The following is a 144,179-nucleotide window of genomic DNA, read 5'->3' as shown; positions in this document are numbered from 1 at the left end:
GAAAGTTATGATAATGTTGGTCTAAAGTTAAAAATTTAACTTAAATTTTCAACTTTAAATTAAAAATCTAAGTAATAATTCACGGAACTTAAATTTTTCAACTGACCGGCCACCCTGTATACATTATTCACCGGTTTAAATACGAACCATATTATACGGGCAAAAGTGTGTCTGCTTTTAGCTTCTTAAATTTATTGAGCATATTCAGACTACTATAAATAAGGTTGTTATTATTGTTGACTACTAATTGCAATCAATTAGGTCTAGTTATTTTCATCTTTTTATTTTGTTCCTAACAGAAAAGGACGAGCTAACTGTATTTTCTACTACAGTTGATGCTGCAAGCCATTTTTTTACAGTCTTATGGTCGTAGCTCAGTTGGTACGGCGCTCAGGCTGCAATTGCCGCAAGTTCAAATCATGTGGTTTTTTTAATTTGTAAATTTGGAAATTTTTATATGAATTTCAAAGTTTAGATAAAAGATATTTTCTAAGCGTAGATACAATTTTCTAACACTAAATTTACTAAGAAGAAAAATAGTTTTCATGGCACGTTTGTTTGTTTATTGAAGCACTTGATGAACGTTTTTCTCTCGGGTCTCTCTATTTGTTTAGTGATCTTCGCCGCCACGAGGAGAAGAGTCGGTATCGCAACATGGGGTGAGTGCGACACACGTGTGCGTAAACTTTAAACCGACCCATCTACCTTGAAACTGGCTTATCCGATATGAAGGTAGCTATGAAGCGAAAGTTAATCTTCCAGCATGGCTAGCATGGGAGACAATTATCAGGGGAAAGGATAAAAATGTATCTTCTCTTACAGCTTTATGAATTACTTGAGCATTAGCGCACATCAACGGAAATAATATCCAAATAATATATGTGTACCTAATAATTAATGGGGATAAACTTCTCCTATTCCACGTTCCCGTGCTTTAGCCGGTGGACAAATATTTTTTGTCTCCTGCCTAGGCTGGCCCTCCTGAACGAGAAACGCTAAGGAAAGAGAGGCGTGGAGAGGGGGCGCGAGTAATAATATTATAATATACTACGATAATACACACATCGCCTTCTAGCCACAAAGCGTAGCTTGTGCTATGGGTATTAAGATGACTGAAGAATATTTTAATGAATAATATACATATATTTTTATTAGCGGATCACCGCGACATCTTCCGCGTATGAGTCAATCGAGAAGCTAGAATTATCTAATGGTAACATCATAATCATCGTGGGTAGCTATGTACATACATACATACATCCATACATCCATCCACACAAACTTTCGCATTTTTAATATTAGTAGGATTACCATCCTTCGATCGTTGTCCTTTATGCCTTGCGACTAACAATTGTTTGTGAAGAGTTATGTTCTTTATCTCCGACAATATTTATCAAATCCTTATTAAAATAAGACTGTACATGCTTGATAGTATACACTTTCAAAGAAAAAGAATTATTAAAATCAGTTCAAATTTAACGGAGCTATGAAGTAGTGACGCCCGGACAGACAGACATACAGACAGACAAAAATTACATAAAAATCTGTTTTGGACTCAGTATCGATTATAAAGCATCCTCAGTACAAAATTTTCAAAATATAATATAACAGAAATCTTCCAGTTCCAGTTTTATTATAAGTATTGATAATATACATTGAAACACCCAGACACAGAAAAACATTTATGTTCATAACACAAACATTTTCCAGTTGTGGCTGTTAAACAACTGGGAGTGGCATTTACAAATAAAAATAAAACCATAACTAAAACTGAATACTAAATTAAATAAAGTATGTAACGGAGTACCGTCCAGAAGCGTCCTCTATGCTCATAATACCATCTACTGCGATCACTAACCCGTCTGCTAAAGGTGGTGATTATGGGCGGACCCTCCCGTTGTTAGAGGCCTTTAGTCCAGCAGTGGACTGTTGTCGGCAAAATTGACGTAATGAAAATTTCTGAATACAGCGTTTTACTAAATGAAAGTGTATAGGCATGGTACTGATAACAAATAATACGTTACAACAAAAATCACTATATTATGTCATAATCTATCTCTATATATATAAAAGAGAAAGTGTGTTGTTCCGTATGGGCTCCGAAACGGCTGGACCGATTTCAATAAAAAGGGAATCTCCGGATTGACCTGGCCAGTAATCCTGTAATGTTTGGTGACGATCGGAGCACTCCTATTTTTGAACTGTTAAACTATCAAATACAGCTTTTATTTACTGTGACGATATTCTATTGTTGGGTGTACATTGGTGTAGATAATGATCTTCACCCGCTCGTGAATAGAAAAGAATTAATACGGAGATAAATAAATGATTTAATATATTATGAAACTTGAATTAAAAATTTAATGATGTAAGTTTAATTATTTAAATAAAATAAAGCAAAATCTAGCCCGGCGAAGCGGGCTGGGTACTAATACTGGGTAGTAATACATAAATAAATAATCTTATCTTTGGAACAACATTTTTTTTTATCTAATTCAGTCTGGTTTTTGTTTAATTAATAATTGATGGACGAAATAGATGTTAAATTAACCATCGCCTATAACCCGAGCATTATTATGAATGGCATGTACTCGTCCTAAAAAGTGGCTCCCTAAGTCTATGAACCCGATGTAAAGAACTCGTATGTAACCGTTTGTAGTAAATATGTATGTATATTTTTGAACAAGTATGAAAAAAATATTTATTATCAAAAACAACATTTACAGATTCCACGTTACCGATGGTACCCACTCTAGGTGTTCCTGTTTCGTGGGTGCCTATTTACAATTTTACAGCTTAAATTTATGTTGTCACTCGAATTACAGTCGATTAAACAATTCTTACAATACACTCTAGTAATTGATAAAGTTGCATTTTCTATGATATTATGCTACCACAAGAAAAGTTTTTCTGTTGAATCATAGGTTAAGGTAGCAAGCCAGGAAACAATTTTTGTTTTGCCTGTTTAACGGAGCAATGTTTATGTCTCAAATACTGGTAACTTTATTCCTAGTAGTATTTAGAGTCTATACATGGACTTTAAAGACCCGACGTTTGATAAGAGTTTTCTAATCTTTAGTAGATGTTATTGACTGATGAACTATAAGTACCATTTTTAACTCGCTATAGTTAGCTCTTGACTGCAATCTCACCTGGTGGTAAGTGATGAGACAGTCTTAGTTTGTAATCGGCTAACCTGTTAGAGGGTATAGCAGTTATATTAAATTCATAGCTCTTATCGATTTCTACGTGACATCGTATTTATTAGAGTAGAATAAAACTTATAAAAGAAAAACTTGGACCCAGCTTGCCACCGGCGTACGTGCAGGTATAGAGGTATGATATGGGACGTAATAGCACTTTTTTCTCTGTACAAAGCTATGGTAACCGATAAGCCCATTGGAAATCGATGGCAGTTGGTTCGAAACAAAATGCGTTGCAGGGAGCGGAGCCGATATGTTTATTGGTTTTATTTGCCCCGTGTAGAGCTCTGTAGCTATCGACACACCGGCAAATAATACCTATCCACCTATTGTAACTTTTGACAGGACTCTAACGTTTTATGTTATATCCTTACTGATGCGAAAGTGTGCTTGTTTGATCGTCCTACCTTAACTCCCTATCTGAGAAAGTAATCAACTTAATTTTTGGCATAGAGTTAGTCAAAAGGACGGAATATTACATGAGCTTTTTATTCCAGGAAATGATCCCCATGGGATGTGTAAAAAACCGTGATAAATACGGACTAAGACCGCGAGCAATAGCTAGTTCAAAATAAAAAATAAAAAACATTTATTTAAAAAAAATATGCAACGTATTTTGATTTTACCGGAAAAACAGTCGGATTCACCGCTCACTTGCCATACTTTTTTGGGAGTAATATGAGAAATAGGCAGTAATATGTTGATTACAGACGTCCTATTAAAAATAAAAAAGTTTGAATCAAATCTGATCGTTCAAAGTGGGTCAAAATCGCGCCCAAAGAAGTCGGTTACAAACAAACATACAAACATACAGGTGAAGCTAATAAAAAGCGTGTAAAATAAACATGATCGCTCGCAGGTTCGCTCCCTGTTAAACTAACGCTTTTTAGAGCTTACTGCAATTTTATACGAGCAGCCTGTGGGACGATTACACGCAAAAACAGCACGCTGCCCTGCGTGTATGCTATAACAATGCATTCAAGAAGATCGATACTACAGCACGTCAGGAATGTTGGCCGATGCACACGTAGATTGCTTCTACATGATTATGCGCAAGCGGTGTACATCCGTGGTACGCAGCGAGTGACAATGGCATCCTGAAGGAATTTTCAAACAGGTTTGACTGTCAGTACTTGAAACATTGTCGTATGGTGTGCGTACTGACAAATCAAATATGTTATGGGTTTTAGATTTAGTGTGTAAGGATTAGTACCATTAGGTTATTTGTGTGTTTCGTACTAAAAAGCTATAAGATCTAAATCAAATAAATGTTTATTTTTTTTGTAGTGTTGGCCATCTTGGATTGGCCCTTAACTTGATACCCATATTGAGGGAGTTGTGATATAAAAATGTAATTCACCATTTTGTGATCGCGGCCATCTTGGATTTGAAGATTGTTGTAGTTTATAGTTTTCTACTGGTCAGGCCCTTTCGAGGGAGTTGTGAAAAAAATTAAGTCGCCGTTTTTTTGTGGTGGCCATCTTGGATTTGAAATTTGTCTTAGGGAGTGTGTGTGTTCTATCATTGAAGATATCATTTTTGATTGTAATGGACCTTCTTCTTCTTGTCCTTATCCCATGTTAATTGTGATCGGAGTAAAACCAGAAAACAGACTTGTTGTTTTAGTTTTTGCATTTTTTTACGAAAAATCGCTGTCAGACGTTTACTCTCCTTGGTATTGTTTTTATTTATTTGATAAGTTTTTTCATCAGACTATTTCCAATGAATTCTGTTTTTAAAAAGAAAAACATCAGCGACCTTTTTTGTTATTTTTCTTGTAATACTTAAACATCTGCCATTTTTTGCAGATCGTCGTCCATATAAAATAATCGTTTTGCTCCGAAAACGATGTCACGTTTGTTTACTTGAAATCGCACCTAATGCGACTGATCCTTTCTTATTTGTTCGTGATCCGAGCTCCTTCCGCGTAGACACGGCTCTCAGCTGACTATACTGATCGGTATAATTTTTCTTGCCTTATGTATTATAAAAATGTAGCATGTTTTAAAGTCTCACAAAAACGTATTGAGATACCTTTACCAAGATTACAACATTAAACAATCCACTTAACCGCTTCGCCACCACAAGGTACTACATGCGTAAGAAAAACTTGGATAGCTCAGTAATAATTGAGTTATCACAATTGTTTAAAGTATTGCAAAAGAATTGAATTTATCTTGAGTTTTTGACAACCTCAATGGCGTAGCTGTGAACGCGGTGGTTTTAAGTTCAGAGATTCAGGGTTCAATTCACAGCAGGGCCAATTATCACCCTACCAAAGACGTGATGTCGCACAGAAACTGATTATGTAACTGCCATACAGGTTAGCCCGCTAACATTGTCGAAAGAATCATAACTTACCATCAAATGAGATTCATAGGCTTCTCTGAAATAGTTATTAAGTGATAACGACCAAGACATCGGGAGGTATCTTTGCAGTCTCGTTCCAGTCCAATCAGGACTGTAGTGTATCGAAAATGCACGCGTATTTATATAAAAATACCCACCAACACAATGTTATTGGCTATGGATCGAATATAATTTCAACTATTTTTGAAAACTATTCATTAATTAAATAAGAATTATCAGCATATATGTTTAAATACTAATAAAATTAATAAAAATCTGGCATAAAACAAATTATAGTAATTCAATGTTTATAAAAATTACTGCAACATAAGTCTTAGGCTATCCAAGCCTAAGAACAGCTATTTGTTTGCTTATTCATCCGTTCATACATCACGCCAAACATTGCTCTGATTATGACGACAGTTTCCGTGTCTGTATGTGACTATCTTTTCCTATAACACTGATACGTAATCCACACAGCCAACCTAAGGGTCTCTGTTAATGAATGTGTCCATTCGATGCAACACATTAAAAAATACCTCGATGTGCCCTACTAATATCTCCCGCATTGTTGATCTCTCTGGAGATTAACCACCGTTCCCGAAATCGGTAAGGGAAACTGAGTGTGTTTTATCACAAAGAGAAAAGAAACCATCGAGCTATTCATTCAAGGTCGAGTCGAAGGCACGCGTCCACGTACAAGATGGAGCGATCTAATCAGATCGGCTACTTGTTCCTTCATTACTGAGTTTTCTCGCAATAAAATCTGCTGCAGAAAATAAACATAGCACAACCTCTCTTATAAACAAGCCTTCTCTGCCTAGAGTATTAATTTTATTCATGTACTAGCGGACTCCCGCGACTTCGTCCGCGTATGAGTCAATCGAGAAGCTAGAATATATCTGATGCTAACATCATAATCATCCTAGCTAGCTATTACATACTATTATTTTAGTTGATACATACATACATACATCCATCCTCACAAACTTTCGCATTTATAATATTAGTAGGATGGTACGCATGCATTCGATCGTTGTCCCATATGCCTTGCGACATTACAGTTATTTGTGAAGAGTTATGTTCTTTATTTCCGACAATATTTATCAGATCCTTATTCAAATAAGACAATACATGCTTGATTGTATGCACTTTCAAATAAAAAATAATTATTAAAATCGGTTCATATTTCACGGAGCTATGAAGTAAAATTGATAAAAAATTTCATCCCATTTCCCGGAGGATACTTATTATTTATCGGGATAAAAAGAAGTTTAAATGTTGATCCGTGAATGAATGAATCCGTTCAGTAATTTTCACGTGATGACAGAGAGACAGACAGACAAAAATTAAATAAAAATCTGTTTGGACTCAGTATCGATTATAAAGCATCCCCGGGTCAAAATTTTCAATATAAATTAAATGTACAAAAATCTTACAGTTACAGGTTTATTATAACTACCTATAGATTTGTTAAAATTTAAAAATAAAATCAACAATCATTTGTATACGTCATCGTTAAATTGTAAATACCGTTTGATTTCACAAAGTATATCAAAATGTAAACAGTCGACGGATTGTGAACCGTAACATCATCATCATCAACAGCCTATGGCAGTCCATTTCTGGACTAAAGGCCTCTCCCATAATCACCACGCTGGACAGACGGATTGGTGATCGCAGTAAATGGTAGCAGTGACAATGAGGACGCTGCCCGTTCTCTGTTATACCTATTTTCAAAGTCGCCTCGTACGACACCCGCGGGATGAGAAGGGGTGGTGACTACTATTTTCTGATCTGCCGGCTGAAACCGTAGGAAGGAAAACTACGACCCATTAGAACCTAAAACCTTAAGTTCCCGGGCGCGTGTTTTATTAATGTTCAAACCTAACCTAAAACATCTTTAGTTTCTAACATTTCACTCCGATAGATAATAATCTAAATAAAATAATGCGTTAAATTGCAAGCAGTCTGTTTTATGGTTCGCAATGTTTCGATAGAATCTAACGGTATTATAATAAATTTAACCGACTTAAAGGAGGAATGCGAGTTGTTTATGGTAAATCTTAAGGAGCTAATGGTTATGTGCCAGGAGAAGTGTTCAACCATTAGCTTCGGGAAAAGCATTATTTATAAAGGATATGAGCAGTTCGCTTTTATAACAAAGTTAAGTTAAATTACGTTATAACCTACCTAACTTAGTTGGTATAAAAATTATTACCTAAGTTGTTTTTTTTTGTTAAAAACGTTTTAAACCTGTCCTTCGTTCACATTGTTTCATCCCCGTCGTATTCGTAGAAAGCAAAAAACAAGATACAGTAATACGAGAACGTTTGCAAAAGTACGGAACATTAAAAGAACTTCATTCCGCAGCGGTTGATTCAAATTCAAGGGACATCATTTTCGATGGCTTCCCCGGCCAGCAACAGAAAGCAAGTATAAATTACTAAAGTGGACTAAATCGTAAGACATTGCGTAATATATGGTAAATAAGTATCTTATTTGTGCCATGCTGGACGACTCATCTAGTTTTAACACCCGATGCAGGACGAGGGGGTGTATGAGTTCGTGCGTGTGTGCGTGTCTGTGTACGTGTGTATGTGTGTGTGAGAGAGATAGAGAGAGAGACAGAGAGAGAGAGTCCTTTGGTCCAGCATTAGTCCGTTATAGCCTATCGATGATGATTTACGTGAGTTCGGTCTGCGTGCTTTCGTCATCCAAAAAATTGTCCAAAGCTACAATTCCAAGATTTCCTCAAACATTATAATATTGGATTGAAGCAGACGTTACTTTGTGGAATTCCATGGTTTATTATAAAAATAAAGCTTAATTTTGCTTTGCGAAAAGTAAGAGAAACCGGATGATCCTCAGAGTCTTAACAATTATTCATTGCTCCGAGAAACGTGCGTCGAGAGTACATTGTCGAAGGTCTGTTTGGAGTGGAGTAAAAAGATTGAGGAAATTATAAATTACACCATACAGATTCTCCTACATTTCGCAGAGGGTAGTAAATTAAGCTTAATTTTCATAATATCCCTATCCCTATCCCTATCCTTATCCCTACTAATATTATAAATGTCAATGTAAGTTTGTTTGTTACGCTTTCACGCAAAAACTACTTAACTGATCCTCATTAAACTTAGTACACATATTCTTTGAAGTGTTAGAAGTAATATAGGATACTTTTTATCCCGATATTAAGCTCGGTGCGTTTGGGAGAGGGGATGAAAGTGTTTAACGGTTTTACACCATAACTCTGACAAATTATAACCGATTTAAATAATTATTTTGGACTATGGGTAATAATACGTGTTTAATTTTGCCAAAACTTTGTGTAGATCTGAATGTGGTTGCAGATGGAGGACAGAACTCCCCAGCGGACAGCAGCAAACCCCTCATTTACGGCTTAGCGATACTGAACACTTTTAATTTTTTTAGACTTACGACTAAATTGAATGCATGCAATCAAAAAACAAAATCAAACGCAGACGAAGTCGCGGGCTAGTATCTAATATTTTAACAAATAACGCAGCACATCACCCTCGGTGTCAGTGTGTATCATGCCGCATCACGCGAGCAAACTCATAACTAATCCCCGATGGGTTCAAAACTATCTGTCAGGCAATCTCCGACGAAATTCATTTGAGTTCAGCCGACAATAGCACATTAATCCTTATTAATGATTGTTGCCTCGATCATCTCATTAGATACAACATTCAAATACAGAAGAGTGTAAATTTAATAACGTAAATGTTTGCGTTTTACAGCGCAGTATCATAACGCGGCTTTTGGTACGAATTAAATGGTAGAAATCGTCACGTAAGGAAAAAGCGTTATGCCCCCTCCATGCGAATCGTTCGGTTTATTTACGGCGTAATTAGGGTTTTATCACCATGCTGGCTGCCATGCTTCTTGACATCATGTATAACTTATAGAACTTACTTAATAATAAATGTAAGTTTTTTATAGATAGAACATGGATACATGTAAGTTACCCTAACTTAACGCTACCGCTCATGAAACGGGCAAAATCAGTGGAAAGACTCCATGTCCTTGACCTCGGTCGATTACTGCGAGTCTTACATACTAATATTTCTTGATCGTGGGTACTAGGAATTTTCCCGAACGCTGTAGTAAAAATATTCATATTTTCCATTACAATATACTTTATTTACAATATATTAGAAGACCTTTAGCTAGATTTGCTTTAGTTATATGGTTCACTAAGAACGTTACAGTTTCAAAATATCTATCCTTTTGTTTTAAGTCTTTCTGTGTGAGATGATTGGTCTGTATTCTGTCACTATTATTCACAGAATAATTTACTGGTGTAAAGTGAGTCGAAGACTTACTTGAAAAATAGGAGTAGAGTAATTTAAAAAAAAAGTGATGTTGAAAGATGTTATCTAATCAAAAACTACTGAATGGATTTAAGTCTCATAATATATTTTGATAAAACGATTCAGCAATATAACTTGTCTATGCTTATAAGATTACATAATAGAACAAAAGTGTCAAGTAAGTCGAAAAAAAACTGCCATCTGAATGCTATCTTGCATGGAGTGCGCTGCATAAACCGTTACAGTTTGGTGAAGATAATGTATCGTAGGGTTATTAGTTAAAAAAAAACTTTATTTTACGTGAAATCAGAACATGATATCTCACCAGTCTTTAGTAACACAGTATTATCTCCAACTGCAGCAATAATAGAGAATATCTAATTTATAAGCACTCAGTGATAAAATTTTGAATTTTTTAGATTCTGAACAAATTTCGCGACAAATTTCTTGAAGAAATAGTTTTATCAAGGTTTTTGGATCAAAGGTCGTCTTGACAAGTGGCAGTTATGCAATATGGTAAAAACTGTAGAGTCTGCTTTACTCTCATACGGGTTACTAACTGCTCAGCCCGGGGGTCGTAATTAGGAGCCGGGAATCGATACCTGCCCCGGGCGGGCAAACTCCGTCGTAGTTTCATTCGCTGCCGGTAAGCAAGAAATACTACAAACTCACTTACGTATTATGAAGAGGAGAGATGTTTGTGTTGTACCCAATGGGCTCCGAAAGTATTGGACTGATTTTAACCATTTCTTCGCCATTTCTTTATCTAAACTATCACGACATAACCTAGGTCATAATATAAAATTGCAATAATGTTACCCAAAGTAGAAAGTAGAGACCCAATTTTTTTGACTATAACATTCATTACTTGGCGTGCGCTGTAAAAACTACATACATAAATATTTTGTACTACATGATTAAAGTACTCATTGTAACCTACAAAAAAGTGTACAAGGGATTATACCAAACTATCATAGTTAAGTAATAGCAGTTATTGTGTTCTAAAATAAAAGAAGCAAAATTGGGTTTCATCTCTTCACATGAGTAATGCAGTATGAATTATTATACAAATAAGCAGTTTTATCATCAATATTTAAATAGTGGTAAAATACTTTTTTATTCATTCCAATCGGAAAAAATTAAGGAGTACGTTTAAACGAAACCATTATTTTTAAACCAATTATAAAAACCAAAATACAATATTAAATGGCACACACCTCCCACAAAAAATATTCTTACGGGATGCTATAACTGGTAAATTATGAAAATTAAGCTTAATTTGCCAGTCTCCGCGAACAGCATGAGAATCTGTATGGTTCCGTTGTTCGCGGAGTATAGAAAATTGAGCTTAATTTTCATAATATACTAGCGTACCCAGCTCGCTTCGCCGGGCTCGATTTTGCTTTATTTTATTTAAACAATAAATCATACATCATCATTAAGTCTCATAATATATTAAATCATTTCTTTCTCTCCGTATTCATTCTCTTCTATTCTCTTCTCATGCGGGTGAAGATCATTATCTACACCCAACAATAAAATATCATCATAGTAAATCAAAGCTGTATTTGACAGTTCAAAAATAGGAGTGCTCCGATCGTCACCAAACTTTACAGGATTACTCGCCAGGTCAATCCGGAGATTCCCTGAAAGTTTCATTGAAATCGGTCCAGCCGTTTCGGAGCCTATACGGAACACACCCACACACTTTCTCTTTATATATATATAGATTATGGATTTACGCAAAGTGACGCCTGCTTCTATACAATATATAAATGGTAAAGTGCCAAAGATATTAATTAAAATTAAGAAACTCTTATTAGTAGTAGCAGAGATTTTAGTGAGCTGGTTCGTGAAAGTACTTTGGCCATACTTATTTCTGCCGCTATGCAGCATTGTTGCAATGCTGTGTTCCGGTTTGAACAGTGCGGTTGCTGGTGTAATTACAGGCACATGAGTGTTAATACCTTTATAACATGATCCCTAAAGTAATTTTAGACCTACCAATAAGTTTAAAGAATGTGTTAAAACACATTTATTACAGCGAGGATTCTATACAATTGATGAATTTCTTAATGACAAGGTTGCTTGGAAGCATCCGGCTCCGCTTTCATCTCTCACAAGATAGAAAAATGAATTTTAAAATGTAAAATGTGAATTGTTGATATTGGAAAAGAACAACTGCTGAGTTTCTTGCCGGCTTCTTCTCGGTAGAATCTGCCTTCCGAACCGGTGGTAGAGTCACTACACACAGACAGACTTGACGTTTCAAAAGTGCTTATATTAGGCCTACTTGGAATAAATTAATTTTAGAATTTTTGACTTACGCCTCAAAGGGCAGGATGTTGCAGGACGTGCTCCTTGCATACCCTGTGAAGTGTTGCTCTGTTTATAGATGATGGTTTTTCACTTACTATCAGGCCGGCAATCTGCTTGGTATGTCAATTATTACTTTAAAAAAAAATTAAAAAAATATATACCACAGAGTAGTATCTTTCATAGAGAGTAGAACATTGATCCCTGGAGCATCGGTAAGTGATGTGGTCTTATAAGCGAAAATTCATGAATTCTGAATTTTCTCTGGTTTCGTTTGGCTTCAAACGCTAGCCTTACTAAGAAAGATTAAATATTATAAATGTCATAACCCCTTACAAGTCAGCTCGTTACAATCTTAGACCGCAGCACCACTTACAACCAGGTGAGAGTAGAGTGGAATAAATAAAAACACTTAGCGGTTTCGCGGTGCTCTATTGCAGTTCCTTTGCATTTCCTTCCTACATAATTTCAATGATATTCGTATATAGAAGCCAGGCTTTTGACTACATTTTAATGAATTATTTTATAATTTATTATATTATTAATTATATTTAAAACCCGAATTTCAATATAGTGTACATTATTCTACTTGTCAAGCCCTTTTGTTTGATACACATATTGAAGGAGTTGTGAATAAAATATATATATAACCATTTTGTGGCGGCGGCCATCTTGGACCGATCATAAATAATCACACTAAGAACAATGCCGACTAATTCATCTTTCAAACAAAAAAAAAACACAAAATGAAAATCTGTTCATCACACAGACATGTCAAACATATAACAACCCATCGATTTTGCGCCATCAAAATAGATAAATTGAAAATATCATTAAAATACATTTTGTTTTTAGTTTTGACGTATTAATAATATGTTGCGGTATTTCGTGGAATTGTCTACGAGTGTTACAAGATGTGATGTAAATACGGAGGCGTGGAGTGGAGTGGAGTGAGCCCACTTGAACTGTCGCGGCGCTCTAATGGCCGCATCCATCAGAGGGAATAAGCCGCCGCAGAAATGACACCGTAATGGCCCACTCTGCTCTTGAATACATTATTATTATTCAGGTATTGGTAGAACTTTGTGTCGGACAAATTCTTGTTAATAATGCAAAGAAAATCTAGATTTAGTAATATCGTAAATCTAAATCAACCGTTTGTAAGTTTGGAACCTTCTTTTTGATGTAGAAGTACTACACCTGTATCAGAAGACTCCACTCTTCCATAAGGATATCCTAATAACTTATGTAAGTTGTATTAAACACACACTAAAGTTTGTTTGTTTGGGTGTGTGTTTGTGTGTGTGTGTGGGTGTGTGTGACGTGTGTGTATGATCATGTGTGATTTTATGGGTGAGTGTTGTGTGTTTTTGTATGCAAGGGTAAAATATCCGAATAACAGATATGTTTCAAATAACTTGTACGTTTAAAGGATATATGTTAATTGAGTGAAATATGTTATTGTGTTTAAAATTGATTGAAATGATACAGTTTATAATACGTTTGTTTTCGTAACGTACGATTTGTTTCAGTTTATAAAAATCTCGCTAAAATGCCACTCAATCATAAGAGATTTTTTTTTTAAATTACCCGTAGGTATGACCGAAACCTCTAAAAAATCTTTAGTATCAAAATTGCCATTTTCCATTAGTTTCAATACAGGCCAGTCTGGTGGGAATATCACCTTAAGAATGAACGCCTGCCGGTGATTCTCGAGGTATTCTCCTTTACATTGTTAAGGTATGTCTTTCTGATTATGTATCTCGTAAGGCGTAAATCTTAAAATCTTTTTCTTGTGTCAAACGTCACTTTTGCAAAAAAAAAGTGTCGTTTGACAGCAAAGATTACAATCTTTGCGAAATTTACGATACATTCCACTCCTAAAGATCCTTCGCAAGCTAGTCGTGAGATACGTAATCACCCTACTAGTCCTGTTGTTTGAAATTAAAATAAGCTGAACCCTGCCTAACTTAAACTTCTTCATCACTTAATTTTAATAAGACTGTCTGAACACTTTATCAAATAAAAAAAATTTACAACGGTGTTGTATTGAAGGAGATGGGGAGTTATATCGCAAACATCGGCTTTATATTTATATTAAGTAAGTGATAAGAAGAAGTAGAATTTTTTGCTTGAGCAGGCGCTCCCAGGTGCTTGAATAAGCGTAATTCACAATCTCCGCACAAACGCCTCGCAGTGAAACCTTAAGCCGAAATAATGCTCGGCGCCATCACGCGAAATAACAACTTCCACGGACTCGTGTCCCGTGTCCCTAACTAAGATTCTGGACTTCGTGTTACGAATGTTGATATAAAAATTTGTTGATCTGTTGTAGGGAGCAATTCGGTTGAACCCGAGTTTAACACATTGCCATCGCTGTCACCATTTGCTAGCTATCGTTCCACACAATAAGTACGGACATTTTTTAGTAGTATTATAGCTATTTGTGATAATACTCGTCCGGTGAAGTACTACCGGCATGCTTATTCCTGTCGCTAAGCAGCATTGTTACAGTGCCATGTTCGAACGTCGTGGTTGCCGCTGTAATAAAGGCTCGAGGCTCAACACTTACGCCTCAGATTGAAGGGCACAGTGTAGCTCTGTTTATAGGCTATGGTTTTATATTTACCATCAGACGGGAAATCTGCTCGTTCCATCAATTAAAAAACTTATGAGATATCTGAGCAGAATCAGTATAAAAATAGGCCTTTAAACAGGTCTGTTTATGTAGGCCTTCATACATATTTGTTTCCATTATTATAACGCGATAATGATAACTACATTCGTTAACTAAAAAACAAAGCTAGGAGTGTTCGTAACCATCGAATGTCTTATAATTTAAACTATAAAATTCAAATTCAAATTCAAAAATGTTTTACTCATGTAGACCTTATGACCTTATCACAGGCGCTTATGAGGCGTTCATACATTTAACATGTTAACACTAATGTTAGCTGATGATGATAACAGTATTAGTTAACTTAAAACTAAAGCTAGTAGGTTTCAAACCGTGCCCTGGTCTACGGAGCCCACAACATACTAAGCCACGTTTTTTTTTGTTATCACCATATCATATAAATGTGCAAATGACAGCTGAACTTACCTGAATTTTGGTCGGAGATTACCCGACTAGTTTCGAATCCATTCGGGGCTCCAGAAGCATCCAGAAGTAAGTTTTCTCGAGAAACGCCCTGACGAACTCACTTGAGTATTTGTCAGGCAATACCTGACAAAAGTTCATATGAGTTCAGCCGTTAGTAACATATTTGAATTTGAATTATTATGTTTTGTTGCGGCAATCCATTTTATAAGTACCAGTAGTAGGGGTGCTAAGCAAAGACTTTCCACTCCTGAAGACAAATAGGGGCCATTTTTATTTTCTTATGCAAATGGGGATAGCAAAGCCGCGGTTAATATTGTCGTAGCCGCGCCGCTTGGCCGACATACCGCCGTTTATTGGACAGCTGCGCCAGATACCGACGCTTTCCTATTACTATTGCAAAATGTACAACAAGTTACATGTGTTAAATTGACCTCCCAGCGAAGTGGTGAACGTTATGGTAAAGAAAAAGTGTGTGCGTGTAGCATTAACGCGCGTTCGAAGTAAAACTTTGATTATTATTTATTGATGTAAGAGTAAAATTTTCCTGGGACTCCGCCAATTTATTTAATAAGCAAGCCGCTCCGCTTTCATCTCACACAAGATGATATTGGAAAAGAGCAACTGCTGAGTTTCTAGCCGGCTCTTCTCGGTAGAATCTGCTTACCGAACCGGTCGTAAAGTCACTACAAGCAGACATACTTGACGTTTCAAAAGTGCTTAAACTAGGCTTATTTGAAATAAATGCATTTTGAATTTTGATTTTTGAAGTAAAACTTCTTTAGGCGCGACTAGGGAGTTACACAGATCTTTTTCCTGGCGGAAGTAACGCTTACGACAGACGTGTAGTACGTTGTAGTTTCTGCTATTTAGAAATAATAATTTGGATTGGTCGTAAGTAAATGTCCTATACTCCACGCCGCTTGACTTATACGCCAGCTAGTGGCAAATATCATAATCCATTCGGAATATTTATTTCCAATATTTTCAAACAAATCAATTGTGAATAGCAAAGTGAATAAAGATTCAAAAGTTTAAAAAAAAAAATTTAAATTGCAAAGTTTTTTGAAAATCTCTAAATATACTTGTTTATTTTTTACAGTAGTAAATATATTACACGAGTAATTACTATTGTAATAAATATGTTATTTATAAATTTTCTGACGATTGCGACATTCCATAATATTCAATGGCAAGGTTATATTGACATGTGCTGATCTAACCTTCAATATTCTACTCTCAATTGTTCTATTTAAAAAATGAATATATTGATAATATGTGAAAGTGATATCAATGAATTTTAAATAGAATATAAAATGAAATAGTGAATATTAAATGAAATGGCGAAGTCCCAGGAATATTTTACTGTTTCATCAATAAATAATAATAAAAGTTTTACTTCAATCGCGCGTACAGGTTACACGCACACACTTTTTTTGTTATTACCGTCGCACATTGTCATTTAAAACTATTTAAGTAGCAACCTAGCAAAACACCAAGCAATAATTTTACCAAAGTTTTTTTTCGTTGACGCAGTCCGTAAAACTATCTAACAATTCTGTGCCTGACCCGGAAAGCTATCCCAGAACCTTATGATCCACTAGCCCGTTGTTCGGTGAAAATCTATATAAGGATTATCTGGCGTATTCCTCGTGTAGATGTCTCATTATAATATACAACATTAAGCGGATATCTCATCCAGCTATTCAATGGTATTACGAATTTGTATCACGAATTATATATTATCAAGCCATTGCGGAACTTCATATAGTCGTGTTATATGATATCCTAATTCCCTATCTCCGTGATATGTTAAGTTCATTGACCCCGCTTCCTGGGGATTGCGACATCTTCCTCAATAATTTAAACGTAACACGGTTCTAGGATTAATAGTCCATTGAGGGCTTTATTCACCTATATACGTGTACGGAATAAGCGCAAATATTAATCTGATGTAGTCGGGATTAAGGAATTAAACTATATGTTACAGTAAATTTATAAAGTGGGTAAATAATTCAAATGTCAAATTAAAAAAAAAAATGGTTATCTGTAAAGTCGGCTTACTGATGATAGTCGAACGTGACAACGTCGTAAGAAAAAACTGATGGAATTGTTGCATTGTTCAAAAGAAAATTTTAATTTTATTTGCTTGATAGATATTATCGTTGCTATAAACAAATGACACCACATTCACTTTTCACTGCACTTCATCCTTGCCGAAACATGTAAATGTATTATTGTATAGAAGCTGTCCACGCGGACGCATCGCTCACTCAAGTAGGAGAGAGACAGATGTCGCACGCGGAGGCCGACTGTGCCTCTTTGTCGCTCGTTCCGCGCTCTCGCTTGCACTTCAAGCCTTGAATGGAACGCCTCAGAGCGAGGTAACGTCGCATACGTCATGTTTGCGTGCAGCCGGCTCCATCGAATTATAAGACGTTGTCACGTCAAAATTGTTTTATTCATGTAGCCCTTATCACAGGCACTTATGAAGCGTTCATACATTTAACATGTTACACTAATGTTAGTGATGGTGATAACTGCATTCGTTAACTTAAAACTAAAGCTAGGAGGGTTCCAAACGCGCCTTAAGAACAAACTTAGCCAGGTTTTTTTTGTTATCTCACAGTATAGCTAATGTTGAGCTATGAAGTTAGAGCAATTCATACCCAAGCTTTTTTATCATACATGTAATCCTTAATATTATAATAGGATTTTTCTATAAGCTTACGTTTAAATAAACTTTGAACTTATTGAGCGACATCTCAAGGATTTCATCCACGCGACATCGTCCCGGAACGCTAAATCGCTTAGCGGCAGGTCTTTGTTGGTAGGCTAGTAGCCTAGCCACGGTCTCCGACCAGAACAGACCAGAGAAAACTGAAATTTGATATTGCAAACTTAGCCGCTTCACAACCAGCCAAAGAGGTCGTCAAAAAACTTCTTATAAGTTTCCTATTAAGTTTGACAGTGTACACTTTCAATTGTCAAAATCTGCTGGCTCTTTCCGGTGATGTAAATGATTCAATTGTACCAAAATCACAAATTTTAATGTTTAGTGAAACTTGGTGGTCCGATAATGAGATAACTATATAATCCGTTATAATAAAACTTTTAATGTATTAAATGCTGCTTTACAAATTCAAATTCAAATTCAAATTCATTTATTGCATATTACAGGTCAGGTTGGATAGAATTATAAGTATGAAGTCCCAATGTATATGTAATTTCTATTGTTAGTGTCGTTTTCTCTACACACGTAGAATAAGGCGTAAGATAATTTTTTTTAAAGGATATTTACCTTGTAACGCCAAAAAAGTTTAACTTCTAAAGCGTGTACATAAGTACATACACGTTTTTTTTATTTGTTCTCGCAATTTTATATAACTTAGCTTAATAATTTATTTCGTTTGTCTCGTTAAAATTCATAGTTAAGAAGTAAGTGTTTGCACACCAAGGAGGTGGAATGTTTTTGATGGTTTGATGTATACCAAGTAGTGTTGGATTACAAATTACCACATATTAACTCGTATGTAACCATATTCGAGCAAATAAAACCATTTATTTATTTATTACCTAGTGCCTAGTTGGTCAAAGAAAAAGTTGCACGTGGCCAAACTCGCGGGGACCTTAAGTAACCAGGTTATACAGGTATATTGTTATGCACATCTATGGCACAGTGCAATGCGCAACATTTTTACGTCTGCTTTCAGGATCTAGTAATAAGGGGCACTTTCCGATGTACGTAGCCATATCTTACACGTGTGCTTTGAAGCGAATATGAGAAGCTATATATCTGAAAGCGCTTTGTAAATCTAGGAAGATTATGTTGCTGGTGATTTTTTTATATATATACAAAGAAGAATAAAAATATATTACGACAATACATCGCCATCTAGCCCCAAAGTCAGCGTTGCTGGTTTTATGGGTAGGTACTAAGATAACTGATATATTTTTATGAATTGTATTTTAACCTTTAGTAAAAATGCTGGAGTGTTTTAATCCTATTAACTTAAAAGTTTTTATATTTGAAATTAATATCTTCGGGCACGTTTAAAGCTTCGGCTTATACTTAGTCCGGTGAAATGAAATTTCCAACATGGCCGGCCGAATATTCCGGAGCGCCGCATAGCTAACAGATTAAAATTTCATTCTTAGCATATTTTATTAAACTTTTCTTAGTGGCAACAGAATATCTATATAAACTTAAAACTTTTGTTATTCAAATCGGTCCATGATTTTTTGAATACATACGTATTTTAAGGGTTGTGTACCCGAAGCGTAATAAGAGACTCTATTACTAATACTCTGCTGTTCGTCTGTCTGTCTGTCCGTTCGTCGCCAGGCTGTATCTCATGAACCGTAAAAGTTAGACAGTTGACATTTTTTACAGATGATGTATTTCTATGGCTGCTATAACAAGCAAAAACAGAGCTCTAAAAACAGACCACAATACAACAACATAAATATTTAAGGGGATTTTTCTACAACAATCATAATTTTATTGCCGTTATTATAGATCGCCATGAATCGCCATGTCCAAGGTACGGAACACTTCGTGCGCAAGTAAGACTCGCACTAGGCCATTTTTTAGTATTATGCTGCAGGATACACTTTTTAAGAATGTTCCAAAATAAAAACCTTCCTTGTTTTAGGTATTTTACATTTTTAGGTCACAATTTTCAGATGGCCTTGGGCGCCGTAATCATCTTATTAAATAGACGTCTGAATAATTTTAATTTAATGAAAGGCGGATAGTTTATTATCAATTAAATGGAAAAAGTTTAGTTTCAATTTATATAAGACAGAATTATCTGCAATTAAATAGGAATCCAACTTAATTAAAATCTTGAATTATCTCCCATTCTTTATTTCTGTCGAATACTAAAAATTATCGGTGATCTAGTCTCGTTTACAAAGCTCTGTTCATCCGACACGAAAACTATCAGTAAAGCTGGCTATATGAGCCCAATATACCTCTTTAGATTCAGCTTCCCACTTTTTTTTATCTTCTTCACCATACTGAAAATCTGGTCGTAGCCAGTATTATAACAGCAAGAACTGCTGGGAGTTGTACGAGCTCTGGAACATCCAGTTCGTACACTGTCGATCACAAGACTGACGATACGATAGACAGCTAAGCGCTCTGCTGGGTATCTCTGACAATTAGGTACGAGTGCATCTATTAAATAGGTACTTAAAAATTTAGACCTTCAAAATTCGTAAAAGCATGGTTTATTTATATAAATTTGGTACCTATTTTTATGTTTTATATTATAATGTTATGTTTCTTTGTTTTTCATTTATATTGTTTTTTTTATTACATACTTTATATCTTACACCTTAATAGTTTTTTTTATTATTATTGTTGCTATTTTTACTTGAAATGTCCTCTTTATCTACGCACAATATATATAACAGTGTCCACTTTACCAAATGTTAGACTGGTAGCAAATACCTTCAGACATTAATGTTTGCCTATGAACATGTTTCTTTTCGATGTTGTTATGCAATAAATTAATTATTAATACAAACAAAACAAAAATCTAACATATTGTTACTTTTGCTCAGTTTGTGTTAGAAGAGTCAAGTGGAGTCTTCAGAAAGTTTTAGAAATTTCGACGCACAACAAGCGACGTGCTTACGTGCGGAAACTGCCCAGAGAGAAAGTGAAAGAGATCACCATCACCCTAATAGAAAACACTTCATAAGCGCCTGTGACTGGCCTACATGCATAAAGAATTTATCAATTTTGTATTTATAGCCCCGCGACGCAGAGTCGTAGTAGTAAGATATAAACACGTCGTTGGAATAACAAATACGAACGTTTCAACTTCACAATAAGTATACGGTTGAAGCGCGAGGAGAAAAGTTTGTACAGTCAGCAGATAATTATAACTTTCAACAACTATTTAAGAAAATTAACCGGAAAGTACTATAAAATTTGACAGATTTGAATTGATGCGTAAATAAGTTAAACCTATTTTTTTAAAATCTCATTTTTATGTATCCTAGCCACCTTAGCCTATTTTTTATTCTATAAAGAACATTCAAGAATATTCAACAACAGGTAGACCCGCTATGAAATCAATAACAATTGCTACCAAAATGCTACCAGCTAAACTCTCTTGAAGGTTGATAAATAAATGAATGAATATACTCTAAGCGTACGCAACATAGAAAACCAAACAAAAAAAAATCAAATGCAAAGTTTAATTTTCATGAATTTCTTTTAGATTTCACAACCCCAGCAGTTTTGCAATGAAGTAAAAAATTCTTCTAGCACCCATAAAACAATCCTAATATTCGATTATGAAAATACCTAATATTATATCAAAAAGGGAGTTTTTAACCCGAAATCTAATCGCATGGCAATCGAAATCGCATTAACACGTGTACGTAAAAAAGTGTGGGTGAAATTATTGTTTTAAATAATATTTAAAAGATAATATTATCTAGGATCATTCACTTCATGCTATACCATAATAATCAGTGACCTGAAATCATTGTTAAACTTAAATGTAAACATGATATTATAGTGGTCACCACGTATTTTTTTATACAAACATTGGACAGTAATTTCGATAAAAGTTTTGATGGTGAAGGAACATCATAAGGATGCCTGATAGTTCCCCATAATGTTTTCAAGAACATATATAATGTGGTGATGACAAATAAGAAAACAGTTGTCACTCCGATGCGCAACAACTGTTCAGCAGATAACACTCGCGAGATGGCAAAATTAGATACGTCTACCGAAGGCAGATGGTTATACCGACTCATTACCAATATTGAACGATGGACCAGGAGAAAGCATGGCCGATTATCTAATCGATTGACGCAGTGCCTCACGGGGATGGCGTGTTTATGGACTAAGGTAGTCCATGCATTAGGAAAAGAGAATCAAGCAGATGTACGTACTGCAACGAAACAGACAATGCAATGCAAACTTTGCCCTGTAGACGGTTGATGACGTTGATGATGATGAATACACCCCATCGCTTCTATACGCTCTTTCCAACAGCGTTGTGTTACGTGTGTCCTGCAGACCGTACCTCATATAGAGCTCAAGACTCCAATCGATTCGTATGTAACATTGGATTACTCGAGATCTTGAACTATTGATGTTATTTACATACCTACGAGTATATAACATAACCTATCCTATCTACATCTTTGAGGGTGGTGGGTACTAGAAGCGACAGCGTATAATAAATTACTACCGTGTTAACTTAAATTCATATTTTATTGGTTTAATGTGTCTAATATGTAAGCGTTGATAGCCTAGTAGTTAGGACTTGGGCTAACATCATCAACAGTGTTTATAATATATATCATTTCATTCAAATCCGTTCAGCCGTTTTTGCGTGATTGAGTAATTAACATCCATACTTTCACATTTATAATATTAGTAGGATAAGTATATGTATTATACCTTAAGAAAAACTTTTTCCTTACTTTCTTCCTTAAACCCTAACCTAATTACTTAAAAAAGATAGGTACTTGTTATTTAGGCAGATGGACGCAAAAAATATAATATTTCCATTATAATCTGACAAGACTATAATAAATAACTAGTAAATAAAAAATTTAAACACATCGTTCAACAAAGAATTAAGAAAAATAAAACTACCCTATTTTTTAATGTATGTTTTAAATAATATAAAAAATATAAAATAAAACTACCCTTTTTTTTATGTATGTTTTAAATAATATAAAAAATATGTAGGTAGGTAGGTAGGTAAAACTGTTGGAACTTCAAAAATACACCATTTCCTAATTTGTTATTAATTGGATATTATTATTAGTAGACTGGATTTTTTCTTAGCTTGTTTTTTAACGTTAAAAGTGAATCGAAATTCAGTTCAGGATAAGATGAAACGAAAATGGAGAAAGGACTCACCTGCCGCAGCTCACAAAAGTTCTTCTTTGTCACTTTCCTTTACACGTGGAGACACAAAATATCACCTCTAAACTTGACCTGGAACTCGTTTGACATCAATTGAATAGGTATCCTTAAGCTATTTTAGAGTTTATTTATGAATGATTAGTTCGGATTACACTTCGATTTTTGATCTTGAAATCGTGCATTCAACATGAATGCACGATTTCAAGATCAAAAACGTCTTTCACTTGTTTTAAATGGAGACTAGGTTAGAAAAAATTATTGAGTCGTTAATTGAATGAGGGTATGATTAAATGTATAGGAGTGAACAGGAGCGAATGTTAATTTGAGAGAATACAGATTCACAGCGACAGAAACGTCAGACGTCAAATGTCTATTAATTATTTATCTACCTTAATATAAGCGTTTAAGATCCACCAATTAAATTAACAAATTGTTTAACAAAGAATTATGAAAAATAAAACTACCCCAATATATTATATCACAATTCCGTCTTCATCGTGAGTTTCACAGTTTATAAATGTAACCAATATTTCATGGAGCACTGGCGCAAATGAGTGATACTTTATACACTACACGGTCTGCTGATGCTTGACGTTTCAAAAGTGCTTGTATTAGGCCTACTTGAAATAAATGAATTTTGATTTTTTTTTTGAATTTTTTGAATTTTGATGCGAACTATAGGCGCCGCCACATCGGCCTCGGCTTCTCTGACGAGCGCCTGACACTTTATTCCTACTCCGTGGCCAACCGTCACGCGACATGCAACACACAGACGAAAAAGTTTGAGACGATGTAATAAAAGTTTACCTAAAATAATTGTTTTCCTTGGTTTTTTGAAGTACCGAATGAGCGCCCCCCGCGGTGTACCTCTGTGCATTATACGGCGCCTCAGCCTCCCAGGTTGGGAAGCCCTGCACTATACTATTATAATTTCAATGTTTTGTTTAATGTTTATTATTATCCATAATTAATATAGTTCCATCGAGTTAGTGTAAATGGTCCTACCTTACTTATCACATGTTAAATTAAATAAACAGAAATAAATAAATAGGTAACGTCCACCGCAAGCAGCAGAAACGAAATATCAGACCGCAATACAATATGGTACAATACGGTACAATATACCCGTTCCATACGTATACGTTGTTTAATGTTAGGTAAGAGAGACAAGGCGTTTGTATTTCTAAGTTTATTTATCGGACCCTAATAAATTTAATTTAATTCCTTATTTACAAGACCAGTTTTTGGCAGCGTTCCTCATACAATCTTATAAACGTTTTTTACGAATTCCTAGAAAACGGTTTATTTTCCTGGGATAAAAAGTAGCCTTTGTTACTAACTAACTCAAACTAAAATAAAAAGGGCACCGATTAGGTAAGATATTGGTTATATATGGATAAAAACCTGCCTGGTGCCGCTTTAAAACAGGTAAAGAAGTAAATTGCATAGTTTTTGAAGCAAAACTTCTTTTGCCGTGACTACGGAGTAACTCAGATTTTTTTTCGTTGGAAGTAACGCTTACGGCAGACGTCTGTGCAGTTTCCGCTATTTAAAAATAGTAATTTGAATTGGTAGTAACTCTTAACTCATATATTTAAGAGTTACTTGACTTACGCCAGCTAGAGGCAAATATCATAATTAATTAGGATTATTCATTTCCAATATTTTCAAACGGATCAATTGTGAATAGCAAAGTAAATAATAATTCAACAATTTTATGTATTTACTTCTATAAAATTTTTTAATCACGCGTAAAGGTTACATCCACACACTTTTTTTTGGCTTATCTATAGGTATCTATACTAATATATAAATCTATAGAGTTTTTACGGTTGTTCCGTTAAAACTATTAAACTATCCATCCGATTGAATTGAAATGTTGCATCCACGTAGAGGATACATTGACTAAATAGATAGGCCAGCTTTTTTATAAGTGTTAAATCTCCGAAGTGTATAGCGGCGACGTTAATGATTAGAAAAAATCATAATAAACTAAATTTTGAATTTTAACTCTTTTAGACAGAATTTTTGGACTATATTACGAGCAAACAAGAATGTATTAGAAATAGAATGTAATAAGCTAATAAAAAAAAAAAAAAATTTATACTAAAATTCCCACAGACTTAAAATTTAATAAAAGTTTCATGTTTGTTAAATTACCTTAATTTAACAATTACTATCAGATTTCGAAAAATTTTAGCACTAGAAGAGATTGTGGGGGCGTTAAAATTATGTATATAAATATAATTGTTGAAACATCCTAAAGGTCTTTTTATAGTAATAAATGATGGACCAGGCTGTGGTAACCTAATGGTTAGTGAACAACCATAATTTGTTACATAAGCAGAGGAACACTTTGAATGCCATGCAAGGAACACATCCTATGAAATGACACCCTTCGGACTGGAACGCAGCTTAGCAGCTTAGTAAGCTTATGTAAGATTTGCAGTCAATTATTGCAACTATCTATAATTTCCAAATAATACTGGTTGCCTCTGGAAGTAGGAGGGACATATTTAGTGCTAAAACACATATCTACGTATATATATATAAATGTTATGTTGGTTTGTGTACGCTTCAAAAACTCAAAAAGTTCTGCAATGATCGGGCTGAAATTTTAGCATGATATATTATAATACGCATCAAGGATTGTTTTTATCTATTTTTCATAATTATTCAATCACAATGTGCCACAGCGAAGCGTGGCAGGGTACAACTAGTTTTATATAATTTTATGGACCAAGTGGTGACGGCGACGGCAGATCAGAGTCCAGTTGTCATCACCTCTCCATTTCCTAAGAGATGGGCAGCAGCGTTCTCTGTGCTATAACTACCATCTACTGCGGTCACCAACCCGTCTGCCCATGGTGATTATGGGAAAACCCTGCCGTTGGAAGAGGCCTTTAGTCCAGCAGTGGACTGTTATAGACTATTCAACATCAAAGACATAGTTGCCTGAAAGAAGTTAATAAAAATACCAGACAACTGTTGACTTTTTTAGAGTTCCTGATTTTCTCGGGCGTTATAAAATTAACTTAAAAGTTATGAAAGTATAATTACATAAGATTAGTAAGTAATAATAGATCACGTCTTCGACAGCATGGTGACACTACAAGCATGAGGCGCGGAGCGAGCAGAAATGTTCGTGGCCTACGACGCGGTACGATATTTGCATTACGAGAGCTACGAAACAGGCGCATTATAGATACGTTCAGACTCTTCTACTTATCCCTCGGAGCAAATATTAAAAATGCTCCACACTAAAAGCAAATGCATTTCTCATATGCACTTTTCATATTTCATAGCAGCTATTTTGAATCCAAGTGACGACGCGTGTTAAGGTGAGTTTCCTAAAATAAGATTTAAACTTCAAAGAACATATTATACTCATAGCTTCTGCCCGCGACTTTATCTGCGTGGACTTCAGAATTGGGGCTAAAGCTCGATAACAATTTTTAATCCTACCACGGGAACTATTTTAGAGATCGGTATAGAGAATACATGTCCTTTTCCATAGCATACCAAATATCAAAGCTGTCTGCCCGCGCATTAGCTCGTAAACAATGTTCACTTTTCCCTCGGGAGCTACTTAAGAAATACGAGATAAAAGATGACCTATGTTCTTTTTCATGTCAAAGGCTTCATGCGTGCCAAATTTCATCCAAATCCGTTAAGCCGTTTTTGCGTGATAGAAGTAGTAGATAGAGAGAAACAACACTTTCACATTTATTATATTAGTAGGATAGTAGGACAGTATTAGTTTGATAGTAGGACAGTAGCATTAAATCCATTCAGTTCCTGACTATTGAGGAAAACGTTTTTCTGTTTTTTTTGTTGACAAATAAATCGAAAGGGGTGGAAGACTTATACAGGTGTAGAGAGGCCATGGATAGAGAAAGTTGAAAAGGGCTACACCGACAAGAGCTTAGGTCAAGTTAATGTAGAAGAAGAAGACGTTATTCAAAGCGAAAACAGATGTGATGTTCTTAACCATATTTCTTATTCACTCATTATTCTTAGAACAAATGGTGGTAAGGATGTGTTATGACAAGAATATAATGGCGAACGGGATACAGATACAAGTGATTTGTAGGTTTTTAAGACGTTTTCAGATATAAAAGTTCTGCATCGATGTTCTATTGATGAACACTCTGCCTATCTCGAGGTTCTAGTTTCGATCTGTGGATCTACCTTTGAATAGAACTATGGCAGTAAGGGAATAGAAAATACACCGTAAATACTTATGCACTATGATATCCATTTCAGAGGAAATTAACCACTGTAGTCAAAATCGGTCAGGGAGACTGTTTTTTTTGTTTGTTTAAATCTAAAGTTTATTTATTAATGTACCTAGAAAGAAAACTGTTAATAATTACTAATAAATAAGATATACTTAGGAAAGCTTATCTCTAAAAGAGATCTCTTTCAGCACCCTTTGATGTAAGTAAATTTATTTTATAAAGTGATATAGGTCACAAGCGGGCAAACTAAAATGAATTATATGTACTAAATATACACAATATATCTACATAATATCAAGACTAAATTTAAATTTAAATTTAAATATAAAAATAAAATTTAATTTAATTTTTTAATTTAATTCTTAATTTAATATGAATTTTAGTTCTATTTATATTTTTAACATTATTAATTAGTAAAATATTTTTATACATTTATTTTGTAATGCAGTTATATATAAAATGTAATTAATTTTGAGATTATTTGTAAACGTTGTGAAAACCTGTAATAAGCTGAACATTCACTTAGCTCGCAACGTAAAAACTTGGACAAGAAATAATGTATTAGCGGTTGGTTTTCCTAAATAAATAAATAAATAAATAAGACTACAAACGACTCGAGGATGATGGTATGACTATAGTACGGTGGTCGATGGGGCGTGCGCTGGTGTGGGATGCGACCTGCATTGATACGTTGGCAGCTTCTCACTTGCTGAGTTCGTCCCAAAAAGCGGCAGCAGCTGCCGAATCTGCTCAAATGCTTAAGCGCCGTAAACACTCCGTTATTTGTAATGACTACGTTTTTGCGGCCTTGCGTTTGAGACCTTGGGCCCATGTTCTTCGGACACGAAAAAAACGAAGCAGCAGTTCGGGGTATATTATGTGGAATAAAGTAGGTATATAAGTGGTAGTCGCCCAGTGCGTAGGACTTAGACTTCTTCGGGTAGCAGAGTTCAAAACCCAGTGCTCACCTCTAACTTAGTTAGTTATGTGCTTTTTGAGCAATTAAAATATCAGTTGCTTCAACACTAAAAGATAACTGAGAGTTCTCTATAATGTTCTCAAAGGCGTGTGAAGTGTACCAATTCACACTGGGCCAGGGTGGTGGACTACGGCCTTAACCCCTACGCATGGTGGGAGGAATCCCGTGTCGGCCGGTAATGGATATAATGATGATGGTGAAGTATTTACATTAACCTACAGACAATGCACTCCTTTTTCAGAAGGCGTAAAAACCGTGTAACATATTCGAAATTTCAGAGCTCCACGTTTCGAAACCGGAATCGATGCTATGCATAGAATGTTGGAAATGAAAGCTCCCAAGTTATATTGGCTAAATTAACGAGAAACGCTTGGAATGCATTCGATTTCGACTGCCCGACGCCCGCGCCTTTGTCAAACTACTCGGGTATTATTAAAGACTGCTTTAATGACGTACGATTCGTTTAAACCTATTCAACTGGAAACTTAGGTTGTATACGATGTTTGACTACAGAGTTAATTCAATAACAATTTGGCAATATGATGAGTTAATTCAATAACAATTTGATCCATTTAAAATTAAGCAATAATGTGTATCATAAATTATAATTGTGTTATGCATAGCGCCTGTATATATAATTTAAGAAACACAGCGGATTGTTATTGCTATTAAGTTTTGTAAGGCGCCAATGTTTACATTTAGGTATTTCTGGTAAAGTTTTGTAAAGTTTACTTTACCTCGTCAGCTTTGAGCTGGCACATTAACTTAGAAAAGGATATAGATTACAAAATTGACTAAGAAAATAGGTTTACAAATAATTCTAAATTCCAATAAAGTACTTATTTCATTTTACTATTGTTTGCATTTTGTAGGAATTCTATGAAGCTCTTAGAAATGAAGGTATAAAAGATAACTTATCGTTCGATCTCTCTTTCATTTCACGGACCGACGGTAAAACGTTAACGTTCAATTAACAGAACGGTAAACACTTAATGAAAGCTATAATTTCAAAACGATTTAACTCGACTCTGATTTATCTGATTCCACGTAATGTGAGCGAGTTACTGCTGGGCAAAAGTGAATATTTTTTAATTCAACTTGGGAACTGCCCCCTCGGGGGAGTCGACAGTCAATTAAGATGTCCCTCGATAAGATGCCTTTCTCTAAGAGCTGGTAAACAATACTTAGAAGTGTTTAATATAATAGTTATACTTAGGTACATATGCTATAGCGGACTTTTTTGTAAGCCTTATCAACCTCTCCAACTTTCTATAAAACTCAATCATATATCTCTCATCGTTAAGCAGCGTCCGTGAGAAACTAACGAATTGATGAAGATCTCTCTATTGTTAATGATTTAAATTTACACTCGATTTTTTTACGTAGGTCTAGGTTTTTCTTTATAGGAGCATAAATGAATCTGTATAACTGTAATCTGTGTGAAAGCCAGAAATTTCAGAACAGAGATACTACACAAGCTAATATTCGTACTTTTTAAGTGTGTACGCTGAACGCTATTACGTTCAATATAACATAAACTGCAATGTACTAGAATGGTTAAAATAACAGTATTATGGTGGGAAATGCTCGCTAAATAGTATATATCGAATTTTTGTATTAGTATAAAATACTTTAAAAACCCGTTATCAATCTCTCAGCCTAGCCATTACGACAACCAAAATACTTAATGGAAAACTTTCACAATTTATTTCGAATTAAAAAACGTTACCTCTTTCTAATGGACAAATGACTTTTTCGACCTTTCCGTTCAAGCGGTACAGTTTTAAGCCTTCTTGCTTTTTTCCATGTGGAAATCATAAATGATTGGGTTACTATCGGCCTTAGAAATGGAGGACCACAGAATTTCGTATTAAAAGCTGTGTATTACTAATTGTAAGGGTTTATTCCTTATTAATGTTGTAAATGCGAACGTGCATTTACACGTACGTATAAAGTAGATATAATTATAAGCGAGAGTGTTAAAATTCCCTCTGGCTATACTGGATTCCTTGATCCTGATTCTGATTTATTTTTGTAAGATTCCTATAGGATTATTACTACTATAGGAACTAAAGTATCTTCATTTCATTATCTTTTTACGTTTAAATGGCTAAAAAGGTTCTAATATGGAATCAAAAATATCCTGACAATTACAGAATATTTTTATTGCAATATACCTACTTATATATTTAATAAAAGTATTACTTCATAAACTTAAGATTTTAAACTAAGATTTTCGTGGTTTATCAACATTTCTTTAATATGGTTCAATGGTTACATTTGAGTATCACGATAATATTATGGCATGGATCGCGGTCAAGACGGGACTGACGACGACGGGTGCAATATACTACTCCATAAAATAAGTAATTCATTTAAAGGAAATTGTATACAATTTTACAATAAATTACAAATTGATATAGTGGAGATGTCTCTGAAAAATTTCAAAGTTTGTATTAAACGTAAGCTTATAGAAAAGTCCTATTATAGTATTAAGGACTACGTCAACGATAAAAATGCTTGGGTGTAAATTTTTGCTCTAACCAGGTTGCTTAATAGGTTTGGTTCTTTAATAGTTTTTAAAGGACAATGTGAGATGGTGATAACAAAAAAAAAATAACAACCGGCTAAGTTTGTTTAGTAGCTTTAGTTTTAAGTCGACGAATTTATTTATCGCCATCAACACACTCCTATATCATATTTTACATGTAATTTACGCATCAAAAGTGCCATCTATGTGCCTATTTGAATAAAGAAATATTTGACTTTCACTTTGACTTTGAAAAACTTTCATTAACTGCATAAACTTTCTAAATTACGATATATATTATGGACACCTCTATTATAACTTCCAGACAAAATAAAAAAGTAAAAATCACCATCAGCCTTATAAAAACCTTTTCAATTTCCATTCCCCACACAGAATCACCTGAATCGATTTGCAAAAAATGTTAACCATTTTCAGAGAATCTCATTTTAACTTCGAGCATATGCGAGCGACATATCATTCGACATAAAATCGCTGTATGCCGTACACTATTGTATGACAAAATATGAAAAATAACGTCGTGCCAAATATTATATTATTGAAACAATGTCAATCCAAACTTTACATTTTTTTTAATTTGACAGCCAAATGGGTCCAAGTCCGTTGGTTCGAATCCCACAGCTGGAAAATGTTTGTGTGATGAACATGAATGTTTTTCAGTGTCTGGGAGTTCATAAAATATTTATTAGCTATCTTAATACCCATATCACAAGCTATGCTTACTCAAGGAACCTACATAAGTATATGATGAATTTTGGATTATTCTCTTATTGAAATAAAACTCAAGATGTATTAATAAAGAAACTTAGTAACTTCTCATTTAAAGGTGATTTACAAAGATTAAGAAATAACCCATCATTACTAAAAAATATAACTCTACATTTATAATTATACTACGACGATAAAAATCTTTGTAGACGAATATTTGTAGTTAAAAATCTATAAATTAAAAAGGTCACGATACAAAAATATAACTTTTATATGTTGTTAGTTAGCATTATAATAAAATCCTGCTGAACCATTTTGAAGTTAGAGTAGCGACAAGTTGCCAGAAATAAAAACCTACAAGAAGAAAGACAAGAAGGAAGAAAAAATGTAGGTTTATCGTGTTACAATGTCATTTTAACCGCACGGACAGATGAAAATCCTCGAATAAAAGTCCATCGTGTGTAGCTACGCTTATTTTATCTCAATTTTATTATAGCAACACGTGGCTGAATGCGGGTCGACGGGACCTGTGATGGATTACCATGGCGGCCGATAATTACGATATCGGCACCATTGGCGCACACCTTGGTTGGAAATTTTAGTTCAAAATGTGCCTTGCTCTATAAGAAATTTAATTTTACATAAATTTAAGGCCCTGCCCGATTGACTTTAAAAATAATTAATTTCTAGAATTTACTGAGAATGGTTACAGACAAGATATAGGTTCTATAACTCCATGCCACGATCAGGATAAACTAACGGCCACTATAAAATTTTCTAATTGATCTGTTGTTTTCTGAGATTTTACGCATCCAAACGTACATATAATCTCTTTTGATTTTGATGATGAACTTTGATAAATCTTTGTCCAATTCATAAGCTATTTGTAAACTTACAGTCTCTGTGTTTTTATTTCTAAATTGTTAATAACTTAAGTAGGATTGCGGATTGGTGAACTCCACACCAATTGAAAACATTATGTAGAACACTTAGGCATGCAGGTTTTCCTTTACTGTTGAAACTAGTGATATTTTAATTGCTTAAAACACACGTAGCTTAGAAAAGTAAAAGGTGCGTGCTGGGATTCGAACTCGCACCCTCTAAAGTAAAGTCGAAGTCCTACCTACTGGGCTACCCGCGCTTCAATTTAAATAATCATCCTATTAAAATATTTTGCACTGAGACCGTGGACGAGTATGGGAGAAGGTGATTCATCACCCGGCGTGTCATGACGGCTACATTTTTAATAACAAAAGCCTATCTTATAAAAGAGAACGTTAAATAGAAAACACTATGGGAAAACCCCATTGTATTTCATGTTTAAACTATAAATTTCCACTGGAATACGTAGATATAAGTACAAGACACAATTAGATATTTTTAACACATGTCGGTCGGGAATCGGTTTTAATTACCCCAAGCCAAGCCAGAACCAATTTAAATTTTTAACATGGCGATGTTATGAGACGATCGCGTGGAAGAAAGCTATCCTGAACCATTGCTTAAATTTTCCTAAAATCTATATTCTCTTTGCCCTTTGAAATATATTTTGTAGTTTATGTTACTTCATGTATCTTGGTTCTGTTTGATTTTGTTTTTTCACTACATTAGCTTATTATTTACATTATTTTAGTATTAGATTTATATGTGTCACTAGGAGTCGCCCGTGACTTGACCCGCCATGAAATTTTGGTTTTCTCCGAAATTAAACCTTATTTTTCGAAAAATGATCTACTATATGCAACTTTGCAGAAATTGGTTAAATAACGATTAATAAGAATTAGATAAAATTTAACAAGGCTTTAAAAGGTTTTTATTATCATAGACATGAATACAAATAATGCAATTATTTCATTTTACCTTACTAAGATTATTACAGCATTTCATTAATTGTAATAGAATTATTACTATCATTGTTATCGTTATTATATATTTTCGCTATTAATGGCGTTCGTGGGTAACTGATATATGAAATATATTGTTTATATCCCAAAAAGTTTAGTAACCGAGTAAAAAGTCAATCAATTGCAGTGCCGGATCTCATTGTTGACGTTTGAGGACTGTTCAATCATGGATAAATTTAATGTATCTTTCAAAAATTCAAATTGCTGTCAATGTCAATTTTGTACCAGAAAAACCTCAAATTTTGTACCAGAAAAACCTTGAAGTTCTTCTGGTACAAAATTGACATTAAAATCTCCACTTAAAATCATCGGTATTTTATCAAAGTCAAAAGTCAAAAAAAGTCAAAAATCATTATTGTTACCGAGTAAAGAGGCACCTTCGATTGGGTATGACAAAAATGAATGGTGAAGAAAATTAATAATATCGTCCAACTATAGATATAAATATAAATCACCAAGCTGAAGCTAGTGACCCATGAAAGTCAGGGGAAGGAACAGAAAAATCTATCGATGAATTAACAATGTTAACAACACCATTAGAATTATGATATATAACTAGACCTTCTGCTCTCGTGTTCAGCCGTTTAAATTTTGCACTGCATTTGAATCAATCGTGGTAGGGACGAGAAAAAGATGGCGCGACGTGACGCGTATCCGAAAAATGTGACAGTAAATTTTTTTCCATCGCCGATAGAGAAGTTTCCCTTCAAAAATGACAGCGAACGGATCTGCCTCGAGCCAAATTAAGCTGATTTACACAAAGAATTGCTTCAGTCTAGATTATCTTTTAGTGATTCAGTATCAATAACGGCTCTCAAATTCAAATTCAAATTCAAATTCAAATTCATTTATTTCAAGTAGGCCTACTTTATAAGCACTTTTGAAACGTCAAGTATGCATGTTTGTGTGACTCTACCACTCTCACATCTCAGTGAAGGTATGCCGCGTCATGACCTCTGCGGGGAGCTTAACGAAAGTTAGCACAACAAATAGCTTGTTCAGGTATTGACTTTGTGCTTTGTAGCGGAACATAAGTCTATGTTAACGTTTAAAGTCCACTTCACCCTTCACCCTAACTCCTGTTACATAATTTATAGTAACTGAAAATGTACAAACCGGTTTATTGTTTAGGATAACGTATTACGCGATATCTAAAGGCATTGATTTAATCTTATTTAATCTGTTCTGTGCAAAGGTAATGGCGCAATGATTTTAACGACACAGTTTTCTTTGTTAAGCAGTTAATCAAAATTCAAAATTCAAAATTCAAAATTCATTTATTTCAAGTAGGCCTAATACAAGCACTTTTGAAACGTCAAGTCTGTCCGTGTGTAGTGACTCTACCACCGGTTCGGAAGGCAGATTCTACAGAGAAGCCGGCAAGAAACTCAGCAGTTGCTCTTTTCCAACATCAAAAATTTACATTTTACATTTTAACATTCATTTTTCTTTCTTGTGAGAGATGAAAGCGGAGGCGAATGCTTTCAAGCAACCTTGTCATTAAGAAACTCATCAATTGTATAATAACCTCGCTGTAATAAATGTGTTTTTACACATTCTTTAAACTTATGCATTGGTAGGTCCAAAATTACCTTAGGAATCATATTATAAAAGCGTACCTATACTCAATCCCACAAATGACTTCTGCACCTTTCGCAGACGATATGCAGATGTCACTAATTTATGACCATTTCTTGTAAGTCGACTGTTTATATCCACTTTTTGTTTATAAAGACTAATGTGTTGTCTTACAAATTGATATTGTTATAAATATATTGTGAGGCTACCGTAAGTATACCAATTTCTTTAAATTTTTCACGGAGGGATTCACGTGATTTAAGTTTATATATTGACCGTACAGCTCTTTTATGCAATATGAATATAGTTTCAATATCAGCAGCTTTGCCCCATAATAAGATCCCGTAAGACATCACACTATGAAAGTACGCGAAGTAAACAAGTCTTGCTGTTTCTACGTCAGTAATCTGTCTAATTTTCCTGACGGCGTAGGCAGCCGAGCTTAGTTTACCTGCTAGTGTATCTATATGGGTATCCCACTGAAGCTTACAATCCAAGGTCATGCCCAGAAAAACTGTGGAATCTTCCATTTTTAGTGATTCTCCATTTATTATTATATTTTTATTAACTTTCTTTACATTTGGTAAAATAAATTCCACACACTTAGTTTTTTTTGCATTTAAAAGTAAATTATTGACATCAGTTAGTTTATTATGCTTCACACCATACCTGTAGAGAAAGTAGTAATAAAAATGTATTAAGCTATGATTTATACACCACTGACTAGATAGGTAATAATTTTAGCCCATAAGTATAAGTTTTCAAATAAGCAAAAGTCACATTAGCGTTCGATTAAAGCTCTGATAAAACTGATGTGAGAAATTAAGAGCACTCGTTAACTTAGCCTCCCCGACCGTCGAGACTTCCTACTTATTATTTTAATACTAGTTTAGCCCGCAAGATCAAAATAAAATTACGGACTTGGCGACTGTTTTAGTTTCACGTCGCTCGAGCGACTATTCGTGATGAGTGTGAACGTGACATAATAGGTGCAAGTGGTACTTCATGGGATTCACCTCAATTAAAAAAATGCTTTAATCATTTATACCTACGGATGACCAAACTTCATGATTGTTGACAAGTCTATATAATGGTGAAGGATCAACGTGAATCCTGCAAAAAAATAATTTGTTTCAAGTATGCCTAATATAAGAACTTATGAAACGTAAAGTCAGTCTGTTTGTAGTGAATCTAGCACCGGTTTGTAAGGAAGGCTCCACCGAGAAGAGTCGGCGAGAAACTTAGCAGATTGCTCTTTTTCAACAACATTTTACAGTTTGCAATCTTTAAAATTGTCTATCTTGTGAGAGATGAGAGCGTAGGTCGCTTCCAAGTTGCCTAATCGTTAAAAAATTTATCAATTGTGTAGTAACCACGATTTATTAAATGTGTTGTAGCATATTGTTTTTATTTATGCATTGTTAGGTCCAATATTACCTCAGGAATCATATTATAAAATATACTTAATCCTACAAATGACTTCTGCACTTTTTGCAAACGATATGCAGATGTCAGTTCTGGCAATTCGGTGTAAGGCGGTGCAATACTTAAAAAGTTACGCTGGGAGTACTGGCATCACGTCAATCGATAGTATGGGTAGAGTTTTAAAAATTATGTTTCAAATAATAAGTAGGTACAACCATAAACATAAAGCTAAGTTATCACTCTATACCACGTTAAACATCATATTTTTTAATATAAAACACTTTAGCTTGTAAATGATCAATATAATACTTTGCGTCAAAATCCCAGAGCAGATCATAAACCATAAAGGCATTAACCGCCATAGACCATCAATATAGCCTTCCGACTGCCATAAATTACTTTAAACTATCTCGGCGCAGATGCGCTATACGACATTATTTATCTTAAATCGTCGTACATGTTTCCATAAATCACATTGATAAATCAATTTCTGGGAAATAAACCCATATTTCTATAATGATAGAGGCTAAAATTCATCGATGGAATAAAAATATGTTCAGCGGTGTACTGGTCGTTGTAAAAACCGTTCAGTGGACAGCCCTTAGCTTCTTTGTAGTGTCCGACGGCTTCTTGTGGCTATATAGATCGTAAAAGGGACTGAAATATAGAGAGATATCACACTTTCCGAATGTTAATAACATAAAGCGGTTGAATATTCTATGAAGTAATGTCAATTGTAAAATAACTTTTTTTTTATTCCACTACAAGTTAGCCTGTGGTAAGTGATAATGCAGCCTAAGATGGTAGCGGGCTGACCTGTTAAGGAGTATGGTAGTCATACCCCTAATAGGTTTCTACGCAACATAGCACCGGAACGCTAAATCGCTTAGCGGCACGTCTTTATCGGTACGGTGCGAGCCACACATAGCCTCCCACCAGACCAGACCAGATAAAATTCAGAAATTAAAAATTCAAAAATTGTCCCTACCTGGAATCGAACCCGAGACCTCATATTTAAATTCATAGCGCTTACCGTTGCGCCAGGGAGATCGTCAAAAAGTGAAATCTTGTTTTAATAATATGCCAAAGCCAGTGCAAAAAACGTTAGACAGAATGTGTAGTGAGAAGAAAGTTGAAAAACCGCGATAAATGGAAAGAATCTGTGTTGGAGAGCAAGACCAACAAAACATTCATTGACTGACGAAACAAAACACAAGATTTATCCAAATAAACAGTAAATGTGCAGGGTCCACTCGGAGTCTGAATATGCCATTTTACACCGACCGCTCTGCTCAATAGCCATGTTATTGCTTGAGTTTGCTATAAGGAATGTGTGACGTCGCTATTTCACGCGTTATATGGTCTTGCACCTATTAAACAGGCATCAATTTTCATCGACTTTGAAAAGGTCATGAACTTGTCATTAAAGCATATTTTACGTGTATACTCTATCGGGTTGCCCAAATGTTGACGAGGGTTTCCAGATAACCATCATCATCATCATATCAACCCATTCCTAGCCCACTACAGGGCACGGGTCTCTTATCACAATGAACAGGGATTCCACTACGCTAGCCCAGTGCGAATTGGTGGACTCCACACACCTTTGAGAACATTATGTAGAACTCTCAGGCATGCAGGTTTTCTGACGATGTTTTCCTTCGCCGTTGAAGCAAGTGATATTTTAATTGCTTAAAGACGCACATAACTTAGAAAAGTTAGAGGTGCGTGCTGGGATTCGAAATCGAAGCCCGCAATTGAAGTCTAGGTCCTACCCACTGGGCTTTCATCGCTTAGTTCCATTCATTCGTTTCCATTGAATTTTCAGGTTTTAGTGTTGGGCGGACTAAAAGGCAAAAGTTTTTGATACTTAGGTTTTAATGAATAACCAAACCACAGTTTCCCCTCAATACAATAACAGAGCAAACATTAGAACGTGCACTAAAGAGCCTAAATAATTATTTAGGAAAACATACTTTACAATAGTAGTAACATATTAAATCAATGCTTTACAAGTTACAACCCATTTTTGACTTAAATTTCAGTTTGAAGCGTATTTTCAGACGAAACAGTTCAAACTTCAAATTAGTCTTCTAAAATCCAAGATTTTAGACTTAAAGGAAAAATATAGAGCTATTTCCACTTAGCTACCTGTTTACTTGAAGAAATAATTTTCTATTGTAACGCCTTTGTATTAAGGTAAGTACCGTCTGTTTACTCAGTATACAACGGTGTCGCTTGTAACATTGAACTGTTAAGTACTTACTTCTGTTTACAGTTCATATTGAAAACGAGTAATATTTCTCGCAATATAAAATATAGTCTGAGAGAAATGTTAAATGTTTTGGTTATCGTCTGTATGAACATCTAAATTATACGCTGTTAATATTTAAGATGAAAATATTAAAACTTTGTACGTGCAATTATGTTGCAAAAGCTGGCTGTGCCATGAGTATTTTTAATAAGCGCCTGTAGCATTAAAAAAAGCTTTAATGAAATAGTAAACATTGCTATTACTTTATGACGGGCGTGTGTGAGTATTTTGAGATATTTTCTACCAGACCCGTACAGGACTAAGGTCTGCCATCTTGGCTATTATGTATGACGGGTTTCTGAAATTAATCGAAAATGCAATCTTACTTATTAGATGTCACTACAAACACTGAGACTAATAAAAAGACACGAGGCGGTACTACCGTGACTGAATTAACAAAGCAGCCCGGCTATTATTGCTTGAGTGACACGGGTTTCTATTCCGCTGATTTTTATTATACATTTATTTAACAGCATAGTTCATGAAATTGACAAGCTCTGTGACATGATGATGACAGGCTATAGCCAGGTCTCCTATACAATAAGAAGAGGTTAGGGCGCCACACACGCCTTTGGTGATCTCCACACACCTTTGAAAACATTATGTAGAACTCTGTATGCAAGTTTACTCACGATGTTTTCCTTCACCGTTGAAGGAAGTGATATTACTTAAAATTCACATAACTTAGTGCATTTTAAGTAGTTAAAATATCACTTAAAAAGTTAGAGGTGCGTGCTGAATTCGAACTCAGCCCGACAATGAAGTCGAGCCCTACTCACTGGCCTATCACCGCTTCTGATATTTATGTAAATAATAATGAATATTGTTATTTTGTTTGATACACTAGCTCTTACACTAATATTCATGGCCAATCTCCATTTCAATCTACACAAACGGAAAATAAGCAAAATAAAGTGCTTCACGTGACCTTGACAATCGTAACGCCTTAGGGTGTTTGCCGAGTAGAATTGAGTTATATGGCATAGTACACAGAGTGGGTACGTGCTAGGATCCTCAATCTAGGATCCTCGCTGAGATTAGATGAAGTTAGTTCGACCCAGGTATGCAAGAATGCGGGTACCTTAGGATACATCCGGGAGAAATGAGGTAGAATCTTTAGTGATTCCTGTATTATTTTTTGCTTATGGCTCTAATTGGTTAGACCTAGGACATGAATGACTCGGCAGATAGATTTTGAGAGAACTTTGAGTTATTCCCATTGGGTCTAACTCATTTAATGCTTGCTAATAAATGGCGATAGCGAAGCGCTGATAACCTAGTGGGTAAGGCTTCGGCTTTCCTTTCGTGGAGACCGAGTTCGAGCCCCAACACGCACCACTGACTTCTCGGAGTTATGTTCGCCTTTAATTAAAGCAATTTAAATATCACTTGCTTAAAACGGTGAACGAAAATCGTAAGGAAACCTGGATTCCTGAGAGTTCTCCATAACGTTCTCAAAGGGCTCTTGTTGTCCTTATCCTGAGGTTGCCTGTCAGAGATCGCTTCTAAGCGATAAGGCTACCTTTTGTATTCTACTCCAGTCTTTGTGTTTCTCTCTATTCGTCCTTTATTTCGCTAACTGTGTAGTGGTGTACTAATAAAGAGTTTAAATTTTAAAAAATAAAGGCGTGTGATGTCTACCAATCCGCACTTGGCAAGCGTGGTACGGCCTACAACCTTCAAATTCTGGGAGAAGGCCCGTGCCCTGTAGTAATGGGTTGATGATAAAAATGAATAAATGGCGAGGGTTTGCAAGAACCTTTTTCTGTAACTAAGCAGCGATAAGGGAATAAGGCCCTATAATTATGTAGCGATAGGGCTTATGTAAGTATATAGTCACGTTGCTTTTCATCTTATATTATTTCTTTGTACTTTTGCATGGTCTACATAAAAGGTGTATATATTCAGTCATTAATTTACAACAATAAACTAATTCAGTGGTTCCTAATTGTTCGCATTCTTCGTTCGCGTTTATTATTTTTTTTACAAATCCCTATGTGGGTATGTGGGGACCCACCTACTATCTTACCTATTTTCCTAGGATAAAAAAAATAAAAAATAATAGCCTATGTTACTCTCTTAAGACTTGTTTACTTTGCGTACTTTCATAGTGGGATGTCTTACGGGATCTTATTATGGGGAAAAGCTGCTGATATTGAAACTATATTCATATTGCAGAAAAGAGCTGTACGGTCAATATATAAACTTAAATCACGTGAATCCCTCCGTGAAAAATTTAAAGAAATAAGTATCCTTACGGTAGCGACACAATATATTTATAACAATATAGTATTTGTAAGACAACATATTAGTCTTTATAAACAAAAAGTGGATATAAACAGTCGACTTACAAGAAATGGTCATAAATTAGTGAGATCTGCATATCGTCTACGAAAGGTGCAGAAGTCATTTGTGGGACTGAGTATACGCTTTTATAATATGATTCCTAAGGTAATTTTGGACCTACCAATGCATAAGTTTAAAGAATGTGTTAAAACACATTTATTACAGCGAGGTTATTATACAATTGTTGAATTTCTTAATGACAAGGTTGCTTGGAAGCATCCGGCTCCGCTTTCATCTCTCACAAGATAGAAAAATGAATTTCGAAATGTAAAATGTAAATTGTTAATGTTGGAAAAGAGCAACTGCTGAGTTTCTTGCCGGCTTCTTCTCGGTAGAATCTGCCTTCCGAACCGGTGGTAGAGTCACTACACACAGACAGACTTGACGTTTCAAAAGTGCTTATATTAGGCCTACTTGGAATAAATTAATTTTGAATTTTGAATTTCTCCGTCTTTCCAACTAACTCTATACCAAAAATCGATGAGATGCTCAATTAGGGCGTAAAGTAAAGATAAATAAGCAAACTTTCGCAACTATAGTATTAGTGGGTTTTGGGGTAGAAAGGAGCCTTTGTTACTCTCAGACTTCAACTAACTCTATACCACAAACAAACATACTGTGTAATTTTTTTTTTTTATCATTTATACACACATCGCCATCTTGCCCCAAAGTAAGCATAGTCTGCGTTATGGATACTAAGATAGCTGTTTAATATTTTTATTATATTCAAGAGAGATAAACACCCAGACACTGAAAAACTTTCATGTTCATTAATTATACTAATATTTTCCGTTTGATTTTGTTTTTGGATGTTGCATTAAATTTAGTTGTAGATCTAAAAAAATTAAAGTATTCAGTATCGCTAAGCCTTAAATGAGGGATTTGGCGCTGTCCACTGAGGAGTTCTGTCCCCCTATCTTCAACCACAGTTTGGGCAAAATTAAACACATATTATAACCTCTACAGTACAAAAATATTTATTTAAAACGGTTATAATTTGTCGGAGTTATGGTGTAAAATCGTAAATCGTGTAAAATCACTCATCCCCTCTTCCAAAGGAACCGTGCTTAATGTCGGGATAAAAAGTATTCTATATTACTTCTAACACTTCCAAGAATATGTGTACAAAGCTTCATGAGGATCAGTTAAGTAGTTTTTGCGTGAAAGCGTAACAAACAAACTTACATTGACATTTATAATATTAGTAGGGATAGGGATAGTAGGGATTGCTGACTAATTGTTATAATTATAATATAAATATGGATTATCCATCGAAGTCACAGCCAAATATACACAAAAAGTTTGATATATCGGCTCAGGTGGACCTCTCTAGTTAGTTAAATAGAGCAATGAAGAGGACGTCGCAGGATGTGTTGTTGATAAAATGAAGTATTATGTCACGCCAAATCCGACGCCTAATGGACGGTGGCGCTTTGAGTGGACATTGGAACAGCGATTTCAAAAATCTTACCTTTATATAAAAAACAAAGTTGTGTTAGTTACACCATTTATAACTCAAGAACGGCTAGACCAATTTTTATGATATTTGATTTTTTGGATTTCTCTTAGTCTGGAATAGGATAATAAGTATTAAAATATAAAATCCATCAAAAAAAAAAAATATCCGCGGTACGAAGTTTGCCGGAAAAGCTAGTATTATATAAATAACACTTATTTAGAGCGCGATTTAACCTTGTAAACGCTTCAAATTCAAAAATCCTTAATTCATGTAGACCCGTCATGAAGTTTTCACACATTTAGATTTACATAGTATTCATGTGATGGTAATAACTATCTTCTTGCGCCTATGCGCCTTTTTTTGTTATCACCATCTCACAGTAATTTAATATTTATTTATTTAACTATTTATTTGTACACCACAATGAAGTTAGGAAAATAATAACAATAGAAATACAAAGACAGTAAAAGTAGAATACAAAAGGCGGCCTTATCGCTTAGTAGCGATCTCTGCCAAGCAATCTTTGGATTTGAACAAGATCAGCGAGAAAGGACATGTGATGTAAAATTATTATAAACCTACATTCAAATAGCTAAATACAAATACATAAACAAAATTGCACAAATAAGAATGATATAATAAAAAAATATAAAATAATAAACGAATATACACTCAATCATACATAAATACTTAAGAACATATAGATAATAAAAATAAACATTACATAAATATTTAGCTATGAAGTTAGAGCTATTCGTAAATAGCATTGCAAGAGAATATTTGAATCCTAAGGGTGATTTTCTAGTATGAATAATATCGTTTTTCCGTCTCAAGGATGCAAGCTATCTTCTCCTCAATATCGTATAGGTAGCAGAAAGACAGACACTTTCACCTTTATAATATTAGTATCGATAAAACATGCAAAGCGCTGTGTCCATGGCCCGCCCGTCGGTCTGTCAGGAGCTGTTTCATTCTCCTCACGTGCAAACTCCGTCGTCCCTTATATTTTTATTGACCGCCTGCTAGCAGAACGGTCCACCGGCCGCCGCGGCGCCTGGCAACACGCACCTTCGTGTCAAGGATTCAACGACCTCTTCAAAACTTTTAGCTAAAGGTTACCATCACCCTATCCCACTGCTGTCCAAAGGCTGCCTCTATTTTAGTAAATCGAAGTTTAGAAATCCACGCTGCTCTAATATGGGTAGGCGGATATTATTGTTCATCACTGCAATAGCCAGAATAAACGGAAAAGTTCGTATCAAAGCAGCCAGCCGATTGGCGCAGTGGGCACTTATCATCATGAAATTTTTAATAGTTCTAAAAGGAGGGAAAATGTCACTCTAAAGTTGGAGTGATATATCCAGGGAATAGGCTTTACTTTTTCATTCTAAAATTCTTATTTTGACGCTTCCTTAATTTTTAACTTCCCGCTTAACTCTCAGATTTCAAAAATTGGGAAGTTATATTTTTCATCCCGCTTTGCAAAAATCGAGTTTTCATCAGATCTCGACGTTTGAAGGTCCGAGAAGCTTCCCTGACTATCCCCGCGAGGTTGTGACTATGTCTGTATGTATGTGTGTGTGCGTGTGTGTGTGTGTGTGTGTGTGTGTATCTTCAAATGCAAAAAAAAAAGTGGTTTTTTTTTAATAACTTTTAAACAGCGTGATCGATCAACTCCAAAAACTAATCAGCTCTTAACCTCAAAAAACCACGGCGATCGCCACCAGTCTGGTTAAAATCGGTTGATTAATTCGAGACGTATCATGAACGAAAGAAAACCGAAAAAAGTGTTTTTTCGGAATAACTCCGAAATTCCTCGCTCCCTTGTAAAGCTTGAAAAACTGGGCTGAATGCTGAATGCTGCGTAGAAATCGATTCATTCATTCAAAAATTATTGCGGTTTGAAAATTTGAAAAAAGTGTTTTATCTAACTTCTATCAGCCGGAAAAAGAAAAGTCGGCGGGAAGTTGCAGGGATGGCCTTCAAGTTTAACCGTTTTCCTAATTTTTTTTAATCTATCTTGGCTCATAATATTATGTTCACCTTTTGTGAGTCTTATCCTAATTTCGGATTTCGTTCAAAACATGTTTCTTAGTGTAGATTGGGTAACTGCCTCGTTTATTGGCGGTCGATTAAATAATGAGCTCACGCAGCCATAAAGAAGTTGATTTACAATTTTGTTTAGCAATCGTCTGTCAAAGCAAGCGCTACCCGACTCCGAACGTCTCTATTTTCCGTTGGAGAGATAAATTTCTCTTGATAAAAGACCAGGGCGCGGATCATTTCAACGGAGCGATTTCAATAAAGATAATAATATGATGAGACACTGATATAGTGAAACTGAAGATACACGAAAGACATCGACGGACTTCCATTAAAACGACTTTCATATTTTTACTTTTACGGTCATTACCTGGCGCTGGAGTTTTATAAGTGTGAGATTCTTGGTTCCTTTCTCATCGAGTGAAATTCGGAAATCCATAGCTTCTGAATTTTTGTCTAGTCTGGTCTGGCCTTCTCAATGCCATACTACTCTTGATGGGTTAACCATATAGAAAATATTGCAGCATATAGGAGAAAGTGAAACGCCGATTTTCGAGGAGCTATCTATAAGCTATTAATTACCGCGTACGAGATAGAGCCTATTTCGGAACCGAATTTTTCAACTAGGTGACTAGAAACTGAGCTTGTGCAAGGCTACTAGACTCCATGTAAAAAAGATAAACAAAGATTTATGAATGATAAAGGCAAATATTTGTTTTGAAAACAATATGCACCTTATTTTATACACCACAGAGGAAAATTCACAAAAATGCAAATACAATTGAGTGATACGGTGGAAAGTAATAGTCATCTCGAAACTGTTTAGTACATTTCTGAATTAAGCATATCAATATGATCAGAACGTAATAACCGACGAGGGGAATTGATAAGGAGATCGGGAAATTTTCCCCTAGAAATCTAAACTGGATGTTCTAAGGGTTCCGAAACTCATAATGAAAAAAACTAAACTAATAGCATGGTTCTGAGACCCACTCCACAAAGACTTCCAATCGTGACATGACCAGATTCGATTTTAGAACGCGACGTTTCTTTAGATGATTTCGAGGGCTCGTTGGGTTTAGTTTAAATAAAAAATATACTCTAGGAGTCCCACGCGACTTTGTCCGCGAATAAGCCAATCTTAAAAGATAGACATATACTGCCTCGGACGTGTGCCTTTATTACCGACGTGGTTTTTTTAGAACTTTTAAAGGGCAACAACTTTAACCATTTACGCAGAGGACGCAGTGGAGGCTCTTAAAAGGAAAAACCCCGATTTTTAAACATTCTTAATTGTTCCTACGCTCCTATTGGTCTTAGCTAAAGCCTTATTCGATAAATAAGCTATCAAACACTGATTTTTTTTCAAATCGAACCAGTAGTTCCTTATATCATCTCGTTCAAGTAAACAAACAAACAAACAAACTTTTCAGCTTTATATATTAGTGTATAAGATTTATCAAAGTTCTAATCTACACCTAGAGACGATATCAGTATAAATTATTAGTATTGTGATATTACAGAGCATCGCCAATTAAAATCCGTTTCCCTACCATACTTGTGTGTATTAGAAATTCATAGTAATACTATCTGACCCCAGCGCCATCTGTCGGGCTGATTTGTGAATCTAAACCAGGGTGCCACCCAAACGCATACCGAAAAATTCATTCAAATCGGTCCAGCCGTCTAGGAGGAGTTCAGTGACATACACACGTACACAAGAAATATATATATAAAGATTTAATTTTATAAATGGCTACGCTCAAACTGGGCTTACATAATTTACATTAAAATTTATTAAAATTCTGACGGTGCATAATCAATACATATATGTAAATTTAATTTATGTACATAAAACTATAACAAATTTTAAAAAGAAAGTGGACTGTAACAATACTGAAAAAATAAACTTGTAGTGCAGTTTACTAGGCTGCATAAAATTAGTAATTCATTTAAGGGTACCAGATTTTTTTATAACAAATTACCAGATGAAATCCTTGAGATGTCTCTCAATAAGTTCAAAGTTTATATAAAACGTAAGCTTATAGAAAAATATTATTACAATTTTGAGGATTACATGTATGATAAAAAAGCTTGGCTATGAATTAATTGCTCTTACTTCATAGCCGATGGCGCAATTTGCAGCGACCCTGCTTTCTGCGCCAAAGTCCGTGGGTTCGATTCCCACTACTGGAAAATGTCTGTGTGATGAACATGAATGTTTTTCAGTGGCTTGGTGTTTATATTTATATTCTATATAACTACTACAAGCTACGCTAACCTGATAAAGTCTAAGGTGGTAACGGGTAAGATCTGTCATATTAAACAATACCCCTAATTGTTTTCTACGCAATATTGTACCGGAACGCTTAATCGCTTAGCGACAGGTCTATGTCAGACTAGACCAGTCCTGTAAGAAAATATCACTCCCAAATCGCCCCTACCGGGGACCAAACACAGGACCTCTCATTTATCTACGGGACTTTAGCGCACACCACAGCGTCAACACACATAACTTCGAAAAGTTATAGGTGCTGGGAATCAAGCCCGGTCCCCCAAAAGGAATGCTGATGTCCTAACCACTAGAATATCACCGCTATTTTTCAATAGGTCTTTGATAATACATAACAATAAATAGGTGATTTTGTGCCGCCTCTGTAGTACACGTGAATAGTACAGCGAAGCTATAGCCCGTATAAAAGAACCTTAAAAAAATCCTAAAACAAATGCAACTTGTAAAAGTTCCAGTAACATTCAACGATTCACTTTGTTGAGAGTATATACATGTGATTTACTTCGAAGGAAAAATCATTCGCTGAAACTCGAGCCGAACATTTCCATCGGGGAGGTTTCCTCTCAACCAGCAACGTGAGCTGCGGTCTCCCCCTCCCCCCCGGATCGCTGAGCTCAGTTATAACGACACGCGCGACCTCTGAGCTCCTCGGGGACTCGGCGACTCTTAGCAGCCATATATCTTGATATCGCTCGTTCAAATAACTTTTTTGGTATTTTTATCGGATACTAGTTGAGTTCACGGTTTCACGCGGTGAACACGTTGTGCTATTTTAGAGTTCGAAATGACTTCGGTATCCTCCGGCAAAAAAATAACGTGAAACGTGTACACACAAAAGTTTAAACTCTAAAATAGCAGAACGTGTTCTCATAAATACAAAAAACCTTTTATTTATTTTTTCTCACGTTGCAACAGAGGTTGGACGTGTGAAAGTCATATACTTTTGAACTTATGAGACACCAAAATTCGCATTTAGGTTTAAAAATTATTTGGTCTAAAATTTATATAAACAAATGGGATAACACAGGGATGCACGTACAGCAGAAGAGTCGGGCGCAGACAGCTGGCGCACAACCGACGTCTGCCCCCTTGAGAAAGACTTCCAGGTGGTGTATACAGGGATTCTGTCGCCCGACGGAGATAAGTCCTCAAGTTGAAAGGCACCTCAGGTTGATGGTGTTTAGAGGTTATTGATTTGGTTTCAGAGGACAAGGTCTACCAGGCGACAAGTTGGAACACCGTGGGATTTAAGTCGGTAAGAGACCGGTATAACCAGTGCACCCCCGTGGTGTGGTGGTATCCATGAGGGTTTCCCCACGAGAAAAAAAAAGGGATGCCCGTACAACGGATGAGAAGTTTTTAATGCGGAGACCGGCTCAGGGAAGACTTAAGTTGGATAGCAGCATACCCAGTACACGGATTCTTTTAATCATCGCTTATAGTTATAATTGGCATTATATATAACCCTTAACTTTCATTCTGCAGAAAGGCATAGGCACCACAGAGAATTCTCAATATCATGTTACAGTAAATTTATAAAGTAAATTTATAAATTAAACTTTTGATAACTTTAACTTAATATTTGTCAGATATTTATGTTCATGACATTGAGTTGGTGGGTATTTTGATATAAATACGACTGCATCATAGATGCAGCTCGGTGTCTTAGTCGCTTATCAATCATGAGAAATCAGGAATTCCACGCAGACGAAGTCGCGGGCATCCATTGAAATCACACTAAGATGAACACTAATGACCTATTTTGATATGCACAGTTTTTTTAATCGTACTTTTTACAACTTCGCTTTTATAAATCAGATCTACTCGTATATTTGCTGTAAAAAAAAAGTTACGTTGTTTAAAAGGAACTACACAATATTCTTTTCAAGATACATTCGCCATTCGTATCGTATCGTAATATGTAGTCCACTTGCTCGTAATCTGTATACCTACTCAGATTATAATAAGTCATAGATACACGCGCAGCCTTCAGGCAATCGATTCCCACAAAAATACGTAATACAGTACTGTAAGCAGGATTTATGAATATGCATGTCTGACTTAACTTCCTCGTTAGGTGCCTCGGCATGTTAAACCACTGATCGCAAGTTCCTGGGTCCGATTTCCAGGTCGGGCAATGAATTATTAGTTGGATATTTTCTGTAAGAATTCTCAGTATGCCTCCAAGAACATGTTAAGCCGTCGCCGCGGTTACCAACTAATGGCCACAAACATGCTTCTTTACTTCAAGTTAGCAGCGTGGTAGGTTTAGGCTCTAAAACTATTGAAAATAAATCTTCGTCACACAATTTATCGATACTTATCAACTTAGTAGGCGATATTAAAGAACATTTATATATCTTTCTTAATCAAGATTTATTGATTAATAATTTGCATTTGGTACCTTGCTGTTGATTGTTCTGAGGTGGTAACCGATCTGCATATCTGACCTCTGACACTGTCAACGCGAATGTGTTATTTCTATTTATTTTAATACTCTCAATTCTCGACCAATCATTTGCCTACAGCGTTAAAAAAGCTTCAAAACATTTCTCTATGTATTATGCAATCATAAGAAAAGACGGTTACCTTCAATTCACAGATAGGTACTTAAATTTAATTTATTTCAATGGACAATAGATGTATAAATGATTTATAGTAAAGCATTTTCGCCACGTCTAAGCTTCAAGGAGAGCGTGAAACATGGTGCAATAATTCGTTCTTTATTGTGTTAAATGTTACTGTTCGCAAGTCCCTGACGCCAGTTAAACGCTTTAACGTCAATGCAATTTTATGCAGATGAAATTTTAGTATTTGCATTTTGTTTTAAACAAAGAACTGTTAAGTATTTGCGTGAAAAACATGCACTGCTGCATTTTCATTCTAATAACGAAGTGGAAAGAGACAAACAGACAGATTCTTTTTAAAATATGTTAAATTCATTTCAGTATTATTTCTTTGCGAACGTCGGATTTAGGATATGGTATTTTAAGTCAAAAACTATATGTTATTTATTATTATGCATCAATCATTCTTACCACCAATTTACCGACCCACTACAGGCACGTTTCTCTTCATGTTTACATGAGATGATTTATTAGATGCAAGATTGGTAGAGTAAGTAGCCTTAGAGAACATTATGGAAAACTCTAAGGCGTGCATGGTCTCCTCACGATTTTTTCCTTGAGTGTTAGAGCAAGTGATATTGAATTGCTTAAACTCAGACACGAGTTACTTCGAAAGGAAATATAAAAAAAACCCTTTCATATAATATCCCAAGTGACCTGGCAGCACGCATTTAAATTGGATGGCAGCAGGCGTTACTTTGCGGAATTCCATTTTATATTATGAAAATCATGCTTTATTTGGTATACTCCGCGAAAAGCAGGAGAATTTGTATGGTGTTATTTATAATTTCTTCAGACTTTATACTCCACACAAAACAGATCACAATTCACCATACACTATATTACTAAGTCCAAGTTAATTATAAGTAGATAAGTTAATAATTGTTGACTTAAAAATTATTGATTGTAAAGTCAAGATCCCCTTAGGATGCTCCGGTTTCGGAGCGTAACTTGCGTAGAGGAGACATCATAGAGTCATCACAGAGTATACGAGTATGTATATAAGCATTGAAATTAATGTCTCTTTTGAAATAAAAATAAAAATATTCTTATTTATTTTTGTTGCACGAAGAGGTGGAAACATTAATTTATAGTGCTCCAAGTTGGTGGCATTGACGGCCGTGGGTTCGATTCCCACAACTAGAAAATGTTTGTTTTTCAGTGTCTGGGTGGTTTTCTGTATATTATAAGTATTTATGTATTTTATTCATAAAAAAATATTCATCAGTTATCTTAGTACCCATAACACAAGCTACGCTTAATTTGGGGCTAGATGGCGAATTGTGTTTTGTTGTAGTATATTTATTTATTTATGAATGTTAACCTTGGTTAGAACGGACTTACCTGAGTTTTAGCCCTAGATTTCGAAGCTTGGGGCTTATGTTTTCTTAGTAGGTAGAGTTTAGCGTTACTATACGTTCGCTACAAATAAGAAATCGTTTTCAACCCCAATATTGTCTATATACTAGTTCGGTGATATCTTATTTATTACGGCCGAATGGCGCGGTGGGCAGTGACCCTGCTTTCTTAACAAAGGCCGTGGGTTTGATTCCCACAACTGCAAAATATTTGTGTGATGAACAGGAATGTTTTACAGTGTCTGGGTGTTTATATGTATGAATGAATGAATGAATACATTTTTATTGTACTTGTATTGTTGTATGTATTTTATAAGTATTTATGTATATTACTCATCAGTCATCTTAGCACCCATATAACAAGCTAAGCTAGTGTGTATTGTCGTAGTGGTAGTATATTTGTCTTAAGAGCGTAAACGTGTCATGAAATATAAATTAAAAATACTTTTCTGCGGTTTCGGAATGACCTACATCGAACAATCGGTACAAAGATTACGAAGAATAACATATTTGAATAACAAAATATATTGAACTCCAATATACATTTATATCAGGTAGGTACATGAATAGAATTCTCAATTATCGTTGACCTCATTTTTGGGAAATCACCTAAATAGGTCGGACACTGTCACCATTACTGGAAGAAATTCAAACGGGAAGTGAAAAATAGAGCAATAAATTGTACTTTCTACTATTGAGAGTAAGGCTGTGGTTCTACCGGCCACCGTACGATATACGCGGAGGGTGCACATTTACACGTTTCCTGTTCGAAACAAAAAGCCCATAAAGTTTTGCTGATTAAACCATTTTTATGAAGTCCTGATACGTATATAAAAACGGCGCAGTTCCAGTACGTTCTTTCTTATTATTACCGAATTAAATCTTTAAGATGTCGCAGTGGCGTGCACAAGGTTTTAGACCAGGAAAAGAATAATTCAGAGACTTGGCAAAAAAACTTTACGAGTGATAAAGTAAGTGATAATTAAAGTATTTTTTTAGGGTAGGCAACTACGGGTACTTTTCTACGCATATATGAACTGTACGCCACTGATTGTTATATTAAGGATAACTTAAACGATAAAAAGCTTGGGTATAAATTGCTGTCTACCTTCATAGCTAATTAACTCTTAGATTGTGTAAAAAAAAAATACACGGCTGTTTGTTGTGGGCTCTTCTTATGCCTATTTGTCTCTTTTTTTGCCCAACTCTGCCTTGTGTGTTTGAACGCTTCATCGAGCCGAACGTGTAGAACACAGTAAACGAGTTAAGCTACGTGGTATTTTGTGTAGCTACTTGCTACGCCAACCTAGACAATTTTTTGTGGATGAAGTGAATGTCTTTGGTATAGATATCGGGTAAAGTCAAAGACAAATATTACTCACTATTATTTATGAGGCTCATAGATGCTTCAGATGCGTCCTTTACATAAATAGACGTGTACATGGTAGTGAGATGTTGACAATGTTTCATCAATAAGAGCAACAATTTCTCACCATATGAGAGCTTTTCATGACAGCTTGAATTGTAGGCAAATTTGAGCTTAAAGACATAAGATCCATTTTACTCGTACTTTAATGTTCCATACTCGAAAACGATTCCAAGATTGCGAGCGAGCAAACTTGTACTAAGGCTCCTGAAAGGTGCAGTTGCTGGTGTCACAATAATTAAAGCCCCATGAAGATTAACAGCAAATTGTTTTTTTTATTCAATCCAAGTTATCCCTTGACTGCAATGCTACCTGGTGGTAAGTGCTGTCTACGATGGTAGCGGACTAACCTGTTAGGGAGTGCGGTAGTCATAATTGGTTTCTATGCGACATTGCACCGGAACATAGGAACGCTTAGCGGCACGTCTTCGTCGGTCGGGCTGTAACTAGCCAAGGCCAAAGCCTTCCACCTGACCAGACTCACGACAGACAGACGACAAAATTCAGAAATTATTAATTCCCAAATTTCCCCTGCCGGAAACCGAACCGAGTTGCGCCAGAGAGGTCGTCAAAACCTCAAGTTGATAAACACGGGGCAGCAATTGGTTTGTTGATGTGTCGCTCTGTTTATATGCTATGGTTTTCTACCTACCATCAGGTGTACCGTTTTCTTGTATCGTCAAATATTACTCAGATAGTTTTCCCCGATGTGCAATGATATGCTATTACAATAAGAAGTTTTTCGTGCGTCGTAGAAATCTCTCGCTATCTCGTTTCCTAAGTCTCCAGAAATCAAGCTACTATAAAACATAATTAAAAATTGCAGTTTTTTTTTTTGGTAAAAAGTGGGAATGAAATACATCTTTAAACACTTTTATCCCTTATAAACTTCACGTCTCACTCGGCGGAAATTTTATGTCCATTCATTGTCAGAGTTTTCAAGACAGTTGTATCGAATGCATAGAAGGCTAGGTGCTACGTTATGGCACGTACATCCAGTAGAAGGCTAGCTACCACTTCACTGCCCTGCCAATATTGGTTAGAAGCAGGCGTTACTTTGCGGAATTCCATGTTATATTATGAAAACGAACCTTGATTGCTATACTCCGCGAAAAGCAGGAGAATCTGTATGGAGTAATATATAATTTCGTAAATCCTTATACTCCACACCAAACAGATTTTCGGTAGGGTAGAACGGCTCCGAAACCGGAGTATCCTCAGGAGATGAATAATTGTTAACAACTTTTCTCATATATACGAGTATATAAATATTAATAACTATTGACTTAACTATTATTCATTGTAATGTCAACATCTACTGAGGATGCTCCGGTTTCGGAGCGGAACGTGCGTAGAGGGTACATTGCCGAAGATCTGTTTGGTGTGGAGTATACGGATTGGAGAAATTATAAATTACACCATGACTGCTTTTCGTGGAGTATAGCAAATTAAGCGTAATTTTCATAATGCCGCGACGCCAAGCGATTTAGCGTTCCTCTAAGATGCTGCGTAGAACCCGAAAAGGGGTATGGTTTTTATATATCTGCAATAACCCTGACAGGTTAGCTAGTTGTTATCTCAGCCAATAGCATCAAATTAGTTAAACTTAGTTTAACAAAGTTTCAATCCCTTGACTGCAATCTCACATGATTTTGCTTAGTAGTTTAAAAACGAAATTCGCTCGGTGGGAAGGAAGCCTAACGATGCACTCAGCACTAGCACTACCTAGCTGGGTAGCTAGAAGCCTTAGTGCAAGATTTGCTCGCTTGCAATCGAGGAGTTCTTTTCGAGTACGGAAATACTTGAACATAGGAGTAAAATGTATCTTATTTGCATTGCGCTAAAGCTAAAATTTGCCAAAATTTCTTTAGCTCGGGCTTTTGACAGAACGTTTGTGGAACAAATATCAAAATTACCGGATTTGCGACTCTGATTTCCGTTTTCACTAGCGACGAACAAGGCAATTCCTAATAGTTTTTGAATTTATCCCGGGTTCGATTCCCGACAGGGGAAATTTGGGAATTTATTTTTTATAATAATAATATTTTCTTTAATTTTCTCTGGTCTGGTCTGATGGAAGGCTTTGGCCGTGGCTGGTTACAACCCTACAAAGACGTGCCGCTAAGTGCTTTAATGTTCCTGTGCGATGTCGCATAGAAACCGATTAGGGGTATGACTACCATACTCCCTAACAGGTTAGCCCGCTACCATCTTACACAGCATCTCACTTACCATCAGGTGAGATTGCAGTCAATGGCTAACTTGTACTACGATAAAAAAAAACAAGAAAAAGTAAGTTACGCCCAATCAAAGAAGATTTCTAGGCACATATTTACCTTTCACCAATCGATTTTCACTACGCAACTCATAACGCCTAACTTGTGTATGATTCTTGCAATAAGGTGTGGTGTTTTGTGTTTGTTCTTGTTAATATCATATTTTTCGTTTTCCGTATGGATTTCTTTTAAGTCGTTACAGTCTTGACCGACTGGTCTTGGTCGCCATTTGGGTGTTGTGGCCCCTCTTTATAAATCGTCGCCACTCTTCCCTAACAGTTGCCTATGATGGTATCATTGATCTAATAAAAAAAAATAAAAAAGTTTATTTCGTTAAGAAACAAAGTGGTAACAATGTATCGCTGAAGCCTTCTTTTAAGAGTAGTATTACTACTCCTACGTGTACTAAGTGAAGGTAGGTAAGCAAACAAAACAAGAGATAAAATGATATACAAAAGGACAGACATGTTATAAAGAAATTTAGATGATAATAAAAAATTATAACCTGTAATATACAAAATAAGTATGCGTGTTTCTGTGTATGTTTGTGTGGGTGTGTGTGTGTGTGTGTTTGTGTGTGCGTGCTCAAAGTTTGTGTAAGACAGAATTTGTGAAAATTCACGACTGATAAATTCAGTTTTATATAATCTAATATGTTACCTACTTTTAATGCTATGAGAAAACATCTTCTTTTTTTTATGTAGAAAATAAAAGCGAGAAGAAAATAACTCATAAGTTCAAGCTCCTTCAGTCGTAGTCGTCAAGTTTGAGGATCGTGCCCACCTTCATCCATAACTTTCCTGTTCAGGTTTGGTTATTAACTTAAACAATACTCTTCAATCGTTAGGTACTTAGGGTTAGAAAAAAATCGAATTAAATTTTTTAAACAGTAAAGTGTCAGTCCGTCGAATCGGTGTCGTAACTGTGCAGGATCAGGTTCCACTCTGTGGCGGTACTACCATACAAGCCGAAAAGCCGGGATTGCGTTACAATAAATATCTCTTTTAAATTTTTCTCGACTATTCCGAAATGAAATTAACAAAATAATTAAAACTTGATAGCAATGAGGATATAAATACAATTTTTTAACTTTTGCTCAATAATGTATATACTCTTTGTCTACTTTACTGCAAGCACTACGTTACTCTGGCAGGTAGACTCTGTGGTAGCAACCAGCCGAACGGCGCGGCGCCGCGCCGAACTATCACTATCGCGCTCTTCGCGTGTCTTCGTACGCGATCGGAGGTCCCGCTTTGTCTCGCTCACACTCATTTGCTTATATGGGGCTTTTATATTACTGCTCTTTCTCATAGAAATTTCAATATATTTAGCAGAGACAATATAGATTATTTAATAATTTTGTATGGAGATCAAATGCCAGATTGCGAGTTGAAGTTAGTGAAGATGACCAGCGAGCGAATTGAAACAACTTCACGTGTGTTATTATTTGCGTTACAACTAGTTGACACTTGACAGATTCATTATTATTGATTAGTAACTAGTTAGGATTTTATTATTGTTCTATTTTGAGTTGAATAGTGAATTTTACTGGTTTTTTTTCTTACAAATTATAGTAAATATTGTTAAATATGAGCTCTAATTGTGTGCAAATTGTTTCTGTGGCGAAATCAAACAATAATTGGCGAACAACAGGTCAATTTTTTTAATTTAAAATTGTTTGTTGGCTTTGCATATTTTATTTCTAATGAAAAGAACGGTTGGAACGCGGCTGGTTAGGACATAAATTACCAGGCATCATAAGAATTAAAGAGAGCAGAACTAAAAGAAACACTTGGGATTTCTATGATTACTTACTATTTAATTTTGGCAAACATTGCATAGAAACTTCTTTATCATAATTCGCGTGCTGACTTAATCGTACCTAGTATTTTTTAATGATTTGTTGATATTGTTTGTCATATAGCACAACAAGAATGGTGACTTAGAGATCATGACGAGTTAAATTTGTCCTTTAGGTAACTGGGCTTGCTCAAACTCAAAACCCAAGGCACGCAACTGGTTCCACTACAGTAACTTTAGATGGCGCCTAAAGTCATCATATAAGATTTGATGAAACGTTTCCCTTCTCCACGCATCACCCAAAACATTAGGCATAGGTTTAGTGTAAACGGGCATAAAACGATTTATGTTAGCTCCATTTTACTTTGACGATAAAGAGAGAGAGATGAGATACCTACTATCTCAGTTAAATACTCTCGAAACGACTCGACAATTGCGATCGAGCAAATTTTGTACTAAGGCTACTGTGTTAGTAGTTGTACGGACGGTGCAATACCAAGTGCGGTAAACTTGTCCGCACTTCGTGTTTCGCTGCTGAGTGGCTCCGATGCAAATGCATTCGATTTGCTGTGATTTCCATTCTTATTTTTATTTCTATTTTTCCATTTTTCCTTATAGCCGTGAGAGCTAATTTCCTTTTACAAAATAAACAGAAAACATGGAAAAAAATCATCTCTTTTTATTGGCACCCTAAATACATTTTTTACATTAAACATTTAACAAAATACTCTACAGTACAGTAATAATTTCGTTAATTTATTTTGAAACCACAAAACCGCTTTTGAGTTGTGGGTTTTAGCTCTACATTTTAAAAATTTAAAGCTTTACATGCGCAGCAAGGCTTAAATAGCTTAAATAGGCTAAGGATGATGATTTCGTCTTGATTGTTTTAATATTATCATCATCATCATATCACCAAAACTTCCGTATCTTGGGTCTCCGTCCACAATGAGAGGGGTTAAGGCCGTAGTCCACCACGCTGGCCCAGTGGAGATTGGTGGACTGACATGCTGCTTGACAACGTAATGCAGAACTCTCAGGCATGCAGATTTCCTCTTGATGTTTTCCTCTTGATGTTCACCGATGAATCAAGTAATATTTTTATAACTTAAAACGCACATATCTTAGAAAAGTTACGTGCGTTTTAAGTTTATTGTATAAATATAGTTATTTATGTATTTATTTATAAATATATTTATATGCACCACCTACCTCTCGTCTTAAGTGTAGTCTCGTAGTGTTTTAAGCCGTCGGTTGCCTGGAAGAGACCACTATGTAGCGATTTAATGCCACCTAATTTTTAGAATAAAAATTGTGTACATGTAAATAAAATTGTATACATCGTGTAAACTAGTTACTTATAATTTTTCCTGTATTTTTATGTGGTGTACAATGAAAGTGTATTAATTCATTCATTCATTCAAAAGTTAGAGGTTAGGTGCTAGGATTCGAACTCGGCCTTGAAGTTGAGCTTCTACCCACTCGGCTATCACCATACTTTATTGAGATTTATATAAAATATATTTTATGAATGAATGAATGAATGAATACACTTTTATTGTACACCAAAGAAAAAAAGTAGTTACAGAGATATAAATACATATCAAGAGAGTACAATTTGGTGGCCTTATCGCAACATAGCGATTTCTTCCAGGCAACCAATTGCGTAAAAGGAAAAAAACATAGAAAAGAGGAAGGTGGTGCAATAAATAAGATTTAAAATTATAGAAATATATAAATAAAATATATATTTATATATAAATATAACTATATATAATATATTACATATAAATACAAATAAAATATAAACATACATGAAATTACCCATAATTAATGTAAACTACTAACAATCATATACAACATATACGAATATGTAAATATATAACATAAATACCTATATAAATATATATACCATCCTCAATTTATATGAAATACATAAAAAAATAAAATTACACACTTGAAATGTAACGATCCGCTTCAGCGATGTTCGGCTGCTAGAGACAAATAATGATCCTTCACTAGTTATCTTTTATCTATCTTATAAATCTCAATAAAGTGAACAGTATCCTCTATGCATGCGTATACTACATAGTCTAAATAATCTCGAGTGCTAAGCCATAAGTATAATATGTTATTAATATCATAGGCTACTAAAAATAACTATGAATAAACTGTGGTTTTGTGGGTTTTTTAAATTAACAAATGTACTAGTGGTTCCCCTGCACCCGCTTACATCTTCTAATAAGTTTCACATGCAAACTTTCATCCGGTATTCCGACTCAGACGTCAGTGCTACCTACGTTTGGTGTTGCTGTGAACTTATCCGAAACTTATCAGAAGTTATGCTAACTATAGGTGTCAGTCGAATTTAGACGCGGGGGAGACCTAGTCAACTACGTATGTAAACTTCAACGAATCCATCTAAGCTTCTTAAAGCTTTGCTTTCAAAGAAAGCAGTGATGTTCTATAATAATTCGACGATTCGAAGGTTTGGAAGTAGGCATGTACTTAAAATGAATAAAGTAAGTTATTATATTATGGTCTTATGCAAGAATAGCTTCAAAAGGTATATGAACCTACGACCTTTTGGGTCATCTCCCCCACCCTCTCCTCTCAACCGTTGAGGCTTAAATTTAATAATGCTATTCGCCAAAAGATTCAACCGCAGAATATTAAGCTCTCAAAAGAGTCCAATTTATCAATTTGTGAAGATTCAATATCTCTACGCTCCATTTAACGCAGCGTCTGATCTTGTTACGCGATTTAATATCGCCTTCATTCGTGGCAACTTTATGTAGCAATACAATCGTGCGTATAGTGACCGCGCAACTGTTTAATCATCAACTCATTACCGGCCCACTACGAGGCACTGCGTCTCCTCTCAGAATGAGAAGGGTTTTACGTCGTAGTCCAATACGCTGGCCAAGTGCAGATTGGTAGACTTCACACGCACTTGAAATCGTTATGGAGAACTCTCGGGCATGCAGGTTTCCTTCACCGTTTAAAGCAAGTGACAAACGACTAAGACACCGGGAGGTATCTTTGCATCGTTCGAGTCCATGTAGAACTGCTGTGCATCGATAATTCAGTCGTATTTATATCAAAATACCTAACAACTCAATGCCATGAATATCAAAAGTTTAATTATTTACCCACTTTATAAATTTACTGTAACACAAGTGATATTAAAATTGCTTAAATCAAAAACGCACATAGCTCCGTAGAGTTGTGGTGCGTGCCGGGGCTCGAACAAGGTCTCCACGAAACGAAAGCTAAAGCCTTACCCACTAGGTTAACATCGCTTCAACTGTATTCAATCAGTCAACAGCCTACAGCATCCACAGCTGAACTAAAGGCCTCTTCCAACGGGAGGGTATGCCCATATTCACCACACTGGGCAAGCGGTTTTGTGATCGCAGAAGATGGTAGTAGGAGTACGGAGGGTGCTGTTGCCCATTTGCCGTTTTATTTCCTTAATAGCCACGAACAGCACCTGTGGGAATAGGAGGGATGTTGACTACTGTTTTTTGATGTGCCGTCACCACACGTCACAAGTACATTACGAGAACATATAAATTATTAAGGTTACTTATTGCTTTTGCAGCGAGCAAATAATATAGCGATGCATCAACGATACAGTGGCGTTGTCAGTAAGGATTCATGCTTGGAATCAAATGGAAATTTATTTTTTTGCTTTTTTGGCTTTTAGGTGTGCCAAATCGGCACGTTGTACTTCGCCAATGTCACGTATACTTGGAAGATTCACAAAGGTGATTGTCAAAAGGTAAACATTATATATAGCACTATACTTTTTATTAATATTTAATTTGGTGAGCGTAATCTCAGGTAATTTGCGCTTTCAGGTATTACCAAATTTCAACTTTTTTCAATAAATAACCATACAGCTTAAACTGACCTCCATGGCGGGTTGGGTGTACTAATAGATCCCGCGTTCGCAGGATCAGTTTGGGAATTGGTAAGTGCTGAATCTTTTGGTCTGGTGCGAGGCATCGGCTGTTGCCCTTCCGACGAAGATGTGCTTCCAAGCGATACTATGCCGCTTAAGACTAAAAATTTGATTTAACTGGCATAACTGTTAGAGGTTAGCCATCTAAAACTGGCAACTTCTTTCTTTTGAGAAAAAGGCATCATGTTAGCATCATTATTTATGCACCACTGTACCTAGAAGACTACCCTATATTATACTCTCGGACACATACACACCCATATACAAACACACACCCAGAAAGACAGACACACGCACACATCAACCCACACACACGCACGCACGCACGCACCTACTTCCGAGAAAGGCACTGTCGCCTATAATACAGATAAATTCCTACCTTAGGGACAGATGTATTCCCCTGTTAAAGTTTATTTTTTATTTTGTGTTAGACAATTGTTTAATATACCCGAAGATAAGTGTCAAATAATGTACCTTTTTTTGTTGAATAAACTTTGTTTTAACGATATTTATTATTCTTTTTTTTCTCTTTTTTAAACCCACAATAAAATAATTCTACAAGTTTGCTCAATAGCTAGTCCGGTGCTGGCACTGGTGGAACACGCTATGAGAAACATTCACAGCGGTTGAAGAGCTACGAGATTATAAGGTTAAATAATGTCAGCTTTTGCCCGTAAGTAGTTTTGCCAGCTTCCTTGGCAAGTTATATGTAGAGGTAATTTAGCCGTGGATGGATTTCTAGCGCTCCCTCGTCGACCTAATTAGAATAGGAGCTCGGTATCATATTTGACGCACGCCCTCTATGAACTGATTGATGAAGATATAATAAGTATATCGTAGTATATATTTATATATAAATAAATAAATAGACTACGACAAAACACACATCGCCATCTAGACCCAAGAAATTCAAAATTCATTTATTTCAAGTAAATGAATTTTGAATATAAGCACTTTTGAAACGTCAAGTCTGTCCGTTTGTAGTGACTCTACCACCGGTTCGGAAGGCAGATTCTACCGAGAAGAAGCCGGCAAAAAACTCAGCAGTTGCTCTTTTCCAACATCAACAATTTACAAAATTCATTTTTCTATCTTGTGGGAGCTGAAAGCGGAGCCGGATGCTTCCAAGCAACCTTGTCATTAAGAAATTCATCAATTTTATAGTAACCGGGCTGTATAAATGTGTTTTAACACATTCTTTAAACTTATGCATTGGTAGGTCAAAAATCACCTTATGAATCATAGTAAAGTAAGCGTAGCTTGTGTTATGGGTATTTAGAAGACGGAAGAATATTTTTATGAATGATATACATAAATACTTATATATACAGATAAACACCCAGGCACTGAAAAACATTGCTGTATATCACACAAACATGTTCCAGTTGTAGGATGTCCCCACTGCGCCAGTCGGCCGTCAAAATTTATATGCTTTGGCAACATTACAGTGAAAACATTAGAGTAAACTTTCATTTGAAGTAACTAACTGATATTCTAAGACTATGAAATAAGAAATAAGAGTTTTTAGATCATAAGTTACGCCTCTCTGTATCTCAGGTGAGTTATTTAACCTTGAATAGGTTAAATAACTCACCTGAGATACACGAGGAAGTTTTAATAATATAACAAGTCTTTTATGGAGGCCTTATCCTTTACGTATCTGTGATTCAGTTTATTTCATTAATAACTAACTAAGAATAACCGTATCGCTATCAAAAGCTGATATTATTTCTTTCTTCTACCATCTACGTGATATTGTGTGCAGAATGTTCTGTACCTATCATTATTCAGTTCTTTCTCTACTCATCTGATTGAGTGATACGTAACTTTGTCACAAACGATCGTATCTCTCTTATCTCTGGGGTGAGCTGTATTGCACACCCCTACTCCGAAGATTGATGTTACTTCAAACGTGATCGATTATGTGCGTATATAAAGTTCTTAGGGAAGCACCTTTAATTATGCTTGTTGATCTCAATAAATTGGGTGATTGGGTGTTAATTGAATAGGTTTTATTGTAAAAACCTTGAATAGGTTAAATAACTCACCTGAGATACACGAGGAAGTTTTAATAATATAATTATACTTCTATAATAATATTATAAATGCGAAAGTTTGTTTGTTTGTCCATCAATAACGCAGCAACAGAGCAACGGATTGACGTGAATTTTTGCATAAAGATAGTTTATGGGCCGGAGAGTGACATGAGTTATTTGTTATCCCCGAAAAAAACTAAGTTTCGATGGTACGACACGCTTACGTTTACGCTCACACCCTCGCTCGGGCTTGCACTTGCTTGATTTCTTTCTTGCTTGCTTGCTTGCTCGCTTGCTCGCCTGCTTGCATTTTTCCGGGATAAAAAGTGGCTAATGCAAATCATAACCTATCTCTATGCCAAAAATAACGTATCCTGGCAAAGTTTTTAAAATTATCACGCGAACGAAGCTGTTAGAAAGTAGTATAATAATAACTACGTAGTTATGTTTTACTCTTATAATATTTCCAATTTGCCCGCAATAACGTTTAACGAAGGTATAACATAACACCCAATCACCCAATTTATTGAGATCAACAAGCATAATTAAAGGTGCTTCCCTAAGAACTTTATATACGCACATAATCGATCACGTTTGAAGTAACATCAATCTTCGGAGTAGGGGTGTGCAATACAGCTCACCCCAGAGATAAGAGAGATACGATCGTTTGTGACAAAGTTACGTATCACTCAATCAGATGAGTAGAGAAAGAACTGAATAATGATAGGTACAGAACATTCTGCACACAATATCACGTAGATGGTAGAAGAAAGAAATAATATCAGCTTTTGATAGCGATACGGTTATTCTTAGTTAGTTATTAATGAAATAAACTGAATCACAGATACGTAAAGGATAAGGCCTCCATAAAAGACTTGTTATCCGTTTTTAATGTGATGTATTTATTTTTCATTTGTAATAGGTAAGGTTAATTGCTAGGCTCTATCACCAATCGTTGCAACGCTGCAATTCGATTGAAAATTTATTACAGGCAGTGGCGTGCACTTCATACATGCACAAAAGCGCTGCCGATCCTAAAATTAATATGTAACTCGTATAGGAAGAAAATGTTTGCCATTTGATGCAATCTTTCTGTATGCATACCCTGGTAAATAACTAAGTGCACGTCACTTTTTATAGGCGTTAGCTCTTTCAATGAAAGATATTTGGAATACGTGATATGTAGTTCTTTTTTATCCTTCATATGCGAACAACCCAAGTGTAGCAGTATCCATCTTCAAAGCAAACAGCCTCAGCACCACGGCTTACAAATCAATTTGTATGCAAGGATTTTTACAGTAGGTACAATTATCGTTAAAAACGCCTTTTAATACTTTTCAGGAAATAAGTCATTATAATAAAACATAAGTTTTTTTTTGGTTTATGAAAGGTTTTACCTGATCAGTATTAATTTTAAATACAAATTAAAAGGTTAATTCTCGTAAATAGATTGTTATCGATATCGGTAGGTATGAAACTGTTTTTTGTAATTTAATGGTCGATAAGGTATAATAACGATGGTATAATAACGACGGCAAAATTATCTACCAGTTAATAATTAGGTGCGTAATAATGTAAGAAAGAAAAAACGGAAGAACTTAAAAAGTTTTGTAAATATTTCAAGTGGTTATTGATCCCTACTAATATTATAAACGTGAATGTAAGTTTGTTTGTTACGCTTTCACGCAAAAACTAATAAACCGATCGTCATGAAACTTTGTACACATTCTTGGAAGTGTTAGAAGAAATATAGGATACTTTTTATCCCGACATTAAGCTCGGTTGCTTTGGGAGATGGGATGAAAGTGTTTGACGATAACTCCGACAAATTATAACCGATTTAAATAATTATTTTTGTACAATAGAGGTTATAATATGTGTTTAATTTTGCCCAAACTTTTTGAAGATCTGTTGAATGTGGTTGGAGATAGAGGACAGAACTCCTCAGCGAAACCCCTCATTTAAGGCTTAGCGATACTGAATACTTTAAATTTTTTTAGAACACAACTAAATTGAATTTCACATCAAAAAACAAAATCAAACGCAGACGAAGTCGCGGGCAATATATATATTAAAGTATCTAAGACTTAAAAAAAATCTTGGTTTGTGGAAGTTCTTGGGTATTCCAAGAGATAGCGCTGTTTCATTTGTTAGTCAAATTGTAGGTACAGTATTTGTCCGCACGACCATAAAATCAATTAATTTGCTAAATGAAAAATTTCCCTCCTGCCGCGGCACTCGGGACCTCTATAACTTTTACAGATCCCGTCTGCCAATAATCTTCGGATCGCTATGACATAATATTTTATGCATTAATTTGGTGGCACGCAGAGCTTAAACTTTTTTAATAAAGAAAATCCCCTGGCTCCCGCACAGGGAGTGCCGCACGATTCTCGCACTTAAAGGCGGGGTTGTGTTGACAGCGAGGTTTGGAATTATGGACCTACTGTTCATTATTATGTTATTATATTTCACAGGTGACCTCCCACAATGAGAAGGGGCTAAGACCACGCTGGCCCATTAGTGGACTTCAAACACCTTTGAGAACATATGGAGAGCTTTCCTTACGATGTTTTCCTTCACCGTTGAAGCAAATGATCTTTTAATTACTTAAAACGTACGCACATAACTTGGAAAAGTTAGAGGTGCGTGCTGGGATTCGAACTTGCCCTCAGACAGTGAAGTCGAACCCCGTGGACTATCACCGCGTCCTCCGAGTAATAACAAAGGCCAATTAAACGTACACTTCAAGGCACAGGTTGAAAAATTAAAAAAAAAACAAATGGAGAATATCTGGACAAAAATCACAATATCTAACAATCTTATAAGCTCAATCGGGGGACGTTAACCTGGATCTCGTGAATCGTCGACAAACATTGTAACTATCAGAACAACAAGTCGGTTACACACAAGTCACACACACTGTTACGCTAGTTAAACTTTTAGAGTTCACAGTTATAGTTTTCACGACCTCTCTTACGCAACGGTGAGCACTGTTGTTTTAAGAGTTAGGTCCTTGTATTGAGCCCCGTAAATGGCATTTAAGGGATGTATAATTGCTTAATTTCCTCTAGTCGGATCTAGTAACCACCCTACGGATAAAGACTTGCCGCTAAGCATTTTAGCGTTCCGGTACAATGTTGCGTGGAATCCCATTAGGGATATGAATTTAAAATAACTGCCATAATAGCCAACATGATCACTAACCAGCGGGTGATATTACAGTCGAGGCAACATTGTAGTGAAATTAAAAAAATTACACAGTCCGAGGTAACATTAAAAACTCGCTGTCACTGGAGCCAAACGGACTCAAGCTAATAAATAGCAGTTCGTTACCGAATAGAGTTGTTCGCAACTCGTGAGTTCGTGACTGAAAATATTCTCTCAAAAGCGCGCTTCAGGCCCGGCTCTCTGCACCCAGGGGCACCTATGTATTCCTACTCCGACATCACAAATGTGTGTTGTTTCTTGCTACATATAACTTGGAAAAACTTGCATCTGTGATGTCGTTTTCGAGTATCGAAACAGATAAATGTCAGAGTAAAATGGGACTAATTGTTTTTATTCTAAAGTTTAAGTTCGGTTGTGCATGGAGTCATATGCCGGCTGGATGCGTGCAAGGAGATTCATAGTCAATGGTAGACTTGAAATTCTAATTTCATTTATTTTAAGTGGCAGATCAGGATGCAGTAGGCACAACCCGACCTCTTCCCCTGAAGTCGTACGAGGGGACTATGGGAGTCCACCATCCCGTACTGGGCCAGCGTGCGGCCTTTACCCCTTCTCATAGTGGGAGGAGACCCGTTACATGTAGTCGGCCGGTAATGGTTTGTTATGATGATGATGATGATGATACTACAGCTTCCAAAGTATTTTGATAGTGAATCCCAATAACTCAAAATGGTTTGTCACCATCCATGAACCGCGTGACTCTTTAGTCGAACCAGACCAACGAGACATTCGAGGCAGTAGGTAGAGGTAGGCGTAATGAATTCATTCAACGATAGGCGCCGTAAAAGCAAAATAAATCATAACAAAACATTATGTTTCCGTTTGAGCGGGCGGCGAATGTTTACGGCGGGCTTAATTTTTCTTTTACGGCCATTGCTAACGGTTTTCGGCGAAAAAGACGTTTCGCCGAATAAACTTATTTATTCGAGCGGTACATTCGATATAAAACTTCTAAATTGGCTTTCGATCATAAAATATCCCGCTCTCGACTTAATCATCGTCTTCATCACAGCCTCATACATTTTTCTTCAATAGTAGGAGGCTAGGTCAAGTAGGTCTAGCTTCATGTTAGACTTAGCCTCCACGTGAAAATTATCCAATATCTCGTCTATCACTACGGAAAGAACCATTATAAAAAGCATGTCAGTAATATGGGAGCCCCCTTAAATATTTATTTTAATTTATTTTATTTTATTTTTAAGTATATGTTGCTATGGCGGCAAATGAAATACATCATCTGATAAAATTTAAAAACTTACTTTTACGATTCCTGATATACAGCCTGTTGACAGACGTACAAACACAGACAGGCACAGCCGAGTCTTAGAAATAGGTTCCCGTCTTACCCTTTGGGTACGGGACCCTAAAAATACGAGTTACGTGTAAGAAAATTGTCTTGATGAAACCCTAAAGGCGTAAAGGCTTGTGGTTCAAATGAAAGTGGAAAGATTTGAATTAAGATGATAACAAATTAGGGGATACAGCAGTTATATTCATCACATACCCCTAATCGGTGTCTCGTCTCTTCAGGATGGCAACCAGCCTCGGCCAAAGCCCACTAGGCCACCAAAGAAAATTCAGTAATTATTAAACTCCACTTGGAACTCCCACTCAATTAAAGCTGTGCTTTTAATTAAGTGCCCAAGGCGCCGCGCCAGGGAGGTCCTCAAAACCACAAATGCAAATTCCAGTATACCTATTATAGGCATGTGAAACTTACCACCTACGACTCAAGTTGACGGACACAGGGCGGCATGTTGCAGAACGTAAGGGTTAAACGCTTGGTCCGGAAATTATTGCTAAAAAAATCTACCGATCCACGAACAACTATGTTATTCTTAAATCCCTGAACGCTAGCTCGTAACGATGCCTATTATAAAAATTGAAAATCAGTGCAGTCGGGTAGTAAATACAATACTGCATATGCAATGTTAAAGGGGCTGATATTGTAAAGCATGGAAAATACATCCACAACTTTAAAACTTAATGCATTGGGTCTTTAAAAACTCATTAGTAAGAAAATGCTTGTTATTAATGAAAGCGCCACGGCTGGAAGCATAGTGCACAGTACACTGCGAAATAATTATTATAGATCGCCTATGGCCTACATATTAGCTCTACCTTGTATACTAAGTACTATTCTAGTAATATAGTAATATTCTAGTATAATATAATGATATGATATCTATTATATTATACTAGTATTATATCATCTTTTGCCGGTTGCAACCAGAGAGATGGACCAAGAAAGTGACTGAGTGGGTTCCAAGAAATGAAACGAAAAAGAGGGCGACCAAGAAAGAGGTGGCGAGATATTTTCCATCAGAGGTGTGGACCGGACTGGATGCGAAAGGCTCGCGACAGAAAACTTTGGCGAGACTTGGGGGAGGCCTACGCCGTAGAGGCGACTTAAACGTATATGTATTTTTAGTAAATGTAAAGTTATTTGTAGTAAAAATATGTAAAATATAAATGTAATACGTTTTAGAAATAAAGGCTTTTTTTTTTATCTTTTTAAGGGGTCCCATGCCCCGGGCAATCCGCCCCTTGGCAATCCGTCTCAAGCAAAATCGCGTTTTCACCTACAAGTAATGTTGTTTAGCTCATGCAAACTAGTACAGTCTTTCTTTATATCGGTTTGAATTTATTATTTGCCCAATGGCCATATTTAGGATTTCTAAACGCAATCGAAGTTGTCATTGTCACAGAGACACAGATCAAGTCATTGTCAAATTGACTTTCGATAAATTGGCGTTTAACGTCATTGTAAATTGAAATTGATTGAAAAACAAACATGAGAAATTTTATTTTCGATTGCGATGTATTTCTTTATTTATTTTATACTAAGACGTCACTATTTTCAATAAACACCAGCGATAAGATAACACCAAGGTTGTGTTAGTGTTGTTCTGTTGCTAATGTGATTAACATCTGAAAAAAAAAACAGAGGATCGTAAGCATGTCGCTAAAAACTGCTTTATTAAAGTAAGTAGCTATAATTTAGATAGTTGGTTTTTACATTTAATTTTCTATCCAGAAACATTGAACAGTTTTCCTACTGAAACCATTATAATTGAATTTCAATTGCTTGAATTTGAGTTTTCCCGCTAGACTGAATTATTCCCTGGGATAAAAAACCATCGTAAGCCTTGCTCTATCCGTGTGCCAAATGTTTTCATTCTAAGCAGTTGAGCTGGTTATGCATGACTTGGTCACAATGCACACAAGAAAAAATACAAAAAATAAATCACTCCTCTTTCAATAATTGTATTAACACAAATGAAGAATGAGGCGATAAGTTTAGTTGAATATTTATCTGTCTGAATCCTGGAACCTTTCAAAATTAATATTTACCAAAGACTTTTTTATATAAAATTCTAAGATTGTAGATATAAGTAAGTTTCATAGATTTCTTTGCTGCAAAACATACCTATTTTTTCAAGCTATGAATTTTCACATTTGAAAATAGTCATACAGTTGCCACAAGTTAAAAAACTTAGGAAAGTCATTTGACTATATATTATAAAAAACAATATATTTTAAAAACTCATGCCATTTATTGACCATTCTCAAATTATACACAATTTGGTTCACTATTCAATATTTTATGAAATTGAATGTTTACAGTACAATCTACCAATCATTTAATTTCAGACACCTATTAAGGCAAAGTAAAATTAGTAGCTGTGCTCCGATAGTGTTCCAGTATCATGGACATTATAAACACACACAAACAGATAAAGATAAATGGAAGCTGGGAAGAAGTACAGCGTTTGCTATACTGGGATCTGTTCTTGTGGGATCTGCTACAAATGGTAAATGTTTATTAATCAAGACCAAAATATTGCACACACAAGCGTAGGTCCAGTCAATATAATATCCCTTCTCTCACAAAAAATACTAAGTTTGTTTATATTCTTTATCTTGTCTTAATGGAGTAACTTAACACTCAGTATTGTTCATATAGAAAAAGAAAAAATATATATATAATTATGAAATGCCTACTTTCATAATAATAGATTTTACTTTCTAAATACAAATAAAAAAAACTATTGTTTTTTATTCAACATTTTATTAATGGAATTTTGGATTTCCCATGAACTAAAATATTCTTCCAATCTAACACAAAGCCTTCTAACCAATAACACCTACCACTTTCTTCTACCTCTTTGTTTGTGACAGTAAATTATATAAAGCTCTCCAATATTATGTCATTTTATTATTTTAAGTTTTAAATATACAGGTTTCATTGTACTGTACAGCATACCTTGTTTAATCACCTTAAGGCAGTGAGCTTGTTCCAATATTGACATATTAAATCAATACCCTCGTCTCGTCGAGCCAGTTTCCTTACCTTACCTAGAACAAGAACAAATTATGGTAAAAATCCCTTACCTTTGAAGGCGCCAAATTTTATAATAAAATACCTATACTTATAAAAAATGTAAACTCATTCAATGTATTCAAAACTAAATTAGCTTCCTATATATTAAGTTATACCAATAAATTTAAAGGCGAATACATTGCATGAGTAGGTAATAGTAAAATTGAACTTAGTTTAGTCTAATGGCTAAGTGTATTAATTTATTATAGAAAATTAAGTTTCCTATGTAAGTGACTTAGGTCTTTTTATGGGAATAAATGTCTTTAAACCTAAACCTAAAGTGCGGTCCACCCCCTTATATCGTCCAACCATTTGCGTCTCTGACGACTTGATTATCAATAGTCTATATTATCCAACCATTCAGGACTAAAGAGGCCTCTCGGAATGGGAGTGTTTGCCCATAATCACCAAGCTAGGCAGATGAGTTGCTGATCACACTAGACGGTACGAGTAGTAGTAGCACAGAGGATGCTGCCGCCCATTCTCTATTATGTTTCATCATTATCATTATATGGCTCTATCAGTCAAACATCGCTGAAGCGGATCATTTGAAGTGAATTATTTTATTTATTTCTGTATCTCATTTAAATTGAGGATGTTATGTATATAAGTATTTATGTTATATATTAACATCTTATTAATAAATATAATTACATTTAATATATGACATATGATTTTTAGAACATTTAATAATAAATATATATTTTTATTATAGTTATCTTTATATATAAATTTCTTGTGTGCGTGTATATGTCACTGAACTCCTCCTAGACGGCTGGCCCAATATAAATGAATTTTTCGCGTTTGGGTGGCACCCTGGATGGTTTAGATTCACAAATCAGCCCGACAGATGGCGCTGGGGTCAGCTAGTATATTATATTTATGTATTTGTATTGTGTACGATAAAAGTGTTTTCATTCATTCATTCGTATTTATAAAAAATTATAATTGTATTTTTTGAAATTCTTATTACTTTCAAGTCAAACATTTGTTATGTATATTTCAGAAGTGAATTTCTTTAAGATCAGAGATTGTCATTTGAAGTGATCAATTTAACTTGCAGCGAAAAAGAAGGGAAGCGAAGGAGATGTCACCGAACCTGGTGCAAAAAGAGAAGATTTGCCTATTTACACTGCAGAGGAAGTCAGTAAACATGATAACAAGTAAGAATATTTTGCATGCATTACAGTCATATATTAGTCTACTCTAAGTAATATATTTTTTTAATAGCAAATAGTGGTAACGGTACGACAATTGTTCATTTTTAAACTTGTTATGAGATATCATATTCAAAATAAAAATCAAATTAATAAGATAGGAAAAAGACGACATTATCAAAAATTTGCGACTAATAAATTAAAAAAAATATTTACACATAATTTTCCTGATGAATTGCTCTAATTTCATAGCTAGTTAATTAATTGACTATGAGATGGTGATAACAAAAAAAATACCCAGCTTCGTTTGTTGCGAGCTCTTAGACCAGAGTGCGTTAAGGACCCTCCTAGCTTTAGTTTTAAGTTATCGAATTTGGTTATCAACAACACCACGCAATAATGTAGATTGGAGACCTATATTTAAAACGCGAATTTTATATTTTTATTCGTGATATAATGTAACTTTTTCTGCCACTTATATTCAAGTGGTTGATTTGAATTTGTGTTTCGTGAACCAGCAACATTTGTAACCACTTTTGATAAGGTCCATTTTATGTATGTTTTGAAACCTTATTTTAAATAGGAAAAGTTTCTGGGTGACATACAAGCACGGCGTGTATGATGTGACTACTTTCCTACCCTCCCACCCTGGGGGGGAGCAGATCTACAACGCAGCTGGTCTGAGCATAGAGCCTTTCTGGAATGTGTATGGCATGCATAAAACTGAGGAGGTGTTCAAGCTTCTAGAGAGCTACAGGATAGGTAAGTACTTAATATATATTTATAATAGTATTTGTAAGACAACATATTAGTCTTTATAAACAAAAAGTGGACATAAACAGTCGACTTACAAGAAATGGTCATAAATTAGTGTCGTCTGCATATCGTCTGCGTAAGGTACAGGGATCATTTGTGGGATTGAGTATACGCTTTTATAATATGATTCCTAAGGTGATTTTGGACCTACCAATGCATAAGTTTAAAGAATTTGTTAAAACACATTTATTACAGCGAGGTTACTATACAATTGATGAATTTTTTAATGACAAGGTTGCTTGGAAGCATCCGGCACCGCTTTCAGCTCTCACAAGATAGAAAAATGAATGTTAAAATGCAAAATGTAAATTGTTGATGTTGGAAAAGAGCAACTGCTGAGTTTCTTGCCGAACCGGCGGTAGAATCACTACAAACAGACAGACTTGACGTTTCAAAAGTGCTTATTGCCTACTTGAAATAAATGAATTTTGAATTTTTTGAATTTTATCGTCTCGATAGTACGTAACTGTTGATAAGTTCCGAGTGCTATAATTTAAAAATATAGGATTAATATCTTTAACAGTTAAATGCATTTAATTTTTATTAATAAACGTACGTCTGTACTAAGTTCTACGTAAAACAAGTTATTATCATCTGTTATGTGGCTCAATAAGTTGTAAAAATGTTTAGTTTATATGCTGTAAAGTTTTAAAAAGGTGTTGTAACCTGCTAAACTGTAAGTAGTATATTATTGATTTGTTCAACCTAGGCTAGTCACAAGGATATGAACTGTAATACAATTATTTAATTAATAAAGATATTTTAAAAACAAACAAACAAACTATCGTCTCGAACCTCTATGTAAAAAGGTTGACAAGCTATTCTCGTAAACTTGCTTACAAAGTGCATCCGTTTTTTTAAATTCCACTACAAGTTAAGCCTTGACTGCACTCTCACCTACTGGTCTCAGTCGAACATTTTTTTATTCAAATAGGCACATCGGCGTTCATCAATAGGCGTTCATTACATACAAAATATGTACATAGTGAATTGTCAATTTATAAATTTTAAAATGCATATAAAAATTTACGGAACCGACAGGATTTGAACCTGCGACTCTGGCAATCAATAAGGCCACGGCTCTTCTACCTTTAATGCCGAAATTAGTATATGTCTTTTACATTAGTCTTAGCCTTAGCGGCTGTAGCCCCTACACTACTGTCGCTATAAGACTGATATAAACGGCAAATACTAATATCGACATCGACGGTGGGAGAGCCGTAGCTTAACTGGTTAAAGCGCTCAAGCCGCGATTGCCAGAGAGTCACACGTTCAAATCCTGTCGGTTCCTAAAATTTTTATATGCATTTTAAAATTTATGAATTAATAATTCCTCCAAGTGTTGGTAAAAACACTAACAAAAATTATAAAGTTACATAGTCAGTAGTGTTGGCGATAACTACATTCCCAAACCTAAAACTAAAACTACGAGGGTTCTAAACGCAACCCGGTCTAAAAAGAAGCCCACAGCGAACTTAGTCGGGTGTTCTTTTTGTTATCACCATCTCACATGTTTTACCCAAGGTAACCTCCACGAGGGTGACGTGGTGGACCACAGCGACGACGAGCTGTGGGCCAAGGAGCCGTTCAGGGACAAGCGACTGGTCGTGAAGACAGCTAAGCCCTTCAACGCGGAGATCCCGCCCAAGCTACAGGTGCAGCACTTCAACACGCCCAAGTGAGTCCTGTAGCCTTAGTACAAGATTTTTTATCGTATCTGACTTAAGATAGATTTCATACAAATAGATTAAAGTATCCCGCACATAAAACCGCTCTGTATAACAATAATTTTTATATTATGGCGATAAAAATATTCAATAAATTACCTGACGAAATGATGCCACTAATAAATAACATGAAATGTTTAAAAGAGAATTTATTTCAATATTTAAATAGACATTCTTTTTATACTATTGATGAATATTTAAAATGACATTTGTTAGTAATTATTAATTTATTTTGTATTTTTTGACATGTGCCCATATAAACTTAATTGTAATTTATTACTTTATTAATTGTATTGTGTATAAAACATTGTAATTGCCGATATCTTAATTGTAGTAGTAACAAATTAAAATTTTAAATACTACCCTAAAAACAATTTGCATGCCAATTTGGCGTGGTACAGTTAAGATCTGCATATATTTATTTCCTGTAACACCTATTTACCTGTATCAGCAAATAAATAAAATTGAATTGAATTGAAAAAAGATCATACTTACAGAACCCTCATTCAGCCATTATTACTTGAAGTGATCAAAGCTCTACAGCCCCGGGTGGGCCTGGGCTTGGTCAAGCAAATTGCTCCATTTGAGGCGGTCAGGAGCTGCTTCTTTCCAGCTCCGAACTCCCAGAACCCTCATATCCCCCTCACTCCATCCCTCCCCCGCCCGCTAGGTAAATAAATAAAATAAAATAAATATACTAAGACAATACACACATCGCCATCTAGTCCCAAAGTAAGCGTAGCTTGTGTTAAGGGTACTGAGATAACTGATGAATAATTTTTATGAATAATATACATAAATACTTATAATATACTAGCTGTTGCCCGCGACTTCGTCTGCGTTTAATTTTGTTTTTTGATGTGGCATTGAATTTAGTTGTCGATCTAAAAAAAAATAAAGCATTCATTATCGCTAAGCCTCAAATAATGGGTTTGCTGCTGTCCACTGAGGAGTTCTGTTCTCTATCTCCAACCACAGTTTGGGCAAAATTAAACACATATTATAACCTCTATAGTACAAAAATAATTATTTAAGTCGGTTATAATTTGTCGGAGTTATGTTGAAAAATTGTCAAACATTCATCCCCTCTCCCAAAGGAACCGAGCTTAACAAAAAAGCGTAACAAACAAACTGACATTCACATTTATAATATTAGTAGGGATAGGGATGTTTAGAACATTAGATATAAAATAATAAATGTCAAATAACAGTTACTTAGCTATATTGAGAATTGCAGCATCGTGCAGAATGAAAAGAAGTTAGAAAAACACTAAAAGTTACATCTATCTATCTTCTATCTATAAATATGATAAATCGTAGACTAGATGTGTCTGTACATTAAAGATAATAAAAAATTCAACACGTTAGAAATAAGTAATAAAATACCCAAGAGCTAGCGCTTATTTAGCCCAACGGCTAAGTCTAGCAATTCAAAGGGGCAATAGTGCCAGCATTTTGGGTACCATGCCCATAAGTGAACAGTTAGAAGGCTTATATATTGTAAATATTAATTTTAGTTTGTAATTATTATTTCCCTACAATAATATATTTTTAGTTGGTTCGTTGATAAATAAATTGACTCCGAAAAAAAAGGAATACAACGCAAAAATACAATTTTCCAAATTATTGTCTGTGTGTCTGTTTCTCTGTATTTCTGTTGGTTCGTGCGCGCAACACGCTAAAACTACTGAACGTATTTGAGTGTAATTTGGTACAGCTATAGCTGGCACTACTGATAAAATAAATAATACTTTTCATACCGAAAATCAATACGGTTCGTTCGGGATAGACTATGAAAGTTTTGGTCGATTTTACTCCATAACTCCACGTCTCCACCATACCTTAACCGATTTTAATATTGCATTCAAACTTCAAAATGCATTTATTTCAAGTAGGCCTTATATAAGCACTTTTGAAACATCAAGTCTGACTGTGTGTAGTGACTCTACCACCGGTTCGGAAGGCAGATTCTACCGAGAAGGAGCCGGCAAGAAACTCAGCAGTTGCTCTTTTCCAACATCAACAATTTACATTTTATGCTCTGTGAAGTGTTGCTCTTTTTACATGCGATGGTTTTCCAGTTACCATCACGTGGACCATCTGTTTGGTCCGGTAATTATTACTATGAAAAATAGTACCCAATACCTACCTCTTATATTTTTTTGCGCAACCCGGGATTCGATCCGTAGTTGAACATGCTAGCCGCTATATACGAGGCGATAATTGAGAACCTCGGTTTTTTTTTTATGTTTCGCACCCAGTTATCCTCTTACATGGTGTCAGAGACCTTCTTCATGCGACTTTTGCTCTGAATAAGTGCCAGCTCACGATGGTCGTGATATGGTTACGCTACATGCTTTTTTTTTTTACTGCCTTTTAACTTTCCTTCTACTTTCTACTTACGCGTGAGTGGCGCTGTCTTCAGTAGCGCCTGAGTGTTTTGTCAAATGTTATATTTATATGTTTATACTAATAAAAATATACTTTATTTTGCACAAAGAAACAAATGCAGTTATAATGGTATACAAAAAGACACATTAGTCAACAGTTAAAGGATCCAAGCAATTGTTACAGTAATCTGTGGTTAGATAAAAAATTATCGATATTTAGAAATTGGAAAACTTCTCCCCATATACTAGGATTTAACCTGTATTATAGGAGGCAGTGCTCTTCAAGTGCAATAATAATATAAAATGATTAATTAAATTCAAATAAGTATCAATTATAAATTAACAAAAAATAAAATAATTACATTTCATTGAAGTAATTGGCTAATAATTGTTTTTTTTTATATTAACTGTTTTAATAGGTGATTAAGTATATTTTTTATATTAACTCCATCTATTGGACCCTCTGTTTGTGTGAACAATGAAGTGTCCCGCAGCGAACTATTCTACGTGCGCCAGCACATGCCGGTGCCGGACCTGGACGCGGAGCAGCACAAGCTGAAAGTGGTGCTGGTGGGCTCGAGCACCATCGTGCGCGAGTTCAGCCTGCAGGACCTGCACCGGTTCCGCCCCGCGACTGTCAACGCGGCGCTCATGTGCGCCGGCAACAGGCGCAGTGAGATGAACGAGGTCAGTGTACAGCTGCCATCTCCCAGGGAGTGTGTGTTTGTCTGCGGCATCGTTGCTCCCGAACGGATGAACCGATTTTGATTTTGCTTATTTGGTGTTTGAAAGGTGAACTAACTATGCTAGCAAGATGGCCGCCGCCACAAAATGGCAGTTGCCTAACATATTTTTTCACAAGCCATAATGCTCAGATACCCATATAGATAATAGAATGAAAGGTTGACTAGTAGAATACTGTACACTATGATACAAATCAAATCCAAGATGGCCGCCTCCACAAAATTGCAAATTACATTTATTATTACAACTCTGTCTGGGTATCAAATGACTTGTTTTAGGCTTATTACGTTATATTATATTAATTCTTTTCTGCCGGGTTTTAGTAAATTTTAGGTGGACACTTCTTTACCAGCCGCATTTTATGATGCGCGCGCACACCGTCACAAAAAACCGGCACCCTAAACTTAGCTATAAGTGTACACTTTGAATTGTCAAAGTCTGCGGGCTCATTCCGGTGATTTCATTGATTCAATTGTACCAAAATTTCAAATTCTGTGAAACTTTGTGGTCCGATAGTGAGATAACTAGATAATGCGTTATAATAAAACTTTCAATGTATTAAATACCTTTTTTCTATTGTTATTGTAGTTTTTTCTCCAAACGTAGAATAGGGCGTAAGATAAAATTTTTGATAAGATTTTTATCTTGTTTCCCCAAAGAAATTTAACTTCTAACGCGTGTACATAAGTACACACACGTTTTTTCGCAGTGTCTTGGTTCTTATATGTATATTATATATTTTGTTACTCATAAATATTCATCAAATATATTTGTACATACCATACCACAAGCATCCATAACGCATAATTTGGGGCTAGATGGCGATGTGTGCATTGTCATAATAACTTTTGAAGTTGTATATATGGTCAATTTTTGTGATTACGTTAGCGCGATGCAGGATCTTCGTGGCGCCATCTAGTATTGGTAATACGGAGACCCCCCAGAGTCAGGCTCGACGTCAGGCTCAATCTCTAAATATATTCAAGGAGCGTTCGTAAAACCTTTTCTTATCTATGTAATATTATACGTATATACTGTGTGTAGTATTAGAATTTATGGGTAGGTCGTCATCATCGTCATCATAATATCAAACCTTTACCGGCCCACTACAGGGCACAATACGAAAGGGGTTAAGGCCGTGTTTATGAGTAGATAGTTTATTATATGTATACATATATATTTTAAATATTATATACTAACGTGCCCAGCCCGCTTCGCAGGGCTAGATTTTGCTTTATTTTATTTAAACAATAAACTTACATCATTAAATTTTTTATTTAAGTCTCATAATATATTAAATCATTTATTTCTCTCCGTATTCATTCTCTTCTATTCTCTTCACGAGCGGGTGTTGATCTACACCCATGTACACCCAAAAATAGAATATCATCATAGTAAATAAAAGCTGTATTTGACAGTTCAAAAATAGGAGTGCTCCGATCGTCACCAAACTTTACAGGATTACTCGCTAGGTCAATCCGAAGATTCCCTGAAAGTTTTATTGAAATCGGTCCAGCCATTTCGGAGCCTATACTGAACATACCCACACACTTTCTCTTTTATGTATATTGATTTATATTTTAAACTGAAATTGCTGCACCAACCCGTTCCTTCGTCTCGCCTAACGTCAAAGGGTATCTGGAAGAGATCGCTTAAGTCGTAAGTTTCTTCTGTATATGTGTTTACTTTGGTAAAATGTGTGTGTGCAATAAAGCTTTCAAACAAACAAACAAACGAGTAAGGTTGGCGCTGTGTCCGTACGCAGGTGAAGCCGGTGAAAGGCCTGAGCTGGACCACCGGCGCCGTCAGCAACGCGCAGTGGAGCGGCGTGTACCTGCGGGACGTGTTGGAACACTGCGGACTCGACATGGAAGACGTGGAAGGAAAGCACGTCATCGTAAGTTGACTGAATGAATGAATGAATGAATACACATTTATTGTACATAGAGATATAAACATAGAGAAACAGAGTACAATTTGATTGAGAGTGCAAATTGGTAAACTTCATATCCTTTTTAACTTCCCGCTAAGAAAATTAAAAAATTTCAAATGTTGGGAAGTTTTTGGCACTCTTTCGAAAATCGAGTTTTGATCAGATGTCGACGTTTTGAGGTCCTAAAAAGCTTTCCTGACTATTCCCGCGATGGTGTCATCATGTATGTGTGTGTGTTACATACAAAATTGCAAAGGTTATAAACAATTAAAGATGAAAAAAAAAGGCATTTCATTTTTTGCCAATATTTCATAAACTATTAATATTTAAGAAATTTCAAAAAAGATTCTAATAGAGGAGGATATTTGTAATAAAAAACTCCGATTTCCCGGAACTCTATCCTCATCATTTATAATTTTAATTTAACGCTGAATATAGGTCTGCGCGCGGCATTTTGAGATTGAGCGCGTTGAATTTTTTTTTTTAATTTGAATAAATTTTGTTGTGTTCTGAACACTGTAAGTAATTTTTTACCGTTGGAAATTTTTCTTAAAATTCTTAAAGTAAATTTTACAACAAGTATTTGTTAGTAAAAAAAAAATGCTTAAATAATATGTAGTTGAAAAATATTTTCGCTTCGTAGAGCCTTTCATACATGCATACTTAACATTCAATACTTTAAATAATTAATGTGCCCAAACGCTTTTGACGCCGCGCGCGCAATTTAAAAATGACATTAAGATATGTTACTTCCATTAAAGATCACCTTTTATTTATGCTGCATATATAGTACTGTTTATTTCCCTTGAAATATCCGCGCGCGCCTTTAAAAAAAGTATGTATTCAAATCTCCGCTTGTTTCGTATCAAGTACTAGTTTAGTAAATTTTGAAATATAGAATTTTTTGAGCTCAAGTAATAAAGAAGACCCAGATATTAGACAGTTTTTACAAATTTAAGATTAAATAAAGACCAACGTAATACTTGAAGCTACCAATATGATTTCTTTTCTGAAAATACCAGCTTTATTATTCGAAATAAGAAGGTATAACATAGGACTCAAACTAAAGTGTAAAACAAGTTTCCCTGGTTTCGGCACCAATAAAATGTGACCACACTGATCATGTCGTTGAGATCCGGTGATGACACTCTGTGTTTGGAACGCAATCAATAGGCTGATGTTCCACCGATATAACGGTCAGATTCTATTTTTGGTGATAAACTGGTCTAGACAAAAAGCAGCTACTTACCGGTTGTTAGTACCGGGCTAGTTCACCGCTGATTTGAAAAGGGAGACACAATGCCGTCTGGATGCAACGTTTTTATTAGCTGATGTTGCGTTCCACTTGTCTCACCAAAACTCCCCCGCGTCGAATTAACTCGGTTGTTGGTTATGTTATAACATGAATGCTTTTTTTGCTCGGATTAACGGCGTTCGCGTCGGTTCGGTTCGGTCGCGGCGCCTCAGAGCCGCGTCTCAGTTCACAGGGGCGGACATAGACGCGACGGGCGAGCACTTCTCCACGTCCATTCCGCTGCGCATGGCCGTGGACCCCGCGGCGTGTGTGCTGCTGGCCACGGGCATGAACGGCGCCGCACTGCCGCCCGACCACGGCCGCCCGCTGCGCGCCGTCGTGCCCGGCGCGCCCGCCGTGCGCAGCGCCAAGTGGCTGCGTGAGTACTGCCGCCGCTGGCTGGCGGTGCCGACCGCGGAGGCCCAGCGCCGTTACGAGAGACGTTGAGAACGTTATGGAGAACTCTCGGCCATTTTTCCTCGCGATGTTTCCGTTCACCGTTTCAAACGAGAGATATGTACATTGCTTAAAGTAAACATAACTCCGAAAAGTCAGTGGTGTGTTCCCGGGCTCGAACTCGGTCTTCACGAAAGGAAAACCGAAGCCTTACGAACTAATCTATCACCGCTTCCACCATATATATGTTGCCATATAGGATTGAAACTGAGTAATGTTCTCGTTAAATAAGTAATGCAACCAATTCTACGTGAGGGGAAGGGTCGGGGGATACCATGAAACACATAAGTGCGAAAAACGTTTCAAATATACGTAGAAATTATGTAACACTTAACAAGATAGAAGGAAGAACAGTGTCCATAATTAACGTCGCATGAAATGGAAGCGTTATTTAGTGGAAAGCACATCCTTATTGATTTGATCGTTAAATTCATCTCATGTGGACTTCATTTCATCAACAATCACGCTATTGCGGCAAAAATAGTCTGAAAATTCTTGGTTTTAATGATTATCTCCTCCGCAGAATCAATCACGGTGTCCACGGAAGAGAGTCCGTCGCACTGGCACCAGAGGGACTACCGCTCCTTCAACCCGAGCACCACGTGGGAGACGGCCGACTTCCCCGCCGCGCCGCCCGTCTACAGCCTGCCCGTCACCTCGGCCGCCTGCGAGCCGGAGGACGGCGACACCGTCGAGCCCGTCGACGGACACATCCAAGTTAAAGGTATCTCCTCCGCGCCGATGGACCTTGCCTCCCCTATTAGTGTACGCAATAGAGGTGGAACTTTTGTTATTCTATACGTACTATTGCGTTCAAGCGTCAAGGTCAACGTCAAAACTTACTTTACGCAATACGGACTTTGGCACTGCAAAGTGTCAAATTCAGAGTCAAATCTTTCTTTACTCGATACGTACTTTTGTGCTGTGAAGTGTCAAATTCAGAGAGACCTTTCTTTACTCAATATGTACTTTTGCGCTGTAAAGTTTCAAGGTCAACGTCAAACTTAATTTACGCAATACGTACTTTTGCGTTGTAGTGTCAAGGTAAACTTCAAAACTTAATTTACGCAATAAGTACTTTTGCGTTGTAAAGTGTCTAGGTCAGCGACTAAACTTACTTTCCGCAATACGCACCTTTGCAAATGTTTAAGTCAGAGTCAAAACATTCTTGATTCAACCGATGCTTTTCGTCATAAAGTGCTCTAACTTTATAGCTAAATATTTAATAACTGTGAGATGGTAATAACAAAAAAAAAATACCCGGCTAAGTTTTGTGTGCACTCTTTGGAGAACAAGGCGCGTCGGAACCCAGCTTTAGGTTTAAGTTGAAGAACTTAGTTATCACCATCTACTGACAATTATGTAAACTTATATCGCTTCATAAGTCTAGACGCTTAATAAACAATTTTTGAGTTTTGAATTTAGTGTCACAGTCAGAGTCATACCTTTCTTTGTAGAATAGCCTCGTTTCGGACGTATTCAGGATGTAAATATCTCAGATACTGCTGAAACGTACATATCACTGTCCTATCATTTTTGGGCATATATATCAAATTCTGCACCTTTACAATGCTTCCTGTACACATTTCATTACACTGGGTCATCTTACCCTTTATATACTATAATTTTTATTACTAATAAGTGTGGTGAAAGCCTAGCATTTAAAACGTCGATATTAATTGCGAGGGTCCGAATTCGATCGCCGGCACCTACCTCTGGCTTTTCGGAGTAACGTGCGTTTAACGCAATTAAATACGAGTTATTATAACGGTGAGCAGTGCTATGCTCGGAGTATCTGTACGTGATGAAATCAAAAAAGTGGAAATAGTCAGGGCACATAGCTCGGATAACAGGTCCCAAGGTGCTGGAATGGCAACCCGGACTGGTAAGCGCAGCGTTGGTCAATCCCCAACGATGTGGACCGATGACATCAAGCGCATTCCATACACTGTACATAAGCGGCACAAATCCGCGTAATTTGGAACTTCTTACAAAAGACCTATTGGACGTAGGCAGTGGGCGTCTATCGGTTACACGATGATGTCGACGGTAAGGGTACCGCTGTGAGACATGCCGATTTATACCTTGAAGTCTCCCTAATATTGTTAAAGGGTTCTGAAGTTTATGTATCCACTAAACTATCAAATCAATCAATAATGTATTGGCATTAGGTGTGGAGGAGTACGGCCGAAACCGGAGTATCCTCAGGGGATGTTGACTCTACAATCTATAAATTCCTTATGTTCCGTATATAACGTGTAACCGAATTACGAAATAATGTTGAAGGATGCATAAGAATATTTTTCAAAAAATTTATTTTTCCATACAAACGAATTCAAAACATTGTTCAAGTGTTTACTTATGAAAACCCTATTTAAGGTAAAAGACCGACACGCGTACAGTACCTTCTTTATGTGACGCGTACTTAATAAAGTGACAGGAGTCACATGATTTTAATTTCGCATGCGATGTTAGGGCTGTATCAGATTTCTTTCAGTAAAAACTATGGCAGTGGTTTACTCAAAAACAGTAGGTTCTCGGTTTCACAGAGTCTCGGAGACAGTACATAGTGTACTTCTAAAGCCTGTGTAGTATTATCGGTTGTCACACGTCGCGGTGTGGCTGCAGGCTACGCGTACTCCGGCGGCGGCGCCAAGGTCCTGCGCGTGGACGTGAGCGCGGACGGCGGGCGCACGTGGCGCGAGGCGCGGCTGCGCAGCGACGGCGCGGCGCCGCGCGCGCACTACGCGTGGACGCTGTGGACCGTCGCGCTGCCCGTGCACGACGCCAAGCAGGTACCTCTCCGACTTCCCGGAGGGTTCAACGGGACCCTATTCCTAAGACTTCGCTGTCCGTCCGTCTGTCTCCGTGATTGAATAGACAGGTGAATTTTTTTTTCCCAAATATTTCTCTCAAATAGGCACACACAGTAACATCTGTAGGCGAGGGTAAACGTGATTGCTGGCGTGGCAATACAGGCGGTGGCGACGCATCGCGCACGCAATATGATGGAATATATTATGAACCCACTATTTATTTTATGGAACAACCTTATCTCTTCAGTTTGCCTTAACTGATTCCTGTTGTAATCTGCTGTTTTCTTTTTTTATACAAAACACTTTCAATGTTTCATATCTGCCTGTGACGGCTCACACGTTTTTATTTTAACAGATTATGTATTTCTTTTAACGCTATAACTACAAACACTAAAAAACAGAATAAAATAAATATTCAACTGGGCTCCCATAAAGTAGATATGATTTTTTTTGCCGTTTTTATTTTGTTTCTTCGCCATTGGTTGCCTGGAAGAAATCGCTATGAAGCGACAAGGCTGCCAAATTGCATACGTTGTTTAGTTATATTTTTCTTTTTTTATGTACTTTGGGTGGAGTGCAATAAAAGTATATTCCTCCATTCATTCGTTTATTCATTCATTCATATTGGTACGAAAACCACCGTTATAGAATCCGACTTGCGACGGCCGCTTTTTATTTTGTAAGTATTATTTTCAGTTTGTAATTATTATTATTTTTGTCAAATTATTGTTCGTAAAAACTAAATAGTCACAATTGTACTCAGACTCATGCTACATATTTTATATGTTCAGATGGAAATATGGGTGAAGGCTACCGACAGCAACTTTAACACCCAGCCGGAGAAGTTCGACGACATTTGGAACATCCGCGGCATACTCAGTAACGCTTACCACAAGATTAAAGTTAACATTAAACGTTGATGCCACACTATTCCTTACGCGCGTACACAGATATACGAATATTGTGCGAATTAAATAGCACGACATCTTCCAACATTTATAAATCTATTCCTAAATGGCGCGTCCTATTCTTAAACTTCTTACTATTAAAAAAATTACCAGTTCAAGACTTGCTCGCTCGCAATCGAGGAGTCGTTAAAGAGTATCGAAATATGTGAACATAGAAGTAAAATGGATCTTATCAAATTGAGTTAAAGCTCAAACTTGCCTACAACTCAGGAGGAGTAAAACGACGTACATCAAGCCCATTTTACTTTGAAGTCGGTTTAATATGTCAAAACAACTCGATTGCGAGCGAGGAAATCTTGTACTGAAAAATGAACAAGAATCAGCTTTCCGAACCCGGTGGTCACTAATAATAGACAGACATGACGTTTCAAAATTGTTTATAAAGTTAGTCTACTTGTAACAAATAATTTTTAATGAAATAAATAAGGTATCACGACTTATTTTCAACCTTCTGTGCAAACCGAAGTAAATTGGTCTGTCTGCCTGTCCAGCTGTTTAAACAGACGTTTAAATGAATTTACTGTTTGGAATGTGATTTTTAGATTAAAAAGAGTTTCTAATCCCTATGGATCGTCGGTATGATTAATACTCGTAAATATCTCCTGATCCAGTTGAGGCTTATCCGATCTAGGCTAACGTCTTTTTTATTTTCACTTGTTATAATAAGCTGTAAGGGCAGGATTATCTAAATAAGGTTGTGTTGATATTTTATATTTGTAAGGACTAATATTCTATGCCAAATAATGACAATTGAAAATCACAATTATTAAAAGAATTAAATTCGACATAAAGTTTTTTTGTAGCCTGTTTATAAGATATAGTTAGATATAGACTTAATTGTTCCACGAATTTTGTATTTTACTAAAATTTTTATTACTTGTCTGTGTGTGAACATTTAGACAGCGCACGCGGATAAAGCAGCTCCTTAGCGGCTTTCTCTACAAATATGTACCATTATTAGAGGCTGAATAAATGTTACGTCTGGATATAATACTTATCTAATGGTGAAAGGATTATTAAAATGAATTCAGTAGTGTCAGTATTACTTAATCGAGACAAATACAAAGAAATCGTTCCTTTTTATAATATAAGAATAGATTAAGCTATATAAAGACTCCCACTGTAGACATTAAATTAATGAGGCATCGAAACGGCCGAGGCTATTATTTTGTTAACTTAAATTGAATAATAAAATGTAATTGATGTTTTAAGCCAAATAATAGATACTTGCTTTTTATACAGTAGAAATGAATAAAATATGGGTGAATCAGAAATCTGTGTGATACATTATTTCTTATAGGTAATAAGGATTACTTAGAGCGATAGAATCGTGAGTTTTTTCTCATCAATTAAAAATATTTTCAAAATCATAAATTGTTGTTTAATTTAACATTATATTTTTTAGCGGCAAAACATTCTAGGATGTTGCCACCTTTTTTAGTGGTCATAGCCCGAGATTTTTACGTATTCTGCCCATCTTTCGGGGAGACTGAGTTCGACCCCGGCACGCGCCTCAATGTTATGATCCAAACGTAAAAGTTGTCCTTAATATTTTCAATGGCATTGGAACTGTGAAGACTACTAATCCGCACTATTCCAGCGTGGCTGACTACGGCCTAAACTCTTTATATTCTGAAAGGAAACCCCTGATCTGTAATGGGTTTATAATGACGACACTGGGACGGTTCTGAATATAGCATCAGTACTCCATAGGTATCTGTGAACCGGCTCGATATGTAAACCTCCCCTCCTGTCACCATCATCATCATCATTAATCTACCATATACAATAAAGATTTTCGTTTATGCATCGTACTTGAATAGAAATGTAAGTTGTACTTAACAAACCAGACTAAAATGTAATAACAAAAGCTTATCTTATAGGTAATATTTTTATTACAACAACGAGTATGTAATAAAGCTGTAATTAGCTGGGATCATTTATCTGCCACAATGTGAGTAACCTTTATCTCGCACGAACGTAGATACCTACACATTTGTGCTATTCAAAGTTCAACATGATCTTATTACGGAGTTTACGTGATACGAATAAAAAAGTTACGCTGTTAAATTTATTTCAGACAGTGGTTCAAACGAATAAACTTCATTTGAACAGTGTTTTACCTAATAAAGACGATTTTGTAAATATCAACCTTCAAGGCAACTCGTTGAAATATCCGAGCGTGTGGCTCAGGGACAACTGCCAATGTGAACAGTGTTTCCATCAGTCAGCCAAGAGCCGCATCCTGAACTTATGCAAATTCAACGTCAACGTAAGTATTAAAAGCGTTGTCCAAGACGAAACATCTGTTCAAGTAACCTGGGACGACGATCATGTGTCTCGATATGCATTGAACTGGTTGAAATTCCGAAGTTTCATGCCCGAAGACCAACTGAAATACACCAAAACTCTGTACCGACCTGTAAAAACACCCTGGCATGGCAAAGACTTCCACAAAGTATGCGCAAAGCACGATTACGAAAGGATATTGTATTCAGAAGCCGCACTTTATAAATGGTTACAAGATTTGTCCACGTACGGCGTCGCACTGATACAAAATACGCCAAATTGTGATACGGCTTTAGACGGAATTGTGGAGAAAATTGGCTTCACAAAAAGAACTCACTATGGCGTGAAGTTTATCGTAGAGAACGTTGCCAATACCAGCAACGTTGCCTATTTGTCCAGCAATTTGCAAATGCATGTTGATCTTCCATACTACGAATACTGTCCAGGTGTAAATATGTTGCACTGTTTAGTGCAAACCCTAAGTGAGGGTGGGGAGAATCTCTTATCGGATGGTCATCATACTGCCAGCTATATGAAAAACAATTACCCAGATCAGTACAAACTCCTAACAGATATAGAAGTGGAGTGGAGTGACGTGGGAGTTGAACATGGCAACGAATTCTTTAAACTATACAGATCTTCCGTTATATGCTTAGATAGACACGGTTATGTTAAAAGAATTAATTTTTCGGTACCTCAGAGAGGCAGTCACTTTCCCGGTCCGATTGAAACTGTTAAGCCGTGGTACGAAGCTCACAGTCTTTTTTACGAGCTAAACCAAAAGTTTGCTGCCCAGTTTAAGACTGAGGCAGGGGACATTCTTGTGTTTGATAACATCAGATTGCTGCACGGGAGGAGTGCATATGAGGATAAATCTGATAACGTAAGGAAACTAATTGGAGCGTATGTGGATTGGGATGAAATTTATTCACGACTTAGATGCTTGAAAGCAAAACTAAACCCTTTAGAAGGAATTTAAACACATTCACCGTTAGACCGTTAAGAAATACTGTCCTTTGAAACCGTGCCTCAGCGAGATATCTTCCTTTCGGAAGATGATGGATCATTACACTAAATAGATTATTACAGTATTCTGGTATGGTGCTGTAAACAAATATGTAGATTTTAAACCACGTCTAGGTATGTAAAATTTGTCAGATCCGACCATCGTATCATTTCATTGTATCGTATCAAGCTTCGTATCTCATGACGCCTTACAGATTACTCCTTATCATATAAAATTGACCAGTTCAGTAAGATTTCTTTTGATGATCGGACAAAAACGCACTCAATATGGAAGGGCCGGTCGAAAATCCTATCAGAGCAGCGGCCTTTCCAGATAGTGTAGGTAAAATAATCCGTCCACATACGAGATACGGATACAGTGATCGATTCGGCAGAAGATAGATATCTGTATCCAGCTTTATAATTTATCACTTAATTTCATATTAGTAAAATATATCCACCGCGAAATTCGTTATTTATTTCAAGTATGGACCTATTAAACAAAACTTGTACCGATTTAACATAAAAAATGAATTAGTATTAATGATTGAAATCATTGGATGTTTATGATCTGTGTAATAGTCTATAGTCGACAAGTTGAAAATGGTACAAAATAGAGATAACTACTGATCTTACAATTTTGTGCGATAGCTCATTGGATCCGGAATGACGCCTAGAAAAATATGCCATAGGGGTGTATTAGCACATAATAAATTGCAAAAGTTATAAACAATTAAGAATGCGATCGTTTTTTGCCAATATTTCCTAAACTATTAATATTTAAAAAAATTCAAAAGAAAGATTCTGAAAGAGGAGGATATTTCCAATAAAAAACTCTCGGAAATGTATCTCCATTATTTATAATTTCAATTTAACTTGAAATAACTTTTGTACCATTTTCAACTTGTCGACTAGACTATAAGTGTTATGACTAAAGTCAGTCCATAGTGGAGAGCAAACCTGTAAATAAAGAAATAATAAAGAAGATTTATTGTTTTTATAAAAAACGTAATTTATTTTTATCCACTAAAAATAAAATGTATCCGAGGCGTCATTTAACTAAGCTCGAATTGGCTCCAACTTAAAATTAGTTTTTCTTAATTGATAAACTTATATATTTCTCCTTTAATTTAATGACTTACGTTTATTTATAATCAATATTAAGAAGTTTTACTTATAATAACACTATTATCACAAACTTATCACTGACTATTGCCACTTATTTAATTTGAACTAATGCACTGGACCACATTTCTTACGATACTGATGGTAATGATAAAAATTTGTTTACAAATTCTGTTAACAAATTTTATCAGATGGCAATTGAAAGCTTGAAATTAAAACAAACCCAATGTTCCTCATCCTAAACACTACTGTTTTCGCTAGGCGCTCTAGCTGTAGTAAGTATAAACACAATTATATAATTTAAAAATAATTAGGTACATAGGGTCTTTTCGCCTTTTCGCGTCCGACGCCCAATTCGCTTCCAAACGACGGTACACTATTTTACAACAGTGAAAAATAACAATACCGACAAACCAATCTAGACAAGAGCGCTTCTATTGATGTTCGGACCTATGACAGGTACTCACACACAAACAAAAGATCTGTGCGTGCAACCCAAATTTAATGAAAAATAAACTAATCTTGCGTGTGCAACCAACAAGTGCTGACGCGCGAATCTGTTGTAAAAAAAATAGTGAGCAGCTGTACTTTTCAAGGTAAGTATTTAAGGTGTTTATGTGAAATTTAGAATACTTTGTTATCCCTAGACCTTAATTGTGAACCACACTATAGGAATAACTAAAAATATAAGCACAAACATGCTTATATTTTTCTACTGACAGTTTTATATAAGGTGGACGCGAACTGGTACATAAAATTTATAAAAAAACCACTTTGCGTCCGCTGGTATGTTTAATTAAATACGAAACGATATAAACTTCCTATCAATTTTAACAACATTAACATGCATAATATGATGGCCGATTTGCGTCCATATTATTAGAAATATAAAAAAAAGATAATGAATGTCAAAAATCAGACTTGAACGCACAGTTTTCCTACATAAGAAACCCTATAACATTTTGCGTCCATCTTTTTATCACACGAAAATAATCGAGTAAAATTTATATAATTTTATTTAAATATACTCTTTATAACCTAACCTAAAAATATACAATTATTATTCGAAAATTATTTTATGTATTTGCCAATATTTGAATTTTGTTCCATTTTTAGGGTTCCTTACCCAAAGGGTAAAAACAGGAACCCAGTACTAAGACTTCGCTGTTCGTCTGTCACCAGGCTGTAGCTCATTAATCGTGATAGTAAGACAGTTGAAATTTTCATGGATGATATATTTCTATTGCCGCTATAACAATAAATATTAAAAAATAAAATAAAACACGGAACGCGCGGGTCCGATTCGCACTTGGCCAATTTTAAAGGCTTTGTACCGAAATGGTAAAATAGAATCGTATAAAGCCATCGACATGATATTCGAAATAATAGTGAATCTATTAATGGAGTTAGTTGGAGGAGAAAAAAAAATATCCTGAAGTGCAATTTATGTTAACTTTTATGATATCAGCAATTAGGTATTAAATAAATGTTTTGATTAAAATCACAAGCTTCCCTTTTTATTTCCTATTTCCCTTCCTAATTATTTCTAAACAGGTGGACGCCAATTGGTCCACAGTCGGAAGCAATCTGGATTTTGTGGACGCAAAATGGGAAAATCGCCTGTTTCAGCTATTTGTACCTGTGTAGAATAAAACATCAGATGCGTTGTCCAAAACTGTGCATTAAACTTGACAAGACTATATAGGGACTACATTACAACCATATTTGATTAAAAACTACCGCACGGACATTTTTTTTTTCACGTTCAAACCTAACAATTCCACTAAGTGGACGCAAAAAAGCGAAATGACCCTATACTCTGATGTCAGAGTGGTTTTTGAAAATGTCTAAAAAAATTGTATGTATTCATATCTCATAATAAAGGCACAGTACATTAGGCAAGTGTGATTGCCAGACAGTGAGATGTAATTACAGCAGTGAGTATGACTTTACCAGTTAAACAATGTTTTATTTTTAGTGGAGACTAAATTAAAGAATTTATGATTTCCAAAGGTTAGGTCCGTTTTGGTGAAAATCCTTATTCACAGACTACAGCTGGTTACAACTGCTGCCACAGCCGACAGGGTTAGTCTTTAAATTATTGTACTTAAATACTTCTAAGTCAGCATGTTTTTTAGATTGTGACAAGTAACAAGTGAGCTAGCTGTCTTGAGACAGGACAAAAGCGTAGAATTAAAATAATGTCTAAAAACACAACATTATTGTTACATATTTTCAAGCAGCTTTTTATTTTAACCAAGAGATTACCTGACGTCTTACTAAAAAAATTATGTGTCTTCAATAATACTAGTCACATCCCAGCCCTAGCTGCAAAATTAAGTTCCGCATCCCTGTAATACAACCTGAAAGTAACCAATCACTCTTTTTCGTTTTTACTACACATCTTTGATAGTAGGATAAGTAGCCATGGCCAAAGCCTCCAACCAGACAAAAACTTTATTACTGTAACAAAAAAAAGTTTTTGTCAGGTTCACTGTAAGTAATAGCATCTCACTGGCACTAGGGCATTAACAATCATAAATTACAACACTATAGAATCATCACAATCGGTTAGAAATCTGTTAAACTTCAGTGTGCAAGTTCCAACATGTACGTAAGTTTTGTTTGCATGTATGTACTTGCAGAGCTTGGAGCTTGTATTATAAATAGGCCTAGTTAAAGCAAAAGGATTCAACCTGCATTGTGGTAGTTTTGTGAGCCTTACATATAAATGTGGCATAACATTGCAATAGTTAAGCAGTGTTTTTCACCCTATGGCTTTGAAAGATGTTTTCAGTTGAAGTGTGACACTTGAATAGCTGTGGCAATGTTATCCCACGTTTTCGTAAGGCTCAAGTGTATCTTAACTATATCAACACTGGTGGAATCCATTTTGTATAACTACACTTCCAAATGTGCCAAAACTTGTATCATGGTGCAATTTGTTTATTAGTTGCCTAACATTTAAATGCACAAAATAACCTGCTGATTAACATTTCCACTGCACAAGCTGATTACAACTCGCAAGAAATCTGAACAGTGGAAATAACCTTAGACCTCATAACACTTAATATAAATCTAAATTATCTAAAGTCTAAGAAACTAAGAACAAAATGTCCATGGTTTAGGAAGTTCTATGTAAGTGTCTATACTGTAATTCCTGATGGAGAACCTCCTTAAGGGCATAATATTATCCATTTCTTCAACCTCCTCCTCTGCTTCAATAAGAGGGAAGTCTTCTAGATGAGGCATGCTCGCTAATGCCACTTCAATTGATTCATTTGTGTATAAATAGATTCCAAAGCTACTGTCCGCTGGGAAACCGTTGAACTTCTGACTCACCGACGCTAAGAGTAAACAAAAAGCGCGCAAGTTCTGTTCACATCTCACTAAATACGCATCGGCTGTGTCGTCGTAAGCAGCCATGCGTTCAAAGTCGAAAACAAACTTAATCCCCGGCGTGAAGCTCGTATCCGTCACGGCAAATTCCACTCTATGCAGCTCATCTGTTTTCAGTGCCTCCGCGATGCTTTTCAAGCATCTGTCGATGTATAGATTTACATCAGGGTGCAGACACCGGTAGACCACAACGCTGTACTTTTTCCTCGTTTCAAAAATAACCCTCGGATATATGGAGGCGTAGTACAATATACTGTGGAAAGCTACAGCTAAGAATTCCACTGTGACGTCCACAAAACAAGCGTCCATCTCGATTTGAATAATACGAGCGTCTCTCAATTGTAAAGTCTGGTAGTTAAACCTATCCGAGGAAAATGATGAGGAGAATTTTTCAAATTACCTCCCATTTATTTAGAAAAACAACAAAACCACAACACGAATTTTGAAGTTGAAAAAGTGAAATGTCACAGGCTACAAACATCTGTCAAATGTCATGAGTCAGCTGTCGCCTGACACTTTAGTGACTGTAACTTTTGCCACCTTTATTTTGATAGGTACCTATCCGATCAATCTCCTTCGTGCCTTCTTCATCTACAAGACATTGGCGAAGTACCTTGTGCCCAGTTGGCACAGACAAAAGCCATAAACAAGAATTGAAATTGAATTGATAGGTACCTATGCGATAAATAGGTATGTCCTGATTTATTTTATTTAGGCCTAAAGGCATTTTAGGGTTCACGTAAAATGTTCATACTCCCTTTGCCCTCCAAACTCCAACAAAGTATTTAGTTATTAACTTTAATTTAGTGATAAACTACAGGAACTATAATATGAAAATGAAGCTTAATTTGCTTTACTCGGCGAAGAGAAAAATCTTTATGGTGTAATTTACAATTTCTTCAATCCTTATACTCCACACAAAACAAATCTTCGGAAATGACCTACCCTCTAAAGACGCACGTTTCGCTCCGAAACAACTACCTTTCAAATTATTCTCTCCTTTAAGGTCCTGAAGTCAAAACGACTAAGGACAAAGTATCTACTCAATGCGACCTCCAATTCATCCACCACCAAATAATATAAATGTCAAGTACAAGAACTACAATTATTTTTATTTATTTATATAATCTAGTTTGTAGTGTGTTCAAGACCTCCCAGGCGTTTTTGTCTCATGGAGGTCTCGGGTTCGGTTCCAAACTGTAAAATTTTTGAATTTAAAATTTTGAATTTATAATTTCTGAATTTTCTATGGTCTGGTTTGGTGGGAGGCTTCGGCCATAGCCGTGGTAACTACCACACCGAAAATTTTTACCGAAATTTTTACAAACTAAGTCTGTTGCGATGTCCTGTAGAAACCGATTAAAGAATGGGTTTTCCATAAACTGCCATAAATCTAACAGGTTAGCCTGTTACCATCTTAGAGGGCATTATAATTTACCACCAGGAGAGAAAGCGGTTGACTATTAACTGAGCTGAAATAGAAGCTTTTTTATAAAAAGTTTAATTTTCACTAAAACTAACATGTTAATATTAATGTAGTCAATCATTAAGAAACATATTTATTTATTTATTTATTTATTAACATAGGTATTGTAAGTTTTAGTAAGAAATTTACAATGGTAATACCACTTTACTTTGATCTGTATTTTATAAGTATATATGTATATTATTCATAAAAATATCAGTCATCTTAGTACCCATAACACAAGCTACGCTTACTTTGGGGCTGGACGGCGATGTATGTGTTGTCATAGTACATTTATTTATTTATCTCACGCTACGTGGGTTCGGCACAACATGACAGCTCTTATAATCAAAACCTTTTACATGCATTTTTTTTATCACATAATCAAACCTCTTCTTTCGTCTACCTCTTGTCCTTTGCCTTCCTTCCACATACACATTTTACATTCGTCTGGTAACATGACTTCCTTCACTCCATCTTTTCTGTCATTGGTGCTATTTTTACAGTTCCCCTTACATACTCATTTCTTATTTTCACATTCTTGTCACATCACACATCCATCTCAACATTAGCATTTTGGTCACGTCTACTTACTCTTTTTTCATCAGTACCTTTTGCTACTATCCACATTGCCACTAACCTACATTGAATTTGTCAGTAATGCCAGCTTCTGACCACACTATTGTACTCACTTCTGTATACATTTCTTTCAGAAACCTTACATACTTCCCAGGTATTACATAGCCCACCCCAAAACCTCTCGAGGAACTCTATCATATGTTTTTTCTAGGTAAATAAAGAACATATGCAGTTAGCATAAGTTGTCGTAATGTTAATATTGCATCAGATGTTCCTCGCCCTGGCGTAAAGCCTAACTGATTTTGTATGACCTCACCATCTTCTCTCGTTCTTTTTGCTATCATAGTAGTTAATTAATATAACTAAATACTAGAATAAAAAAAATTGTTACTGCATCAGCATATCTATATTTTCACCATAATCTAAACAATGTATCCTTAAATTATTGTAACTACATTTTGCAACTTATTTATCTGGCAATGAATCCAAACCCTGGAAAAATAAATGTTTTAATTAATTACAAAGTCAACATACTTCACAGCAAAAGTTTTTAATGCTAGAAAATGGAGAAGTGAGCTTCAATTATTTATTATTAAAATAAAAAAATTCATTTGCAAATAGGTAGTAATCTTTTGACAATGACCAAAGCATGGTGGCAGTGATTTACTAATTTTTTTTTAAATTGCTTTTGAGTTCAAATCTAAGTTGTCATGTAAACATCACATCAGCATTTGGCATTTGGCATTCTAACAATAAATACTTATATATTGCCAATCTAGCACAGATAAGGAGAGTTTCACAATAGCAGCTTACACTATAATCTTATGAGAATGCATATTATTTGCTACATTCTTTATCACTAATATTCCCCTTTTTCCTAAAATATTGATATCGATATAGATTATGTGACGGTACAACAATAGTACATTAAGTGAGTTTTGAACTCAAACAGCTTACCATACTTACATTAATTTTGTAAGGATTTCCAGTTAACCTTTGGTCACGCATGTAGTTTACGCGGTCCAATCGAGAATTGAGTGAGCGTCTGTGGTGCTAGAATATAAAAAAGCAAATTCATGTATTTAAAGTTTTCTTTTTGGAATAAAATTGAAATTTATTTTATTTTAATTAAAAATAATTAAAACTAGGGTCTGCATATCGGGCCCTATGGTGTGTCCAATCTAAGGATTGAACAAATACTTTAAAAAATATGTTGGTTTAATAGCATACTTCAAAAGTAACAATTTAAAAGGAACTAGTTGTTGCCTTCAAATTGTCTGCACCTGAATTTGCCAATATTTCAACACAATACTTGAGAACCTTGACTTCAGTCCTGTATGGACTCCAACAATGCAAAGATTTCCCGGTGACTTAGTTGTTATCACTTGCAATATTTTTTCATAATGTTGCAGATTAACATCAATATGTTGTTTTATCTTATTTAAAAAAAACCTTATTGTTTTTAAGAGAATCTCTTTGAAAACTTCAGCCATTAAGGGTTTTCTTTAAAGATTTTTATATACTTGGTTACAGAAATAGACACAACTTATTCATAGTAGTCACAATTTATTATATGAGTAGTATTTGGTTAGAGTTAGACAACAAAAATTTGGTGGGCATATACACTAACTGTTATAGCTTTAGAGAAACAAATATAACTCAAAATACAACTGATTCTTTTATTTTAAGTAGGCTATAGTAAAAAGATAGAATTATAAAACTGGCTACAAATTACAAGGAAGAGTAAGTTAAATAAATTCTATGTGATTTATTTGGTTTTTGGTAAACTAATTGTAATTATTTTTCTTTCAATAGAAAAGTAATAAACTGTATGAGGAGTAAGAACTGATGAAGATGGGATACAGGAGAGTTTCAAAACACTTCACTCTCAATAGTTACAATAGGAAAGACTAAAACTTTAACCTAGTACATTAATACAGAAACATGAAGTAAACCAGTTAAGTTATACATGGGTTAATATAATAGCAAACAAATTACTATTTTAACTCATGGTGACCTCACATGAGAGCTGATATTTATAGCTCCGCATAGAAAAAATACTGTATTAATATATTATAATCTATGGTAAGCTTTGCTTCCAAACCTTGTTATCTAATACTTTTAAACAGTTGTTACTTACGTTGCCTAAGGTTAAATTGTGAATGTGGTAAAGGCCCAACCCAGGCAGGCCTAGGCCTGCAGTAATGATGAAGAAAGTAGGTAATATTTCATACCACATATTTACTAGATTGAAATTTAAACAAAATTACAAAATTTACTCGGATTTCAATAGATTGAAAATGACAGCTGTCCGTAGAAAAAGTGATTCTTTATTGCGATCGTTTAGTAATAACATCCCAAAGCAAATTCAGTGCAATGAAAAACAAGGTAAGAAGTTAATCGTATTTATTTAGATTTTGATTTGATTTTCACTTTTAAAATCTATGTTATAAAGTAAGAATCATTTTTCTATATTGGACTTATTCAATCTTCATAGTTAAAATTATTTTTCTAAACGTGCGTGCATGTACACTCTCGTCTCGCTGTCTTAGTTCTTAACGAGTTGAGCCATGGATTCTCCATATCCGTCTTAATACTATAACTCTGGTGAGTTTATTGAAAACGTGTTACCTATGGGTTACGAATAAATTTAAGGACTTAACCACCGGCAACAGGATAGTCATAACCAAAACGGGTAATTCACAGGCGTAGATTCTGTTGCACCTACAGAGTACACACATTATAATCTCTTGGACTACAACAAAATTCCTCTCAAGACCTGAATGACTTTTTAAACTGCTCTCACTTTGTTCTTAGCTGCAATAGACTTAATAACACATTTTGGCGCTATAAATTTGACGCTGTAATAAGATTGTTCGTGAACCTTAACTTTAAATTTTAGAACTCTGAACGGTGTGTAGCAGTGGCAGGTCAGTGTTCAGTGGGCGTAAAGGCTCCGACACATGGTTGCTATTTAACATTTATAAGCCTCTTATAAAGGCTTCATTCAGAGAAAGATGATTAAATCCGAAATGGAACGACGATGAGGCCAATGAGTCGTGAAGCTGTAGTGGCAATGGGTGCCACAGTTATATATTAGATGATGATGATGATGATGAGTAAAGCTGGCGCGTGCGAGAGAACGGACTCTGACGAGAGTGTACAACCACCAATATACAGATAAAACAAAAATAGTTGTTGCCATAGATATAAGACAATTGCCCATAAGGCTGTGTATACAGAGTTTTCAAATTTGTTCTGCTTAATCCCAGTCCATTAAGAAATTGGTTCGTCTAATTTCGTCTAACGAAAATAAAAGTCAAGGTCAAGACTTAAGAGTTTTATTTTAATCTGTCAAAAGGTACACGGTCATCAAATATGGCAGACGTACCGATCGATTGTGATTTTCCTGTTTGGGGATTAATGCCGAAAAAAGAAACAGGGGTTGTCACATTTTTAAATAAATACCCAGAGTATGATGGCAGGAATACAATTATTGCAATTCTCGATTCGGGCGTCGATCCGGCCGCTGAGGGTCTTAAGGTAAAAAATTGACTTGTCACGATTTGTTTAGTTTACAGTTTTATTAATTTTTAACACTAATGTGGACGTTATTTTGTGCTCTAGTTGACCAGTACAGGGGAAACTAAAGTTATAGAAAGGTTCGACTGCAGCGGTTGCGGCGATGTGGACACTAGCACGATTATTCGGAAGGTTGTGGACGGATGTATTACCGGTACCACAGGCCGAAAACTGAAAGTAATTGTGTTTTTTTTAAATCTAATTATAACTCCCAAACTCTTAAAAGAACTTTACGGATTTATTTAATTTCGAATAGTTTTTGGTCTAATTTTACGAATGTCACAAGGTCATTGACTCTTTGTGTCAAAGGATTACAGCTGTTCTTTGTCATTTTTTAAAATTGTAGAACACGTTTTGGTTAATGCATGAACTAAATTATTAAATCACTATTGCTATTAGGTTATAAATTACAAGTAATTTTCTAAATATTACTCAATAATTTACTGCTGTGGAATTTGAACCCTTGTTGATGTTTCTTTTTTATTGTCACAGTATATATCCCATTTAAGATCCATGATACATAAGGAAAAAAATTGGAGACAATTAAATATAAATATTTTTTTAATCTGTTAAAATAAATTACAATTATTGTTTCTTTAAGTAATATATATTATTCTAGATACCAGAATCCTGGAATAACCCAACAGGAGAGTGGCGCACAGGAGTCCTCTATCCATTTAGTATATACCCTTCAAAAGTGAAAGAGAGAATACAAGAACACAGAAAGGAGCACCTTTGGGATGTGGGTCATAAGCCTGCATTGGCACAGGCTAGCAAACAGTTGCAGGATTTTGAAAATGAAGTTGGTAGGTAGTAAAAACATGAAAAATAATTTAAGTGCATATGAGCATTGAAAAGTAATAGTTTGCTTAATTTATTGCATTTTAATTTAACTGTTAGTGAAATAGTTATCAGGTTTGCCCTAAGCTTAGTAGAATATTCGATAGAAGCAGGCATATATTATGAAAATCTTTTCTCTTCTCCTTTAACATGTCAAGCAATTCTGTTTGTAGTAATGCTACCAAGCATTATTAAAATTAAGCTTAATTTGCTATACTCTGTGAAAAGCAGGAGAATCTGTGTTCAATCCATATAATCCACAGTATACAAACAAGGAGATGTTGACTTTACAGTGAATAATTGTAAGTCTTAACTATTATTCTAGAGAGTAGAGGGTACATTGCTGAAGTTCTGGTTGGTGTCCAGAGGAGCACAAAAGATCCTGGAGGGTCGAAGTGCATCCGCTGTAGCGGGCCTCATTACAAGATAGATAGATGGTGTCCAGTATAAGGATTGAAGAAATTATTAAATACACCATGCAGATTCTCCTGATTTTTGCGGAGTGTAGCAAATTAATCCTTATTTTCATAATGCTTGGTAGAATTACTAAAAACAGAATACAAATGAATGTCACACATTCTCTTTTCTTCTCCTTTAACTCGAAATGTTAAAAGAGAAGAGAAAAGAATGTGTGATATAGCCATAGTTTTATTAAATACTAGCTATTTCCTGAAAGAAGAAGAACGTTTTCTCTGGATTGAATTCTTTTTTTCTTCTCTGAGCAATAGTTTGCAACAATATTTGGTGCATTTTAATAAAAAAATATTGCCTTAAGTTTGCTTCAAGATCCTATGTCTCTAGGATGCAAGCTTTATCGGTGCAAAATTTTATGAAGATTGGTGATATGGTTAAACATAGGTGACAAACAGACACATTCTCTTAATATTATTAGTATTTAATTCAAAAGAAGTCAATGCAATTACATTAAAATTTGTACACAACTTTGCATTTCTATGAATGTTTAACTAAAGCATTATAATAAGTACAAAAGTATGAAGTCAGTGAACAACTTATATTTAATCAATACAAGAGTTTATTTATCAGTGATTAACCATGGGATTTCTATGTTTGCAATGTTTGAACAAATAAAGAATGTAATGAAATACTTGATAATAAGTTTTTATCAAATAGGTACCCTTATTTAGGAACAATGCCTCAACTTTAACTCAATGTCAAGCCCTTTCATAGTATTTTTATTTTCTATATACTACTAGAAGGTAGCCTTTGACTGCAATCTCACCACCTGATTAATGATGATATTGCCTGAATTGGTAGCCCGCTAACCTGTTACGGGTTTAAGGCATTTATGTAAGCCGTTTTTCGGCCAATTGGCGCAGTGGGCAGTGAACCTGTTTTTTGAGTCCAGGGCCGTGGGGTCGATTCCCACAACTGGAAAATGTTTGTGTGATGATTTTTCAGTGTCTGGGTGTTTATATGTATTTCAAAAGTATTTATGTTTTTTATTCATTGCTTATCTTCCTACCCATACCATAGCGCATCAGTAGGAACTTAATACTTGGTGTATGATGATGATTATTTAATTGCAGCCTCAAAAACAACCCTTAGTCAAGAAGAGAAACTACAGAAAGAGGAACTGGAGACCAGGGTAGAGGTATTGAAAGAGGCAGAGAAGAAATATACCGATTTAGGTCCCACTTACGACTGTGTTTTGTTCCATGATGGAACTGTTTGGAGGTAAGACAAAATAAGTATTTTTATTTCAAAAACTTCTTCCCCTATCTTTTCGGAGTCCTGTGCGTTTATAATTATTTAAGGAATTATATAGCAAGCTTAAGAATTGAAATGAAATCACTATGGCTCTGAATCTCATATTCAGACACTGGTTTCTAAACCTCTAATTTGATATAAAATCTGCATCATACCATGAGATTCACACTGGTCGCTGAATTTATAGTTTGATATTAAATCTTCGAAGGCTTTTTAACAGTAATCGTCTAAAGTAATAGGGCTGACTAGCAACAATGTGTGAAAGCAGTGATGAGCAACATCTACCCAACGTGGTGTTGACGGGCAAACCCTCCCGTTGGGAAAGGTCTAGCAGTGAACTGTTATAACCTATTGTTGTTATTGAACCTGTTACGTGTGCATAACCACGGGTTAGCCATAGTATGCCTGCTAACCAAGAAGCGGCCGCACCACGTCCAAGTTACGTCGGCGTAACAATTGCCGTCGGCTAGCTTTGAATCGTGATACGAAACCTTTTCAGAATTATTTAAAAAAAAATAATTTTATTGCTTTAACTATGTATTTTATTTTACCATGCTTCCTTGGTCTTGTAACTCTTAGACTAATGAATTTATATTCGTCTTAACATATTTTTATTCTGCACCCTTCTGCGACCATAACTATAAGTAATAAATTAAAAGTATAAGTAACATTTTATTATTTTATTTGTCTTTAATTGGTAAACCAACAGTTTGTAATTACTAAATAGTTAACAATATGGTTGACTTAAAACTAATAACAGGTTTCTACAGATAAATTTTGTATAAACGAGGGTACCTGGTAGAACCCAGCAAAAATGCAGCAAACTATACCTAAAAATTAAGTTTACCTAACATGCAACAGTTTATCTAACAGGTTGCGACGTACACTATTCATATTTTTAAAAATTTTATTAAACGAAAGCTTATAGAAAAGTCCTATAGTATAAAGGACTACGTAATCTAAAAGTAAAGCTTGGGTGTGAATTATTGCTCTAACCAGGTTACTCTTCTAATATGTACTTTTAAATGACAATGTGAGATAGTAATAACAAAAAAACACTGTTAAGTTTGTTGTGGGCTTCTTCAAAGACCAGGACGCGTTTGGAACCCTCGTAGCTTTAGTTTTATGAATATGGTTATCGCCATCATCTCACTACCGTGTAATTCTCTACTAAAGATATTTTTGACTTTGACTTTGACTTTATTACCATAAAATAAATCAATTTCCGGGTCATTATTAACAGCATTAAGAAGGCGAGAGACACGGATTACAAAATAATTAAATCTGTTCTTAGTTTTAGTTAAATATCTGCAGAATCTTTTCTTGCCTAAGTAATCGTGAGGTTTTTTTATCGTTTTTCTACAGAGCATGCATAGACACGTCCGAAACGGGTGACTTGTCCACTGGTCGTCTGCTAGGCGAGTACAGCACTACTCACGAGCATGCGCACTTGACGCCCCTCGATGAGATGACGGTCAGCATCAACGTCCACGATGAAGGCAACACGCTGGAAGTTGTGGGGATGTGCTGTAAGTGTCACTCATCATCCGACCCACTACAGAGAACGGGGCTCCTCCCACAATGAGAAGGGTTTAAGGTCGTAGTCCAACACGGAGGCCCGGTGCGGATTGAGGGACTCTGCACTCCTTTGAGAAAACTATGTAGAACTCTGAGGCATGCAGGTTTGCATACGATGTTTTCTTACACTGTTGAAGCAGGTGATATTTTAACTACAGTAACTTAGAAAATTTAGAGAGAGCTAGGATACTTAGTCGGCTCCCCGGAAGTGAAGTCAAGGTTCTACCCAATGCGTTATCACCGCTTACACACTAATCACTGGGATGATGGAAAACTATAATGTTGCATTCCTGCATCCCTAATTATATCCATTGGCTAACGTTTTTTCTGTGTTGTTATTCGTGTGTCCAATAAAGTTTTCAAACAAACACACCCAATATGGAGGACTTTAACGTAGGTATATCAATATATCAATGCTTATCATAATACAATTCAAATTCAAAATTAATTTATTTCAAGTAGACCTAGTTTATAAGCACATTTGAAATGTCAAGTCAGCCTGTTTGTAGTGACTACCACCGGTTCGGAACGAAGATCCTACCGAGAAGAAGCCGGCAAGAAACTCAGCAGTGGCTCTTTTCCAACAACATTTTACAATTTAACAAACCTTGTTCGATCTTGTGTGAGATGAAAGCGGCTTGCTTCCAGGCAACCTTGTCAATGAGAAATTCATTTATAGTATAGTAACCTTGGTGTGTGAAATGTGTTTTACATACATTCTTTAAACTTATGTAATGGTAAATTTAATATCTCCTTCGGTATCATGTTATAAAAGCATATACTCAGCCCCACAAAGGTTTTTTATATGCTAATATCACTATTATTAATGGAAGTCCATGATTAAAAGGTTCTCACTCGGCTGAATACGTACCCACACCGCAAGTTTTTTTTTTTTACAAATTTGTGTCGCACTCAGTTATCTTCTTACATGGTGTGAGAGACCTTATTTATGCAATTTTTGCCCTGAATAAGTGTCAGCTCACGATTGTCGTGATATGGTTATGCTACTTTGTTTTTTACTGCCTTTTAACTTCTCCCCACACCGCTAGTTGTAAAAAGGCTAATGGGGAATAGTTCCGCTCGCTCGTTTCACTATTCATGGGTTCGGTCTCGCGGTGCAGCGACGCACGGCACGCACGTGGCCGCCATCGCCGCGGGCTGGTTCGCGCACGAGCCGGCGCGCAACGGCGTGGCGCCGGGCGCGCGCGTGGTGTCGCTCACCATCGGGGACAGCCGCCTGGGCTCCATGGAGACGGGCGCGGCGCTGGTGCGCGCGTGCGTCAAGGTCATGGAGCTCAGCCGCGCGCTGCGCATCGACGTCATCAACATGAGCTACGGCGAGCACGCGCACTGGTCCAACGCGGGGTGAGTGCTCGCGGCGCGCCTCACTGAACCTAGGAAACGTTTCAATCCTTTAAATAACGTCTAGGGAAAATAAACGTTTTACCAACTCGTAGCAAATTAAACGTCGCTAAGCGTAATCTGAAGCTACGTTAATGTTTAAGGAAATCGTAATTTTATACTTCTTCCCTAGCGCAACTAGGGAGTAAGTGAGATTTTTTTCTGACGGAAGTAACGCTCACGTCAGACGTCTGTGTAGTTTCCGCTCTTTAAAAATAGTAATTTGGATTGGTCGTAAGTATATGCCATATACTCCACGCTTCTTGACTTATACGCCAGCTAGTGGCAATTATCATAATCAATTGAGATTATTTATTTCCCAAATTTTCAAACGGATCAATTGTGAAAAGAAAAGTGAATAACAATTCAACAGTTATAAAAAAGTTATTTCAACATGCAAAGTTTTATGTCAATCTCTAAATATACTTGTTTAATACTAATAATTTATTTATTACTTTTGTAATAAATAAATTATTAATAAATTTTCTGACGATTGCGATATTCCATAATATTCAATGACAAGTTTATAATTGACATATGGTGATGTAGTTTAATTCTTTTGCGTTTATGCTTACACCTTTAAATTAAGACCTGTGATCTATATTATGTGTAATGAGTTAAAATAAAATAATAAATAAAAAAATTAATAACCTTTAATTTTCTACTCTCAATTATTCTATTTAACAAATGAAAATATTTATAAAATGTGAAAGTGATATTAAGGAATTTACAGGAGTCACATGATTTTAATTTTTCATGTGATGCTAGCATAATCTGATTTCTTTCAGTAGAAACTTGGACAGTGGTTTACTCAAAAACTATTAGGTTTTTGGTTTCACAGATAGTCTTAAATACAGTGCATAATGTACCTCTAAATACGGTTGTGCCACACAGTTGAGTTGAACCGTTTTTCCAGTCGCGTTGGCGACGTGATCAGCTCGGTGGTCAACCGCTACGGGGTGTCGTGGGTGGTGTCCGCCGGCAACCACGGGCCCGCGCTCGCCACCGTGGGCGCGCCGCCCGACATCGCGCAACCCATACTCATCGGTAAGCCCCATGTACCCTTTCAGTTCAGCCTGCCAAGCTTGTAAGACCGCACCAGTGTCAATACTTTCTGCGAGCGTGGAAGCTTCGCCAGAGCCTTAGGGATTGAAGAAATGTAGAGAATGCGCGCACGCATCACTCTATTGCCCCCAGTAGCTCAGCTCCAGGTGGTGTGATAATATTGACACGTGTTTGTTACGCATGTACACGCACACGTAGACGCATACGCGCACGAGTGCACACTCAGGAGCGCGCAACGCCAACGCACACGTATACGCAACGTACATGCATACGCGCACGCGTGCACACTCAGGAGTACGCAACGTCAACGCACACGTATACGCAACGTACATGCATACGTGCACGCGTGCACACTCAGGAGTACGCAACGTCAACGCACACGTATACGCAACGTACATGCATACGCGCACGCGTGCACACTCAGGAGCACCCAACGCCAACGCACATGTATACGCAACGTGAACACTCACGCACATGTATCCAAGTATTTTGATGCTTATAAGTTCTTAGCTGAATTAATGGCGATATACATTATATGTAGAACTTAACATATGGCCTTATAATTGTTGCATTACTCAGGCGGTGTTTCCGCTCGGATGAAGAGCTACAAACCCATTATACGTACTATAAATCATGCATGCTGCTATCAGTGTAAATGTCAACGAACCTTATACGTGCATTAGACGGAGGGTTCACTACACCAGAGAGTTCCGCTTCGTATAGGATTTGTATTTAAGCAAACGTTAAGTGGTCGACCGATGAAGAAATAATAATTAATAATCAATAATCATTTATTAAAAAATAATTGATACAATATTTACATGAATGCCCTCTGCGGAAGGAAAACCTGTCTTGTTTATTTTTAAAGTATGTTTTATCAAATCTACATATTATAACAATTTTAAAGGCAAGGCAATAAAAAAAAAAAACTATAAGTAAAGAATAAATTGTGCGGGACTGTATGGGGGTATTGTGTGTTTTTGTAATGTGTGTCTGTGTGTGCGTTTGTGTGTGTGCGTGAGTGGATGCTTAAGTGCGTGCGTGAACAACATTTAAGACATACAAAAACAGTGATAATATTTTGAATTTGTCGATATTTCGACCCAGTTGCAAAATATTATCGGGGTATGTACCCGTTGATCTTTGCTTAAGAAATGTTGATTAACCACGAAAATCTTAGTTTAAAATCTTCAAAAACAGCGCATAAACATGAAAGTATGTGTTTACATTATAATCTTTAGTGTATCTTCAGTGAGCTGATCTGAGCTGAGAGGAAGCAGTAACGTTTAATCTAAATAGACCTAGTAATACTCGTTTTAGAGACACAAATTCTGTAATTCTGGTTTTTTTTTGACTTTTTTGCTCGTTGAATTTGAGCCATGCAATGGATGAAACTTACATAGTCTAAAACGAAGTAGCTCCTGATTTTTGTACGCTAAGATCTTTAAAAACACGCAACGGATTTTAATGCAGTTTGCACCAATAGACAAGAGTGATGCAAGGAGAAAGTTTATTTGTAGTATCTTCTTTATACAACGTGTAACCGAATTACGAAATAATGGTGAAGGTTGCATGGATAATTCCTTAATACTTCATAAGGAATTATCCTGTAAAAATATTAAATCAAATGCAACGTATTTTTTTTTTCATACAAACGAATTCAAAACATTCGAAATGTTTATTTATGAATACCCTATTAAAGATAAAAGACTGACACGGGCAGTACCTACGCTACGCGACGCTTACCTAATTTATTTATTTATTGTACAGGAAAACTTACAGCTAATAACATGAAATAAAAAATGAAAAGTAATGAAGTACAATTACAAGTTTTCACAGATAGAATTTACATAGTAAGAAAGGAAAATGCTCTCATGTGAAGTAAAGTGCAAAGTTAAAAGATTTATGAATAGTGTAAGTCTAAAATAGGAATGACCAACACTGAAAAATTATAGCTACTTAAAATAACGTGAAAGTATTTTAAATGATTGATAAATCGTCGTACGTGGATTTTAGTATATTGCGTTTATGTGTAAATTAAATTGCAAAGCATTTGGAAACATTTAGATCTAATCTGTTCATGGTAGTTATCTAGTCTATGTAGGTCGTCTTAAAAGAAGTATCTCATCAATGGGATTGTTAACTTCTCTAAAGATTTTCATATCATCTGCGAATAGTAAAAAAATCGTATTTAGAAAACAATGGTCAATATCATGTATGAAAATGTTGAATAGTAAAGGCCCAAGCAGGGAGCCTTGCGGAACACCTCAAGGTATATTCCGTCAAGATGAAGTAAAACCGTTGAGTACTACTGCCTATGATCTTTTTTAACATAAGATGAGAACCAACGATACACATCACTTCTTATCCAGCCTATGATAATCTGAATAACATGTTGTGATCAATCCGATCGAAAGCTTTGCTGTAATCAGTGTATACAGCATCCACCTGATCTTGATTATCTATTTTATCAGATATGAAGACCAGGTTAGATACCTAGTGTAGACCTTCCCTTAACGAAACCGTGTTGAAATTGACTGAAACGAGACTTCACAACAGAGTATAATTGATCACTAAACGTTCCACAATAAAGAGACGAGTTTCATTTTGCATGTGACGCCAGGCTGTATCTGATTTCTTTCAGTAAAAACTATGGCATGCGTTTATTCACAAACTATGAGGTTTTCGGTGTCACAGATAAGTCTCAGAAAGTACATAATGTACTTCTAAAGCCTGTGAAGAATTATTTCAGTTTTCAATTACACGTTGTTTAATTGAAAACTGAAATAATTTCTTATAATCTCTTATTGTTAATTTTGTTGGCTGCCGCAGGCGTGGGCGCGTACGTGTCGGCGGAGATGATGCTGGCGGCCTACTCCATGCGCGCGCGCGGTGCGCCCGGCGCCTTCAGCTGGAGCTCGCGCGGCCCGTGCGCCGACGGCGCCGCCGGCCTGTCCGTGTGCGCGCCCGGCGGCGCCGTGGCCTCCGTGGCCAGGTACGACTCGCTACACTGTCATGCGCCCGGCGCCTTCAGCTGGAGCTCGCGCGGCCCGTGCGCCGACGGCGCCGCCGGCCTGTCCGTGTGCGCGCCCGGCGGCGCCGTGGCCTCCGTGGCCAGGTACGACTCGCTACACTGTCATGCGCCCGGCGCCTTCAGCTGGAGCTCGCGCGGCCCGTGCGCCGACGGCGCCGCCGGCCTGTCCGTGTGCGCGCCCGGCGGCGCCGTGGCCTCCGTGGCCAGGTACGACTCGCTACACTGTCATGCGCCCGGCGCCTTCAGCTGGAGCTCGCGCGGCCCGTGCGCCGACGGCGCCGCCGGCCTGTCCGTGTGCGCGCCCGGCGGCGCCGTGGCCTCCGTGGCCAGGTACGACTCGCTACACTGTCATGCGCCCGGCGCCTTCAGCTGGAGCTCGCGCGGCCCGTGCGCCGACGGCGCCGCCGGCCTGTCCGTGTGCGCGCCCGGCGGCGCCGTGGCCTCCGTGGCCAGGTACGACTCGCTACACTGTCATGCGCCCGGCGCCTTCAGCTGGAGCTCGCGCGGCCCGTGCGCCGACGGCGCCGCCGGCCTGTCCGTGTGCGCGCCCGGCGGCGCCGTGGCCTCCGTGGCCAGGTACGACTCGCTACACTGTCATGCGCCCGGCGCCTTCAGCTGGAGCTCGCGCGGCCCGTGCGCCGACGGCGCCGCCGGCCTGTCCGTGTGCGCGCCCGGCGGCGCCGTGGCCTCCGTGGCCAGGTACGACTCGCTACACTGTCATGCGCCCGGCGCCTTCGGCTGGAGCTCGCGCGGCCCGTGCGCCACGTGATTCTATTATAAAACCCACTTTGTATGAATGAATACAAAGTATTGTACACCACATAAAATACACTAATAAAATAGTTTACACGATGTATATATAGTTTATACAATTAGGCGACCTTTTCGCTACATTGCGATCTCTTTCAGGCAACCGAAAGTGTAAAACACTGCTCAAGATGAGAGGTAGGTGGTGCATATAAATATATTTATTAATAGTATATATATATATAATAAACTTCTACTCAACCTTATTAACCTACTACTTCAATCACAATATATTATTAATACATATCTTTACAATGAATATCAATAAATAGGAACAATATTGTCAAACCCCAAACAATACAGAAGAGAATAGGCATTACTAAAGTTCCGAAGATTCAGACAAAAAACGATCTTTAAAAAGTTTTAGTTAATTTCCTTGCAGTATGGAGTTCTTCACCCTGGCAACCACACACAGGAAGGAAAAAACACTTTCTTATTTTAATACCCATTATTATAAAACAGTTGCATAAATAACTATTATTTATTTTTAAATTTGGGTACCGACAGGCATTATAATAACAATATTTACATGCTACAACTTGTTAAAATAAATTACGTTAGAGATTTATGTAAAGACTAAATTAGTTTACCTCTAAGACAAATAAAAGTGCTTCAAAGAAGTGTCTTCTCATATTACCGGCCAAAAAGAAGTTCTTGAATATAGTTTTATTTGGTATTTTACAGGTTCACCCTGCGTAACTGCCAGCTCATGAATGGGACATCAATGGCCGCCCCCCATGTCGCCGGAGCCGTGGGTACGTGTATACAAAAAACAATTATAAATTTAAACTGTAGGAGTATGTTAATTTACTAACCAAAAAAAACCGACTTCTATATTTCTGATACAAATATTGTATCAACTATAAAGTAAATAATAAAGGCAAGTTTTACATTGTGCTACAAATAGCTTCCAGTCGCGAAAAAATATGCAACCACTAATAACTTTGTTAGAAAATGTGGGTGTTTTCCGCCATATACTGAATACACCAGCGTAATCTTATCGAAGGTACAGGCGTGATATTACGCACTCGTCGTTGATTTGCTGCAATTTAAAGGAAGCCATTTAAAAAAAACGTATTCCGATCAGTGATAATAATGATAATAATATATTTCAGCTGCGCTAATATCGGGGCTGAAAGCCAAAGAGCTACCCTACTCCCCATACTCCATAAAGAGGGCGCTCGAGAATTCTGCTGGCTACTTGGAGCACGTGGAGCCCTGGGCACAGGGCTGCGGCCTGCTTAATATTGAGAAGGTATTTACTTTTTTTTTAATTTGAAGACAGGCTCCGCGATCGCGTTTAAATTTTCGTTCTGTTATATATGTATGTATATATATCGAGCAAAAAACACTCATAGCACACGCACGCACGCATTAACACACACACACACACACACACACACTCACACACGAACACACACACATGAACACACACACACGCACACACACAATACATGGACTTATATGCATGTCAACGGATAAAAGCTCCCGTTAGAAGAGGCCTTTAGTCCAGAAGACTGTTATAGACTCTTACTGACTGTTTAGTCCAACAGTGTAATTATACAGGCTATTGATGGCAAACGCGTTGCAGGCCTTCGACATCCTTACGAACTACCACGACCAACCGGAGCGTGACGTCACGTTCTCGCTTAAATGTGGAAGCAGTAACGCAAAGGGCGTCTTCTTGCGGCCGAAGCTGGATGAGGTCATGCCCAAAGACATCGGCATCACCGTCGAGCCGCAGTTCCTCGAGGACCACACGGACGAAGAAAGTGAGCACATTTTCTGATAGCATTCATTTTGGGGGAGTAAAAACAAATGTAATTGTCGAAAATTGGATAGAAGAAGGCGTTTCTTTGCGGAATTCCATGATATATTATAAAAATTAAGCTTAATTTGCTATACTCGTGAAAAGCAGGAGAATCTGCGTGGTGTTATTTATAATTCCTTCAATCCTACTATACTCAAAACCAAACAATTCTTCGGCACTGTACCCTCTACGCACGTTTCGCTCCGAAACCGATGCATCCTCAGCAGATGTTGACTTTACAATGAATAATTGTTCTAACAAAAGTTCTAACAATGAATGATTGTTAAGCTTTAACAATGATTTATTGTTAAGTTTTAACAATGAATAATTGTTAAGTTGTAACAATGAATAATTGTTAAGTTGTAACAATGAATAATTGTTAAGTTTTAACAATGAATAATTGTTAAGTTTTAACAATGAATAATTGTTAAGTTTTAATAATGAACAATGTTTAAGTTTTAACAATTATTCATTGTAAAGTCAACATCTCCTGAGGATGCTACGGTTTCGGAGCGAAATGTGCGTAGAGGGTACATTACCGAAGATCTGTTTGGTGTGAAGTATAAGGATTGAAGTAATTATAAATTATTTTACAGATTTTCCTGCATTTCGCGGAGTATAGCAAATTAAACTTAATTTTCATAATGTTACTACTACTACAGAGCTAGCTGTAGCTACTACTACCATCTTCTGTGATCACCAGCCTGTCTGCCCAGCCTGGTGATTATGGACAAACTCCTATTAGGAGAGGCCTTTAGTCCAGCAGTGGACTGTTATAGACTCTTGATAATGGATAATCAATGATATTACATTATTATTTTTTACCTTCTTTTGAAACACAAAATAAAAGTAAGCCTCTTTTATAGGCACGAATGATTCATATGAAAAAGTGTGTGAAGCACTCTGGCCTTTCTCTTATGGTATGTTCATTGTACTGTCATATACAATCATTGATTAATTATATACATGTACTTTTTTATGCCTTTTGTGTTTTTACCTTAATAACGATAAATTATTGTTATTATTATTACACTCTTATGTTGATAGACGTAAACTATATTGTGTGTATTGAGTTTTAGTACGTATTATTATTTTTAATCTCTACAGACTCCATAAGTAATGTAGTACATTACTTATCCGCTAAGCCTATAACATGTATTGGCATACTTGACCTGTCAATACACCACTCGCTCAACAATGCCTTATGTTGAGCGAGTGGTGTAAAAAAAATATATACAATCTATTCTTAAAAGTTGTTAGATTAACTTGTACTTATTTAAAAGTTGATCCAATCCTACTAATAGTATAAATGTGAAGTTTGGATGTTTTTTTATTCAATCACGCAAAAACGGCCGAATGGATTTGGGTGAAATTTGGCGCCATGCATGTAGCCTTTGACATGGAAAAGAACATAGGAAAACTTTTATCCCGATTCCTGAAGTAGTACCCGAGGGGAAGTTGAAACTTATAGTTTACGAGCTAAGTAACGGGCAGACTGCTTTGAAATTTGGTATGCATGTCACCTATGTTATGGAAAAGGACATGTACTTTCTACACCGATCTCTCAAATAGTTTCCGTGGTAGGCTCAAAAAATGTTAAAGAGCGTAACTTTTGATCCAATTCTGAAGTCCACGTCGCGGGCAGAAGCTAGTAGCATATAAATTTCTACAAATCCCGTGGGAACAATTTTTATTCCTGGGATAAAAAGAAGCCTATGTAACTCTCCGTCTATTCAACTAGCTCTATGCCAAAAATCTAGTTGAGCGTTTGCTGAGTTAGGGCGAGTGGAAAAACAAACAAACAAAAAAGAAATGTGTCCTGTGCAATTTTCATACGCGTCAGGAGTGAAACTTCTGGAAAGTAGTCTACGAGAGATTGAGGTGGATATAGAGTATCAGGAGTAAATGAGGTAAATGTAAGGTAAAACCATGGGAACTGAAACTTATAAAAACTTATGAGGGGTGTAGTCCTTTGTGGAGTGATGATAAACTAGAGATTGATAAGTGGACTGTATTTACTTTGATAACTGATAATGGTTAATGATATAATGATATTGATAATGAGCACGCGTCGAGTGGCAGCCCGAAGTGCACTGTCCTAGTTATGGCCACGAGGCTCGACGATTGCGTAATTTGCTTACTTAACAAAAGGCATGAAATTATGATTAATATATTTTAATGATTCACAATTCAAAATTCAAATTCAAAAAATTTTTAATTATCAGTCCCTTCACTCTATTTTTAAAACTGGAATCTCCATCTATTGTATACAAAATGTGTAATGTATTTGTGAAACAAAATGTGTAATGGAAATTTTTCATCGAATTCCAAATCAGAACGATTCTATAGAAGTTTTGCTTCAACAAAACGATACACTTTCGCATTTATATTATTAGTTAGGATAAAGAGCTTAGAACTATGGTTCTTCAATGCAGCAGTATGTTTTTCCCACAGCTGGTTTATTCTTCTAATGAACACCTAAGGTTATCGTTGCATATAGGCACCGAGGACAAACCTCTGCGGTTTTTTCGATACTAACCATTTTGATGTGATTGTTTTATTTGATAAATAAAAAAAACTCCTCCAAACTCGCCTGAGCAGGCAGACCGCTCTGACACCTTACGTTTTGGGGAAGCTTTATCGAATTACATTTAGGTTAAAAGATAGTTTTGCTAAGCCATCGCTAAAACTAAGTACCAAACTGGTAAGAAACAGATACAAAAAAACGTATGTAGCGTGCGTTGCGTTGCAGACCAGCGCGTGATCCCGCGCCAGATCGCGTACGGACAGCGCCTGGCGCTCACGTGCGGCGCCGCGTGGGTGTCGCACCCCGCGCACCTCGACATGATGAACGCGCCGCGCCCGCTGGCGCTGCGCGTGTGCACCGCCACGCTGCCGCCCGGCCCGCACTTCGCCAGGTCAGTGCCGGTCAACGCACGCACGACAAAGCATGACTCATTGTCACGTTCCGCCTGAGCCGAGCGTGACAGCGAGAGCGCGGAACGAGCGATAGAGAGGCACGATCGGCCTTAGTGCTCGGACGCGCGTTCTCCGTTAAATTATCGTTCGTAAACCGACTTTATAAACGACTATTTTTTTAAATTTTATTCACGATTAGCGACCCAAACCGTCTACGCACAGGTGCAATGCTGACATTACAAAAACTATAGAATTTCTTTATATACAACGTTTTTGCCCTCGCATGCTCTACGAAGTGTTGCTTTGTTTATAGATGATAACAATTTCGTGTTGAATCAAATCTGATCTAAAAATTTTTGGCTAATTTTGATGTCAATAATTCAAATCTTTCAAAAATTCAAAATTCATTTATTTTAAGTAGGCCTAGTACCTAAGCATTTTTGAAATGCGTTAAAACGTGCACACATACTAAACTTGTTTAAAATTATAATACAATGTGTGTAAGATCCAAAATTACCTTGGGAATCCTATTAAAAGCATATACTCAAGCCCTCAAATGACTTATCCACGTGCAGATGTCACTAGGTTATGTCCATTTCTCGAATAAGGCGTTTGTTTATAACCAATTTTCTTAACCACTAAAATCGGATTAGTTGTTGATGGCATGGCAATATGGCATATTGACTATCATTTCCAGTGTAGACGCCTACGACGTGGCGTGCGTGGCGAAGGGCCCCGTGTTCCGCATCCCCATCACCGTGCTACAACCGCAACCGCTGACGATGTCCGCGTCGGCCGCGCCGCAGATTGACGAGAAGGACGTGCTATTCAAACCCTCCACTATCAAGCGGCATATCATTGTGGGTGAGTGAAATAGCATTCAAATCGCCCCGCCCACATTATGCAGCCTTGGTACGTTATCTCTCGAGACTTAAACTAATGCCAGAGTATAAAAACAAAGGTGGTAGGTTTGGTCCGTGGCTTGAAATACCACCCTGCGAGCAAAGCCGCGCCGCTAAATGATTTGCCATGTGTCACGATTTACTGTGTCATACGACTGGTCGTGTTCCGGAGCGATGCTCGTAGTAGCTAATTGAGGGGAAATGGGTTTGTACAGTTGTGCTGCATTTGATGATAGGTTTTGATCCGTGTTGTCATGGCGCCGGGCGTCTCGATTTGGAGAGCAGCGGGATCCGAAGCACGGTGCACCGCTGGCCGACCGCAGGTAGTAGGGGGCCCAATTAGTAGGTTAGCCACCTATGAAAGGCTGCCCCGCCACCTCGCGAAAAATCCTGGGATGGCCTTCATCGTGCCGGTTGGCGACCGGAGAGAGGTCCCGATGGCGATTCCCAGGGGGGTTCGGGCGTCCCCGCGGTCTCCAGTCGAGTCTACCATCAGCGTCGCGGTGACGAAGGTCATGGTATCTAAAATGCTGCATCTCGTACAACTTCCAATTCCCCTACCTATCCACTACCCCCACATAATAATGAAGCGTAACAGAAAAAGAAGTAAGGTTACACAGCGGCTGCACTACCTCTCATTCACAGTGCACCTCTCTAACATTCGAGGACTGCACTCCAATCTCTACGCGGTTCATCACCATCTTGAGACCTCTAAGCCGCATATGCTTTTCCTTACGGAGACGCAAATAGTCAGTCCTGCAGATGTAGGATACCTGCAGTACCCCGGGTACTCGCTTGAGCACAATTTTAAACCTCGCGCAGGGGTCTGCATGTACGTTCGAGACAACATCTGCTGCCAACGTCTCCGTAATTTGGAGGTACCAAACTTCTCTGTTCTGTGGTGCTTGGTAGATACGGGTTTAGAGCGTACGATTTATGCGTGCGTCTATCGTTCGCATAGCGGCGACCAGGAGACCACTCAGCTGTTCAACTATCTCTGCGAAAGGGCAGATACCGTTCAGCGTCGGTATCCGACTGCTAGGCTTGTATTTCTGGGGGATTTTAATGCCCACCACCAAGAGTGGCTATACCCGTACCAGAAAACCGATCATGCTGGGAGAGAGGCGCGCAAATTTGCATTATCGTTAGATCTCTCTCAGCTCGTTCACGTAGCCACGCGGATACCTGATGTTAACGGTCATACACCCAATTGTTTGGACCTTCTGCTAACAACCGACCCAGACAGTTTTTCGGTGTCAGTTTCAGCTCCCTTAGGTACTTCCGACCACTGTCTGGTGAAGTCTTTATCAAACTACTACCCTCCCGCCTCTGATTCCACTGTTAAGAGACGAGTGTGGCGATACAGGTTGGCAGATTGGGATGAGATGCGTCATTTCTTTGCATCCTATCCTTGGCGGCAAATTTGTTTCTCTTCCAAAGACCCTTCGAGCTGTGAGAAAGCTATATCAGGCGTGATACGTCAGGCAATGGAGTTCTTCATACCATTCTCTGACGTATCACTAGCTGGCAAAACTCCCCCGTGGTACAACGCTGAATGTGCCAGTGCAGAGGCACGAAAACAGTCTGCGTTTGTAGCTTGGGCGGATGCTCGTGCTCATAAGGCTTTGGACGTCAGGGATAAGAAAAAAGAATTCAATATTGCCGCCAAATCCTACAAGCGGGTCCTCAAAAAGTCTCGCTTCGGCCGCACCAATCGCATTGGACGTAAACTAGCTGCTCTTCCCAGTGGTAGTAAAGCTTTCTGGTCACTCGCGAAGTCGGTCGAGGCAAACTTTTGTCGTTCTTCGCTGCCGCCCTTGCAGAAACCTGACGGGTCATTGGCAGTGTCTGCAGCAGAAAAAGCAAATCTCCTTGCATCTCTGTTTGCGGAAAACTCGCGTCTGGATGCTGGAAGTACCCCCCCACCGCGCCTTCTACCGTGCGACTCAGTCATGTCTGAGATCCATATACACCAGCACGAGGTCTTAAAAGCACTTCGCAACCTTGACGTGAGTAAAGCCAGTGGCCCAGATGGTATATCTGCAGTTGTCCTGCGGAACTGTGCTCCTGAGTTGTCTCCTGTGCTGACACGCTTGTTTCGACTCTCTCTAAATTCTGCTCAAGTCCCAAAATCTTGGAAGATTGCGAATGTGCAGCCAGTACCCAAGAAAGGTAGTCGTGCGGACCCGGCCAATTACAGACCTATTGCCATCACGTCCATACTCTGTAAAACTATGGAACGTGTACTCAATAACAAGCTCCTCTCATACCTAGAAGGAAACGATCTTATATCAGACCGACAGTATGGTTTCCGTAAGAACCGGTCTACTGGTGATCTTCTAGTGTATGCCACTCATACATGGGGCGAAGCCATTGAGAAACACGGTGAGGCACTTGCTGTCTCTCTGGATATCTCCAAGGCTTTTGATCGGGTCTGGCACGGCGGCCTTCTCAGTAAGCTTTCTGCTTACGGAATACCTGCTGGCCTTTGCAGCTGGATATCTGATTTTTTGAGGGAACGGTCTTTTCGAGTGGTTGTCGATGGCCACTCTTCTAACCTCATGGCTGTCAATGCCGGTGTTCCTCAGGGATCTGTCCTCTCCGCTACTCTCTTTCTGCTACACATCAACGATCTTTTGAATCCCAATCTTTTTGGGTACGCTGATGACAGCACCGTTACGGAGAGGTACTTGTCCAGCCCTAGGGCCAGTGCTAATGATATCCTTGAGCATAGAGAGTCCTTGGTGGAGCGTATTAACTTGACTCTAAAAGAGGTGTCTGATTGGGGTGACGCCAATTTGGTTAAGTTCAATGCTGCCAAGACGCAGTCGTGTTTATTTTCCGCAAAAAAGAGCCCTTTCACCTTGGCTCCCACTTTCCGGGGTGTATCCGTACCAATTAGCGACCATATTGAGCTCTTGGGTGTCAACATCTCATCCAATCTCAATTTTGGCAAATGCATCGAGTCCAAAGCCAAAGTGGCAGCTAAAAAACTTGGTATCCTCAATAAGGTTAGGCGGTACTTCACGCCAGGTCAACGCCTCGCACTGTACCAGGCTCAAGTGCGAACCTGCATGGAGTACTGTAGTCACCTGTGGGGTGGCTCTGCCAAGTACCAACTTGAAGCTTTGGATTCGGTGGATCGTCGCGCCAGGAGAATTATAGGCGACAATTCGTTAACGCAGGCGAAACTACATAGTCTCCAGCACCGACGCAATGTTGCCTGTTTATCGGTTTTTTACCGGATATACTTCGGTGAGTGTGCTCAGGAACTTCACAATCTTGTTCCCCCTTCCCCGTTTTACCACAGAACAGCGAGACACCGAGAGCGGTGGCATCCTTATGTGGTTGATATCCCATCAACACGCACGAAACGTTTTTTATCCACGTTTCTGATACGTGCCGCTAAGATGTGGAACGCCCTCCCGGTAACTGTGTTTCCTGCCACGTATAATTTAGGTACCTTCAAGGCTAGAGTGAATAGGCTTTTTCTAGGCAAGCGTGCTCCAACCTAGACCTCATCATTGCTTTCTAACGGGCATGATTGTCGTCAAACGCTGGCCTATCGTTAATAAAAAAAAAAAAAAAAAAAAAAAATAATGGACTTGATATGAGGAAAATCCGGAGTATGGAATGGATGACCTTGAAATAATGAAATTTGGTAAATTTGAAACAGAAGCATTTTTAATTAATTTTAATCTTTTAATTTTTTTTAAATTAAATTAAAGTTTAAATGAAGTAACTATTATCGAAAATACATAAAGACTATCTTTAAAAAAACTGAGGGAATTTTTTTGGACCTAATAAGCATTATTTCTTGTAATCAACCCATTTTTCATAGTAGAAATATTCTGCAGTTGTAATAAGGGTTCCAGCTGTGAAAGAGGAATTCCAGTTTTAACATTTTTGGGTTTTTGTATATTTATTTTGTGTACCACTGCCACGCCGCCGCTAGCCACGGTGGCATGTTGGCATGAAATATAGCCTAAATCATTATAATACGATAAAAATTTTAGTTTAGATTAGAATAAATAGGTTATTTGGTAGCAACTTTCTACAAGAAGGCTCACTCAGCGGGCGATGGAGAGCTCTGTTAGTGATGTATCTCTGCGTGATCGTGATCGGTAGAAGAACCAGAGTCACGAAGCAAAAGTGGCAGTGGGCGGGGCCCGGGGCGGGGGGAGGTGACGGCGTGCTGACCCGTGTGTTGCAGCGCCGGCGGAGGCGTCGTGGGGCGTGGTGCGCGTGGCGCGGCGCGGCGGGGAGGCGGGCGCGCGCTTCCTGCTGCACGCCATGCAGCTGGCGCCGCGCCGCTCGTGCCGCGCGCACGACACGCACCGCATGCTGGCCGTGGCGCCGCTCGCGCCCGCCGCCGCGCCCTTCCGCGTGCTGGTAACCGCCGCGGCCTGCCTGCTGCATGGATTGCTTTTGTTGTACACACCACAAACATATAGAAAATCAAAATTTCACAAAAAACAAATTGGTTGTCTGTAAAGTCGGCTTGCTGACGATAGTTGAACGTGACAACGTCGTAAGAAAATACAGATGGAATGGTTGCATTGTTCGAAAGAAAATTTTAATTTAATTTGCTTGATAGATATTATCGTTGCTATAAAAAATTGACACCACATTTACTTTTCACTGCACTTCATCCTTGCCGAAAACATGTAAATGTATTATTGTATAGAAGCTGTCCACGCGGACGCATCGCTCACTCGAGTAGGAGAGAGACAGATGACGAACGCGGAGGCCGACTGTCCCTCTTTGTCGCTCGTTCCGCGCACTTCAAGCCTTGAATGGAACGCCTCAGAGCGAGGTAACGCCGCATACGTCATGTTTTTTCGTGCGTGCAGCCGGCTCCATCGAATTATAAGACGTTGTCACGTCAAAACAAATTTAACAAAATTTGGCGACCTTATCGCTACAAAGCAATCTCTTCCAGGCAACCAATCGATGGATGGATGGATTGATGTAGGTCGATTATTTGGATGGATAGAAGGAAGGGTGGATGGATGGAAGGAAAGATCTCGGTAGATTATATGCATAGATGGATGGATGGATCTCGGTAGATTATATGGATGGATGGTTTGATGGATGAATGACATACATTAATTAAAATATAATTTCATTAAACAATTAATTATTTATTACATTAATTTAAATATAATTAAGAAAGTGGACTGTAAAAACGAATGAATGAATGAAATGAAACAAAAAAATGAAATGAACACTTTATGTACACCATATTAAAATACAGGAAAAATAATGAAAAAAATAGGTTACACAACTAGTATACAGTTAGGCGGCCCTATCGCTACATAGCGATCTCTTCCCGGCAACCGATGACTTAAAACACTGCTCAAGACGAGAGGTAGACGATATTATCATCAGAAGTAGAAGTAATCTTGTAGTGCAGATTATGCATTAATTTCGGTTATATTGCATTTTACAGTCGAGGCGGTAAAACCGAGAGGTTAGAAAGCCGAGAGTGTAACAAGTAAATAATGTACAATAACCGCGTTTCATACGTTTTCATCACACCTGCAAGGAAAAAAAACCTTAAAGATTCTTTTACAGAAAATAACTGATATATTATGAAAATTGAGCTTAATTTGCTGTACTCCGCGAAATTCAGGAGAATCTGTATGGCATCCTCATGAGATGTTGACTTAACAGTGGATAATTAAGTCTTAACAATTATTCATTGTTAATTCAACATCTCGTTTTTTTTTCGCGCCGAAGGTATACCGATATACAGCCAGCATCGTTGGCTGCATACAGCCTATATTTAAAATACAATAAAGGGAATATTTCGTATTCAAAACATAATATAAGTTATGAATTGTAACTAATGTCATAAAATTAAATGTTCGGTTATCATACTATAATACAGGAGGTAAAAACATGTTTACATTAAAGGAAATGCCTACTATTTTTAGCCGCATAAAACCTCTTTGTTGTCTCTAAACTAAACATAATTGAGTCATCAAAATAAAGCCCAAGTACGGTAATTTAAAATAAAACACGCGTGTCTAATATCTTGGATTATGAGCCTTATGGCGATGTAACAAGGTCCACGTTAATAAGTGTAATAAAAAAATAGTAATTTTAACTAAGCTTATATAAACGTAAGCTTATCGAAAACTCCTATTATTAATTAAGGATTACGTGAATGATAAAAAGGTATGACTTCCTCTAACTAACCCCCGGCTAAGTTTTTTGTGGGCTCTTTTTAGACCAGAGCGCGTTTGTAATCTTGCTAGCTTTAGTTTTAAGTTAACGAATGTAGTTGTCACCATCACCCGACAATAATGTTAACATGTATGTGTGAACGCTTCATAAGTGCCTGTGATAGGTCTATATGAATGAAGCAAATTTGAATTTATTTGATGGATGAATGGTGTTTCACCCGAAATCTACCCAACAAATTTTACTCAAACATTACAAAACCTATATATAGTTATACATCAGAATATACCATTGGTTATAATTTTTTATTTATATATAAATTCCAATGTTTTTTTGTCTGTCTGTTTGTTGTGATTGTTTGTCCTTGACGCCCTAACTGAGCAAACAATCAACTTTACGTTTGGCATAGAGTTAACTGTAAGTACGACGAGTAACATGGACACTATCCCAGGAAAATTCAATATACCATAGATACTCGCTTGTGAAGGTAACAGCCTAACGCTCTAAATTAATAAACGATCCAAAATCTTCAGATGACAGAATAATAATAATAAAATTTATTTGCAAGAAACATTGTAAAATGATGGTACAATATTATTCACGCGTCGAAATATGTTTTGTCAAATGACATGCAATATTAATAGGTAGATAAACTAAGAACAATTAATAATAAATAGATAAATTATGCACAATTATGACAAACTAATGTCATATTATTTGGTATATATTAGGTTACGTGCTACCTAAGATTAGCTTACTTTATTGCGTTTCCAAACAGTATAACAGATTGAATTTCGTTATTCTTCCCCCACTCTTCCCGGTAGATTGCGCTTCTAAAATCAATCTGCGATCTGAAGATTTTGGATTGCACTGATTATTAAATTCGGGCGTTAGTGTGCGAGTCCGATTGGTCCAACTGTCGTCGTCCCCAGGGCGGGATAACTCTAGAGGTGGTGATAGCGAAGTACTGGGCCAACGTGGGCGACATCACCGTGGACTACAGCATCGAGTTCCACGGCCTCAAGCCGGACTTCGGCACCAAGCTGACCATGAGCTCGGCCACGCTGGGCGCGGTGCAACTGGCTGCACTCAGGCCGCAGGAGGTTCAGCCCTCCGCGCAGCTCAAACACATCGAGCCCGTGTACAGGTACTTCTCGCTTGACAGGTCAACTAGCGGTCCCTCGCGACTTCGTTCGCGTATACAGAAAAATCTTATTATAATATTAAGAATTACATAAACGATAACAAATCTTGGGTGTGAATTGCTCTAGCTTCATAGCTGAATATAAATTTACTGTGAGATAGTGATAACCAAAAAAAAAATTACCCGGCTAAGTTTGTTGTGGGCTCTTCTTAGACCAGGGCGCGTTTGGAACCCTCGTAGCTTTAGGTTTAAGTTGGCGAACGAAGTTATCACCTTACAATTGTGTAAACATTTATGTATGAACGCTTCATAAGTGCCTGTGATTAAAGAAATTTGAATTTATAAGTCATCCTTAAAAGATAAACATATACTGTCGCGGTCTTTTTGGAGCTTTTAAATGGGAACAACTTTGTCATACATGATTTTATCGAAAGTAACCGTTTATGCAGCGCACGCAGCGGAAGCTCTCAAAAGGAAAAAAAACACCGGATTTTAAAACATTCTTCATTGATGCTTGTGCTCTTATTGGTGTTAACGTTAAGCTATATAGCCTACAGCCTTCCTTCGTAGATGGGCAATCAAACACTGAAAGAATTTTTCAAATCGGATCAGTAGTCCCTGAGATCATAGCGTTCAAGTTCAAACCAACCCTTCAGCTTTATATATTTATACGGTTGGTGAGAGAAGTGGTGGGAGGCGCCCGACGGCGACGGCCCAGTGGTCGCATGCGTGTGAGCTGCGCGCGGTACTGGACAGTACTTAGACATTGCCACTTTACTTTATTTTTCTAAAATAAGAGATTTTTTTCTCAAATAAACGTAGCCTAAGTTACTCCTGATTACATGCGCTACCTGCCAATAATAATCCCGTCACAATCGGTTCAGCCATTTCTGAGATTAGACTGAACAAACAGACTGACAAACACAAAAAATGTAATAAATGTTATTTTGGTGCACGTACTGTGTATATATATTCTTATACATGTAGTAAAAAACGGTTATTTCAATATTACGAACAGACACTCTTATTTTATTATATGTATAGATAAGAGTGAATAGGCATCTTCTAGGCAAGCGCGCTCCATATAAGGCCGTATCATCACTTATTTTCGGGTGTGATTGCGGTCAAGCGCTAGTCTATTAATTAAAAAAAAAATTTAAGAGGTCAATATTATAGGTGTATATGAAACAAGTGATGCTTTTTTATTTTTTAGTTCCTAAATAATTAGTTTTGGTTTCAATAGAACTGTTTCTGCAACGTTAATTTGGTTAATATTCAAATAGTATATACAATTTTCAGACCCTCGGATTCCAAGCTAGTGCCGCTGACAGCCCGTGACGTCATTCCCCCCAGTAGACAGATCTACCAGCTCATTAACACTTACACGTTCCACATAGCTAAAGCCACTGAGGTAAGTTACAACATATACTATAGACAATTGGTTTTTCTATACTATACTATACTAAGGAGAGTTGAGTACCTCATGAGTTATGACGCGAGGGTAAATTGTTAATATTTTTGGAACGAAGTTGCTTAATGCGTCTGTAGGAGTTGAATGGTAGAAAAAATGATCACGCGTAACGCAAAAACGTTGTGCCTCAATGCTATCAAATATCAACCTTAATTATTGTTACAGTAAGAAAACATTAAATTACATTTGGGGTCAAGGTAAAGGCAAGGTCAAAGTGAAAGGAATCTTCAGTTCGCCCGACCACAGTTTTTATTTTGCTTATATATTTCATAATGTATCACATTTACACGTGAATCATGTTTATCAAATTACTGCTGATGAATATGTGCAAAATTTTTAGTTTTAAGTTAGCTTTTAAGACGGTTGTACTAACATTCGTTAGCGCATTCGCAATTGGATGTTGCGTACGCATTATGGTGGCGTCATATGTGTAGTGAGTATTCAATGGGTCAACTACTTTGTATACTCATTGAGAGTAGAGGCGCGCAATCAAAACTGATCTTGTATCTTTAACTACCGTTAGTTTAATTCTATTTGCATTAACGTATATTGTTAGTCATTTATTGAAGGTCTGCGTTTGTTTGCAATATGAACAGATTTCCGAGATAGTTGTAATGTATTCGGTAGCAGTTGATTGGCTGGCTATAACGCTCGGTATCGCAGGTGTCGCCGATCGTGCCGATGCTGTGCGACATGCTGTACGAGTCGGAGTTCGAGTCGCAGATGTGGATGCTGTACAACAGCTGCAAGCAGCTCATGGCCGTCGGGGACGCCTATCCCTCCAAGGTGGGTTCGGTTTGTTTTTTTCTAATACTCCATAAAACACTATAGAACTAGGAACAAAGGCGGTCTTAATATGTAAAGTAATGGAAATTTATGGAAGAATGTTGGCTCAATAAAGAAGAAATATAAATACATATTCTTATATATAATAGGACATATATAAACATAGAAATGATAATACTATGTTTATATATTATGTCGTATGATGGTCCTCATTGTGAGAGCAGACCCTGCCTTGTAGTAAGCCGGTAATGGGTTGGGTTTTAAGAAATGTTTGTATACACTTGAATTCTAGATAATATAGGTAACGTCACAGAATTAAGAACATACAGAAACCTAATTCAGCCATTTTTGATATTATATGTGTATGTTTATGAAGTAAGTATATTTTATGTTATTTATTATTATTTATTTATTTTTGTAATTTATGTTTATTATTTAAGTATTATTTTGTGTATACCCTAACCCTTCTTTTTAACTTCATTTACTTTTGTAGGTTGCCTGGTAGAGATCGCTTTTAAGAAATAAGTCCGTCTTTTATTTCTTTATTTTGTTTTTTATTTGTTCTTATTCTTTGTATTTGGTTTACGATAAAGTGTATTTACTTATTTTACTTACTTTTTTGTATGCAGTGAATTGTGTCCTAAAACAATCAAAACACGCGTCTCACTTTACACCCGCGGAATCTTGATAGCTCACAAACTTTTTCTCACTTTTATGGTAAACGTACATTAGAGGTATAATAATTACTTTCAACTGCTAAATGGTATAAAGTGGCGAACCGTTTGTTGGAGAAACTACTCTAAAGTGGAGTGGTTTTTAATGTTTCAATATTAGTCGTGTACGTGGTCTCCGTTTGGTCTTAATTCTGCGGGTAACGCTTATATCTTTGCGGTCCATTTGTCACTGCCCACTTACATATACCAGTCGTTTACAAATCTATAGGCTGATTGGCGCAGTGGGCAGCTACCCTGCTCTCTGAGTCTTAAAGTTGATGAACGTGAATGTTTTTCAGTGTCTGGGTGTTTATATGTATATTCTAAGTATTAATGTATATCTGTCTATTTATCTATCTATATATATATATATATATATATATAATAATAAACTTATCATTAAATTTTTAATTTAAGTCTCATAATCCCGGAGATTCCCTGAAAGTTTCATTGAAATCGGTCCAGCCGTTTCGAAGCCTATACGGAACATACCCACACACTTTCTCTTTTATATATATATATATATATATATTTCAATGAAACTTTCAGGGAATCTCCGGGATTATGAGACTTAAATTAAAAATTTAATGATAAGTTTATTGTTTAAATAAAATAAAGCAAAATCTAGCTCGGCGAAGCGGGCGGCGGATGCCTGTTTATTCTAAATCTTTTGGACCACATACTACTTATTATAAGTGCAGTGCGTAACAATAACTTTATTTTTATTTTTTTTCTCTTCTCTTTTCTCACCTTGTGTTGTCGTAGTATATCGGTCGGTTATTGCATGGCCCGCAGTACTCCGCGAAGGTGGAGAAGGGCGAGTACACACTGCGGCTGGGCGTGCGGCACGAGAGCCGCGCGCTGTTGGAGCGCCTGTCGGAGCTGCCCGTCGTCATCCAGCAACGCCTCGCGCAGCCGATCACGCTCGACGCGTACTGCTCGCAGCCGCAGGTAACACTTCCATTTTGAGTTTTGAATTTTGAATGAATTTTGAATTTTGCAGCTAAGCCTTACAAATCAACTTTGTTTCGTCATACTTATACCTGTTTTCACTAACGACGGACTAGGCAGTGCCCCGCAGTTTGCAGCGACCCTGCTTTCTGAGCCCAAGGCTGTGGATTCGTTTCCCACTACTGGAAAATGTTTGTGTCATGAGCATGAATGTTTTTCAGTGTCTGGGTGTTTGTACGTATATTCTAAGTATTTATGTGTATATTATTAATAAAAAAATATTCATCAGTAATCTTAGTACCCATAACACAAGCTACGCTTACTTTGGGGCTAGATGGCGATGTGTGTATTGTCTTAGTATTATTATTTATTTATGTAATGCCTAATCTTAGGAGAATAAGATATAGATGGACCATGAGATGAGATTAGATTCCTAGTATTGACGGCCGATTGGCGCAGTGGGCAGCGACCCTGATTTCCTAGTTCAAAGCCGTGGGCTCGAGTCCCACAACTGGAAAATATTCTATGTTTTTCAGTGCCTGACTGTTTATCTGTATATTGTAAGTATTTATGTATATTATTCATCAGTTGTAAACATAATACAACTTTGGAGCTAGATAGAAATGTATATCTTAGTAATATATATAAAAAAAATTGTATTTGTCAACCAATAGTTATCACCAAGAATTGGTGAAACGTTTTTCTAAAGACATCGCCTAAATCACTAGGCATGCGATCTAGGCGATGCGTAGGTAAATTGTGAATGTCTCCCACAGGCGCTAACGGGCGGTAAGAAGTTCACGTCCGCTTCGATGGCACATGGCGAGCTGCTACCTATATACTTCACGCCTGTGCCTGCTGAAAAGTAAGTGATAAATTGACACATATTATATACTAGTTTTTGTTCGCTTTTTCCCTTTTGAATTAGTAGACATATCAAAAGCTATTTTTCTAGCTATGCGATGATACTGTGAATTAACAAAAAATCCTTTATATCCAATGCAAGTGCAATCGTCAATGAAAAGACGCACGGTGGACTTGATGATTATGCATTGTGAGGTGGGTCGGTGGGAAGTTTAATAATGTTGTAGAAATTTATCCATATGAAATTTTATCCACCGTCGTAAAAACTACGAGATGTTAAAGTCTCTCGAGTGTCTGTGTGCGAGCGTGCGTGCGTGCGTGCGTGCACGAACGCACGCACGCACGCTAACACGCAAAAAAAAATTATTACAAATTTCAAAATGGCAAATTACATTTTTTTCACGACTTTAATTTAATTACTTGTCACTGTTACATTGATCTTCAACAATTTGAAATCATTGAAACACAATCATAATAAAAAACGTGCGCGGCCCCATGCGTGCGTTCCCGCCTTCTAATACGCCCCTCCCCTCTTCTCGTTGCGGTAATACTCGCTGTTCGCGCATCGCAGGATAAGTCGCTCGAGCATATCCCCCGGCGTGACGCTGACGGGCGTGGTGTCGTTCGCCAAGGACGAGCTGGGCCACAAGGCGGACTCGTACGCCGTGGCGCTGCTGGCGTGCGAGCCGCCGCGCCGCGCGCCAAGGGACGCTCGGCCCAGGCAAGACGACTACGCGGACGCGTACAAGGACTTCGTCGCACTGTGGCTGCCCAAACTGGGTAAGACTTCGTAACAGGCGAATTGTTATCATTACATGATTTACAAGGCCGATTGGCGCAGTGGGCATGTACCTTATTATCCGTAACACAAGCTACGGGTACTTTGGAGCTAGATCGCGTTGTGTGTATTTTCGATACATATTTATTTATTAATTAAAGTTTTAAAGGATTCAAGGTCAAGTGAGGTAAGCGAGCCTAGAGTTAACCGAATGATTACGCGGCTTCGCATTGTGGATGTTGATCAATCAAGCTAGGCAATGCAAACTTTATGTCGTCGCGGAAGTTCCAAGTGTAGCTTCGCGCTAATTTGCTGATACCGAATATTGAATTCTGAGCATCGTAACGCACGAAGTTTTAACACTACATCTACATTCAAGGTGAATCAATATAAGCTTGCCTAGAGTTTACAAAAGGATTATGCAGATTCGTACAATAACACGCTCAATGGTTGCCCAAACTTGGCCCGGTTGGGTAACTGTTAATTACTATGTCAGGTGTTTACAGATCTCAATGTCATGACAGGGAGTCGTCCCATGAAACTATTTGTATTTAATTGGCCAGAAGTGCTTCTGGACAATTCCATGTTTTGTGGTCATGGTTTTAACCAATGCAAAGTCGCATAACTTTGGGGCAGGCTCACTTGATATGTTATCCAGCACCAGGAAACGCTACAAAACTTAGTTTTCTCATTCTACTATTTGTACAAGAAAATAAATAAAAGTTAATGGTTTCAGAGGGCGAGAAATTGGAGCAGGTGTATGAAGAGTTGATTGAAAAGTTCCCCAACTACCTCGGTGCCCACATAGCATATCTCCACGGCATCGACTCGCCGACGGATCCTAAAAAGTAACTCCCAAATCCATTAGCCTATTTTTTCACCTCATGTAAAGCAATTACCACCCGAAAACATTTACGTCGCCAAAGTTTCTTGCCGGCTTTTGAACAAAATATTGGAATTAAGTACAAAAACCGTAGATGGAAGCTGATTCCACAATTTGTATGAACTTGAAAAAAATATCTGACATACCGGACGGTCAAGAAATAGCAGCCATCCCGAATCTAGACAGAATATCCCTCAGAATATTGAAAGAAATATTATTTGAAACAATTACTCAGATATTAGAAAACGTACAGGGAACACAATTACTATATGGCACAAAAAAAACACAAATTCCGTTTAATTTACACAGCTACTATGTTATTGTTTTCTAGATTACCGCATGCGACAGAAGACCCCGACGTCACGACGGCATGGTGTGAACAGTTAATTACTATCTCCGATAAGGTAAGTACATAAAGGAATCATTTAAATTATGATCATTTCTGAACTTGACCTTGAACTTTTGGTATGGAACTAGTACGAATATGCAAATCACATTTTTTGCTCGTAGACTTTACAGGTAATGTTAAAAATATCTTTATTCAAGTAGGCACATTGATGGCACTTATGATGCGTACATTACATGCGAAATGTCTACACGGTTGTGAGATGATGGCGCTATCCATATTTGTTAACTTAAAACTATAGCTAGGAGGGTTCCAAAAGCGCCCTGTGCTCTAAGAAGAAATCCGCAACAAACTTAGCATGCCACTTTCTTACAAGAAAACTTTTATATTTTTTTTAAATCAAAAGCAAACCAAAAATTAGTATTATTGAGGCGTGCAACTTTATGACTAATCATAACGCCGGTTGGAGCGCCGCGACTCCTGTGATTGGTCCCGAGGAGGACGCTATAGGTGCTTTAGCACGCTACCGCGGTAGTGGGGGGCCAACCTACGCGGTGCTTTATGAGTACGTGGTTTGAGCTGTGCTGTAAAAAATGGTATCCGGTTCGCAGGTCATCAAGCAAATAGATCAGGAGAAGCTGTTGGCGTACCTCGGTCTGAAGAACGACACGCGCTGCGACGCCACCAAAATAAAACAGTGAGTGCAATCTTTATTTTTGTATCCTATATCTAAATTTACTAACGACAAAGGGAAATGGAAATAGTAGATTATGTAACAAGTATGCTTATTTGAATTTTGAGAATGATCAATTCACTCGCGATTTTTGCCAACACACTATTCACTCGCGATTCGTCCCTCGATTATTATTTCCGGTGAAGTGAAATCTAATGTACTGGGCTCTAGTGTCTACTGTATTGCTCTGCTTTCCACTTTTAAAGAAAGTTTTGTACGTTTGCAGAGAGCACGAGAAGCAGAAAAACTACCTCATCGACGCGTTGTGCCGCAAGGGCACGGCGCTGTGCCGGCTGCGCGCGCTATCGCAGGGCGACAAGCTGACCGACGCGTTGCACGCCAACATGGCCGACTTGCTCAAGTTCACCGACCTCACCGACGCCAAGGTGAGTACGGTACCCACAGATACAATACCTGTCTCCCACAGACCTCCACAGTTTGGAGCCCTAGGTGTAATAAAATACCAGGAAGTTCCGTCGTTCGCTAACAAAACTATTCTGCAAGTTATCACCGAAATCAATCCTGGCAAACTCTGGCAGCTCCTACAAACTTTTATCCATTATCCCTCAAAACTTCTGCGCACTATCCCCATCTAGATATGAATCTTGTGAAAGCTGATAGGAAGCCTGAAGATGTCAAGTCACTCACTAAATGAACCGCTTTTGTCTTTATGCAGATGAAAAGACAAATATAATCTTTGTATTTCCTCTTCCTTTAGGAGTCCGAATTTGGGTTATATCAGCATAAATAACTCCAGTATTTAAATGACCGGCACCGTCCTCGTCGTCATATTATTAAAACTTAAATGACCAATAACCATATTATTCAAGCAAAGTGGTTTTATTTGCAAGGGTTAGCGATTATTATAAGCTCACTTCAATCACGTACGCATTTTTTTTAAATATTGTAAGGCGTGTTGGTTGTGATGATCAAACATCAAACCCATCCAACCTAAAACTAAGACTCATCCATCATATTGATACAATTTGTTACGAAAATTTCGAAGCGCACTGTAGTTCTAAGGATTTCCGTAATTCTAACACGATGCTCTGACGAGAAGTGCGTCCCTTTGGAACCCTCACTGCAGTTTATACGTAATGAGAATTGAACGTATCCAAAAGCGCTTTACGTTTTACCTGGTTCTTTGCGACAGATTTATTAGATATAATGAAATACTCTAGTTACCATGTTAAGCTGCGTCATTATACGATGTTAACCCTATTGGATTGTAGAATATTGTTGGACTTATTTTTCTTACATAAATTAGTGAACGACTCTCTTGTTACGTTTCACTTGTTGCAGAGAATAAAATTAAGAACACCTAGGCCTTCTTGCAGATTAAAAATGTTCTTTTTATAGCCAGTCTTTCTTAAACAAAACTGGGAGCCTTGGTCCCAGTAAATAGCATTATAAAACCATATAGCGAAATTACTAAATATCTGGACAGCGACATTTGGCGGTACTCACTTCTAGCATTTTCCAGTAAGCTTGAAAATCACTTCACGGAACAATTACACTACGTTTGTAATTTTGAACAATTCAAATATGTTTAGTTTCTTCTTCTTCGGTTGGCATTTTGTCTTCATAATTGTTACTATTGATGTACCTTCCGATACACTATAACATAATGCAAGCTGTGGTAGCCTACAAGTGGGTTTTACAGTATGCTAAACACCTACCATTTGTAATGTTTTGTAATAACCTATCTTTATTCCTGTAAACCTGGTGGAGCCCATAGTAAATAAAGGGGCGTTCATAAAATACGTGAGATGCTCAAGGGGGGGGGGACAAATCTCATCTAATCGTACGTTGGAGACAGGGGGTCTCGGTAAATATCACGCAATTTTTTTCTGATTGAAACAAGTAAAAATTATACTATTTTGGTCCATTGGTCTTTGTACAATAACAATCCAACGCGTTTACGTAAGAAACCCACATTTAAAAAAAATCTCATGTGTGATTGGGGGATGGGTTGAAGAAAATCTCACGACAGCTTACCAGGGGGGGAGGAAGGGTCAAAAAATTAAAAAAAAACACCGCACGTAATTTATGGACTAAATATATAAAAAATATGAAACTCTGCAGGCAATCCACTACGGCGTGTGGCACTGCTTCGCACTGAAGCAGTGGGGCCGCGCCTGCAGGCTGCTGGCCAAGATGCTGGAGGAGCGGCCCTCCCGGGAGGCGGAGGAGCGCCTGGCGCAGGCCTACCGCCAGCTGGGCTGGCACCACCTCGCCGCCGCCACGGCCGCCGCGCTGCCCACCAAGTACCCCAGCGCGTACCGGCCCTTCTGAGTGTGTAGCCCTCTCTCGCACTGTCACCAGGAATTTGGCATTCGCGAGAAGAAGACACAACACTGCGTAACCATACGAACGCTTTACGATGTTCATTAATAAGACGTTTTCTGAATACCACTTATATAAGTTGCAATGATGTATTTGTGCAGGCTCAATTTGTTAGATTGACGCGAAAATATTTTAGCCAATTGTGACGCGGGAAAAATTCCGCTATTGGTTGCTACGGACGGCTTACGACACTATTTTCAAGTCCCATTGTATTTTAAATCTTAGTGTAAAGCAATAAGGTTTATATTCCATTGGTGTTTACATTCGTTTTTAGGTTACTCTTTCTTGCGCTAATGAATATTATCGATGCAACTTATAAAAGTTGTACCATAACAGTACTACTATAATTTAATGTACGAGGTACTCATTTTGCGTGAATTACTATTGATGCTACATAAGTGACTATGCGGTTGTACACAAAACCCTAACTGTGTAAACGAACTCAGATATCTTAAATTTTTGTCGTCCTTTTCATATTGCATAAGAAGGCACTATTTTGACTACTGGTTATATAAACTGCATTTAAAAAGTTTTTTTTTTTTTTTTTAGTGTAGGATTTGTGTACAATATAAGCAGAACCATTTTCCGATTGAATATTCTTCTTATAAGCTTAAAGTGCAATGCGCACCGCTCCTCATACTTAAGTGATGAAAGTTGAAAGGTTTCTATGATTATGGGATGCTATTTGGATAAATGGAATACCAAGACCTTCCGCGTTTAACCAATATAAAGGGCGTAAGGGTGTAAGAGACATAACGAAAACTGAGACCTAGGATTCAGTATTGGTTTCAGAGTCTCCCGGGGCTGAATTGTTTAATCATGATTGTAAATTATTTACAGCATGAAATCGTCCATTTCGTAATCATCATTATAATTATTTAAAATCTTCTCTTTCAACTTTCATGACGTGTTCTTTCCAATCGCCTAACTATATGTAAGGCTTGACGCGCATTTACTTTGATAGGATTATGAATACAATCAACGTATTATATAATGTTAGTATTTTTAAAAACTTATCGGTACAAATGCTGTTGTATACTTATAAAACTTTTAACGTAACTTAAAAAAATCTAAAATCCGACCACACTACACTGAAATCTCTCCACGACGTCATTATGGCACCCGAAACGCTATAACGTAATCTAAGATAACTCTCAAAATTCTTCTGTAGTCGATTAAAGACATTCGGCTCTATAAATTCTAAAATTTAAATTATATATTAGTAGCAGTAATATGTAAAATGTCGTGGACTGATTGACTGCCACAGCCTTCCATTAGCGAGGACCTACATAGAGTTGTATGTTAAGTCATATTTTACGTTTGGTTCTCCGTACAAAATTACAGATTTACGTTATGGCGTGGCGGAGTGGAGTTTACCTGAAAACTTGTCTATAGCAACTTGTCAAAAAGCCCCGTCACGAAAAACTATAAAATTTGTAAACAAAGAACTTTTGCTTAATTTTGACGGCCGATTGGCGCAGTTTGCAGCGACCCCGCTTTCTGAGTCCAAGGCCGTGGGATCGATTCCCACAACTGGAAAATGTTTGTGTGATGAGCATGAATGTTTTTCAGTGTCTGGGTGTTTATATGTATATTATAAGTATTTATGTATTATATTCATAAACATATTCAACAGCTATCTTAGTACCCATAACACAAGCTACGCTTACTTTGGGGCTAGGTGGCGATGTGTGTATTATCGTAGTATATTTATTATTATTATTATTATTAATTAAGTTTTCCTAAGGTTCCTGGCAAAGTACGCGGTTTATAGCTTCTCGTGATGGGGACTATAGTGACATCTTTACTTTACGGTATTTGCGTCGCGTGGGTCTAGTTAATTTACGCTGACTCTTGTCGCAAACAACTCTGAGCACATCTTCCTTCACCACAGACTTTTAAGCGCTTTGCACGCAAATGTGACGTCATACCTTCACGTAAATTCTAGAACCCGCACAATATAAACGCGGCTTAAATTGTATCAAATGCGAATTCTAATGTAACAATATCACTTTTAACTCTTTTCAATTCTTAAGTATTTATGATAAAATATCTATATTGTATAATATTGTGTAGTGTCCGTCAACATGGCCGTTCTTAAGTACGCTGAAAGATCAAATTCGCAATATCTAGTACTAAACGTGCTTGCAGCTTTGCTCGCATTTAACCCCTATGAAATCAACCTTACATAACAGACTGACACACTTTTGCATTTAATTTGGCATTATTACATATTAGCTTTTAGCAGTAATATTTTATATATATATGACTGTTGTTATTATATGAGACATAATGAAGTCCCAAATAATGATTATAATTCTGAAATGCGAGCGTCAACAATATAAAAATTACTTTGCACCTTCCTACTCTTCCCTGGAGATAAGGACGGCACTACGTAATTCAATCTGTCATCTGAAGATTTTGTGTACACTGAGGGCCCAAGTCTGCTATTGCAATTGTGTTTCAACGGTGTCGATCAATTCAGAAATTAATAAAAATACTTTTTTAAAATATTAATATTATATTATATGCAACATATAGTAAAAGAAAAACTGTTTGTTTGTCGATCAGCATTTTCAGGTTTTCGATTGTGCAGGCTATTTTCTTAAACAATTAATTGTGAAAAAACAAAGGAACGAAAGTAAGCAATTTTCGTTTTTTGCTTATGCACCCACAATACAGGTTTATTTAGTTAGGGTTAGGGCACCAACCGAAATTTATAATTTTTCTATTATGATGACTTATTTCGTATAAAGTTATTTCCATTAGTCCTAGCACTAAGTAATATGACTGGTTTCGTTGTTTCCTTCTGTGTTGTTGCAATAAATTTTCTATTCTATTATATTCATTTTTGTCATTGAACAACCTCTGAATCACTTAATAGCAGACTTGGTTCTCTTTCAAGTTGAGAGCGGCCATTTTTGACATTGACGGGCACTGTATTGTTTTGTATGTTGTAGGGTGCTAGCGTATGCTCAAAGGATAGACCAAGATGTTGTTTTTTTTTTACATTTTTTTAATTTTTTTATTCATAGATAATATTGACCCGTTGATAAGACCCGAATGAATTATTCACCTCATTAGCTTAATTATGGTTAGAAATGGCCTATGTACAACATACGATGTTATCCTCGTGACTATCACAGAGTGAGTGTCATGTAACGCAAAAATAACACTGTTAAATACTGTGTAAAAGTATATCCCTAATTTTGACAGACAAAATTTTGTTTCCGAACCGATCAGTTGATTTAACGTCAAACTGGTCTTTAGAAATATTTGGTAACATTAAGCTAATGCATTTATTTTGAAGTGCTAACTCAAAATCAGTTTTAGGTTTTAGTTTTATACAGAACCTGGTCATTAACAGTAGTAATCTTACAATGTACCGCGTAACTAGACTATATCAACTTATACAAATTCCCTGTAAACCCCATAGAGGATGTATTTTTGAAAAATCGCTTCGTAGCAATCATCATCCTTATTCTATTCTTACCAAAAGATATGGACCATTTGAATATTTTGGATTAGTGTCGGAACCTGGGTTTACATTCTTTAAGGAATATGTTGTCCAAATTTCATGTTTGTCAAATTTCCTGTAGATTGTTTGAGTTAAATAAGTCAATCAGTCAGTCATGGTATTGTTTTATATGTATAAGATTAGTACGGATAACATTTTTATAGCTTAGGATGACATAGTCCATTTCAAACAAAAACACCTTCGGCCATATTACGAAACATTGTTTCAATCATTAATGTGACAATACACTCAATGTGCTTCGTAATACAAGGTCTGGTGAAGCAACATAGTATTTTATGTATGTAAATGTAATACAAAACGAAATAGACTAAGGGAAAAGATAGACGGAGCATAGAAGTGAAGTTCTTTAAAGCGTAGTTATACAAAATGTATGTGTGGTCTTTGCTTTTAGGTTGATGTAATCTGTTCAATATAGGTTGATGTAATGTTTTCTATTGCATTTATTTAGAGCACATAATATACAAATTAAACATTTTCTCATGTGTACCCGGAGAGGGGTAGCTAGCGAGTAACGGACTCGAAATGCACCTCCGCTCTAAGCCATCTATAGTTCAATTCCCAGCGTCCCTCGACTTGTATGCGATACAGACTGCCGTTGCCGCCACATAACGGTTTTTGTGCCGCACGGCCCGTATCCTTGTTTGACAGTGAAGAACTACATGTAAAGTTACTTTTTTTTTACATTAAATTCTTAGTGTAAGTTTTATAGTAGTAGTTCCAGCGACGTGTTCGCTGGAACTGTCGAAAAAGATTTAAAAATCTTGCCTAGTATAAGCAAAAGTCGCATTCGAATCGGTCCATCCTATTGGGCGATACGAGGACAAAAACAGATCAGTAGAGCGGTCACACTTATATATACCTTCTTGTTCGTCTTGGTTAAAACGTTCGTTTATTTTTACGGCAAATGTAAAATGTGCAAAGGCGCTGTCTATTACTTTTCCTTTAGTCTGATAGGAAAATAGTTAAAGTATTAAAATATTTTGTTAAACCATAGTGCGAGATTGGGCAACTCGCAAGTGTCGATGGTTTTCGAGTGACGCTTTAACATCAAGTAAAATTGACCTAATTCTCCATTTTTAAGATATTCAATATAGCAATATTTTGATGATGTATGCAGATATAAATCTATAAAATTGAGCTATGAAACAAGGTGTTTTAACTTTTGTAAGATCCGTTAGACTGTTTTATTAAAGTAAGGTGTGCAATCTCGTACTAGGGGTTCCAATTTGATCGACTGCCGGCCGTGCCGTAAGCTTATATACCTATATATATTTAAAAAAAATTATGTACAATTTAAACTTAATATGAAGTGTTTGTAACTAGTATGTAGGGCCTAACTTTAGATGAAAATATAAAAGCCTTGCACGTAGAATAAATCTCTATCCCTCAACAACAGGTCAGTGTCAGGGACGTGTTTGTCATAGGGGCAAGCAATATGGTTCAAACACCACAAAGAGGAAGGAAATCTAACCAAGTGTCTTTACACACGATAGTTTAAATTCCAAGATACTCTATTTCACAATTACAACATTTAAACCCTAGAGTACTTAGAGTTAAAGTAAATCTGTAAAATTTTGACGTTTAGACATCCATAGTCCATGTAAAATGCTAGACAGCTATCGCACGCAAAAAATTACAGTAAGGCTACATACAGGGAGTATAGTATCTTATCACAGTTTATTTGAATTTGGAATACATACTAAGTATTTATTCTAATATCTCCACCAGGTTTTCTGAACTTAACTTTAATGCTAAAGGGAAAGAGTTACATGCAGTACTTTAGTTTGGGCAACTGGTAGATCCAGTGCAGGCAGTACATCGTGTCCCTGACATGTACAGTTGGAGGTCTATCGAGATATATTAGGGCCAATGCTTTCTGACCAATGTTTCGGGCAACCGGAACTGTGAAATTGGCATTAGTTCTGGTAGAGCCAAAATAGAATAGCACTGATGTAACGTGCGTGAATCAGGGCATTTTCCGGCCTTGATAAGTCTCAACGAGTGTATACAAATTGTATGCAAGTAAATTTTGTCTCCTTCGCAAACGGAATTTCTGAAGGTGCTCACCTTGATATATCTAGATAGATCTTCGAGCGGGGATACTCCATTAAAGTGTTCGATCGGGGTCTCTCAAGGGATGACCTTGAGTAAACTTAAAAGCAATATTAATACGGAAGCAATAAATGTATAATGTATAGTATATCGTTTGACGGCAAACCGTATTTTGTATTACATTCAAAACGTAACCACGCGCAAATCAATTTTAGAATGCTTTCCGGTGTACCGAAAGACGTAAAATCATCAAGAAATTCGGAATATTATGATTGCTACTGCCAAAAAAAATTAACAAAACTTACCTTTAGTTTAACATATGAGTTTGACGGATTTGCGAGGGTTTTGTCATTGAAATTCTCGGGTCTGATTTAAAAGGGTGGTGTAAAGTTGGAATATTTGCGCAGTGTTTTTAACATTCTGATCCTGTTTGAAAGGTCGACAGAACTATTCCGAAGTTATCTCACGTTTATCAATAAGGCATTTAGTGTTACGTGTGATTCCTTTAGCATTGACCAATACGATTTTCTGTGTGAGTGGTGACGTTTTGAATGCCAGCCAGTAAGCGCCCAGTTTTTTTATAATAGGCACCGATGAATTTTATAAGGTTAATAATGAGCTAGAATAGATTTTATAGAGCGCAGTCTGGGGCACGTCGCCAGGTGATTGCGTCTTATATTAGTATTGTATGCTGCGCTTCGACATCGTGGGCTAGATGAATTGTTAATTAAGTACCTACCAGAAAAATAAATATTTGTGAGAATTTTCCATGATTTTTTTTAAATCCCACTACAGAAAAGGACAACCTACTGTTATGTAATACAGTGCAACTATAGTAATATAACGACTTCTCCGATTTAACAAATTCTTCGTAATCCCCTTGAGTTTCCCCATAATAGTCAATGTAAAATATCTGTACCTTAATATTGGAAACATATTTTGTGAACCTTTTTTTAACGAATTTTCAACTAACAAAAAAAGTGTAAATACCATTACAAATTTAGTCCACAAAGTTTTGTCAGCTCTCAAAAATAAATATAAATTTTTAGGTAAATAAAACAATTTTTTTACCTTTCTTTATAAATTTTAGAACTCCCTCTAAGTAACCTTGATGTAACCAAAACTTGAAAACTGTTTCCCTTCCCATTTTTTCTCAAATTCCAAAGCTCTTTAATTGTCAGATCTTTTTTTTTCCTAAAGTGGGAAAGAGTAACAACGGGGAATTCGGGAATAATATCTGAATTGGCTGATAGGTACAGGTTTTATCTCCGTACCAATGAAGTGACCTTCGAGACCACATATTCATTGCATACGACTACGCAATAAGAGTTAATCGCATAAAACGTGCAGTCAAATAAAAACTTATCCAATTCTGATGCTGTTCAAGGTTTTGTGTCTGTCTACCAAAAGTATTACCGTGGCAATATAGTCTGCTACGCCCCAAGAAGGTACCTATTGCACTCCTGTGGTGCTGGAAGAAGTGGACGATTCTTAAATACTCAAAACAGTGTTGCGAGAGGATATCCAGGTGAGGCAATCGAACCTTTATTTTTTTATTCCTCTACAAGTGACCCCGTAACTGCAATCTCACCTCATGGTAAATGATGATGTAGTCTAAGATGGTAGCGGGCTAACCTGCTAGGGAGTATGGTAGTCATACCGCTAATAGGTTTCTACACGACACCGCACCGGAACACGCTTAGCGGCACGTCTTTGTCGGGTGGTAACTAGACACGGGCAAAGCTTTCCACCAGACCAGAGCAGAGAATTTTCAGAATTTATAAATTCATAAACTGCCTCTGCCGGGAATCTAACCCGGGACCTCCTACCTGAATACACAGAGCTCACCGTTGCGCCAAGGAGTTCTACTCGAGATCTTCTTACCTAATTGACAAGGTAATTACTAATGACAATGTAGATCGGAAGCAGCCAGCCTCGCTCTCATCTCCCGCAAGATAGAAAATTGATTGTAAATGTTGATATTGGAAAAGAGCAACTACTGAGTTTCTTGCCGGCTCTTTTCGTTAGAATCTGCTTTCCGAACCGGTGGTAGAGTCACTACAAACATACATACTTGACGTTTCAAAAGTGCTTATAAAGTAGGCCTACTTGAAATAAATGAATTTGAATTTAATTGGACATGTGACGAATGCGCTTCAAATGCGCGTGAAAATGTCGCAGTTTACATAGCTCCATTGATTTAAATGTCCGAGTGTCAACAATGGCACTCGATTCAGCGATAAATTATTTATTTTCTTATCAACAACGACAAACCGCGGGGACAATAAATCGGAGGATTATATCAGCCGTGTTGCGGTGTTATTATTTTGTTTTTATCACGACTCGCCAGCGCACGTACCGGTTGACGAATTGACTGTTAACAACATCCTTTGGCTGACCGTTCAATCCAGATTTATATTATTTTCTTTATTCAATTACAAGTTAGCGCGCGACGATCAGAGAGTCTAGTTTGAGATTTTCTACCTACGTTTACTTATTCGATCGTGTGAAAGTTAACTACGATTTATATGGTATCAGAAGAGCGCGGGAAGCATGTTCACCGGTATTGTAATCAAAGGGCGTTATTTCTTACACTGCAGGGCTAGCACAGGCAGGGAACAAAAATTGTATAATATAATATAAAATGGAGGCGAGTATTCGTCGGCGAGTGGTAAGGTACCCAGGTAAACACTGATATAATAATAGTATGTAGTACGAGTATCATATAAATCTGTGAATAGTTAAGATTCATAGCTAACGCGGGTGTAACCGCGGGAAACGGCTAGTATAGTAATAGGACATAAAATCGCAACAGGCATTTGGGTTTGAATTCTATTGCCACAAAATATTTGTGTGGAATCTAGAGTGGCCCTGCTAACGCCCGTTTCAATTCAAATAATTCAATTTTGGTATTCGATAGCATTCAAAAAATTCCGAAACAGATCTGCCAAAATGTTTCAACGGATAAAGTTGCAACCTGTGAGTAATTCGCGGTAGGGAATCCATGAAAAAACATTCCCGTGTCAGCCTTTGACTTTGATCAATTCAGCTGAAATAAAAACTAGGGCTGCAACGGATATCGGCATTCCTAACTGTGGAACATCCGCTTTGGTTCTAATAACAATATCCAATTCAGCAACTATTGATCAGCCGTTTAGTTTAAATATCAAATATATTTTTGTTTTTCTGCATAGTGATAGTTAATGGGTTGGAGAGTTATATTGTGTATCCCGGAAATATACAGGATGCCTATGGAATGGCGAAGCCTATTTAAAAAGCACGATTCCGATTGAATAATTATCTTTTAATGCAGGCAAGTAATAAACTAAATTTATATTTGTCTTGCAATAATGCACAGAATTTTAAGGTTTTCTACCACGCTGGCCTAGTGCAGATGAATAGACTTCACACGCCGTTGTCCGTTGAGAAGTTAAAGTTTTTTTGGTTATTGTTTAGAGCAATTGATATTTAAGTGGCTTCAATTAAAACGCACATAACTCCGAAAAGTCAGCGCGTGTCTCGAACTCAGTCTTTACGAAAGGAAAGCAAATGGCAATGTCATTAATAACATTTTTAATATAGGTAACTAAGTATTTGTTTATTTGACATTCATTAGGCGATTCACAATTCGTCTTCGTATCCTCATATAGCTTTGTTTTTTACCAACCGCATATTCATGTTCCGACATCCCTTACAACCCTAATGTACCTACCTTTCGCACCCTGCCTGGGTGGGCGGATCCACCGACGCGTTCCGCGACGAATATTTTTTAGACGCGATTTGATCCAATTTATAAGCTCACGTTTGTACCCACCAACCTAATGGCTGTTTGTTTATATAATAAAATAGCTTTTAAATGTTATGCTTTATACATTTCGACATTCAATAAAACAGTTTGATTGCAGCGCTACTAAATAAATACGGAATTTGAGAGTTAGAGTAATTCTACCGAAAAGTCTGAAAGTGTCAAAATGTGTATGTAAAAATCAGGGAGTTTACTGGATCGCTCACGTGTACATAACTACAGGGTCTCTTCGTGTAAGGAATGGATCAGTTAAAGAAAAAAAGAAAAAATATTTTTTTTGTTAGTTAAGTGAGAGTAATTTTCGGAATTATGGGATTAAGAGTTGCTGGATTGTTTAGTCTGTTTTCTCCCGAATCACTGGATAGACACCGTGTCTTAAAGATGCAGGTGAGAAATTAGTCGAGACCTCCACAAAAGCTGTGCTGTTGACACTTGTAATACTTCAGGGGTACGGGTTCACTATAAATATAACCATACCCTTTACAAGTTAGCCTGTTACCATCTAATACCGCCTCATCACTTATCACCACATAATGTTGGAGTCAAAGGCAAATCACAAAAACATTTAAATAATGTATGGTATTAGAGCGCTATAAAATATTGATATGATTTATTAGCTGCTCTAATTAGGATTTGCAGATGCGTACGAGCTTATTAACGCTTATACTTATGAGCGATGATAGCGCATTGGGTGGAGCTCGACTTCACTTTCAGGGGGCCGAGTTCAAATCCCAGCACTCACCTCTAACTTTTCTAAGTTATGTGCGTTTTAAGTAATGCGAACTAAAGTGCGAAATATCACATGCTGCAACGGTGAAGGAAAATATCGTTAGGAAACCTGCATGCCTGAGTGTTCTACATAATGTTCACAAAGGTGTGTGGAGTAAACAACTATGGCAAGGCTAAAGCGCAGCGCCCCACCTGCGTCCTAAGCTGAGTTCAAGATGACCACCAATCAGATAAAGCGCGTGCGCCAGCAAGTGTCATGATTGGTCGCTCGCAGGACGCAAACTGTAACGCCGCTAAGCAAGCAAGTTGGACGCGGCAGTGTATTCTTCGCTTTCCTGTTTTTACAACCGATTAAGAGAAATAGATAGAGAGAGTAGGGTGTTTCAAATTCGCTGTTCTTGTTCCGATTGCGTTCACCTTGCTTGCTAAGACCTCAACGTTGATCGGTATGTCTATGAGCTGTTTCCTACTCCGCACATTCCCACTTCAGCTTTGTGAGTCGTGGAGCTTCGAGAAATTTTGTCATAATTACATTTGTTTGAGTCAACTCACATCGCGTAGATAAATTAATACAACTGCATTATAAAATGAATGTTTCGCAGTAGGTATTTGTAAAAGCGTTGATAGCTTAGTGGGTAAGGCTTTGGCTTACCTTTCGGAGCGACCTCATTCTATTCCCGGCACGCGATTTTTTTCCGTGATTTTCACTTTCTCGACTTCCTATGTCGGCTGATATAAATATCCCGTCCCGCAACTCACAGGAAAAAAGAAATCTACACCCCTTCTATGAATCTATATTATGGTGTTCTGTACGTCTTCTTCTCCTACTAAGAAGTAGAATAACTAAATATAGCTATTCTACTTCTTTCGATATGTTTCTGTTTTCATTATATTTTATATATGTTAATGTTGTGGTACACAAATAAAGAGTTTAATAAATAAATAAATGCTCAAGAGTTCTTCATAATGTTCTCAGGGGCGTGTGAACTCTGCCAATTCGCATTTGGCCAGCGTGATGGACTACGGCCTTTTCATAGGAGACTAGGCTCTGTAGTAGGCTCGTAAAAGGTCGATGATGATGATTGTTGATGATGAGTAAATCGCATTAACTAAATCATTTCCATCATCTTAGTTATATTTACAAAAGCACATGAAATGAAGTTGTATAATCCTTTTGTGGAGTATCCAATAAAAATGTATCCATTCAACTCGTATGTAATAAATATTGGCTGGAAATTGGAAGTAAAGCGGAATCACGTCAATCCGCACATTCCGCGACGTCGCGCCATGAGCGTATTTGATATCTCATATTCACATCGATGGTACGTACCTATATCATGAATAAATTACGTTCAATTCGTGCATTCATATCAAAATCTATTCAGATTGTAATGTATCATGTATGAATACATTTCATGTAACGTTCTTATGATTTTTGAATAAGCTTTTTTATTTGGTTATCTTAATCCTGACTCATATTATAAATGAGAAAGTGTGTTTGTTTGTTTGTCCTTTCCTCACGCTGTAACTACGCAACTAATCAACTTAATTTTTAGAAAAGACAGAGAGTAACTCAGGCTACTCGGTGTTCGCTGCGTTCATCGTCCACGATTATTACAAATACAAATACCGGGGTAGTTTCCAATTACCGGGGGAAAACTCTTGGGATAAAAAGTACTATAAGACAAAAACCTAGTTGACTGGTTGCTAAGTTAGGGCATGAAGGAAGGACGAACAAACAAACACTTTTATATTATTAAGTTAGTATAATTTTATTAATCATACCTAATTTGACGGCCGACTGGCGCAGTGGGCGATTGATTCCCACAACTGGAATATGTTGGTGTAATGAACATGAATATTTTTCAGTGTCTGGATGTTAATCTGTGTACTTATTATATTTACCAATATAAGTATTTATGACCAGAACAAAAGCTATGCTTACTTGGGGCTAGGTGGCGATGTGTGTATTGCCGTAGTATATTTATTGTTTATTATTTTATTATGTATAATAGCGTTAATAGCCCAGTGGGTAGGACTTCTACTTAACTTTCGGGGGACACAGTTGAACTCCCAGCACACCTGAAACATTTCTAAGTTACGTGCGCTTTAAGTTATAAAATATCACTTGCTTCATCATGAGGAAACCTGCATGTCTGAGAGTTCTCCAAAATGTTCTCAAAGGTGTGTGGAGTCCACCAATCCGCACTGGGCCGTGGACTTCGGCCTTAACTCCTTCTCATTGTAGGAGAGCTGTACCCTGTAAAAGGTTGATGTTATGATGAAGATTATGAATCTATTTACTGTGGATACATTCATATCTGTTAGCAGCTGTACCTAGAACATTGGCGCCGTGGAAATTCACGGCAGTATAACACGTACTATCTGCACATTAATGTAGTATTTACGACAATAGTTCTCGCACTATCTACACATTAAGTGTACGAGCATAGCTATTGTGCGGCCTCAACCGTCATTGTCCAGTGCCCGTGAGAGCGGCGCAATTCGTCGATAATTGCGCCCGACAGAGAGCTGCCGACGGGTTGTAATTTGGCCATTATTTGGTCATTTTCGTAAATTTCGTTTGGCTATATTTTACGACTCGAAATTTTCATCGTCGCGCTGTATGTTGGCCAATATCTACGTTTTTTTCATAGCTGTGATCGTCATCATCATTAAAACGTCAACCGATTTACGTCCAGTGCTGGACATATTCTTTTGATGAGAGTTTGAAAATCCACGGCCCTGGACCAGTACGTCCCAGCGACTCGCTTGATGTCATCTGTCCACCTCGTTGCGGGCCTACCAACGCTGCGTTTAACGGTGCGGAGTCACCATTGCAGCACCTTGGTATCCCAAGAT

At 37.0% G+C, this 144,179-nt stretch overlaps 4 protein-coding genes across 5 annotated transcripts; 3 read left to right on the top strand and 1 right to left on the bottom strand.

The window, feature by feature from the left end:
• The first annotated feature begins 68,534 nt into the window (after positions 1–68,534).
• LOC120632279 (sulfite oxidase) lies at positions 68,535–85,835 on the top strand. Of its 2 annotated transcripts, XM_039902108.1 has the most exons (11): positions 68,535–68,761; positions 69,431–69,591; positions 71,224–71,323; positions 71,901–72,079; positions 73,658–73,811; positions 76,745–76,937; positions 78,760–78,891; positions 80,408–80,600; positions 81,201–81,401; positions 83,306–83,472; positions 84,285–85,835. In XM_039902108.1, the coding sequence occupies exons 1-11, from the start codon at positions 68,736–68,738 to the stop codon at positions 84,411–84,413; spliced, it is 1,635 nt and encodes a 544-aa protein (XP_039758042.1). In that variant the 5' UTR covers positions 68,535–68,735; the 3' UTR covers positions 84,414–85,835. The 2 variants fall into 2 exon arrangements, with proteins under 2 accessions (XP_039758042.1, XP_039758051.1); XM_039902117.1 differs by lacking the exons at positions 83,306–83,472; positions 84,285–85,835 and adding an exon at positions 83,227–83,291.
• Positions 85,836–86,436: 601 nt separating this feature from the next.
• On the top strand, positions 86,437–88,504 carry LOC120635025 (gamma-butyrobetaine dioxygenase-like). Its single transcript, XM_039905934.1, has one exon. It carries the CDS (start codon positions 86,479–86,481, stop codon positions 87,727–87,729), a length of 1,251 nt encoding a protein of 416 aa, XP_039761868.1. The 5' UTR covers positions 86,437–86,478; the 3' UTR covers positions 87,730–88,504.
• Positions 88,505–90,556: 2,052 nt separating this feature from the next.
• Positions 90,557–92,765, bottom strand: LOC120632653 (mitotic spindle assembly checkpoint protein MAD2B-like). Its single transcript, XM_039902604.1, has one exon. The coding sequence runs from the start codon at positions 92,586–92,588 to the stop codon at positions 91,983–91,985; it is 606 nt and encodes a 201-aa protein (XP_039758538.1). The 5' UTR covers positions 92,589–92,765; the 3' UTR covers positions 90,557–91,982.
• Positions 92,766–96,542: 3,777 nt separating this feature from the next.
• Positions 96,543–132,675, top strand: LOC120628791 (tripeptidyl-peptidase 2). Its single transcript, XM_039897413.1, has 26 exons — positions 96,543–96,711; positions 97,685–97,866; positions 97,951–98,082; positions 98,525–98,711; positions 100,293–100,440; positions 101,839–102,002; positions 103,173–103,416; positions 104,369–104,499; positions 107,350–108,250; positions 109,043–109,113; positions 109,474–109,613; positions 109,950–110,130; positions 112,921–113,086; positions 113,785–113,951; positions 118,203–118,381; positions 121,111–121,325; positions 122,622–122,733; positions 123,457–123,579; positions 125,088–125,243; positions 126,020–126,108; positions 126,679–126,887; positions 127,622–127,733; positions 128,100–128,172; positions 128,726–128,811; positions 129,074–129,233; positions 130,933–132,675. Exons 1-26 carry the CDS (start codon positions 96,624–96,626, stop codon positions 131,140–131,142), a joined length of 4,626 nt encoding a protein of 1,541 aa, XP_039753347.1. The 5' UTR covers positions 96,543–96,623; the 3' UTR covers positions 131,143–132,675.
• Positions 132,676–144,179: the final 11,504 nt, after the last annotated feature.

The sequence above is a fragment of the Pararge aegeria genome, chromosome 2 (genome assembly GCF_905163445.1).
Source record: "Pararge aegeria chromosome 2, ilParAegt1.1, whole genome shotgun sequence".
Classification (NCBI taxonomy): Eukaryota; Metazoa; Arthropoda; class Insecta; order Lepidoptera; family Nymphalidae; genus Pararge; species Pararge aegeria.
This window is presented reverse-complemented; position numbering and strand designations above follow the sequence as displayed.

Bases quoted from the DNA above. Each gene is read 5' to 3' on its own strand.
- LOC120628791 (XM_039897413.1), top strand. From the start codon at position 96,624: ATGACAGCTGTCCGTAGAAAAAGTGATTCTTTATTGCGATCGTTTAGT. The intron at 102,003-103,172 runs GTAAGTGTCACT...CTCGCGGTGCAG, and splicing joins GGAAGTTGTGGGGATGTGCT to CGACGCACGGCACGCACGTG. The intron at 121,326-122,621 runs GTACTTCTCGCT...TACAATTTTCAG, and splicing joins CACATCGAGCCCGTGTACAG to ACCCTCGGATTCCAAGCTAG.
- LOC120632653 (XM_039902604.1), bottom strand. From the start codon at position 92,588: ATGGACGCTTGTTTTGTGGACGTCACAGTGGAATTCTTAGCTGTAGCT.
- LOC120635025 (XM_039905934.1), top strand. From the start codon at position 86,479: ATGATCTTATTACGGAGTTTACGTGATACGAATAAAAAAGTTACGCTG.
- LOC120632279 (XM_039902108.1), top strand. From the start codon at position 68,736: ATGTCGCTAAAAACTGCTTTATTAAA. The intron at 69,592-71,223 runs GTAAATGTTTAT...TTTAACTTGCAG, and splicing joins TGTGGGATCTGCTACAAATG to CGAAAAAGAAGGGAAGCGAA. The intron at 72,080-73,657 runs GTAAGTACTTAA...GTTTTACCCAAG, and splicing joins TCTAGAGAGCTACAGGATAG to GTAACCTCCACGAGGGTGAC.